Here is a 144,179-nt window from a genome sequence, read left to right as displayed (position 1 = left end):
AACAGCAGGAAGAGTCGAGCCTACAGCTACAGAGGATTCAGTGCTCGATGACATTAATAAGATCCAGATCCAAGAGTTAGACAGCTGTGATCTCCCTTATCCTCTGCCTTGCAGCGTGAGTATGTTAAAGCTTTTCATCCCTTTTATAGTATTCCCCCCCCCCAGTCCAGAACCCAGGGTAAGGGGAAAAGAACAGAAGAAGCAGGCAGAAATTACTGTTCTAATTTTGCATTAGCAAGAATTTGTAAACCATCACTGGAAAGATAAAGCTAAGTGGGACTGTTGCAAAGATACCAAAATAACCAACTCACTGACTGTTTAACAGATATGTTGATTGGAAGGGTAGAAGCAAAAGCTTCTTACAAAAAAATAGGAAAGAAATGTATATGTAAGGAATCTGACAGTGGTTTCTTAGATAAAGTAAGGATTCTGAAAGCACAAAGTATAGCAACAAATGCTAGAGCTGCATCAACATATTTCATGACATATTTCTGTGACATATTTCATGAAAATTATTTTAAGCTCTAAGCATTATAATATGTTGAAATGTGTTTCTTATACATGTTACAGTTTTAATGTTACAGTAAGAAAGTGATAATGAACTGAGACATATTGCTGTGATTTTTAATTGATAGTTTTTAGATATAACATTATAGAGTTGTCTAGAAAAGAAAAGTAGTATTCCTTGGTTATTTTTTTCTTTAAAAGTTTAGTCTTTTCAAAATTTCTTCCAGTCTCAATGTGAATGAAACGGTTTGCTTATTGTAAAGTATCATTTACATATGTGCATGTATCTGAAGGGATTACATGCCACTGCGTTATTCAAGTTAAACTATTCAAATTAAGCATTTGAAAAACTGAGGACTTGACCCTTCAAAGACTTACTCAGGTGAGTAGTCTCAAGAGCGCTACTCCTCTGAGTGGTTGTATAGGATTGGGCCCTAATCTGTGCACCTGACATTACACGTTAAAGGAAAATTCATACAGACAACAGATGTTTATTCTAAATGTTAAGAGTTAGACATGCTAACCACATCAGACATGTCGGGAGAGCCCTTTTGAAGTGTATTTATTATTGTCAGAAAACGTATGCTTTCATCTCATTTAAGTTTATATTTTTGCTTTCTAAAGTTTGGTTAAACGGGTGAAACAATTCAATTCAAGTTGTGTCCCCAAAATATGGCAGCCCCCCAAAAATAGTGACTTCTGTCACTAATGTTCAAGTTCCATTGCTATAGTTTTTTGTTTTTGTTTTAAAGCCTAAATATCAGTAATAGGAGCAGGTGCTAAAGTGAATAAAGAAGTAAAAGGGTTTAATCAATAAGCTCTTACTCCTACCTTCTTGTTTTCAAATCAACATTTTCCAGCAATGCACTTCTCCAATTTATTACTCAACTCAAAACTATAATTACAGCATTTTTCATTCATACATTTATATTTCCTTCATTTTCTTACAAACCTCATTAACTGCCTAGTTTCAAAGTAACCTCTGTTATTACAAATGAACAGCAGTTAATCTTTATAGATACATAGATTTCAAGGGGACCAAAAGAGACTACTATATCATTTTTGTAATATTTATTTTTCCTTTCCATGATGTCTGCCTTTCTATACTTCACAGTAACTACATGGAAATAACAGCTGTATAATTCAAAGTTGTTACCCATGTTTTGGGACAGACCATAATTGCAGGATTGGGCCCTTTAATAGTTGCTATTCTGTTGAGCCTAACTTTGGTAAAAATTAATGCTTTCAAAACAAACAGTAGATTAGGCTATAATGGTTTGAAATGTGCAGTAGGCATGAAATTCAAAGAGTTACAGATGTTTTTTATCAAATGGATGATACTTGGACATAGCTTTATTGGAAAGCTAAATATTTACAAAAATAATTGGTTTTGGTATTTTAAGGTCATTTAATGAAAGGAAAAAACCTTGCCATTAAATTAGGAGCAAATGTTTCTAAAATTGTGATTGTTGTAACTTATAATTAGTCAACAGAAAGCTGAATCATGCTTCTCAAATTTGACTTTTAAAGCATTAAAAAGTGTCATCAAAATAACGTTGGGCCATATCATGCTACTGATGTTAGGTGAAACTTTTTTTTTATTAGTGTTATAATCACTTTAAAAATTAGTTTTGTACCATGACTAAATTTGTCCAATTTTAATAAAATGATATAAACAAAGTTATATTCTAAACTCGCTGTTTCTTTTATGTATTAATGCAATCCCCCATTGTATATACCTCTGGCTGTTTAATCATTGGAAAGATTTTATATTTTTCATCCTAATGGTGAATAGTATCACTATATTTCCCATTAATTTTCACCACAATGTAATTTGGACACAACTGAATAAATTCTACTCAGATTTACACACTGTGGAATCCCCAACCTAGTCAATGAGACTGCATAACATGGCCCAACATATATCTGTCAAAAGGTGACGTTGCAATGTGCCTGTTTGCCATCAGGATACTGCTGTGTTAAAAAAATAATACTACAGTTATCCCCAAACACCTTTTCAAAGCAAATACTTTTACTTTGAACCTTTTACGCAGGGTTACTTCAGAGAAAACTTATTCTGAATGTATAGAGCGTTAATTTGATCCCTGTAATTTAGCACCTTTGTAGTACAGCATTGTAAAGAACAGATAACTCAGTGCTTTCAGATGTGAGATTATAATGAGACAGGATGGGCTCCTTTAGGATGGCCCCAGTTTTATCTAATTTAACAGCTTTGTAGTCCATACTGTTTTTATTTTGTTGGTTTTGACAAGGGTTGTTTCATCTTTATTTAATGCCCTCTTGATTTTGCTACAAAGAAGGATACACCTACACTGAAATGCTTGTACATCAGCCAGTGTTAGGCCCTGCTTGATTCATTCTATGTGAAATTGATTTAATTAATTAATATATATGTACCAATGACCATGCGTTCTGCATCAAGCTGAGTCAAGTTCTTAGTGATTTACCATGCTAGATGGGTGCTTTAGAGAGTCCAAATAATGAGACCAAAACAAGACTAAAACGCACCAGTTTCAATTACTGTAGATTACCTCTGCATCAGAACATCTACTGAGATATACTACTTTAGTGATATTTTTCAGCTTTCCTTTGTAGTGTAATATTGGCATCTAATGCATACAACAGAATTTAGTTTAATTTTAAAGTTGGCTTTATTTGTGAGGTGTTAGTCCTTGTTGTTTTGCGTACCACTAATGGCAATTATGTATATCTTTGACTCTGCTTTGTCCACACTGGACCCAATCCTTCGTCCAATGAAGCCAATAGTGAAGTAATACTGTACAGTATATGTGTAGCTCTACTCATTGCTATCTGGAATACTCTTATCTGTGTACTCAGGGACCAATCCTATTTCAGTGATGTTATCCTTTTGTCACTGCATATATAACAATATCCACTGAGAATACCCAAATGCAAATATTTCCAGCAACTGAGGCACAATTGTTTAGAGACCTTCATACCTCTTTATTCTCTAAATATTATTAATCTATAATAGCGTGAGGGCTCTCTGGTCTCCACTTATCCCCAAACCTGCCTGACATACCTTTTCTCTGATGCACAAAGACCTCAGTTGTGTACACCATGGATGTTTAATCAGAAATTGCTCATTTATTTTAATCATTGATAAGGTTTTATAATTACTCAGTAGGACGAAAATTACAGGGTGAAGTGGGAGTTTTGCATTGACTTTAATAGGGCCAGGATTGCACCCACAGTTCCTAATTCTACTGGCAAGATAGAGAAAGATGCATCAGTCCCTCAGTGCTGTGAATCCCTATGGCTGTTACACTGGTGTAAATTTGAACTCCACTGGGGTGAATAGATTTAGTCCAGATTTACACTGGTATGACACAGCAAATTTTGTTCCACACATTTTGTCCCTTCTGGGTATTTTACAAAGACTGCAACTCTCAGGGATCCCTGCCCTTCCCTTACTGAAGAACATTGTAAAGCTCCTCTTGGGAGCAGGAGCAGATCCTTTAACAGTGGTTAGAGCCTGCAATGTGTCTTTTTGCAGCATAATCATCAGCATCCAAAGAGACCATTTTTTGTAATGGGAATTATATGAAAAAGGAGGCCTCTGAGTATTCATAACACTGTACAGTATCCTGAGTAGACAGCTAATATTGTTTTCTTAACCCCTAGCACTTGGCAGTCTTGTTCAGTCCCACCAGGCGAGCTGTGTTTTCTTACTTATGCTTATGGAAAGTCCAACATCCACAACGTTTAGTTTAAAAATGCTCACAGAATGTGTGTAAGTGAAACAGAGTCTCTTGCTTGTTCCGTTAGCCATCCCGACATGCACGTTTACTCAGCTGTCACTCTGGATAACATCGATTAATAACACAGTGACCCCAGGCAGGTAGCACAGCATTCATTTCATATCCTCATCAGACTGCTGTGCAAGCTGTCCCTTCACCCCAGTAAAAATGGTTGAACTCTTCACCTAGGCACTTCTTACAAAACGCTAACTTTTGGGATAAAATCTTTTCTCACACTTTCATAATTAGTTTGAGCTCTGGCTTTGGGGTGGAGTGGGGGAAGAAAAAGGTTGTGTGTTAAATATTGTATGACTTACGCAGTTTTATATGTAACATCAGAAAGAGAGAACTCCTGCATAAAGTTGTTCGCATGGTTTTCATTATCACATAGAGTTAATCAAAAACACTTCAACCCCTGGCAAGGATCGCACTGCAGTGAGAGTATTTAGAGGGTATCAAAGCATCTTACTCACTCAGACACTAATTGACCTGGTTAAAAATGAAACAGTTAAAAAAAAAGTACTGTATGTGTCAGGCAGGGCTGGGTGTTACCTCGGATTTACTGTGTGCACACACACAAATGAAAGCCAACCCTACTCCTATCAAAGGTAATTGCAAGATTCCCGTTGACTTCAGTGGAGTCAGGATCAGGCCCATGGCCTTCGTTTTAAGTATAAAGAGAAATAGAATTACCATGTATACAGTTGTGCTTTATATTAAACAAGTAGATATTGTATGTTGATTGTGAATTCAAAAAACTTATACAAACTCTGCCCTCAGTTATGCAGGCAAAACCCCAATGAAGTACAGGGGCACAGTGTATTCACTTCAGACTCAGTTGAGATTTATTGTATGTAGGTGCTGCTTAGGGTGACCAGATAGCAAGTGTGAAAAATGGGGACAGGTTTTTTTTTCAGAGTGCGGAGGGTATAGTTGCATAGATAAGACAAAACCCCTAGTATTGGGATGTCTCGTCACCCTAAGTGCTGCTAAGCTGCACCCCAGAATCTCCCAGAGAGAATAACCTAATACCATGCCTTTTCTGGGGTGCAGCATACTCCCTTTTGGATGCTAGTCCCTCTCCATGGGCCATAACAAAGGTGCAGAGAGACCTTGCCCCTGCCTCTCCCCACCCCTTTTGGGGCAACCTGTATCTGCAGGAGAAGCAGCAGTCCCTCTGCCCTCCTGATTGCAGAGATTTAAACTCATTGCAACTGTGGCCTTTATGTTATCTGGACAAGAGGAGAGGGGAACATTCCTTGTGCCTTCTATCTCCACTGTACACCCATGTAAGCATCAGTCTTAACCTGGCCCTTTGTCATTTCAGTCAACCTCAAGAAAAGGGGCCAAAGGTTGCAGTAGGCAGGCTTCATCGTGAGTTTTGCCTGAATAAGGAGGAGGGTGACATAATTTGACCCAAGGAGAACAGCTTACGGTATGTTCACTGGTTCCTAATTTAGGCCTCAATCTTGTACTGAGAGCAATGTGGCTAGACACCTATGCCCACATGGAGCCCCATGGAAGTCTGAGAAGCTATACACAGGTGCAGTGAGCTGCCCATGTGATCCTCAGAGAAGAATGGTGGCCTTAACTTGAAACCCTCCAGCTCTGACATAGAGTTAGAAAACAGTAATGACTGAGTATAGCTCAGTGTGCTTTTATTAGAGTGCCACACTGAACCTTGATTATTTTTAGACACAAGTTCTTGTTGATTTCAGTAGGGACGTCTCCTTAAAAACTTCAGATGTCATAGGCCTTTAGTTTAACATTCTGTGTTACTGGTGCCCATGATATAGTGGAACAGTTCATGAGTTATTCTGTTGCACTGATTAAAAATAAATAGAGTACAGTAGAGTGCTCAGCTTTCTCTCACATGAAACTAATCCACACATACATTATTTATAAATAATGCACATCTCTCTAGTTTCCAGCATCTACATTATGCAGAATAAGGAACAGCTGACAAATTAATTCACAGATGTATGTTTATCCTAGTGGAGATTACTACATTTGTTGTCAGGGTACTTGATGACCCATAATTTAGATTAAAGCATAAATTGGTAGATGCTGATATCACAGCAAAGCTAATGCAATTTTGTTAATTAAAAACTAATATTAAACATCTGTCTTGGCAGAAATCTAACTTTAATAAAATAAACACAAGCCTTAGTATTAAAAACAAATCCTTTGCTTAGATAAAAGGGACATTTTAATTAACTTAAATATATATGAAAAGTGTAGTTTGAAAGCATAAATGCAATTTAACTTAGTTTGTAGTCAGCCTTGTTAGAAAGTTGAAAACTTTACATGCATTTCAGAATAGATATTAACTTGTAGAGCTATCACAATATTGCATTATATTGTACTTGATTGTTCTGTCCACAATAAACAATATTGTGCTACCATGCACACATTCCCCCTTTGTTTGTTCAAAACTGTTTATTTTAGTGCAGGAATTCCTTAGATATTGTCAAGGGACACATGTGTCAGTAGTAATGAAATGTTTAGTTCAATATTCACCTGAGAGAATCACTTAGCATGGATAATATTTGGTTACATTTGCAGTGGATTTCCGATAGGAAGCAGGAGTTTTCCAATGCAGACAAACAGGCCAAATTCATCCCAATAATTTAATGGAGTTACATCTGGAATGAATATGGCCCATTCTTCATTGAATTGTAAGGAATTAGGTGTATCCCCAAACTTAATTTAGATGGAAATAATTACCTGCATAAATGCACACAAAAGAATGCCCATTGTTAATGCTAGGTTTCAGAGTAGCAGCCCTGTTAGTCTGTATTCGCAAAAAGAAAAGGAGTACTTGTGGCACCTTAGAGACTAACAAATTTATTAGAGCATAAGCTTTCTGATGAAGTGAGCTGTAGCTCACGAAAGCTTATGCTCTAATAAATTTGTTAGTCTCTAAGGTGCCACAAGTACTCCTTTTCTCATTGTTAATGCTATAACATTAACAAGACAGATTTTTTTGTTGTTTTGCATAGAGTTCATTATACCTTATGCATTCTATCACTCATAGTTAGACAACATAGGTAAGACATTCTTGTGGTCAGCTGTTGGTTTTTTGATCACTGTACGAGACTCAAAGCCCTAAAAGCAAGCCATTCTTTGGACACTGAAACCCAAATCCCATTTTATTATGATGCCAATGAACTGCTGAGATTCTCCTTTGCTTGTTAACATGATAGCAGACAGATGAGAAGAAATAAAAAGTACTGGCCTGTGAAAGCCAAATCAAAAGGGGAGATTGAAGGGATTTCTCGAGTTACTCAGGTGAGTCTTTAAGCCCCCACCAGTGACCCAGCCAATGGTCAGAATGATGCAGGTTCCGTTTGGTTGCTCCAAACGCCTAGACATGGTATCCAACTGTCTGCACAAAAGGCTGAGAATTTGCAGTTTCTTTGTAAGCTTACTGCACAATAAACAAAAGAAGGGAATCCGATACTAACTAAACAAAGAATGAACAGTCAATAACATTGTATAAAGTTTTTGAAGTCGCAAATCTTTATGTGGCAGGAGGGGCTTTGCATATTCCTAGAGTCCTTTACTGCAGGGTTTTTGTTGTTGTTTTTTGGTTTGGTGTGGTTTTTCTTCCCATCTTTTGGGTGTAAGGTTTATTTTTCTAAACCCTAATTCCACACCTAATAATAAAGAATAGGATTATGTCATAAATTACATAGAAGAAATGTATTCTGTGGATTAAATTAAATAAAAAAGGATGAGGAGATGAATTTTGTATAAAAGGTCCCTATGATTAATAAGGGAGAAGAAAATATTTTGCAGGATTCCTTTATTTATGTTCTTCAATAATATAGTTCATGTTTTCAAAACTGAAGATTCCCATGAGAAACTGGTACTATTTTTGTACCATTGAGTCTCAGCTTCCTAAACTGAAACAAAAATGCAGAATTTAAAAATACTGTGATCAGAATGCTCTATCATAGGTCTTGTCATATGAAATTCATGTGGAATAATGTTTTACAACTGAAGAACAGTTCACTAGCATTTATAGGCCTGAATTTGAGTCCTCTTATAGTGGAAACATTATTATGAACTCAACTCAGAATATATTTTTCTCAGAATGCATTGGCTGTCAAGTTTAAATAATACCTTACATGCCCTTTTGTAACTTGTAGAATTAGCTTTATGAAATCCAGCTGTTTAAAATAAAGTCTTGACTAGCAGTGCCATCTAGCATCTCAAAAAAAATTGAAACAAACAAAAAAACCCACCACCACCACCAGGCAGCTAGAAAATTGGTAGGTTAGTATTTATGAAAACTATTAATCTAGGTAACAAATCGATGTAGCAAGTTGTAGTCAAGTGAACAATAGCACATGTTTTGATAATCAGTGCATTACCAAATATACCATCTGTATACGTCACAAACCATCTGGACAATAAAAGTGTCACAGGCAGGACTTTGATGTATCCTTTAAGAGAGCTGAGATTAGGAAAAGGGTTGCATTTAGTAGTTTCATGTTGTGTCATAATAGATTAGTAACAGAATGAAGCTGTGTTAAAAATGGGGAGGAAGGGACAGCAAGAGTTTATCTCCTTAAGGAATTTCTTTACTTTGAATATAAAGGGTGTGAATAAAAATATAATGCACCAGACTAACAGAAAAAATTTGAAGTTTTGCATGTACAGTAATGATAAACGTCCGCTTTTTATGCTTGATGACTCAAATTCCCATGCTTTACTGCCCCATTCAGAAATGTAAGGGGTTTATATTCATTTTACACATATTTTGGCAAAGATCCAAATCCTTTGCACACATATATACTCTTGTAAAGTGACACCAGATTTATAGGAATATATGAACAAGTAGAATTTCACCCATAATATTATTGTTTGTTAGGCACCAGCAAATTGCTTTGTGTTACATAAGACAAAGCGTGAACATGAAGACAATCCCTGCTTTGAAGATCTTAGAGTTGAGAAGACAGGCACAGAAAAGGCAGGATGCACTGAGAAGCCACATGAGATATGTTTACTAATCATCATCATTGTTGGCTCTGTTCTTGTGGCTGTCATGGAAGAAGTAAGTCCTTAGGGGAGACCTGAATGCAGAAAAGGGTGGTCTGGCAAACCTGGATGGGGTAGGTATTCCAAGTATAAGGAGTCACATGGAAAAGAGGCAGAGAAATAGAAGTGAGAGAAGATGACATAGCAATTCCCAAAAACATCCCTTTGAGAGTCTCTTGCACATAACTACATAGTCATGCAGCCAAAACCTGTTTTGAGGTGTGGAGATGGGTTGGAAGAAAGTGGTAATGAGATCCTGCATCTTTCACTTCTAGGTCACTGTTGGAGATGGACTAACAGTAAAAAAAAAAAAGTATTGATTAGGGTGGTGACATCTAAACAGATTTTTGTTTCAACAATGTTTGCCCCACTTTTCATTCACTTTTGTATGCACTCTCATGAAGCAAAATTTGTTAACATGACTGTCTGTGAAAGATACATTTTGCATAAACAAATGAATCTTTCATTTTCTCAGTAAAAGATATTATCTTGGGGCAGAAGCGGAAATAGTGTATGTTTAGGTCAGAAAATCGAGGAATAAAATTAATCCCAGGTAATTTGGGAGAGCAGTGACCTAGTTCCAATATGGAATACTCCCAGCAAACAGTCTGTAAACAACTGCAGACTGTGGAGAATGCAAAGTGCTCATCCTGGTTTGAATTTGGCCCAGGTCAGTTACCTAAAGTTTTCAGATAGCTGGGTAGCGGCCAATATGAAATGAGTTATTGGTATTGGCCTAATTCCCAGTGAACAGATGTTGATATGACAAAATTGTCAGCATGCTGGCAGCATGAGAGAGAAACAAACAATTATATGGAAACTATCCTGAAAGAAGTTAATCTTTCACCAGTATGAACTTCACTTTATTATTTTATTTTTTGTTATTGTACTATAGTAGTGCCTAGGAGTTCCAGCGCTGGACCAGGACCCCATTGTGCTAAGAACGTACAAGCACTTTGTTAAAAATTCTGATTGCCCAGTGTGAATGCTTGGGCCATTTGTTGATATAACAACAGGCAAATGCACTTCTGTTTCTCTCAAACCATCTTTCGCACACTGCTAATGCTACTCCCCTAGTATCTGTCCCAGTTATTTCAAAAATACTGTAAATATGCAGTATTTTCATTTCGAGCTGTGTGTTACAAAAAAGTCACTGTTGAAAAGAGAACTTTTATAGTATTGTATTCTGAGGATTTATTTCTACCTTTAGAGAATTAGGGCTTGTCTACACTTACTGAAGACTCGCTAAATCGACCACCGATCACTGTCCCATCAACTCCTGTATTCCACCTGATCAAGAAGAGTAAGGGGGGGTCAACGGGAGAGCATCTCCCTTCAATGTCGCATAGTGTGGCCCCTATGGTAAGTAGATCTAAGCTACATCGATTTGAGTTAACCTATTCATGTAACTCAAATTGTGTATCTTAAATCGACTTTTCCCTTTAGAGTAGACAAAGCCTAATACACACAAATGACAAATTTTGGTGGCTCTCTGCACATTTCAAATGTGATGGAGTCCCTGTTTTTGTGCTAGAAATGAAGAGATCTTATTGACATGCTTTTTCGGGAAAATCTTAAAGAAGATGGTGGGAGTGGGTATTTTCTAGACAGTTTCTTTTTTTCTTATAATTGCTTATGTCACAGTCCGTGAAAGGGAAACTCCCATGAGATGCGTGGACATGAGTCTTTTCATTTCCAGTACTGAAGGGTGCTTAAGTTTTGTATACCTTATATCCCAAGTTAAATGTGTAGCTTACTTTTTTTCTTTTCTTTATGTTCCAGTTGCTCTTCTTTTTTCCTCTTTCATTTTCCTTCTATTGTGACAAGTCAGTGGGGATGGAGGACAATCCCCAGTGGAAGACACCCAGCCTATAGATGAACATGGGTGCCTGTGCAGCACTAACACAGCTATTATATTTACGTGAGTCCCATCAATCCAATTAAGGAGTTTCATAATACAGTTAAGGCCTTGCCTGCAGTAGTTCTTGTGCCTGATTAGGGAGTTCTCTCATTTGTTGAATATGTCTTCTCTTGTTTTGCTTAAAGAACAGGGATGCTCCAACAGACAATGAAGGCAGAGGGTAAAATTTCCTACCAAAAGGAGGGGTAAAAAATAAAAAAATCAAACTGCACTCCCTTGCACAACAAACCCCCTGGCATTAACCTGATTAGCTTCCTAAGGCCAGTGAAAGTACAAGAACAGGATGTTTTCCTTAAGGGAGGAGGGGACAGGCTGACCTTTTAATTTATAAAGGGAAACCACACACCTAGGTGTGGCAGCTCCGCTGACTACGAGCAATTAGGACAGAATCTGGGTTGTTTATTCTGCTGGGCTCAGAAGTCCTTGTTGAAAGATCAACAAGGGCTTTCAACCATTCAGAAAGTTTTAGTATATTTCATGCATATGCTGTTTTTTAAGTGTTTTGTGTGTTGATACTATGGATTTGTTCGTTCTTTGAAAAAACTGTCTCTTTAAAAAAGCAAAACTTCTTGGGATAGCCTGCTACCATATAGAGGTCTGGCTGCCTCTTCACTGTAGCGGTAGATTCTCAAGGGACAGGCACTTAAATGAATCCTCATCTATATAACAAGTTGCACTGATTCAACTAGAGAGGTCTTTCTAGAACTGATTTAGTTCAAACTGGTGCAAACTGCTGTGTGGACTCTTAAAATCAATTTAAACCTGTTTTAGGTTAATTTAGTTTGCCAATTCCTTACTGATTTAAGATAAATTGATATAAGCCATGTTTAAATTGATTTAAGGGGTTTGCACTAATTTAACTAAACCAATTTAAAAAAAAACAGTTTTAATTAAACTAGTGCATCTTATATTATAGACAAAAAATAAAAAGCTGATGGTGTTGTGACAAGATATAATAATGCTTTATACCTAAATATGGTCAGATTTGGATATTCTTATTCATGTTGAAAAGCACCCTATTCCATGAATAGCCCTTTTAATTTTAATTACTCATGAAGTAAGGTGCTACTACGCATGACTATGAAAATCAGAAGCTTGCTAATGATGGCTTGCATCTTAAAGTGTCCTACTTTTTATTTAGATTTAAACTACAGTACTTTTAAAAACCTATACCTCTAAGTGCTCAGATAGTAATTACATTTGCAATCCCTCGGGCAGAATGAAACATGAAAAGTTAACACACAAACTAGGAAGTATAGCAGCAAGATATACCCTTCCACAGAAGCCCTCTCAAATAGATGGTTGTCATGGCAGGTCTGATGGCCTATAACATTCAGTGTTGTTGGAGCCCTGCTAGTTCCAGGATATGAGAGAGACAAGGGCAGTGACGTAATAGAACCAACTTCTCTTGGTGAGAGAGACATGCTTTAGAGCTTGAAGTTGATCCAGTAAAAGATATTACCTCATCCACTGTATCTTTCAAATTCAAGCTATTTCAGGCCAGAAGAAATATGAGTTCCACAGGCAAGGGGCTTTCATGGAGAACGCTAGCCACTTCCTTCTCTTATAGTGAGACCAGGCTATCTCTTCTGATCCCAACTGTGGGGGTATGGCACAGAGAGAGGGGTGGTATTTCAGGTACACAGGTGTATTTTAGTATCACTGGAAGATGTTTGTCTCTGAGGCAGAGGATAGCATCCAGTCAGGACACAGAACATCATAGAGGAGATGGAATTTTTGCCAAGATACCATAGCTAGGGTTTTCTTATACACTGGTGATTTTGCACCTCTGCATTGACCCATAAGAGCCATTGTAACAAGACAGACACTAAGGCAGATTTGTGCCCGATGGTGGTGCAGGGATGAATCTGGCCTTAACATTTTAGTTTCAAATACATTCCAAAAGCCATGGGGGTAATTGGAGGAGGATTAGTGTTAGCCTCACCCACCTGTATTGTCATGCTTTTCAGGGTAGAAACTGACATTTAAATATGTTTGTATGATGTCTAGCACACCAGGGCTTAAAGCTGGATGTAGGCACTTCCCCAATATTAGTGTAGAGTAATAAAATATTTATAAACATTCCCATTAAAATGTTTGTCTCTATTGTCTAAAGTGTAGGTATTCATGGTAATTGCAGTCAGTTATTTACAAAACTAAGAGTTATTTTCTTACAAATTAAAATTAGGACTAGATTCTTTCCTCTACTTCTGCAAACAGAGGATACTAATCTTGCACATTTCCCAGCAATCTCTTCTCTGTGGATGCTGTTCTATAGTAGTAGAGGGGAGCCCCAGCCAACAGTAGTCCTGGGGCAGCTTTACTGTTGCATGGGCCTCTGTGGACATCTTGAGATCTGTGCAGAAAGATGTCAGTAAATTAGGTTGGCTCATGGAATTATATCATTCCAAGAATACCACATACAGGGATAATGAAGTCTAAGGCACCAGTCCTGCAAAGACTTGTGTGTGCTTAAGTTTACATCCTGTGAGCCTGATCCAAAGACCCCACCAGAGTTAATGAGAGTCTTTCCATTGACTTCAATGGGCTTTGGATCAAGCCCAGGGAGTAGCCCCATTGACTTCAATGGGACTATTTGCAGTCTATAAACCTAATCTTGTGTACATGTTGTTGCAGGATTGGAACCTAAGATGGTAACAGCAACTCAAGATATGTTGGGATCAGACAGTCAACATACCAAAAGGATGTTGAACTACTAACTTTTTTATGTAGCAAGGCTGTCTGTTTCTAAGACTAGTATTTGTTTATTTTATGACATTAAATTCGACTGTACTTAGAATCATAGAATATCAGGGTTGGAAGGGACCTCAGGAGATCATCTAGTCCAACCCCCTGCTCAAAGCAGGACCAATCCCCAATTTTTGCCCCAAATGGCCCCCTCAGGGATTGAACTCACAACCCTGGGTTTAGCAAGCTAATGCTCAAACCACTGAGCTATCAAACTAAGGTAATCTGGATGTTGGATTTTGTCTTGGCCCTTTGGAGTGGCATAGGCATTTTTTAATCTTTCTTTGAAGCAGAAAAAAATAGGGCTTTCCAAAAGTGTTCAGACATCTCAAACTTTTGAACAAGGTTCTAAAAAATTGGTGAAACCTACATATTTTTTTAGGCATCTCTATGAAAAAAAAAATCAAACATTAGAAGTTCAATTTTTTTTTCTAAAGGAAATAGCTGATGAATAAATTTGGCATCACAACATCAGATTTACTTTACAGTTTCCTTCTTCCATTCCAAATGGAGAGAGGAATATGCTGACTAATCCAGACTCCTCTAGAAATTTCAGTCTTTGGTTATACAACTTTGTTTAATAAATTATGGGGTTTTTTTTTCAAATATTAATCAGTTCTGCCAGTTTAGCCAAAGGGAGAAAAATTTTTTAGCATGAAATAAAATACATGGAAACTCGTTTCCTTTTCTTCATAGCTAAGAGTTAATTTGCTGTGAGACAAATTGAACAGGAAAGGAAAGATAACTCCTCATTTTGAATGCATCTGTTTTAAGAACATGTACTAAGCCAATGTATAGGTTTTTTTCCTTTAGTTGGAAGAGTTTTAAGTCTCCCCCACCCAAAAAAATCTAATGAGATTAGCAAATAAAATATATTTTTGGATAAAAAAATGAAAATAGCTAACTATATTAACTGTAATCCAACAGCTTCACTTTTAACTTAGTGTAACTTAAACATCTTTACATTATTTCAGTTTTGAATTATTACAGCAAGGATGTTGTATGGGTTTGGGACATTTTGAGGTTCGTAAATCAATGAATGTCTTCCTCTGATCTTGTTAGCATCCCTGGCATCTCTGCTTGAAGTCTGTTTTGGAGGAATTCTGAAAGCTTTTTCAACCACAAATTATTGGGCTAGATGTAGCAATCACTAGGTGAAATTCTATGGCCTGTGTTACTCAGGAAGTTCAGCCTAGATCAGCAGTTCTCAACTGTGGGTTGTGACCTCAAAGTGAGTCGTGACCCCATTTTAATGGGATCACCAGGGCTGGCATTAGACTTGCTGGGGCCTGGGGCCAAAGCCCAAGCTCAATTCCCCTCTCCCCCCCCCCCCCGCCCACCCAGGGCTGAAGCCATGGGGCTTTGGCTTTGGCCCCCTGCCTGGGGCGCCAGGGTTCAGCCAGGCTCAGGCTTCAGTCCTCCCTCCTGGGATCGTGTAGTAATTTTTGTTGTCAGAAGAGGGTGCAGTGCAATGAAGTTTGAGAACCCTTGCCTAGATGACCATAATGATTCCTCTGGTGTTAAATTCTATGAAAGGATTAAGAGGAAACAAGCTATTTTCGTGCACAACTGATATAATTTTGCTTCTGCACTCAAGAAGCTTTGAATATGCATTGAACAGGAAAACCACACTCACTTTCCTCACACTAGTCATCTGACATTTCAAAAGACAAGTACTTCTCAACACAAGATAACTGAGAAATATATTAAAATTTCGAATTGTTTTTGATCTTTAGTCGCACAATATAGCAAAACAGGTAATATTTTAAAAATTGTTTTATAGTGTGATGTACGTGAACATTACCATGGGAGGTGCCAGCAATATTCTACAAATGAATATCAGCAAGGAATGGAGAGCTGAACCAGTTTTGTCTTGTGAATAGAGCACTGGACTGGGACTCAGGCCTAGTTTATGTTCCCAGTTCCGCCACTGGCTGGCAGGGTTAGCATGGGTAAGTCACTTCACCTCTGTAAAATCGGGAAGATGATACATCTCTGTTGTGAAGTACATTATGATCTACTGATGAAGAGAGCTACAGACCCAGCTGTGACAGAGACAGTTTTCTCCAATATCTTGAATTAACTTTACTGAATTGACTTAAACCTTATTGCCTTCCTTTTGGCTGATTCTTAATCCTACTTTGGCAGTCTCATGATTGATATTGATAATGGTCTAGACATCACCTTCAGCCCCCAACTACAACCTCTCCAACCTATCCTGAAGGACAACGCATCACTCTCACAGATCTTGGGAGACAGGCCAGTCTTTGCTTACAGACAGCCCCCCAACCTGAAGCAAATACTCACCAGCAACCACACACCACACAATAGAACCACTAACCCAGGAACCTATTCTTGCAACAAAGCCCGTTGCCAACTCTGTCCACATATCTATTCAGAGGACACCATCATAGGGCCTAATCACATCAGCCACACTATCAGAGGCTCGTTCACCTGCACATCTACCAATGGGATATATGCCATCATGTGCCAGCAATGCCCCTCTGCCATGTACATTGGCCAAACCAGACAGTCCCTACATAAAAGAATAAATGGACACAAATCAGATGTCAAGAATTATAACATTCAAAAACCAGTCGGAGAACACTTCAATCTCTCTGGTCACTCAATTACAAACCTAAAAGTGGCAATTCTTCAACAAAAAAACTTCAGAAACAGACTCCAATGAGAGCCTGGTGAATTGGAATTAATTTGCAAACTGGACACCATTAACGTAGGCTTGAATAAAGACTGGGAGTGGGTGTGTCATTACACAAAATAAAACTATTTCCCCATGTTTATCCCCTTCTCTCCCCCCACTGTTCCTCATACGTTCTTGTCAACTGCTGGAAATGGCGCACCTTGATTATCACTACAAAAGGGTTTTTCTCTCTCTCTCTCCTGCTGGTAATAGCTCACCTTACCTGATCACCTCAGTACAGTGTGTATGGTAACACCCATTGTTTCATGTTCTCTGTGTATATAAAATCTCCCCACTGTATTTTCTACTGCATGCATCCAATGAAGTGAGCTGTAGCTCACGAAAGCTTATGCTCAAATAAATGTTAGTCTCTAAGGTGCCACAAGTACTCCTTTTCTTTTTGCGGATACAGACTAACACAACTGCTACTCTGAAACCGGTCTTTTTAATGGCGCTGTCATCTGTGTCCAACAGAACAAAGTCAAGATCTTGAAGTTTTCCTTTATTGCACAACTCCAGAATTTTACTTTGATTTTGCTCTTTGAATAACAAAATCTGTCATAATGCAGAAAAGATAGAGTGGTAAGATACAACCCTGCTGCACTCCAGTGATGATATCAAACCAGTCTCTCCACTCTGTCCTTACAAAGCATTTTGAGCCTACTGACAGCAATTTCACCAGTGACACTATCTTTCTAGGAAGCCCAAATTGATGCAAGATCTTCCATAGTAACTATTAATGCAGTTGAATGTGTTGGTGAAATCTATGAAGTTCAAGACTAATCTTTCTGGTAGGTGAGCCCTTTCTCAATCATCTGTCACAGAATAAAAAGATTTGGCATACACATGATCCTTTTGGAGCCTGCTTGCTCATTACACAGTTTTTCCATCTATGACCAGTTTGATTCTGTTCAACAGTATACTGCAGGGCACTTTTCCAGGTACTGAAAGTAATTTAATTCCTTGCCAGTAATCACACACCAGCTGGTTGCCTCTTTGCTAATTTATAGATCACACCTTTCTTTCAATTCTCTGGGCAGAGTTCTTTTTCCCCAAAACTATATTATGAAGTTTATAGTTATTACAAAGTTAGTTATTGAAACAACCCAGATACAAAAGTCTGTCTCAATTAGCCAACCTAAAGGAAGTCACTGAGTTGACAATAACTGAATTTGAATAAAAGAAAAGAAGTACCCGTGGCACCTTAGAGACTAACAAATTTATTAGAGCATAAGCTTTCGTGAGCTACAGCTCACTGTGCTCTAATAAATTTGTTAGTCTCTAAGGTGCCACGGGTACTCCTTTTCTTTTTGCGAATACAGACTAACACGGCTGCTACTCTGAAACCTGAATTTGAATGGAAAGATTAGGGTGGTAGACCAAACCCATGAGGGATCTTATCATCTGAAACAAAATATTCTAACAGCTTGTCATGGAACATGGCTCTTCTCCTGCCTTCTCCCTGCAGAAACTGCACAGATTCGAATGGTTGTGCCTTTACCATATCCTTTTATTTTAAGGTCCCTCCACCATTTCCACAACAATTCCCATGCAGCTGTCTATTTACAGCACCAACAACACTTTTTGGCCCTCTCCCCAGGACCCGAGGCTTAAAGCTTCTGCATAACTGGATTCACCCAACCCTAGTCCCCTCACTCCCCTTTGGCACTTCCTTCCTGCCTCTTCCTACATGAGCACTTATAAAATATCATGTATTCAGTAGTGAACTTCCCCACTCTCTGTTTATGGCAATGGTAACAGGAGCACCGGAACCTTAATGGAAGTTGGTGGTGGGGGAGAAGAAGCCTTGCTTCGTGACCAGGCTGGAAGCCAAAACCAGACAGTGATAAGAGCCACCCAGGGATCCTGGGCTGTTGTGGGGAGCCCCAGACCCTCCACCTGTCCTGTGCAGGGAGCCAAGGGACCCCAAGAACAGCCCCTCGCCTGTGTCCCCACCCCCTGGGATGCAGGGCAGGTAGAGAGTCTGGGGCTCCGCACAGCAGCCCAGGCACCTTGAGTGGCTCTTACCACAGCCTGGCTCCAGCTTCTGGCCTGGCCAGGGTGCAGGGCTTTGCAGGGGAGAGGTGTGACCCCCTCTTGAACTCAAAGCTAGATTTTAAAATCCCTCCTAATTCCTGGGTTAGGCATTGTTTTTACATCAAATACCATCTCTTTTCTTGTTGTCTGTCTTCTTAGCTTTATTCTGGATGTTCCAATGACAAGACAGTGAAGTAAAAATTTGCTGCTGGCCTATTTGCCAGTAGCAAGTTAGGCAACCTCCACACTAGCTCAGCTTCAGAAGAAAAGTGAGAGCACATTTCAGTTCCCTGTGTCGGAAGTCAGTCACAAAAGTCCCTCAGAGTTTTTTCCACTGTGTGGCTGACCTTCCCGCTCTGTCTTGGGAAGCCATGCAGGAGACATACTGTCACTGGTTTCTCTAGTTGCCAGATACTCTGGAATCTATTCAGTAGCAGTTCCACAATATGAAGCCATTTATGTTACTGCCTTTCAGGCTTGCAAGGTTTTGCACTGAGTTGCAGGAGAGAATCCACAGCATCCAGTGCACCATCTCATCTCTCCCATTTTCATCCCATGTCCTGAGAGCCTGTAGTACCAGAACCCATAGCTTCCATGGGCGATGGGCCACAAAGATAGTGCTCTCCCTTCTATGCCTCCCCAGTTAGGATCTGTGGGTTCAGACTTTTGTCTGATCATGGAAGGAGATGGGAACAGTTAGCTCTGTATTTAGAACTTTCATTCTAAAATAAGCCCTGTGGTCCTTATACTCATCTCTCAGGGTCTTCTTCTTAGAGGCTTCCCCCACCTTTTCTGGTGGCTAGTAGGGAAAACCTGGACCTTCTCACTACAGCAGGTTCCAGCCAAGGGACACTATAACCAGTGGACCTGTCTGGTCCACACAGCTATTTGCTGCTCCCTCCCTGAGCATCTTACTATCGAGCCTCTCACAGGCCTTCTTTCCAATTACCTCTCTAGATTAAACTTCCTTTCAGTGCTGGGACTCTCAGAGCCCACCCCTGGAATCCCCTAACAAAACCCCCAACATAAAAAGTATGTTTTTTTAAAAAACATAAACAAAAACTCACTTCCATCTTTCTTTGGTTTTACCTTACACCTCTCTCAGTTAAATGCCTCTCAGGGCTCTCTCCTTGGAAGTCCAGATTCTGCCCTTTTGTCAGGGCTTGTCACCAGAACCTGGTCCATGCCACTCCTGCTAGCTTCTTCTACTTAGGTGAGACTCCCAGGACTTACACTCTACCCCGGCCTTCTTTCTTGACCCTCTCTCTAGTTCTAGTTCTCTCTAGTCTCTTATTGCAGAGAACAACTGCAGAGTTTCACCATACAATCCTTTTCTAAGCTGTGCTTCCTCTCTTTAAACTAACCACCCAGCTCCTGCCCAGCTGGGCTTCATCCTCTATTAAGCCTGTTTGTCACTCCAGGTGCAGCAAGGTAGCCTAATTGGCCTCTCAGGGGGGCCATATTAACCCTTTCAGAGTCAATACAGGGAACACACCCTGTCACAGTCCTATTGTCTTTGAATATTCCGATGATAAAACATAAAGGGCCCAGTCTTACAAACCCTTATCAGGGTGAATTGTTGTGTGAGTAGAACAACTCAGGAGAGTTAGGGTTGGTAGGATAAACTCTTTATCATGAAAATAATAGAGGTAAAATGTAACCATGCTGGGCAGCCTCATAAGAGCAGGCATGGAAAAGGAAACTGAGATTTCTCTTTTTCTTTTCTCCTGCCTGTTTGGGTGCAATCTGCTCCTCCAGTTTTCTGGAAAATGGTCAGAATTAGCCTGCATTGTATGCATAGGCCTCAAGTGCTTATTATGGTCAGAAATACTTCTTGTACTGGCAGACTCTGCTGACTTTAAGGGCTATGCACCCCTGAGTTGCATACTGGAGGTTGGAAAAATGCCTCCAGTGGTTTTCTAATATTTAGTGAATACCCAGGGATGACATTTGTGTCCATTTTTAACATGCAAGACGCAACGTAAGTTATTTTTAGTAGGCAAATTCCTTCTTTGGGAATTGGATGAAGGCTACATCAAATATCAAATTTAGGGAATTTTGCATTTAGAGCTAATTATCATCAGTGACTTGCAATGTGGATAAAAACTTCAGTAATGTGGATCTGTGTGGCCAGTTGTTAGCCATATACTATAAAGAAAAATTATGTCTCTAAGGCTAACCGGATGGATGACTTCACTTCAGAGAGTTTCCTAAATCTTTAACATGTTGTATACATTTTAAATAATCTTAGAAAGAGGATACCATCTCATTATCCTTTGCTTATGTATTTTGATCTTAATAGAAACCTAAACAATTTGCTAATAAACATAAATCATGACTAAATTGAATTTCTGAGATTTTATTTTAACTTACATTTAACAAGACATAACTAGCTCATACACCTTCTGTAAGAACAAAAACGTCTTAAAGAAAGGTCATAGTTAAACTATAGGCTCTCTTTGAAGCAGGGACCATGAGTAGTTCTGTGTCCATACAGCACATCGCACAACAGGGGACTGATCAGAGCCTCTGCACAATATCAAAATATAAGTATTGAATAATGATAAGAAGATTGTATATATTTGAGTGGTTGTATTTCAGTCATGACTATGGCCCTACTTGAATCGCAGGGTAATTGTCAAATAATTGCGGCTGAGTTGCAGACAAGACATGGAAAATCGCCGAAAAGTAATAATGGACCTTTATTAATTGTGGTAATTTGGAAAAGCCATAGAACATCTATTTGTTTAAGAAAAATTTGCTGAAAACAATTTAAACACTGAAGTATTATGTTATGCCTGCTCTTTTTTTTTTTTGATAACCAAACATTAGTTCAATCCCTACATTAGAATTTATAAACAGTGTATATAAAGAGATTGTTAAATCCATTTGTTTACCAAATCCTGACCTTCTCATAAATATCTTTGATGAAGAGGAATTGGACGTTGAAGGTTCAAAGGCAGGGACAAACGAAGGCCACATAACTCCCATTGTTGAAGAGCCCACTACTGAAGAGACAATGGGAACAACTGTAAATAGAGCACAAGAAAAAACTTTAATACAGCTGCCTAATGATGACCCAGCGTGCCCTGTTTGTGGTGATCATATCGGCAAGCCAAGTGCTCTGAGTGTACACCTTAAGCGAAATCACGGTGGAAGAGATGTGGAGTTCAAGTGTTACCTATGTAATAAAATTGACCCAAAAGTACATAGTATTCTTTGTCATATTCCTAAATGCAAAGGGAAAATAACTGAGGAATCAGTGGGTGACTGGGCTTGCGAAATATGTAACCAGCAATTTAACACCAAAAGTGGGCTCTTGCAATAAAAGAGAAAAGCCCATCCAGAGGTACGGAATCAAGAGCATATAGAAGCCAGTCAGCCCAAAGTAAAATCGCAACAGGGCAAACATAAAAGTTGTTGGACCGTTGAAGAAGAACAGCTCCTCGCTGACTTTAATAGTACATTTGGGGGCAAAAGGAACATAAATGTTCTGATTGCAGAACAAATCAAAACAAAAACTGCTAAACAAATAAGCGGTGACTATTAGGCCTTAATAAGAACGCCAAATTGATAACAGCTGACCCAGAACTTGTAGCAAAGGCATACCATCTGGAAGTAAAGATTGATAGTCCTGATACCATTATTGGGCTGAAGGACATATACCTACATAAAGTAAATGAAAATCTAGTCAACCAGAGTCAGATATAATTTGACGTGGAAGTCATAAATACATGGATGGCTGGAAATTCTAATATAAGCTCTCTTGTTGAGTCCATCTCTATTGATATCCTCTCCACCTTCCTGATGGAAACGCCTGAACTGAAGAAGAGATTGAGTAAAATGGCCATAAATAAAAGCTCAAAGAGTGGAAAAAAAAAAGTGTATGGAGAAAAGAGTGGCTCACAAAGGTATTTATAAGAGATACCAGCATCTATTTAAGATCGACAGATGCAAGCTTGTTTCCATTATCATCGATGACACCTATTGTTTGCAGTGCCAAGTCCCTCTTGCAGAAATCCTTGAAACATATAAGAACAAATGGGAGACCCAAACTCCCTTCGAAGGATTGGGCCAATTTAAATCTCATGCAACTGCCGATAACGCAGCCTTTGAAAGCTTACTCTCGGCTAAAGAGATAATGAAAAACTTAAAGGAGATGAATAAGAATTTGGCTCCAGGACCTGACAAGGTCAGTCTGAGGGACCTACTCCTAGGTGACCCAGAAGGTAATGCTCTTGAGAAATTATTCAATACATGGCTGATCACAGGCATAATTTCCAATGGTATAAAAGAATGCCGTTCCCTTTTAATCCCAAAAATATCGGACCCTGAGGCCCTGAAAGATCTAGGGTATTGGAGGCCTCTAATCATTGATTCCACTGTGCTACGGCTCTTTTCGAGAATAATAGCGAACCGACTCACTAAAGCATGCCCAATAAATGCTCAACAAAGAGGATTTACTGCTACATCTAGCTGTTAAAATCTCCATATAATATTAAATCAAGCCAAAAAGAGCAAAAAGTCGTTAGGAGTTGTATTCGTTGATATTGCCAAGGCATTCGATTCAGTATCCCATCATCACATTATGTGGGTACTAATGGAAAGGGGCTTGGATCAGCATATTGTGGAAATAATTAGTGACTCCTACAAGAATGTCCACACCCGTATACAAGTTGGAAAGGAGTTCACTTCACCCATTGAAATAAAACTTGGAGTCAAAGAAGGAGATCCCATGTCTCCACTGCTATTTAATTTGGCACTTGATTCTCTAATACTAGAGAAGGCTGGTACAGGATTCTCCTATGGGATAAATAAGATAACATCAGTTGCCTCTGCAGATGATTTAGTCATGCTCAATGATAGCTGGGAGGATGTAAATATAAACATTGAAATATTGGAAACCTTTTGCAGGCTAACTGGCCTGAAAGTGCAATCCAAAAAGTGCTATGGATTCTTTCTCAGCCCTACTCACAATTCATATACCATAAATAATTGTGATGCCTGAAAGATAAACAAGGATGATTTGAATATGATCCTACCTGGGAAATCCGAAAAATATCTGGGACTCAAAGTCGACCCATGGATTGGGTTCTCTAAACCTTTGTTCTTTGAAAAACTTGACACATGGTTTGAAAGACTCAAAAAAGCTCCACTAAAACCTTCACAGAAGCTATTGATGTTAAATGTATATACAATACCTAGAATCATCTACCTGGCTGATCACACAGAGACCAGAAAGACCTTGTTATCTTCATTAGATGATAACATCAGAAACAACGTGAAACAGTGGCTTCATCTTCCACCTGATACATGTAATAGTTTAATCTATGCTAGAACCAGGGATGGGGGGCTCAGAGTGACGAAACTCACTAGCATCCCTTCAGTTCAAGCATGGCGGTTGCATAGAATTGCAAACTGGGAAGATGAAACTATTAGGAACATTGAAGAAGAATTCCAAAACCTATGGGTCACTGCTGATGGGGAGGATGAAATTCCTAGAATAACAGATCTAGTGTCTATTGATTATAGACTACCCCGGCAGATCTTGGAACTTCTCAGTGAATGGGAGAAACCGGCTCCCAAGAAGATATATCTGATCCCATGTAATTGGAGAGAAATAGAACTAGCCCATTGGAAAAATCTGCCTTGCCAAGGCAGTGGAGTGGAACGTTTTGACAGTGATCCAATAAGTAGTGATTGGATGAACTTCCATAGTGGGTTTTCAGAACGTCAGTTTCTTTTGGCTCTTAAACTTAGAGAAAACGTATACCCCACCAGAGAGTATTTAGGACGTGGCCGGACAAATAAGATTGTGAATTGCAGACATTGTCCTGCTTCTTATGAATCTTTATCCCACATTGTACGGCAATGTCCAGCAGTTCAGGAAGCCAGCATAAGAAGATATAACAAACTATGCGATATGTTGAAGCGGGAAGCCTGAAAATTGGAATGGGTGATCTACAAAAAATCACATTTGCATACCGCCGAAGAGGAACTATGAAAACCTGACCTTATCTTCGTTAAAGAAGAGAAAGCCCTGGTGGTGGATATCACAGTCCGGTTCGAATACAAGGAGAAGGTCTTTGAAGACGCTGCAGAAAAGAAGGTGAGACATTATGAAGATCTAAAAAGCCAGATTAAAAAAAACTAACTGGAGCCAAAGAAATAGAATATTATGGTTTCCCCCATAGGTACTAGGGAGAAATGGCCAACGATTAGTGAGAAAGTCCTATCAGCCCTTGGTATGCCGGACAACCAGCAAAAAAGAACTGCAAAACTTTTTAGTAGAAGGACTTTATTGTACTCCCTAGACATTCTCAACATCTTTCAGAGTATTGGAAAAAACAGTAGAACTGCCATTCCATGAGGTTCTGTCCCTCATGTATAAAACTTTCTTTCTCCAAATCTATTTCTTATCTAAGCTATATACCTCCCTATTTTTCTTGCGAATCTCGTAATGATTATAACAACTCATGATTGCTCACTGGACATGGTAAAATGGTTAGACAGGCCACCTGGGTTGTATATACACTCCAAATAACTCAAAAACAAACCTGCGAGGGTTTTAAAAATATATTACAATTTTATTACAATTATTGATGTGCAGGGCTGAAGCGGGAGCCCTGTCATGCACAGGGCTGATAGTGGGACCCCGCCCATCAGCCACACAAGGCTGACAGCATATGGCAGGACTCCTGCTGTCAGCCAGCCAGCTGACAAAATTGCAGTGGAAGCCTAATATTGTGGGATTTACAATTTCCGCAATATCACAAATTAAGTAGGGCCTTAGTCATTACTTTTTTAGTTAAATAGCTTCAAGTGTGTGATATTGTCTTCACATATTCAGATTACACAAAACCAGAAAACATGTCTGAGTAGACTCCACAAAAACTTGGTGCTGTGCAGGGATGCCAGTATCCTTTAAATTATAGTAGGTGAGATATACATGTATTCTACACCTGTGAAAAGATTTGATCAGAAGTTTGTGGTGTGGGGGTTCAGCTCAACACTTACATGCACACCCCATTAGAATCTAGTATTAGTATTAGTATCAAGAGCATACTATGTTCTATGTCCTTTAAAGAGCATAGAACCTCTTTAGGGGCCTGATCTTGCACCCACTGATGTTTAATCAGAATATAGATACACAATAAACTTGGGGCTGTCCATTGCTTACCTATTATTTTACACATTTCCCAATTAACACAGGACTTGGTTCTGCAACCCTTACTCACACTGAGTAGTGCTTATTCTCAGGAGTTGTCCCATTGGCTACTACTCATTGCCTTTTCTGTGGCAATGTGTGAACTGCCCCTGCAGTTGTGAAATAACAAAGAGGGAGCCCGTCTGCTACCCCAGTTGTCTGTGGTGAGGGGAGTGTGTTCAGCTGCTGTTCCCACCTCTCAACTTCATTTCAGACAGCTCCACAAGCACTGGCTAGAAAGGACTCCTTCCCTGAATTCTGATAGCACTCAGCAGGCACAGAGTCTTGCCAAGATGTTGATCTTTGGCCAAGCTCTGTGCCCTCTGTGTAAGAGGATCTGGACTTGGTTCAAAGGAAATTGTAGATGGTCAGCACCCTTCAGGAACCAGGACTTTATTTGTATAAAAGCTTGTGAAACTACAGGTATTTTTCTTATTCATGTAACCATCTACTTTTTTTTTTAATCTTGCTTCAGTTATATCCTGGGAGTTAACCCAGCTTACTATATGTTGGATTCAAAGTAATTAATATGTTCTGATATACTGAAGGACCAGATTATTCCTATGCAAGGAAAAACTTGCACAGGGACAGGACACTCCAGGGTTTTCATGACACTGAATTTCCATCACAATGTTCCATTTGATGGGTCTGGCTTCTGGGAATGGTTGGGATTAAGACCCACCAACCCAGGGGGTATCCCAAGATCTGTGAGAAAATTCCATAGATCTTGAGATATCCATGGAGAGAGTGGGAATTCACACAAAACGCTCAGTGTCTGAAACGATTTGCTTTAACTCTCATCAGGAGGTGTGTATGTGTGATGCCACAAGGTGCAGCCATCAACCACCCCTAACACGTATGCCCAGACCCTCAGATCCCAAGCTCTGCAGACTTGGAGTGGATGGACTTAGATGAGATTGGGTGATAGAAGGGAGCATCTTTCAGAGCCACTACTATCCTCTTCTGCCCATCCTGTCCAGGGTCTGTCAATTTTGCTTCCAGTTGTTCATTTTAGTGGAAGACTTCAGCTGCCTATATTTGAGGGAGTTTTGTATGCAGAGAGAAAAGAAAATATACTCTCTGGGGGTGGTAGAACTCCCTGCAGATTCTGCCCTTTAAAGTAGATTTTGCAGATTGGGTATATAGATCTGGCTGAGGCATGCATTTCTAGAGTCAGAAAAATATTACCAAACTTGGTCAGCGTTCAACCCATGTACATGGCTATTTATGGGACTCTAGTTAAGTGTCTTGGGGTCTGTCCTGCAGTCTGTTCCACTGGACCCCACTAGAATGAATTTCCAACTAATTTCTTTTTTTAAAATAGCATTATTTATCAAACAAAAATTACATGGATATTGTCTCTATGTGGCATACATATATTATTTTACAAAGTTTACCATACTTTCTTGACCAGACATAATATAACCATAAACATAGACTGGGGAAATAACTATAATTAGCGTCTTATGAAGAATAAACAATCTTTTAAATCATCTGCTTAACGTGCAGAGTCCAAGCATCTTAGCGAATATGTCTGTGACAAAGAAACACACCAGGCACAATACAGAGGTCCAGTAATTATTATATATTATTACATAATGGAGCTTGTAGCATGAGTAAAGCAAGGGGCTAAAAAATGGTGTGAAAGCCCATGCATCATGTTCACTGGCAGACATGTCATGAAATGCTGCCATGTGCATGTTGCTTAAGCAATTCTGTTGTCACAGACAGGATGTGGCAGTCATGCCTAGTGGGTGGAACCAGTTAGGCCTAGTGGGTAGGGCTAGAGAAGGAATTGGAAGCCAGGAACCAAAGCCAAGGTGCAGGCATGAGAGCAGAGTCTGTCATAGCAGCCATGTGAGGATCCACCTCATTGCACAGATAAGTCTGGAGGGGACACCAAGAAGTTAAGTAGTGCACCTCGACCAGTCAGAGACTCTGGAAGCACTACCAATCAGTCCCTCCATCGACTGTCACAAATCCTGTGGCATTTGGCTCCACAAGGATCACAGCCTGGCAATTGCTGGTCTGCTGTGGCTGGCAACACAGAGGCTGTTACTCAGGGACCAGCAGATGCAGGTTCCTCCCTTTGGATCCTCATATCTATTCTATTGCATTCTCTAACTCTTGGAGCCTGGAAGGAATAAAGAATATAGAGTTTGTATGCCACATTTGAAAACTATTTTTATGGATCACAACAATCCATTCATTGATTTTTGCACCAGAAGTTCACAAGGAAATTTCATAAATCTACAGGATGTGCCAAATCCAGGTGGCTTTAGCTGCATATATACCACTGGCTTCAAGAGTAAGAGAAGTGGCATTTTGCCCAATATCCTTAATAACAATCATCCCTAGCTCTCAGCTTTTCATCAGTCGATCTCAAGCCACTTTCAAAGAAGGTCAGTATCATTATCCCCATTTTACAGATGGGGCAATTGAGGAACAGAGAGGTGAAGTTACTTGCCCAAGGTCATCCAGCACACTAGTAGCAGCCAGGAATAGAACTCAGGTATCCTGAGTCCCAGTCCAGTGCTCTATCCCCTAGTCACACCAGTTTAAGTGGTGCATTTTACATTTGTCTATTTAAAAACACATATAAAACACTAACATGAGCCAGATAATTATGATATAGGGGGTCCAGGACTTATTCTGCACTCTCCTCCCCAGCTCCCCTCTGGAACAAAAATTCAATTTTTTTTCACACTTTTTGAGATCTATTACCTTCTTAGTATGTGCAGTCAGCTGCCATCAATGGCAGTTTTGCATGCATATTGAAAGAATAGATCATTTAAAATTGGTTCAATCTCAGACAGCAGCAAAGAAATCTGTTAAGCTTTCTGTCCAAACCATGTCCCTTTTGGATATCTGTCATTGCAAATTCAGAAGACCTGTGGATCTGGTAACCTGCACTTTTTGGAAGATGGTACAATATTGGTGAATGATGATGTAATGTCAGAGACTGCTAGCAGTTCCTGAAATACTTAAGAATACTATCAGGGACTTTAACTGAAAATGTAAGTGAACTGGAGGAGTGGAGAGAGCATTTACAAAATATAAATGTCCTAGAACTTTTTTAAGGAAACTATTTTTCATTTCAGTAAAACAGTTTTTATTTTAATTTAAACATCCCCTTTCAGTGTTTGCAACTTCCACATTGCAGCACTGTGCTAGTGCATGAGAACTGAAAAGCAAAATTGCCAACTGGCCAAATCCTACTCCCACAGAAACTAATGGGAGTTTTACTATTGACTCCAGTAGGATCATTACTGGACCAGAGGACTGAATAGAAAAAGTGAGTCATCTCTTTTCATTGTCCTTGCTGAGTGAATTGCAAACAGAATCTTGGATTTTTAAAATTCTTTCAGTTTTATCCATCGAAGATGCTCCTAGTAATACAGTTACGCAATATATATGATTTTAAAGCTAACGATCTCCCTTTAACGCTCTATGTTTCCATTACAATACCGCAGTATGGATCTAGGGCAGAGTCAGGCCTTGATTAACTCAATTTTGTTTATTTCAGACTTGCTGTTTGCGTGTGTTTTCATGGTTATGACTGAATTAGAAATTCAAGTTCTTTTTGGAAGATAAATGCAAACACAAGTTGAACTCTGTTAAAACTCTTAATATAGCCCTTGCTCATACACATGGAATTGTGTCAGTTACTCAGCTGAAGATTTTAAGCATGTGCAACAACTCAAGGGTTGCTCAAGTGTTACAAAAGGTAATATTACCCAGGCAATCATCTATATTGCAATAGGCAATGTATACAGCAATGAGCAACTACAGTCTACTGGATTGAGAATGGGTCTAGAAATGAACATATGTAGGTTCTTTTCCCATCTCTACCACTTACTCACTGTGGATTAAATCCACTCATGTGCAGAGGGCCTGTGTCCAAGGTCTTTGTATCACTTAAAACCCAATTAAGTGGGTCTTAAAGGGTGCATTGTCGGTCTTATGCATAGGAATGAGTTTCACCCTGTGTGAACTTGAGCAAGTCACTTAATTTCTTTATACAGTTGAACCTCAGAGTTATGAACACCAGAGTTATGGACTGACCAGTCAACCACACACCTCATTTGGAACTGGAAGTAGGCAATCAGGCAGTAACAAACATACACACGCAAGCAAATACAGTACAGTACTGTTTTAAATGTAAACTACTAAAAAATAAAGGGAAAGTTTAAAAACAAAGATTTGACAAAGTAAGGAAACTATTTCTGTGTTTATTTCATTTAAATTAAGATGGTTAAAAGCAGCATTTTTCTTCTGCGTAGTAAAGTTTCAAAGCTGTATTAAGTCAATGTTCAGTTATAAACTTTTGAAAGAACAACCATAATGTTTTGTTCAGAGTTATGAACATTTCTGAGTTACAAACAACCTCCATTCCCGAGGTGTTTGTAACTCTGAGCTTCTACTATAACTCACACTCTATGGAAAATGGGAATAATAATGTTTGCTTGCCTTTGTAAAGCACTTTGAGATATGTGGGAAAGCACTATAGAAGGACAGAGATAATTTTTGTTATATTGCAGATTGCTCACAGGAAGACCATAATGGTGACCTGTCATAAACCTTAATTTGCATAAAATGCCACCGATTGCATCTGCCCTCGTTTATGGGAGTGCATCATTTGGTGTAAAGGTTTCAACAAGCATTGCTCTGTCTGACTGGCCTGCCTCACATTGAGACAGAGTATTGTATGTTGGGACTTGTGGATTCTACCTGTCATGCCACTTTTGTACAAGTGGGATTGGTCATATACTACGTTGCAGAACTCTGCAGCCTGCATTTGGCCTATAGACTGCATTGTTTGCATCATCACTGTCATGTAGCATTCTTTACATCATTTCTGGCAGCACTCTCTTTACAAATGACATCACTGAAAGAGACAAGCTTTCAAGCTCCACAGAGCTCTTCCTCAGACAAGTTTCTTACCTAAAACAACCTTTCAGGGTTACCTGAAGAAAAGAGCTCTGTGGAGCTTGAAAGTTTGTCTCTTTCACCAACAGAAGTTGATCCAATAATAGATATTACCTCACCCACCTTGTCTCATATCCTGGGACCAAGATGGTGAAAACACTGCAAATTTAAAGACATAGAAGTTACTTACAGCACCAAGTAAAGATGACAGTTTGAGGGAAATCAAAAGTAGATTTGAGTAGAAATCAAGAAATCAAGATGACAGTTTGAGGGAATTCAAAAGTAGAGCCTAGTATGTCCATCCTTTAGATACTCCTGCAATTCAAGAATGAAATTTTATTTAACTACAGGAATATTTGCAATTCATACTGTAAAAAAAGATCTCTACTGATCAAAAAAAAATGCAATACAACCGTGGGAAGCTAGTAGATTGTTATGAATATTTCCAGTTAAAATTCTTGTATGTACTTCATTTCCCCCAACATTCTTAGGAAAGTTGATCTGCTGAAACAGCACCCTGAAAAATGTTTTCTACTCATTGCATAAGTTTTTGAAAAGGGGGGTTGCTTTGTTTCAGTGTGGATGAGTCAATGTTACTGAATGTTTGAGAATGCTGCTTAGTAAGCTATGTGAAAATCGTAAAGAGCTTGGAGGCAAGAAAGAAACAGTTTTAGAGGTAGTAGGTACCACTTCTAGTGTAGGACCTGTACTGAAGTTAGTTCCTTTTCAAACTTAGCAGTGGAACAATTAATAAAGGAACCCATTAAGGTCTGATTGTTGCTGCTAAAAAGGAAGGTTGAATTTCAGTCCTTTGAAGTAACTGAGAATGATTCAGGCCTCATTACAGAGATATAATCTACATTCATACATTTATGTTAGTGATTCAAATCTATTGGGACAGATTGAATTCCGTTAAATAGTGCATCTTTCCTGTGGAACTTTTCTCAGGCTTTCTCAGGCTAACCTAAGAGGTGACCTAACAATACAAAGTAATGGGGTATTTAGGGATTCAACTGTGCTATAAAAGAAAGGCTATACAGAAAGTAGAAAAAGGAATGAGATATAATCTAAAAAGCTATGTCAGCTTTTCATTTGGGCTCTGTTTTGTAAATGCCCTCCCTGTCATCACACAGTATAGAAAAGGACTCTATCTGTTGTAGTGGTTTTAAGTACTGCACTAAGTATTGCACCTGCCAGAACCAGATTTAATATGAAACTTCTAAAGTTGCAATTTTTATTTTTCATTCATGCAACCAAGCAGAAGTTACAAATAAGTCTAAGTAGAATTTCTCACGTGAGCAGAAAATTCAGATGTGAGGCTTTAAATAATATTTTAAGTAAAGCCTTTTTAGCTTCCTGTGATATTTTCTCTTCCCAGTGCAGAGAAACGCTAAAAAAAATTGTTGCACTTTGTGACATTTGTTAGCACAAAGGGCTATAATTTGATGGTTTCATCACATGTACAATTTAAAAGACATGTATTTTTAATTACTTGGCATTTTAAATTTTTTGAATCAGCTGAACTTTTGGCTGAAACACAAATCCCTCAGAAACCCTATACCGTATCTTTCAGACATTGTGGGTAACGCAGGTATAAAACTATGAGCTAGAAAATTGAAATTAACATTGTGGCCACATTAAAGTTGTTAGCCATTCATTATAGAATAAACTTTTTCTTTTTCTTTTCTCTTTAAGATTAGTAACTGCAAAAATAAATCCTAAATCAAATTAAGCCTGAAAATTTTCTGAAGTCTTTACCACAGTGAAAATATGAAGAATACATTTTCTGAAGTAACATAAACATCATCATAAAACATATTGATTCCAGCATTAAATGGTTCCATTTTTAAGGTTGTTTAAATGTCTTCCGCAGAAGCTAAGCACATAAATTTAAGAGCTGACTCTTTTGCAACTGAGTAAACATCAAAAAATTGGAGAAAATCATTTCTAATTTTCTACTGTGAAGTTAACAATATACTAAAGAGCCCAGCCTAATGAATCAATCTAATTTTATAACTATTTGTCTTTTATGTATTTTCTGCTGTTCAAAGTAAGATTGATTCCAAATGCACAATATAATGGCAGAGGCTGTTTTTCCCATTGCATTCTATTGATCCGCATTATTTCCCTTTGACTATGCCTGTTTCAGACAAGTTCCATGCTTATGCACAGGATAACCCATTCTGTTTCCACATAATGTCAGTTTCCCTCTGTAATCTAGTCTCTTACTTAATAATGGTTCGTTACCTTGCATTTTATACGGATTATTTTACATCAGTGAATGCTGAGGCACAGTTTAATGTCTTGTGTACCGACTGTCCTTAAGCACGAGCAGGGGCACTCCCTGGCCCCTTATTAAGCTATAACAACTTAGTACATCACACAGGGTTGCCTGTTAAGTGTCGGTTTAAAAAAAACCCACAGAAAACCATTCAGACCGATTTTATGAGGAAAATTTTGCAATCCACATAAAAGCCCCTTTTGCTTTGAAGTCCGACGCGTGATTCAGTCAATGACTCATGTTAATAATTAGAAATCATAGGTCATTTAGATCCCCGATTTCATTTGAGACCAGGAGGGTGAGGGGAGATAAATCTTGAGAGGCTTAAAAGGAAGAGCAAGCTAAAGTGTGAACTTTGTATTTCAGCGACGGAAGCGAGAAATCAATGATACATTAAAGGGGGGGCGAGACCTCCATGGAAGCTGGCAGAGGGGAAGGAAAGGGAGCTAATTATGTGTCTTCCCTTTTACTCTCCTTGACCAACATATAATCTTACTTTTCAGGGCTTGTCTTCACTATGTTCTTCTAACCGGTCTGGCCCCCGATCCCTTCTCTAGCCCAGGAAGGGGGGGTGGGGGAAGTCAGCACAGCGACAAGCTCCAGGTGGTTCTCTCAAGCACTTCACTGCCAAAAAAAAAATCAAATCAAATCAAATCCTGCGCTAGAAAACAAGCATTAAAGAAGAAGAAAGAAGAAGAAGAAGAAGGAAAGAAGGGGGGTTCCCTAGAGGGGATTGGTTCAGCCTGGAAGACAGGGAAATTAGTAAAGCACGAGTCTCCAAGCCATGCTGGTGGCCAGCACTCGGAGGAGAAGAACGCTTTCGGAGCAATTAGGAGCGAGCTGAAGGCTGCTTGCCGCGGCTTCTGCCGCAGACGGGGAGGAAGTTCCGTCCGGAGGCTCCCTCCACAGCAGGCATTTGCTCACTCCAGCTGCAAAAGGGTTTCAGATGTCCCACCGCTGCCTGACCCCCTGCAAATAAGGGTTGACCACCAGAGGCACATCCCACCTCTTGCTTGTAATCACTGACATACACCGAGGCTACAGCTTCCAACCTGTTTACAACCAGACGGGGGAGAGAAGTTGGGATTTCTCTCTCTCTTTCTCTCTCTGGAATTTTTTTTTTTTTTTTTTTTTGGTACTTTCTGGAGGATTCAAAGCAAAACAAAGAAACTGCCTCCTCTGGGCTGTCAGTGAGAAGGGACGAGTTGTACAACAGGCTTGCGCTTTGCCAAGGAAAGGGGGTGGGGAAATCAGAAGAAGGTGCAAAAGCCATCAAGTGTGTGGGGGGGGGGAGGGGGGAGGGTGTGTGGGCTTGGGGCAAGAAACCCCCCTCCAGTACCCCCCCCCCTTGGGTTCTAGTCGTTATTTATTGTTGCTATCGTTGTTCACTCTGCTGTCATCTATTTTTCAGACCTTTCTGCATCTAAGATGGTAAAGAAAGGAGGGAGGAAGAGAACGAAATAACCACGGGGAAGCCTCAGACCAGGTTGGGGCGGGGGGGGTGAGAGTACAAGGAGAGAGGATTAAGCACCATCACCACCACCACCAACACACACAAACCCCACCAACTTTCTTCCGTGAGGGAGGACTCGAAGGATTAAAAAGGCAGCAACTTCTGAGGCGATTTGTCCCGAGTTATGGATGTTGGTGCACTCACTTCAGGCCAGATCAGAGCTCAGGGGGCTCTAACCAGAAGCAGCAGCCACCAGCTCTCCACTTGCCTTTTACCAGCTTTTACCCTTCCAGTATGTTTCTTCTGATGAGACATTTTCCAGCGCCCAGCGTTTCAGTACAATGTGCAAATGGATACTGACAAATGGTGCCTCAGCCTTTTCCCACCTGCCTCGCTGCGGCGGCTGCTGCCTCTTCCTGCTGCTCTTCTTGGTGTCTTCTGGGTCTGTCATCTGCCAGGACATGCGGTCCCCAGAGGCCACCAACGCGTCTTCTTCATCCTCCTCCTCCTCCTCCTCCTCCTCCTCCTCTTCATCCTTCTCCTCTCCTGCCAGTGCGGGGAGGCACGTGCGGAGCTACAATCACCTCCAGGGAGATGTGCGCTGGAGGAAGCTCTACTCCTACAACAAGTATTTTCTCAAGATTGAGAAGAACGGCAAGGTCAGCGGGACCAAGAAGGAGAACTGCCCGGACAGTAAGTACTGCCCCCCGCACCCCCTAAAACCTGAGCGCCCAGAGGGAGCCCAATCAATATCACGCCCCCTCGCTCCCCAGAAAAGCCCTCCACAACCAAGACAGTCACCCCGCGACCATTGCATCTCGCTTGCTCACATGCCGCCCCCCGCCATCCAAGCTTTTAGTTCTCAAGAGCACTTGCTTGGGAAGGTGACAGAGAGAGAGAGAGAGAGAGAGAGAGGTAGGGTGGTGTCTCTTTGGACTCTGCTCGCTGCATCCTTCTCCTATCTGCACATCTCATCTCTCTCCAGAAATTTGTTTTGCAAATGGTTTGAGTGAACACAATTGGTTTCCTGGGCTGGTAGAAAAGCAAATTAGAAAGATTTGTCAAAGGGGCGGGGGGGGGGGAGAGAGAGAGAGAGAGAGAGAGAGTATTTTCTACTGAGTCTGAAAACAATTATCCCCTGTCATTAGAATGGTTTGATGTGAATTCTGGTTTAAAACAATACATTGATTCCCCACCTCCCTTTAAGCCCCACAAGATTTATCTACTTCTCTCTCGCCCCCCGCCCCCGCCCCCCAATCCTTCCACTCCCCATCCCGTGAAAAGTGTTTTTCTGGTTTTGATTTCTGTCCCTGCATGTTGCTGCGTTTTGAGTGATTGCAGCCCATGAAGCTAACTTTTAAGGCACCAGCGCTGCTATTTGTCTTTGCCCTGCCTTCTCTCTGGTAACATGATGCTCCTGTCTGCGTTGTCAATAGCATATGTGCTGCTTTGTGGTGTCCTGTTGTCCTCTTTTCTTCGGAAAGCTCTCAGATTGCAGCACTGCTATACTACCACTGCATCGTAAACATCTGGGGCTGTACTCATACGGACCTCACACACATTTCATTGTCATCCTTTTTTAAAGAAGAAATATTTTCAAAGTAAAAGTCACCAGGCTGTTTCAATGGCTGTAGTTTACCCCGTAGAGTGAACGTTTCTCTAATATTAATTAGGCTTCTAGTAATATGGTGACTCTGGTAATATATTTTTGGTAGTCAGTCTTGAGAAATGTAATTTTTGGGCAGGCAAGAAAATGAATAATCTCAAGTGTGTGTGGGGGGAGGGAACTGTAGGAAATCACAATATATTGTAGTGTACTTTTAAATGCAGACATCTCTGTGTTGAAAAGGTAGCCCCTGCTATACCAATGTTTGAGACAGCTACTTTATTTGATCTTACGGGTGAAGAGCAGCTGGTTGGTCTTAGGTTGTTTTTGTAAATCCAGATATACCTAGGGATATATGCCCTGCTAAATTAAAAAATAAATGAGAGCTGCTTGAAACAGTAAGTAAAGAACAGAGTGTGGTTTGGCAGGATGCCATGTTATATATTAAAAAAGAGATTACAATTAATTCTCCAGTACTTGCATTCTTTCTTTACACCTCCATAATATGCAGTTTTTTTCATTTGAGTTCTTGTGTCATTGCTTCCACTTGCTACAACTAGCAACTTATTTTCATATTTTATATTATCACAAGTGTTAATTCTGCAGTGTTAAACCTATGTTTGTAATGCTTTAGGTGTCAAAGCAGATTGGCTTTACCATGTTGTCTTTTAATTTTCATAGAAAATAGTTTTATGACATACAATCATATGCTGAAGACTTCATTTTGATGGGTTAGCCTGTACTTAGCTGTTACCATTATTGTACCATGTTTCTTAATAGAGCAGAGTACTGTGTTTCTCAGAAATGTGTTTCTAAATGTGTATTCCTCTACTTGTTAAGTAAATAGGTTTTGTGTGAGCATATTGCTTCAGGAAGCAAATGGGAAGTACTCAGGGCCTGATTCTGCAGACATTTATGCAGGCAAGTAACTTTACTCTGATGAGTAGTCCTATTTTAATCAGTACAACTATTCATTTGGATAAAGAGTAGCAGCCGTGTTATTATGTATTCGCAAAAAGAAAAGGAGTACTTGTGGCACCTTAGAGACTAACAAATTTATTAGAGCATAAGATTTCGTGAGCTACAGCTCACTTCATCGGATGCATCCGATGAAGTGAGCTGTAGCTCACGAAAGCTTATGCTCTAATAAATTTGTTAGTCTCTAAGGTGCCACAAGTACTCCTTTTCCATTTGGATAAAGTTACCTACATGTGTAAGTGCCTACAGGATGGGTCTCTAACTGAGGAAAGAGAATAAAGGGAAACACAAACATACACATGATCAGAGCTTCAATCCTACAGTCCTTAGGTAGGAGCAACTCCCCTTAATCCATCTGGCATTATGCCTAGGTCTTTTTGTTTTTCACCCAACACATAATAAAATTAGAAAGTAGTTAATATTCTTGCTGACATTTCATAGATATTTTCAGATTTGCAGAATGTTTGTCCGCAGAGCCAAAAATTAAATAAAACATGGATTTGTTTACCTGTTTTCCCCCTATGCACATAAGAACTTCAGAACGGCCATACTGGGTCAGACCAATGGTCCATCTAGCTCAGTATCCTGTCTTCCAACAGTGGCCAATGCCAGGTGCTTTAGAGGGAATGAACAAAACAGGTAATCATCAAGTGTTGTAAGTTAAGCATTAATTCAGAATTACAAAATAAATTATAGCTTGTTGTCAGCAAAGTTTACATAAAGTAAATGAAGGGCACAGTTTCTTCAAAATGAAAAACTTGAGTGCTTAAATGAAGTCAGTTATTTAAAGCAGAGTATTGGAATACCTTTAAAAAGCAAACCCATCTGGATATATACTATTTTAGTAAGTATTTAAGTTTTTGCTATCAGATCAAAAAGTGTGAAACATCTATACTATTCTTTAACTACATATCAATGCAAATTAAAATGTCTTCATGAAAGCGCACAACTGTGTTAAATTATCTCAACCTATGTTGCCTTGTATTTCAAGAACATCCATATCAAAATGTTGTAAGTGAAAAGCATAGATTCTGCGAATCATAATTTAACATGTGGCTATGTAATCAGAACACCATAATCTCCAGATGGACTGAATCAGTGGAAGTATTTCTTATCATCATTAAGATATTGTCTAAATGTGTAATTACATGTGAATAAACTCCTGCCATACCTAAGGGGTAAGTCATCTAACGAGCCCATCAAATTGTAGCCTGTTAAATATTAGGGTGTTTAACCTCTGAAATAAGTTCCTCATCCAAAATCATATTTACCTAAACAAATAATGATTGTTATTGACACACAGGGCTTTATTTTTTAAATATGTTAATCTGGGGAGTAATTTCTTTCACTCAGATGATAATGTTTAAAATCCAGTTATACTACAAAAATGCTATCTACGGGGCTGCAAGCTTCTGATATGCTGTGTAATTAGACAACAGTTTTACTGGAAGCTTGCCAGTGAAATGCTATGAAGTAAAAGAAACAGTGAGAGAAAGTCAAGATAAACCTTCAGAAAGTACAATACAATTTCCAGTTCCTAAAATGGCTCAAGAAGCGTTCATCGCTTTGCTCTATAAATACTATATAGTATGCACTAAATAAAGGTTTACTTTGGCAGATGTTTTCCAACTTGATTACACCAGAACTGTTACCTCAGCCTTTACATACCTCCAGGATAACAGGAACGGGTGAATTATGACTATTCTGTAAGAAGTCTGGGGGAGCTTTCATAATTTATCATAGCTGGAGTATATCTGTCACTAGATATACATAGGATAGTTTAGGTTTTGTTTTATTATTCTTTACATCTAGAGCTTTGCCCTTGAAACTCTACCACTCAGCACTAATTCTTACCTCAGTGTTGCAGCTGCAAGGTCCTCTTGCTACAGCTCCTGATAAGTCCATTTCTAGAAGTGAATAAAACAGCTGTAGTGTTCTCCAGTGACTGTGAGCATGTGTGAAACAAAAGCCTTGAGTAATTACAAAAGTATTGCCTATAACTTGACATCTGAGATGGCTAAGAAGAATTTTGAGCTTTTAGCATATGTAAAGATAGAGGCATTGCTGTGTGTAGACATGTGGCCCAGTTGCACCTTCCTGGAATTAGTGGGATTGGGCAGGTCTAATGGAGAGTGAATTTTGGCTCATATAATTTATGATGAGTTGGCTAAGGTAAATATACATTAAATCTTTTTAGTATTACACTGTCAAAAACAATAAAAAATGGACTACAGAGGGAACTGCCTGAAGGCCTTGAAGTATGCAAGATATGAATGTTAATAGGGATAGCAGTAACAAGGGCAGAGGGTAAAATATGAACTGTGTAGTTATTAAGTTCTGCAACCAGAATAAGGATTGCAGAATTGGACCGATTATTTATGTATGTATTTATGTATTGAATGAAATCTATGGGCCTGATCCAAAGCTCATTGAAATCAATGGAAGATTTCCCATTCACTCCCATGGATTTTTACTTGCAGTAAGGCTCTATGTGCACAGTGCTGTACAAAACATACTGTAGGAGGTGGCACAGCCACTACCACAGAGAGTTTACACTCAAATTAGGCTGACGCCATAAGGGTAGATTCTGAGCTAGTGTGAACTGATGCAGCTATATTTAAATCAATGGAATCACACTGATTTATAGCAGATGAGATTTTATCTTCTAGTATACCTACTTATTGACTTCAGTGGGCCCTTGTAGTCTTTTCATTGACTTCAGTGAACTTTGGATCAGATATATAATGCACAAAAAGAAAAGGAGTACTTGTGGCACCTTAGAGACTAACAAATTTATTAGAGCATAAGCCTTCGTGAGCTACAGCTCAAAGTGAGCTGTAGCTCATGAAAGCTTATGCTCTAATAAATTTGTTAGTCTCTAAGGTGCCACAAGTACTCCTTTTCTTTTTGCGAATACAGACTAACACGGCTGCTACTCTGAAACCTGTCATAATGCACAAAGAAAATTTACATCAAAGTCACCTATGTTAACAGTGGCACATTAGATTAAGGATACATGACTATTTAAGAAAAATCTACTAATTTCATTGTCTCTTGCAATTGTTTACGCTGACAGCCAATGTTTAACTGTTCCCAGGTGTAATAAAACTATTTAATTTGATTGTAAATAACAGTGAGATAGCTGCAATAAGATCAGATGTACAACTTTAAATAGAAGACTAGAACATTGAGCAAACAGTGCTGTCTTAATACTGGATATTATTAAAACAGACTGTATGAGATCACTTTAACTTTTTCAGAGTTGGTTTAGTATATTAAACAGTATTTTTTTAAAATGAAAGACTGCTTTCCAGGCTCATGTATTTCCCTTGTGTCACTTTTTACAAAAAGAGTTACTACATGTTGTTGACAGTTTAAAATTTTTTAAAAAATATTGACCTCAGGAAATCATATACTGCCTCCTAATAAATATTTTTGTTTCCCGGGAAAGAAATCTATACATTTTTATTACTTAACTGGTAACTCATTTAAGTCTAGTTTGTTCCTGGAGTTCAGTTACATAATTTATAACCATCAGCATACAAGCACAGACGCTTGGGATTTATTTATATGGAAGGAATTGTATTATTTAATGTCTACATGACACTCTCCTGTTACCTTGACTGCATTCCCACCATGTGGACCCTCCACACTGATAGTGTAGTATCATCATAAATTTCTTAAAATTTACAGTTGTAAGAAGTCTTTTTTTTGTCTTAATAAATCTGATTTATAGCCACTTGCAAAAGAAGACTAAAACAGCATTAGGTGGGATCACCCTGACAACCTACGAAGAATATGAGCCCAAGGACAAGTAAGCTTACATATCCCACACTGCTATTTCAAGAAGATGATTCTGTAGTCTTGAGTTGGTAAGGACCGTAGAATGTGGCTCAAGGCAGTATGAAACTTCTCAAGCACATTCCACTATAGTGTAAGAATCTCTATCTTGAAAGAAGGCATTTTAAAATGTTTTCAGATGCCCTTCTTAAGTCTCCAATTTTATGTGCCCAATCCAACTCCCATTAAAGTCAGTGGGAGTTTTGTCAGTGATTTCACTGGGAGTTGGATCAGGTCCTGTAGGAATAAAGTTTTCACTCATCTACAGAGCCTTACATTTTGAAAGAAAGCTTATATTTGCAAGCAATGTCTTTCCACCCTTTGTGTTTTCTCAAGATAAGCTATTGGTGGTTTCCAATTATTTTTATCACATTGAAGATTCGTGAATGTTAAACACAAACAGGGTAGAACCTCCTTCATGTGAGTGCTAATGGAAAAAAAAATCTTTTCTGAACCACAATATTGTGTTTTTCCTCAAAAGTTTTCTGGCTGAGGAGCTGGAAATGGTGTCAACAAAGTCAGTAGAGAGATTAAGCAGCCACTATGGGAGTTGTTCTAGGGTCTATCCATTTTTTTCTTAAGCTTGTCTCAGAGTCTTTAATTACTCAAAAAGATGTATTGAAGTAAAATTACAGCTTACACACAAATCTAATGTCATCAATATTCTGCGCAGTTGCAGCAAGAAGTGGAGTGTTAAAGTGCGTTATTCCAGGGTATTTTTTAAAATTTCTAAATTTTAAAATTATTTCTAAAGACTTTTATGATCTCGTTTGCCTTTAAAATAGTACAAATGTTCCTTATAGTTATACAATTCCAAAATTTGTCCACATTAATAGCCGATAGTATCTTGTTGAAATTAAATGAAAAATTGGCATCACTCACTCCAGGATATGAAAAACAACTTCTTTGATGTGTAATTTACAAATGGACTCTGTACCAATATACTTTAATTTCTATGTTGGCATATGCACTATTATTACAAGTCAGACTATGCATGGCTAACAAAGAGATTATCCTTCTCTTACCCCAAAGATATATTTAGTGCAAAAGGCTCTTCAATATTTTAATGTCTAAGGCTCCTTATTCAGATGCTTGAATAAATGGTATTTATTACTTGGTTTTGTGGACTGGGAAAATCATTTTCTCACAGTACTAGTTGTCTTTGTTGCTAGTGCCAACTCACTGTAATGAGCAAAGATGCTTTACAATATAGAATAAAGAAGAAATCAGACAGAAAACATGCTATTCAAAACTTTAAGAAGAAATCAACCTTTTTCCTCGAAAGCCATCTCTGTCTATAAACACCAGAATCTTAAAGGAAAAAAGTGTGTACACTTTCATCATTGAATGGATTATTAAAACTGAATTAATTCTTTGAGGGGGTACAGTTTCACACAAATGTGAGTTTCAATTAATTTAAATGTGGGCCAGGTCACATGCAAAACAATAGCTTTAAAGGCACTCATTTTGTTTTTAAATCAGGTCACTTTTGTTCTTTCTTTGAACATTCTGTTCTAATTGGAACCGTAAATCAAAGAAAACACTTAAAGTATATTCCCATGTAAGGTGGAGAACTGGACAATGCCTTTTTACTGCTACTAACACGTGCATCCAATTATTGCTTGATAGATTCATAGTGTAAGTAGTAAAGCATTACCTTATTTTATAGTTAGGCTAATAATTCTTTAGCCTATCTCCTTCCATGTTTAGCTCTAAATAATCTGTCAATATTGTATATCTTCTGTGATTAAAGAGGAATTTTCACACACAGGGGCAAGCTTCAAAAATTAAAACATGCTGAAACAAAAAGCTGTTTAATTTCTTCATCACTTTCCACATGGTGTTTCTCTTGATGCTTGTACAGTAGATGCTTGTTTGCAGCAACAATTTGGAAGAGCAACTGCTGCTTACCAGCAACATTTCCTCTGGGAACATTTTCCCTAACGTGAAGTGTCCACTCAGCAACATAGCCACCACACAAGAGCAACATTTGTGAGATTGCATCATTTTTGTGTGTGGCAAAAACAGACAAAATGCCAAGAAGTCTCTCACTGAAAGAAAAAGTACAGATTATCCAAGACTGTCCAACTCCAGGGGATACTCAAAAACAAGTTGCAATCAAGTGGGAATTGCACAGGTTGGTTGCATGCAGAATATTGAAGCAGAATAACTTTTAGCTAAATATGAAGACGGACAGTCGGATAGCTGCCATAAGAGTGGGCATGAAGGAAAAGCCCCTAATGTCGACCAGGTTCTCTTTATATGGTTCAAGGAGAAGAGGGCACAGGGAGCACTGCTTGCTGGACCCACAATCAAGGAAAAAGCCCTTCAACTTGCTGCTTTACTTGGATTAAACAATTTTAAGGCAAGTGACGGTTGGTTTGCCAGATGGAAGAAACGCTTCAATGTCACTTTCAAAGAAGAACACGGCAAAAAACAGTGGGTGGACAAACCAGCGGCTTAGCAGTGACAGTACGAAAAACTTCCTCACATTCTTGAAAAGTTTTCCCCATTGACATCTACAGTGCTAATGAAGCAGGACTTTATCTGAAAGGTTCTGTGACAGAGGACATGTAGAAAAATAAAAAGCAAGAAGGAGGGAAAGCTTCAAATGACAGGGTAACTGGAAGGGAATGACAAATGCCCACTGTTCATGATGGGGAAGGTAAAATTACCTAGATGCTTTCCGAAGGATTTCAGGAAACTTCCCCTCAGTTATGTCAGTTCAGCGACTGGTTGGGATACAGGTGAAATTTTCATCAGCTGGCTAAAAAAGTGGGATCATCAGCTTCGCTCTCAGAACCCTAGGAAATGCCTCTTCCTGGATAACTGCTTTGCACACCCCAAGGAGTGGTTCTCACAAACATTCAGCTTGAATTCTTACCCCCCCCCAACACTACATCTTTGATGCAACCTATGGATCAAGATGTGATTAAGAACATGAAGGGACTTTACTAATCAAAAATCGCAAACTGGATTATTGTTGCTCTTAATGCGGACCCTAACATAGATGTTCAGACAGTCTTAAAAATTGTAAATTTGCTAGAGTGCATTCATCTTGTTGCTGAGGCATGGCAAGATGTAAAGCTGACAACAATTTCCAATTTTCAGGAAAGGCAAATATGTTGTGCTAGCGGAAGGTGTGCTAGACAAGGATATTGAAGAGTTTGACGACTCCCTGAACCAGGACCGGCTCTAGGCACCAGCAAAGCAAGCACATTCTTGGGGCAGCACAATTCCAGGGGTGGCATTCTGGCCACCCTTTTTTGCTTGGACAGTTGCGCTCTCTGAGCTTGGCGTGGCCAAAAACCTAGAGCCGGCCCTGCCCTGAACGATGTTCCACTTCTGGGTCAACATGGAAAAAGAGGACTAGATGAGGATTTGCTCATGTTTGGAGAGCTAACCAATGAAGAATTACTGAGTGCTGCTGCAAGGCCAGAGAAATAAGCTTGTGTTGAGGAAACATTTTGTAATCGAAGAGATAATCAAGAGAGTGAGATTGTCAGAGGTGGACCTTCATCAAAATCAAATTCCAAGCTGTTGGAGGTTTCGAACACACTTAGGAACTTTTTACAGCTAGAAGGATTTGGTGACAGGGTCTACAGGTCTCTTTGGGACATTGAATCCCATCTTCAAAACAAAAATGTGACTGAGAAGAAGCCGAGCAAATTAACCGAGTTCTGTCACCAGAAATGAGTGAGTTTATCCATTCTTAATTTACAATTTGATACTCCCTGTATCAATAGAATACACTTTTTGATGTGGAATAGTACTTTCATTTAGGTTATTACAGTATTACTACTTATTTGCGTAGCAGACACCCTCATCCAGGGTGACTTATAGTGCATACAAAGTATTACAGTTAAGTGCGAGTACAAAAAATGTTTACAAGGAAGAGCAAGAGGTTGTGTGTGTTGTCATGGTTGATGTTTGATCTTAAAACATAACTTATAAAAGTATCAAGTTTTATTTTTAACTCCATTAATACCACTTTTTGATTCAACATGGTAGTAGGCTACAAATGCAGAATATGTGTAAAATGTACAGTACATATATTAATGTAATACTGTAGCAATAATAATAAACATACATCACATTGTTGTCATTATAGATTGCTAGCATGTACTGTAGCTGTTTTACGTATCAAAAAAAGCAGACTGCCTTTGGTCAGATGACACTCCCCATAACAGCAACAGCCTCTTCAGAGCAATATAGAAAAAGAGCACAGATATGTTGCTACTTACGAGTATCTACTCTAATGAGTGATTTTTCTCTTTTGCCTTCATTTAGCAATGTTGAAAATCTCATTGGGTAAAATCCTACTGAAGGGACTGGAGATGTTCTTAGTTTAAGTGCATAGGTGCTGGAACTAGGGGTGCTGAGTGTGCTGCCGCATTCCCTGGCTTGAAGTGGTTTCCATTATATACAGTTTGGTTCAATGGCTCTCAGCACCCCCATTATACAAACTGTTCCAGCACTCCTGTTGAAATGTATTATTCCCTATTCATCATCACACTGGGGGCTCAGAGGGATATTGCCATGGAATGATCAAACAGTCTCAAGAAGACAGTGTAGAACCTGGGGAAAGGTAATATTTTTGTAGCCCCCCCCACACACACAAACACAAACTTTGCAGCTGCAGACTCTGTATGTGTGGAGGGCAAGGGACACATAGCCAGCGCAGGGCATGGAATGTGCATTCACGAGGAAGGTTTGTTGCAGATAAGGCATGTCACTTTTTTAACTGCACAAATACGCAGCTCAGTCTGAGTCTCCTAAAGCTTCTGGAAACATCTAGTGCATAGTGGACATGCTCAAAGGATTAACACAGATATTGTATAGTCAGTTTCATACTAACTGAATTGAGCTAAATCTTTATAAATCAGGTGTAAACCAATGTAAGTGTGTCCACATTGGGGTTTAGACGGGTTTAATTAAATTGAAGTAAAAAATTATTTTAGTTAAACTAGTGCGATTTTTGGGTGTAGACAAGGCTAAGGTTTTGAGAAGGATTCTGGAAACATTTTGATGTACACTCAGAATGATCTGAGGCTCAATGCAGGAGTTAGTGGAACACCAAGAGACCCCGGTCAACGTTGGCTGGGATCAAACTTGGGACCTCTGGAACTTAGTGCATGAGCCTTTACTGCATGAGCTAGAAGATTAATGTTGCGTAGCCAAGGCTGTAGCAGACTCATCCATCTCTAGCTGGTTTAGGTGCCACTAGAGGGGGACAGAGTGCCACACCAAGCAAGTAATGTATGGATTACATTAGCACAGTCACTCAGATTCTTATAATATAACTGTCTTTATAAATTAAAAGTATGCGAGCTACTGTGCTAATTAGACACCACCCTCATCCTGAATGTGTGAAGTCACAAACCCACAAAGGACGTGTACAATTTCTTAGAGTAATGTGTCTGAAATTGTTTCACTGCAGCTTCTGTACATGCCACCCAGTGGTAACCAGTATTTATGTAGTCTCTGGTCCTTCCACACACAACGGGGAATTAGATTGTTCCCCTCCCCCAGAATCTTTGACAACATGCACTATTGCCATATCCTCCTATCTGTAGCTGATGTCACAACTTCAGTATTCTGAGTCCTGGTGAGATGAAATACACTGAAATACACAGTTTAAACACACTGCCCTAGAAGTTATCAGTTACGTAGAGCATTCACAATAAAAAATCTTTGTTAGAAGAGTTAAGGTGCAATGTAGCCAGCACTCCAAAGATATTAAACTTTCTTTACAACAGTCTACTAATTTTTAGAAAAACGAACAAACTTGGAAATACTGTGTGAAAATGAAGAGTAAAGCCTGTTCCCCACTGCCACAGAACCCATATCACTCACTATCAACCCATACACACAACTTTAACACTGTCCCATTGTTTTTGTCTGTACTGGAAATATTCTGTATGCTGTTGTGATTGTGTATTGTTTAGTAAAGGGTAGTAAAGTTTTCAAAAGAAGCACAATCCTTCAGTACACTAAGTTATGTCAGAGTTCTGCAAAGTTTCTGACAGGTTAATATGATGGTGGAGTAGAAGAATCTTTTTTTATAAATGATCTGTCTAGTATTATGAAATATCTTTATTCTGTAAGCCTTACTCGTTTGTATATTCAGCTATTTAAACGACATGTGTATCAACTATGATATATATTTGTAGTGAGTAGTGAAGTAGTATGTTAGTCTTCTAATGTATGGAAAATGGATCAGTTTAATAGGAAATGGAAGTTTAAGGCCCTGTGGAGGGAAGACTTTACCTGCAATTCTGGGCTGCTGGAAGTGCCAGGAATGGATTCCAGCACTGAGTGCAAGGAGCTTTTCCTTTCCTATGCTTTCAGTGACACCCCCTTTCCCCCGCTGGGTCCAAGCAGCATGGTGCAGGTAGCTGTCTGATTCAAATGCAGAGAGCAGAAGAGCCATACCTGGGGAGGAGGGCCAGCATAGATTTGGACAAGGAGCTTGGGGGTGGGAGAGACTGACTGAAGGCCTGTGAAGGAGAGATTGAAACGGAACTAGGAGACAGAGACTAGGACTGATAGAGCAAGGAGACTGGGTCTGGGAGCGGGTGGGGGAGACTTGGACAGGCTGAGCAAAGAGACTGGGAGGGACTGAGAGTGAGTGAGCATGGGAGAAACAGATTGGATAGGAACCTGGGCAAGGAAATTGGGACTGGGAACTAGTTGGCTGGGAGACCATCCTTTCTCTTCCTGCAATCCCCTGCCTCATTCACTACAGCCTTCCAGGTTCTGCAACAAATGAAGCAGTGGGCTTACAAATACCAGTCTCCTTCACTATATAACCAAGCTTCATCCCCAGGGCGGATCCATCCTCTACACTGATTGAGGCACGATCCTGTGGAAAAAAACATTTATATGATGATACAATTAGAGACTGTGTCATAATGCATGTGTACAAAGGGGTAGAATTAAGGTTGCTTAGGCAATCTTAATTTAGGCATTTTTTAACTTTTGAGTGCTTGACTTTGCAACCTTAGTGGTGTTCTTTTAACTTAGTTTTTTGTATGTAGTTTAGAGAGAGACCGAGGGGAAGACTTCAATATACTGTTTTATTACATAATGTGCATTTATTATTTCAGTCCTTCGAACAGTTAATCAAGATTCCCATCTAAGTACACAAACTGCCAGGAGGTTTATTTCTTTTCAGATCATTCTAAAGATGAGATGAAGTTAGAGGTCACAGGAGGTGAATAATAGCTTTCAATGCAAATACATTTAACTCCAGACTTCAATATCATTGACTTCTGAGGAAGTAAACAACAAGGGATTTACTGCCTCATCAAATGACCATTTTTAGGCAATCATGAGCCAAGATTTTCTTTTTGTATATAACCATACGGTTTGATTTTTTTTTCATGGTATGATTTATGTTTTCATACAAGTATTTTGGATATAATAAAATGATGTTGGGGAAAGGGAAACGAAGATCTTTGAAAGTGAGGGAAATTGCCCTAAAGTATCAAATAAAACTTGGTAACCTCTCTAACTGCTTCTGCTTCTACTCTCAAACCCGGGAGGATTGCAAGCAATTCTTCCTAGAAAATACTGAACTGCTCAATAATAATTTCCAACACTCTTAAATGCTTTTCATTTAAAACAGCACAAACACACAACCCTACAAAGTTTCACAGCTTCACTCATTCATTCAATGCACTGTGCAGATCATTCAGTTACATTGCATAGCACAAACTAACAATACATGCACTCTCTTTAGTCAAAATCAGTGCAATACATTGATTTATTGATTTATAGGATCAGCTTCTTGTAGTAGCTGGACACAAATACAAACATTAAAAATATAATAGCCAGTGATCAAAATGGGTCCTATCTTTATAACAAACAGACCCAAATCTGTTTACACAGAACAACAGTGTTACATTCATGACAGACAAGGTGCTAAGCATCAGAAATGATTGTATCTTAAAGACCTAAATTTGGGATGTTTCAAGACTAGATCTTGTGAGGATATACAATAATAGATCTTAATTCTGTGGGTTGGGCCTCTCTGTAATTATTATAAAACATTTCTATAAAAACATTCATTATAGACGCTTTAGAAAATAAGCCATGAGCACAGCTTCTTTCTGTTCCCTTTCCCTATACTCCTATATGTTTTAGTCACAGGAATTTGATCATGACATCAATTTTTGGCAATGTTAGGCTATTTGAAAGCGCTCTACACCTCCTTGAAGTACTAAATATATCTTAGAGTTGGGGTATCCCTTTTTTTCATGATTGTCATCATGCCTTTGTCATCCTAGGGCTTTATTCTTTTGCCTGAATTTGTCACAATTGAATTTACTTTTACACACACGCCCTGTATTTGCCTTCTCTTGTGGCACTTACGGTATAATTCTTCTTTGAAATGACAGTCCTCTAGTTTATAACTATCCAACTGCAGTGAAAACACTTACAATAAGGTTATTCAGTCTGACACTTGGCTAATATGACATTAATCTGGTGTACATCACTCTTGGTCATTTCTTCTACTTCTCTTACTTCAGTCTTCATTAAAATAGACATATCTGCAGCTGGAAAATATGGAAGATCAACTTCTGTTTCTCTATGTCTTCATGTCTCAGACCACAAACCAAACAATCCATCCAGATTTGCTCAAAATATACCATGCTTGCTTAATGTCTATAGTTCTACCAGACAGGCACTTATGGACTCAGCATGTTGCTGATTCTGCTTATGCAACAGGAAATGTTTTGCTATGATAAGAGGATTTGGAGACAAAGACCTTTGTAAAATACCTATAATAAGCTCTTTGAAACTTTTCTCTTTTGACTTCATTGGTTTTGTGAGTGTATACAATAATAGATCATACAGGTAAACAGGGGTGTTAGCTTTTGTATCTGCTATGCTATTAGCATAATAAAACTTGCTCTAGTCTTTCAACATATAATTCATCATAGCGATCCAACCTACATAGGCTCAGAAAGATCTTGAGTGCTGCTTGAAATAAAATATTACAAAATTGCTGCTTCACTGACTAAGGAAGTGTCCACAGCAATCGCTTATCCCAGAATCCCATCCATATTGCCAGTTTATGTCATCTGTAGGCTTTCTTGAGGAGAAGCTGCCAGTGTGAGGTCCATACACACACAAGGAAAGTCTTGAATGATATTGACAAGCAAGAAGATCAATACACAGGAACATCCTGTAACTTGCTATTACATTATAGGCAATGTAGTAAGTGACACTTATGGTTAAGGTGGCCCAGTGTTTCCCAATAGATGCACAAGGGGCCTGAACTGAGGTGCAAAGAACCTTAAGTCTGGTATTTCCTAACTTCAGAGTGCTTGACTTTGCAATCTAAATGTTCTTTTAATGTTTTTTTTATTTAATAGATGGAAACACCCTTAGAAACTGCTCTATTACTTGTTACAATACATTACAGCACCAACAGGACTTTGATCCACATGTTTTCTGCCTTTCCATAGTAAACAGTCAGCCATAGTCAATATACTAAGTACCATGTTACCTCTGCTAACTGATGAAAATTGCTTTTCTAATGAAATTAGGATAAAGCCTCACAACACAACTACAGCATAAGCAAAAGGCATTATCAGCTCCTATCCATACTGTATTCTAATATGTCATTTGTGGACCTGTTCACAAAAAAAAATTTGAAAATGTATATGCCATTCCGTATCTGCTTTTTCATTGAAATTTCATTTTTTTGCAAAATCTTCCTGTCAGCTGTAGTCACAAGTGTACGTGAATAGGGATGATTTCTGTTCAAATTATAGTCTATACTGTTAACCAAAACTTAACAACAGGTAACACAAGCTACTGTACTTCAGCCTGGTACTTTACACTTTATGGGCCTAACCCTGCTTGCCTTACACACACAAAATGACCACTGATCTCAGAGGAGGTTTTATTTGACTAAGAAAGGCAACATTTGGTCTTCAGAGTGCTTTCCCTGTAATCAGGATGCCTCAGCCATGCAACAAGCATTAATCAAAATGTGTTCAGTTGAACTTGGCAGTATGCAACAATTGACACTAACCACAATCTGCAGCATATTAGCAATGTGGCAGGCTTGTTGAACTGATCATTCTAAAGCAATATGCCTGGGGTTAAAAAAATCAAAATGTCAACATACGGTTTGAGATAACAATTTGTTATATCCTGCTGAGCTACATCTCAGGCTGTATTTGGCTTAGTTCCTTTACCTGCTGCCATTTTATGCTCTTTCGTGGTATCAAATGCTCATAAGAGACTGGAATTTTCCACCACAGAATTTATTTTCATGTAAAAGCCCATTTAATGCCATACTAACTGCCAAAGTCATTTTTTTCCTTTCATTGAATTTGATGTAAGAACATCAGAAATTACCAGAATAGAACAGACCAATGATTCATCTAATCTGATATAGTGTCACTGATAGTGACCAATGCCACATAAGTATAGAATGATTAATGGATCAAACTGTGCAAAGCTATAACACCAGGGACAATGACCCCAACTAACAATAATTTTTATGCCTGAGACATGAAAACTGACAAACTTTAAAATTATGTTTCTAGCTTTCAAGTGCACCTTGATCATACAGTAAAGCCCCAGTTTTATTAACACTGATCTGATCCACAATCGGTTATATGAACCATTTTCCTGCTGCCGATGTCTTCTTTCTGTCATGGCTTCAGTCCTTCAATGTTCACATAGCTGAACAGGTTTGAAAAGAGAGATTTGGCAGGAAAGAAGAGATGGAGTTAGATTTGTTACCGTTCGTTATAGAAACTATCCTGGAATGATTAACTTATACACTGTATCTATTGTAATTCTGAGATGTTCGATTTTATGAACTTTTTGATTTTATGAAGTATTCAATCCCCAATTAGTTCATAAAATAGGGGTTATACTGTATACTCAATATTATTTGTAAGGGAATTGGACTCCCTTGAATGGGAAGTCATGTTCTGAGTGAACTTAGTTTTTCTTCTGAAACATACTTTTCATAAAAAACATTTGAAATGTAATAATATTGTAGTAAAGAAGAATTATCTACCTATTAAGTATTACAAACATATAAATTAATTTGTCTAGACTATGAAGTAAAATATATTGGTTTCATTTTTTTAAATGATAGGTTATTTATTAAATGCCAATAAGGTTTTCTAGCACTGCTATAAAGTAGAATAGTTTTCACAGGAAGCTAATTTTCACCTCACTTTTTTTGATGATTCAGTACATCTGCCCTACTTGTATGGAACCAGCAAAAGCCAGAGAGATGGTCTAAGCAGTAGCTTTTACATTTCTAGAATTCCCTAGAACTGTAAGTTTTGTATCCTGTGAAGGTTAATTCAACCCTTTACACGTTCATAGATTATAAGGTCAAAAGGGACCACTGTGATATCAAGCCTGACCTCCTGTGTAACACAGGCCATAGGACTTCCCTGAATTAATTCCCATTTGAACTAGAGCATATCTCTTTAAAAATAATTCTTCATCTTCATATGTAGATACATTGAGTTCCTTGCAGATTTCAGAGAAGAACAAGGTCCAATCACTTGTATATAAATTTTCAAGATCCCATGACACTTTTCATTAAAGTATTGGTATTTGCCCCAGTGTTCTTGGCCAAAATTATGTCCTTGTCTTCCTCCCACTGGTTGGCTGCAACTCTCCACCCAAAGGTGACTAAATCTCAGTGGCATTGTATAAATTCCAAGATTGATGCTGTAAGTCTTCTGTACATGGAACTCCTATCACATACTGGCAAATATGCAATGATAACACATGGCTAATAGAAGGCATGCAGGGATGAGTTTTTCCAAAGGAATCCTTAAGGGCATAGCTATTTAAATATATTCTTGCATATTTCACAAATGGTCCTTGTGCTACTGTTATATGATCGACTTCAAGGCCTTGCAGAATCAGGCTCAGTCTGTAAATCCCAGAATAAAAAGTGCTATATGTTATCATTCCATTATTTGAGCCCATGACTGAATTCCTTTAAAGGACGATTTATTGTACATATTCTCTTGCCATAAGGTACTTCTGCTTTCATATGGAGCTGTTTGCTGTCAGATAAAGGCTGACAAATGTTTCAGTGATTACAGGATGTCTAATAATATTCCCAGCATTTAGTCAGATAAAGGATTTTCCTCCTTTTTGCATCCCAGTAATGAATTCTAGCTAACATAACCTGGTATCGGTTTTTTGGCATTCCTTATACGAAGGGTAGATTTGTTTTCTGGTTTTGAAGGAGAGCTGATATTCACAAGTCATATGTCACAAGCCACTAAAAGTGTCAGAACTCCATAGCAGGCCCTTGGTGGCTTGTTAATCTCTCCTTTTTAAAGGAAACAGACTAATTCACTTAAATATAATGAGAGCCATGCCTAGTATACCCTACTTTCTAAACAGTGTCAGCTATACAAGACCTGCCTTATTTCTTCACCTTTTTTGGCTCCAACAATTAAACATTAAGCTAAGAAGCATGGTCTTTTCTTTATGTTTGAGCTATTTCAGATGTCACATATGTGAAAAATGGAGGCTGCAGTTTTTGTAATGGAAAAATATACAAATGTTTTGGGAGGTTTTTCCCACCCTAAATTATTGTCAGCATGGTGTAAAAGATAAACCTGGATGTTAAATGGAGAGGCCAGATGTATGTCTAACCTTTTGCCCTCGTTATTCTAATTGGTTTCCATTAGGAGAAAAAGAAGTTAAAATAGCTCTAAACAAAAATAGCTGATGGTAAAATAAACTTTTCAACTGGATTAGAGTCCTTTATAAAAAAAGGAAGTATTACAATATCCTATACTAATGGTCCAAAATTCTACATTTTATAATAGTGATACTGCTGTACTTTGAGCAACTTAAACCATGGTTAGTTTTAATATGATGGAGGGGGCAGCAGGATCTCAAGCAACAGTAAAAAAAAATTAACACAGATCAAAATGGTCAAATCCTCAAATTCCAATCTGGGTGCCTACAGTAAATAAACAGATGCCAAATTATGGATGTAGGCACCCAGATTGGAAAATGTTATAATTCCTTCACTTTCAAAGTGCTCTGGAAACAATAAGTATTTAATCCTCACAACTGCCTTGTATTATTTCTCTTATTTTACAGAGAGGGAAACTGAGGCAGCGTGTTTAAAGGGGTAAAGCCTGCCACCCACTTTCCTATGATATAATACCTTATTTCACAAGAACTCCCAGTGATTAGGTCTTGGAAGTCTCTGGATAAAATGTGCTCCTCCTTTCCCTTTTTCCATTAACAAAATGAACATTGATGACTGGTTACTCGATTATAACTTCCCAATGCTTCATGAAGTACATTTGGTTTGTCTTCCATATTGACATTGTCCTATAACACCTTACAGAGTTAAATGCTACATGTACAAAGTTGAAATATAGAAACATGTAAATAGAGGGAAAGAGAAATGAGGAGAGACGGAAATGTGTCCAGAAGATTTTGAAAACAGATGAAGAGTCAATTAGAAAGAGAAGTAGTGGAATGATGATCCAGATAGAAAGAGCTGAAGAGAGGGTCTTGAACTAATGGTGGCAAGACTGTATGAAAACTTCTAGTGAGAGTAGACTAGTGCTAGCTAGGGGGAGAAGGAAGGAGGGCAGCAAATATCAGTCCATCAGATGTCCTGGGGAAGTCCATGGTAGATCTGAGTTTGTTTTAGCATGAAAGCACAGAATAAGATAAAATATATTCCAATTTATTATTTTTAAGTGCTGACAGTGTGCTTAGCACTGGTCAGTAGAGAGATTTCAAGACAACCTGTGCCCCAGCTAACGCACGCTCCAGAGACAGGCATAAACTACAAGATGAATTGGGAAATCCAGAAGAAGCAGTTTCATTAACTACATTATTTTTTTCAGAGTAGCAGCCGTGTTAGTCTGTATTCTCAAAAAGAAAAGGAGTACTTGTGGCACCTTAGAGACTAACAAATTTATTAGAGCATAAGCTTTCGTGAGCTACAGCTCACTTCATCGGAATGCATCCGATGAAGTGAGCTGTAGCTCACGAAAGCTTATGCTCTAATAAATTTGTTAGTCTCTAAGGTGCCACAAGTACTACATTATTTTTATCCCTCTTTGCAGTTGTAAGTTGAATTCTTTGCAAGAAGAGTGAGTTCTTAGGAGTGATTTAAACAAGGGAGAAGGTGAGATCACACTGGGGTAAAAAAGATTGTTGCCTGCATTGAGAGAGGCAGCATGAAAGATGGTTTGAAAATGAAAGAAATAAAGAGGGTATTGAGGCCAGGAGAGTAAAGGGCTAGAGGGAAACCTCATATACGATGATATCCAAGATTTAGATTGAAGAGCATTTGTATAGTGCCTTGAAGATGACTTTCTTCTGACAGCTTCAGGTAGGACAAGTGTAACATTGCTAACATAAGCATTCCCTTGCTAGAAAATGTTTGCCCGTAATCCCTAATAGTGCTCTGGTCTGATATCACTTAGAAAAGTGGAAGGAGTTGGCTTTGTCTGTGAAATGTTTCTGTGACCCAGGGCTGGAAAAGAGAACAATGGGTGAGAATCTGCTGCTGAGATGTTAGAGACAACAGGTTTTATTTTAAACATATGTTAATCGTGATTCAAAATGAGGACCAGGGAGAAAAATCTTAAGCTGGCATAGAAGGGCCAAGGAAGAAAAATATTTACATTGTAAACATACCATATGAATTAGTCATGGCTCAGAATGGATGGGGAGTGGGTGAATACAAACTTTACATTTGTAAAATTTATGGCTAAAAAGGTTGAGATGAGTTTTTCTTTTGAAGTGGAATGGTGAAGGGAAGATTTGTGTGTGTGTGTTAATGAAAGAAAGATTGAGGTTGTTTAGAATAGAGAGGAGATGAATCAGAGGGTTCATGATGAAAGTACACAAAATAATGAATGATATAGAGTAGGGAGATCACATTTGATGCAGACTGAGAAAGAGCACTGAACTGTGGGCTTCTAAGGTAATGACAGCACTTCTGGGTTTTGACCTGTAGGTGGGGGTACTTTGATTGATCAGAAAAATGGAAGGCCTTTTCTGGGATCTGAAACTTTATTTTCATAGTCACCTTTGGCAGACCTTTAGACATAATCTGCGGACCTGTGAGGATCCGCAGACTACAGGTTGAAAACTGCTGAACCACACCTAGCAAGAGACATAAAAGGCAGTAAGGAGGTGTTCTTTAAATATATTAGGAATAAGAGAAAGACAAAGGGAAGCGTAGGTTCTCTACTTAGCAGAGAAGGAGAGCTAATAACTGATGATATGTAAGAAGGCTGAGGTGTTTAATGTTTGTTTTGCTTCAGTCTTCACTAGAAAGGGTAATGGTGACCAACTACTCACCACAATTACTATTAACAATAAGGGAGAAGGAACACAATGCAAAATAGGAAAAGAATAAGTTAAAGAATATGTAATTAAATTAGATGTATTCAAGTTGGGAGAACCTGATCAAATTCATCCTAGGGTGCTTAATGAACAATCTGAAGCAACTAACAGTTATCTTCAAGAACCGGAGAAGGGAAAACCTAGTACCTGTCTTTAAAAGGGGAAGCAAAGAGGACCTGGGGAATTATAGAAAAATCAGCCTAACTTCGATACCTGGAAAGCTATTGGAACAAATTATGAAGCAATCAATATGTAATCACCTAAAGAATAATAGGGTTATATGGACTAGCCAGCATGGATTCATCAAGAGCTAATCAAGCCAAACTAACCTAATTTCCTTCTTTGACAGGGTTATTGGCCTAATGGATAGGGGAAGCAGTAGACATGATATATCCTGATTTTCGTAAGGGTTTTGACACAGTCCCACACGACCCTCTTATAAACAAACTGTATAGATATGGTTTAGATGACATTACTGTATGATGGGTGCACAACTTGTTGAAAGACTGTACTCAAAGAGCAGTTATCAATGGTTCTCTGTCAAAATGGGAGGACATATCTAGTGAGGTGCTGCAAGGGTCAGTCCTGGTTCCAGGACTCTTCAATATTTTTATTAATGACTTGGATAATGGAGTGGAGCATATGCTTATATAATTTGAGACTGACACCAAGCTGGGAGGGGTTGCAAATACTTTGGAGAACAGAATTAGAATACAAAGCAACCTTGACAAATTGGAGAATTTGTCTGAAATGAACAGGATGAAATCAGTAAAGACAACTGCAAAGTACTACACAAGGAAGGAAAAATCAAACGCACAACTACAAAATGGGGAATAATAGGTGAGGTTGTAGTACTGCGGGAAAGGATTTGGGGGTTACAGTGGAGCACAAGTTGAATATGAATCAACAATGTGATGCAATTGTGAAAAAGGCTAATATTATTCTGGGGGTTTGTTAAGACACAGGAAGTAGTTGTCCCATGTACTCACCACCGGTGAGTCCTCAGCCGGAGTACTGTTTTCATTCCTGGGTACCACACTTTAGCAAAGATGTGGACAAACTGAAGAGCGTTGAGAGGAGAGAAATAAAAATGATAAAGGGTTTACAAAACCTGACCTATGAAAAAAGGTTAAAAAAAATGTGCATGCTTAGTCTTGAGAAAAGAAGACTGAGGGGATAACCTCAGGTGTTGGATGGGAAGGGATTCGAGTTACTACAGAGAATTCTTTCCTGGGTGTCTGGCTGGTGAATCTTGCCCACATGCTCAGGGTTCAGCTCATCGCCATATTTGGGATCGGGAAGGAATTTTCCTCCAGGGCAGATTGGAAGAGGCCCTAGGGGATTTTCGCCTTCCTCTGTAGCATGGGGCATGGGTCACTTGCTGGAGGATTCTCTGTGCCTTGACGTCTTTAAACCACGATTTGAAGACTTCAGACATAGGTGAGAGGTTTACTGCAGAAGTAGGTGGGTGAGATTCTGTGGCCTACATTGTGCAGGAGGTCGGACTAGATGATCATAATGGTCCCTTCTGACCTTAATATCTATGAATCTATGAAACCTGATAACAGTTCTCAAGTAAATTAAGATCTGTTATAAAGAGAATTGTGATCAATTGTTCTCCATATCTAGTGAAGGTAGGACAAGAAGTAATAGGCTTAATCTGAAGCAAGGGTGATGTAGGTTAAATACTAGGAAAACTTTATAACTATAAAGATGAGTAAGCTCTGAAATAAGCTTCCAAGGGAGGTTGTGGAATCCCCATCATTCAAGGTTTTTAAGAATAGGTTAGACAAACACCTGTCAGGGATGGTCTAGATTTATTTTGTCTGTCCTCAGCACAGGGGGCTAGACTTGATGGCTTCTTGAGGTCCCTTACGACCCTACATTTCTATGATTTTATAATTCTATAACTGTCTGCTTCTTGCACTTTCCTCTGAAACAGCTGGTATTGACCACTGTCCGAGGCAGGATGCCAGGCTATACAGATGACTGGTTTGATTTGGTATGGCAATTTTTATGTTTCCTAACCATGGCTCAGAACAGGGACCAAGACTACTTCCTTGTGAGGGGAAAATAAGAACTGTATTAAAAGGGACACTAGCAGGTTGAAAATCATAAATTTACTGAGACTTTGAATAGAGGGGCAGTGGCTCTCTATATAAATATTACATCCCATAATCTCAGTTCTTTATCCCTTGTATTTCTTTTTTTCTTGAATTTGGGAAACCAAAGTAGCCAAATTGCTGATGCTGTGATTTCAGTTTCTGCCAGATATATCTTTTCACTACTTTATAAAAATACTCTTTGGGCCCAACCAGAGAGAAAATACTCATTGATTTGTGGGCTGTGCAAACCCTGAAAAGATGCCAGCTTTGCAGCAGACTGAAGTGGCCAGGGGAAAAGATCAGCTTGGGATGGGGAGAAAAAGGACATAAAAAACTAAATCAAATAAATAAATAAAAACTTTGTGCTGGGAGCTGCAGAGCAGCTTGGTGGTAGGGGAAGCACTTTAGGAACTCATGTAAATAAGTTCCCCATCTCTTGTGCTCTGTCCAGCTAGCTATGTTAGTGCCATCACCATCTCCTCCTTCTTTGCACGAGCCTTAATATTGGAATAATACAGCCCACAAGAATTCCTAAAGCACTAATGTTGGAATTATCCCTATTCCATAGCCTCAGGGATGAGGGGGCTGTCAAAATAAATGATCACTATGTTGTTGTGAAAGCATCTCTACAGTACCTGCTTCCAGAGTGACCTCTGATCACTAAGATGGGGGCTCACTGAACCTTTCACACCCACCCATCCCCGTCTCGCATTCTCTCTCTCCTATACACACTCATACTCACACTCTGTAGGATTTCCATAAGTTGCAGTCAGGCAGGGAATGGTTTGTGACTCTTGTTTTAGGATACAGGAGTCCTCAAGGCCTCATATTATGCAATCATTAAAAGAGGCATTTTCTATAAACCTATGAAGGAGGCTAAATGCTATGGACCAAAACTCCAGCTGTTCCTTCTCAAGCTTCCTTTTTTATACACTTGGCAAACCAAGTTTGAAGAGGCCAGGTAGCCCCTGCTGCCATTTCAGGAACAATGAGCAACCATTGCTGCTTTGGAGCCTGGGAGGCCCACAAAGCATTACTGTGCACATAGTCCAACCATGGACACCGATTTCTGCTGCTTAGAACCTCTATTTAATGACTCACCAATACTTAAAAATGAACACTGGATCAGATCATCTCCTGCCATGTTTAAATCCATGTGAAGCGGCTTTCCGGGAGGCAATCATCCCATTGTGGGGAGGGGTTTGGCCCCACACAGAAAAGGCTTAGGGCTAGCTCCCAAACCTGGCAGTTTCCCAGGTTCTGCATAGCTGCCAGGGTCTTTGTCCCCTTCTCCACGGGTAGTTCTCAGGAAGCACAAAATGTCCCCCATATATGTGGAGGTGATAGCCATATGATAAATTTCAAATCATTTGGTAAATTGCATTCCATACACCTTTTTTACTGCCTCACCTGCACTCTGTCCACTAATCCATCTCCCCCAGGACTGCATCTAACAGTTCCAACTTCACAGAATTTAGAAAAGAAAAGAAAAAATTTGCTAGGGAAACATTTTCCTTTCCCATTAATACAGAATTTCCATACAATGACCTATGAATCTGAATAGGCAGTGCTGAAATCTGGACCAGTGACGGGTTTAAGGTTTACTGCCTTATTACCCCTCTGAGATAGAAACAAGAGCTTCAGAGCACTGAAAATGGGAATGGGAATTTGATAATTTATGCTTTGGGTACATACTACTTGCTGCTAGCCCAGGAAGATTCCATCCCATCAGACCTTACTGTTACAACATTACGAAGCATGGAAATCTAATTTTAGTAATTTTTCCAATTTTTTTATTTATTTTTATTTTTTATAGTTGTTATATCCTTTCAAAGCTTCAACAATTGGATGCATTGTGACTATTATGGGATTGTCGCAGACACCTATTGGGTGAGGTTCTGTTTTGATAATTGGGCTTACAAATTTACGCCTGTTTTGAGCTCAACGGTATGAAGTGTGCATAAATTCCCAAGATGTCACAATAACCTATAACAACAAATGTTGATGGGAAAAGGTACAAAAGGGAGACAGACTGAATGAATCTAAACAAAAAGGCCTACTAATATAACTCAAGGATGATGTTAAATTCGTGCTTGGTAAAAACAGAAGATGTGGAATTGGAAATTAAACTAAAATTGTTGTGTCAGATAGCAGGCCTAATTGGTGGACAAAATAATGAGGGAATGGGCGATTCCACCCATAACTCCTGTTATGGGTCCTTCAAGAAAGATTCTTTGGTGGGAAAATAAGAATAGATGGAGGCTACTGAAGCAAGCTTCATCATCATTACTGCCACCCCTCCTATCTCCTGAGACCCCGGGCCTTAGTCATCCTAATCCTAAAACATGTCCTGATGAGACAGGCCAACAGAGAGATTCAGTTAATATTACTACCTCTATTGGCTCCAGCTGAATCCCAAACAACACCTGGGATGAAATGGTTGAGACATTAACAACAGCAGTAACAGTTCATCTCAACTAATTTCTTCTTTTTATACCCAAAATAGCAGCTAATGCCATCTTTGATACCATCTAAGAGACTGTCAAACAAGGGGTTTTTTTCCTAAAGGGAAAAGGGAGCAAGAAATGTTGTTAAAATAAAAGCCTTACTAAATACTTTACATTTCAAATGCTTTAGCTCTTTTTCCATCTTTTCTGTATCTTTAAGAAAAGGTTAAAAAGATTTTTAATGGTGTGTTTGCCGTGGTTCTAAGCAGGCTGAGGTCTCTGTATACCAAACCCCGGACCTTGTTTAATACTGTTTTATGCTGGACAGTGGCTGGGGTATGTTAACATCTTTTGTCTATATATTCCATCTAAATTAATTAACTGTTCTGTGGCCTGTGTTGTGCAGGAGGTCAGACTTAGATGATCATAAAGGTCTCTTCTCGCCTTACAGCTATGGCTATGTCTACACTGCAATCGAAGGCATAGCTGTGCTAACTTTAATTGAGCTAGTGCAGCTAAAAAGTTTCCTACTAACTTCCAACAGGTAAAGGTTGGTTTATGCCCCTAAATTTGAGTCAAAATCAGACCTTAACCATACCACTGGTCAAGAACTGAGTATTACCCAACTCAGATTAATGTAATATTGAGGTAGAAGATGCAATATATGGCATTTTGAAAGAAACATTTTTCCAGCAGCTCATGTACAATACTAAATTAATTGCTGAGGGTGTTGCAATGGTAGATGTAGTCCAGGCAGAGATGATTAGGGGGCAGGTGAGTCAGTCAAAGGTGTGTGAAAAACTGATTTATCATGGCTCTGCAATATATCACATGGATATCGTTCACATCAGAAATGTGACACATATAATATTTTTGTACATGCTGTCCCCTAATCTTGAAATAACAGCAGTGGAAGGTTTTTGTTTGTTTGTTTTTGGTTTGGTTTTGATTTTATGACTAGAGTTGGGTGGAAAATGATTTCCCTACCCCACAGAAATTTGAGATACTGAAATTTTTCCCATCCCAAATGGGGATGAAAAGCCAAAATCTCAAAAAAGAATTGTAAACCCCAATTTTGGAGAAAAATATTGTTTTGGGTTGGTTGAAATGTTTTATTTTTAGTAATTTTGAAACTTTTTTTACTATAAGTTTAAATTTTGAATGAAAAGGTGTTTTGAACTAGAAAGGCATAATTTTTTTGTTTAGAAAATGTTGAAACAAAACATTAGACTATCTTAAAAGTGTTTTCCAAACAATTGTTTTTTTCCAAACTAAAAAAAAAAAATTGGTTGAAATGGATCGTTTCCCTCAAATAGTTTTTGTTAGAAAATTCCTAGCCAGCTTTATTTAAATTCAAAGTATGAAGGAAATTGGAGAGTGAGCAGATGCAACTCTGATCAGTAGTATATGGTATTTGTTCCAAGTATAATCAGGCTCCTCATGGATTACTGTACCCAAGGCAGAAGTGAACACCAGAATTGGAACTAACCGGCAGCTTGGTGCTCTTGTTGGCAGCCTTATTGAAGAATTCAAGGAATGCATTGGCACGGTGATTGAAGTACACTCACTCCTCAAGAGCTGGGATGAGGCACATTGGAAGGGCATTGTTGGGAAGCTTGTATTACCCCTTCTCAGACTGTATATAGCCTGTGGCCTCAAGACTTCAGTTTCTAGTACTGTCCAATCATCATGTTTCATAAGCACTCATATTCCATTTGTGCTATGAATTTGGTTGCATATTTAGGCTCAAAAATGTTAAGGTGTGTCCACGCAGCAATATCTGCACAAACTTAAATCCTTGGCTTGGGTTTGTACATTTGGCTTCTTTGCACCTACAGCTCAGGCATGTGCAAAAGTAACGATGCTTATTAAAATGTGGGCCTTTATATCTATTTTGTATATGATTGATATGTTTTCTTTCCTTCATTTATAAAATAATTTAAAAGGGAGAATCCTTACCATAAAATGCCTACCTTTTGCAAAGTAACCAATTTCTTTCTAACCAGTTTAAGGTCAGGTTGTGGCCTGCCCTGTGTGCAACACAAGGGAGTAAAGGGGCATAAGGCAACTGCTCATTCCTCTACTTCCAATGCATGGGGCAAACAAGCTCCACAGAGCTGCTACATCCCTACCTCACATGTGTGGGTGGAAGGGGAGTGGCTTGCTCCATACCCCCAACATGCCCAATGGTGAAGTTACACTGGTGCACTGAGAAGCGTATCTACCACCAGGTATAGACTTGTTACAGTTTATTCCCTCCCAAGAGGAGCAGAGCAACTCCAGGTTTGCTTCAGGGACAGCATAACAACACACTGCCCCTTACTTTGGGCAGATTGCAAACTGATGACTTAGCCTTTAATTTTATAAAACTGCATATTTTTCATGGAGAATAAAGAACATAACACATTTTTACCAAGAACAACAATGTTAATTAAGCTTTGCACAAATGTGCTCTGCATGTTGTACCTGTTTGCATTTGATCTGATCTACACAGGTAGATATAATATAAATAATTATTCTATATAATTATTATAAAAGTAAATATAATTTCTGTTGGGGGGTGGAAGGAGAGAGAGGAAGACAACACCTGGTTAACAAATGCTTTTTTTCCTGTTGTGACAGATCTTTTCCATATAGAATTTCCTGAGGCCAGAAGGCACAATTTGATTTGTTCATGACTTTTTGAGATAGATATATCAACAGGAGATATTCTCAGTGCTGGCTGACTTTTAAAGATGTCACGGGTAGAGTGAGGACCATTACAACTGATGTGTGGAGATAATGGACAACATATGTTTTCAGGGGGAGGGTTTCTACTGTCTATATGTCTGGCTTTAATCATTAACTTCTTCATGAAATGCTGCAATTGTTGTTTGAGAGAGCTGTTACACTCTTCCACCGTATGGGACTGTGGATTATAGGTGAAACTGCACTAAGAGGCTACAGAGGTTAATTATGCCTGAAAGTTTCCAATACTGTCCACATCAGTTGACACTCCTAGTATACTACATAAACAATCTGGGGGAAGCTATCATAAGCAAAGCAGGAAAGCAGCCAGTTGTCTGTACCCTGCACTATCTCTTTGGTTTTTGAAGCTTCTTTCTCACGTGGCCCCCTACTACAGATGAGTTAGTGTGTATTCAAATAAGTATTTCTGTCAGCTATGTACTCTCTGTGGCATTGTAACAGCATCTCTTTTGTATGCACATGTAATAAGAATCTCAAACATCCATCAAAACATTTAATACCTTTAAAGTTCCACTCTATCAGCCCCCGATTTGAATTAAAGGGACATTGCCAATTTGTAATCTAGTCAATTTTTAAGAAAAATAGTTCAAAGTAATTGTGTGTATTACACCTGCACTAGAGTCCTCTTGACAATTCTTGAGGTTAAATAATCACATTTTTCTATTTTACAAAACGTATTTTCTCTCCTTTGCTGCTGTGTGAAAGATCCACACAAACAGGGAAACTGACTATATCGGTGGAAATAGTCCAAGTGACTACACAAAAAGTGTTGTTAGTGTGAACAGTAAACAAACTGATAAATCACAAAATGTTTTCACTGATCTTTCAGTTATAATTATGCTAGAAGTTAGTTGTAACAACAGAAGGTACAACATTTTCAGACAGAAGAGCAGTTTTTAAAATGATGGTGTCCCTTTAAGGCTATTTAATTTGAGTTCCAAACTGCATTGAAATCCGTTATTATCTCTGTTTAACACAGAGAGAAATGTGTATTTATCCCCCTTTCACAGACATTACCCCATCTCTTTTATCACTCATTTTCTTGCAAACTAACACAGTTTTCTTTTTTTTTTAATGGAGTGGGGGCAGTTTTACACTTCTGAGAGCAGAAGAACAAGTTGGGGAAGGACTTGCAAGGTCAGCCAGGGAGTTTAAAGTGTGGCAATTCACTTCTGTCTCACCTCATTCCTGCTCCTTCAGAGCAGCAGCACAATAATCTTTTAAATCTGTTTGATTTGGCTCATATGCTTGAACCAACTTGGACATTGTTTGCATGGAAGCCACCTTGAATTAGCTTGCATAAGAGCACAGTGAAAAGAATCACAGAACACTCAACAATTCTCCAGCTTTTGGATAACTGACTAATAGAATTTCCAAAGAATTCCTTTACACTAAAAATAATGGATCCATTGAGTTAAAAAATGAATTAGAAATAACAATATAATGTAAAATGCTCATTATGCTGAGCTATGATGTGGGACATTTTTAGCTGTCAAAATGCGCTTAGAAATGTATAACAAATGCCAGCGTGATACTGTGAATTATGAAAAGGAAAAGGCACAAGTTCTGCTGTGCACCGCTGCCAGTAAATGTCTACTTCTGTTTATACATTATTACTACAAAAACTAAGATAAGATAGTCATTAGCCAAATGTTGTACTGTGCTGTCCAACTTTGGTTCCTGAATTAAAAACCATGAATGCCAAAAAATGATGTTTACAATATCGAATATGTTGTGTAATAAAGGAGTGTTAGGTAGTGCAGCTAATGAAATTATTAATCTTAATGACTTGGCAGCATGGTGTTAAATTGAGTTTAATACTGCTCTCATGGAAAACGTCCCATTTCATATGAATTGAAACAGACTCCAAACATTGTTGATATTATAATGCCCAGGATTAATAATCAGTAGTGCTTCTTTTTAATTGCTGAATTTGCTAAGAAGACAACTTGCAAAACATTTGCTTAATAACAGAGGTATCCAAAAGTGCAGCTGCGTGAAATATTACTCTTGATCACCCTCATTTTCGTATAGTGAGGAGGACTCTGGCAAATACAGGTCCAAGCATACAAAGGCAGCTCAAATCCAGATGGGTGCATACTGAGATCAGGGATTTATAGACCACACTACATATTTAAGTTTGAGGGCCAGATGTTCAGTGGCATATGTTGGCATAGCTCTGTTGAAGTCAGCAGAGTGATTCACATTGACCATGGCTTTGGCCCTGAGAGTGGTTGCTATCTGTTCCATTTTGTGCATACCTGGGGCCCTGTTCTGCAAACCCTTAAGTAAGTAATCCCTACTTCCACTAATAATAATGCCATTGCAGTCAATGGGATAGTCCTTGTGAGTACTGACTACACAGAACTTGCATAAGAGTTTGCAGGATCAGATCTGGGCTCTTTGCAAGCTGTGAAGTGACCCCTCATTTGAACACTCTGGACAGCCCAACTTTCATGATACGTGTGTTGTCGATTTTCCCATTATCAAGATGGCCAGGCAAGTGTTTCATAAGTACTTTTTGATTAAGAGTGTGGCAAACAAATTCCATTCCTTCTCTCATTGGTATGACACCTTGTTGGATGCTAGCACTTAATCACTCATTGTTTGAACTCAGGAAATTAAGTGGCTTGTTATATTTATTTGTTTATTTCATTATCACAGATGGGAATCTCTCTGAACTTTGGACATGAAACCATACTTTGCAGGTCAGAATGATGTCTAGAAAAAAACTAGGTCAGTGTCTTAAAGGTATGATCTGAACTCCCAAAAGTCAAGAAAAGAGATGCTATTTTTCAAATAGAGCGCTGTAAAATTTGCCAGTTGTAGTCATCAGTGGTTCATGTGAGCATTTTCTGTGCTATCACTCTGTCAGGATGTATGCCTCTCCTTCCTCCAAATTGTGGGTTTTACCTTGGGTTTAGATTGTATCCAACCCCTCAAAGCCAAACTCAGTCAAGATTTTGTACCAAAACCAATAATTTGGCATGATTTCCATCCAAAACAAAAATATCAGCCTGGGTTCACCTGAAGGTTTTGTGAACTTTTGACAAACTTGGTCTGAAGTTTGAGTTTGTAACAAAACCCAAAGTCAGGCAAATTTCATACAGTTTCTTGTTTTACTCCGAATATTTCCAACAGCTCTAACTCCAAACAGTGGATTAATTTCTTTTTCTATTATTTACTGTTGCAAGCATTCTGCTGAATCCACAGACAAGAAGGCAGGTGAAGAACAGCATTCGAGCCTTAAATACATTCCCTGGCTTTGATGAGTTCAGACCAGATTCTTACTATAGTACTTGTATGAAATCTTATTTCTATTATTTTTTAATAGAAAGGACTTTTAAAATCCTTCATGGAGAAGACCAACCTTTTCAATGTCCCGTATTATTTTTACAGTGTTCAAACACGGGTAGGCATCTCCACATTAAAACAAAAACAAAAAAAATGACATGATCCCTGCCCTGAAGAAATCATAATCTAATTTCAGACACAACAAAATAGTAGGGAGCAGATGTGATAGGAAGGACCGGGACAATAGCAGTAAAATAAGGCATATGCACAAACCAATGAAACTAGTTATTGTCTAATAACAATAAACTAAATTTAATGTCATGGTTGACTTGTTGCTCGTGAGCACCTCCATAGAAGCAGAATGTGAGTTAGGAGAGAGTAGAAGCCTGGCAGACTAGTTCTGGAAGGTCGTTACTGTTAGGTACACAGAGAATGGCACAGATAAGGTGCCAGCCATGGTGTTGGGAGATCAGTGGGTGTGCTCATTAGAAAAATAATATGTAAACTGATAGGCATTGCTGCTGAATATCTTCTTTTACTTAGCCTACCATCCATTTGACTTGTGTTATCTAGCTGAATGGTTTGCTCCAGTATTAACAGTTATTTGCTTGTGTCTACCCACACGTGCTGCTGTGGTTTTGGAACAAAGACTCATACTAATTTATAGAACTTGGCCACATGAAATAAGAGCACAGGCATTCCTGTTAGAAACCTGACTTCAGCTAGTGTCTGCCTAACCACTGTTGGGTCTAATGAATACCAATGGAGACTGTATTCCAAAGTGCAGTGAATCATCAAAGGTAATAACATTGAGATTAGACCAAAGCAGCATCTGGGAGTGAAGTTTTAAGTAGCAGACAGGAATGTGTACTAATTATTGGACTGTTAATATGTTACATGTGTCGGCTGAGAGGAGATTGGTGTGACCAAGGGCAGGCAGTAGCAGAGCCAGTAGCCCTGGATTTTATCCATCACAGATTCTGTATTAAATCTCCAGCTGCTTTATAACTTTTGTAATACAACATAGTCCCATGCAAAACCTGTCTGTGGGACAAAGCACAACACTTCTTTCAGATGTCACCAAATTTATGTAAGTGCCTAGAACCATTTGGCTTCCCGCAGAGGAGGATGGAGAGTTTAAATGAGGCAGCTGAACACAGTTTTTCTGCTAATAAAATATTTGCACTGTGTACATTTTACACTGTGGGGAACTCAAGTTCATCATGTGTTTTTGATGGCCTTGGTCCTATGAACCCAGGAGGGATATTTTGTTGAAGTGATGTTGCTGCATTGCCTTCTTTTGGCCCTGAATAAAACGGTCAGTCCATGCTCAGGCCCGCTGACAGCAGTTCCAGGCCCCAGAGCAGAACAGTCAATGGGCCCACGGGGACGCTGTCTGCCTGACATTTGGGCAGTGCTGCACCTGTGCTGGCTGGTGCCCAGGGAGCTGCCAGCTGTGCTTCTGGGCACGCTCTTCCGTCACGGCCAGGTCTTCCACATGCCCGCCCGGTAGGGTTGCCAACAGTCTAAGTGTGCAAACCCAGAGAACCTGGCCCCGCCCCTTCCCTGAGACCACGCCCCTGTCCCACCCCTTCTCCGAGCCCCACCGCTGCTCACTCAATCCCCCCCTCCCTCGTCACTCGGTCTCCCCCGCACTCACTCACTTTCACCAGGTTGGGGCAGGGGGTTGGGGTGCAGGAGGAGGTGCGGGGTGCAGGCTCTGGGAGGGAGTTTGGGAGGGGTGCAGGGTGTTGGCTCTAGGATGGAGCAGGGGTTTGGGGTGCAGGAGAGGGTCAGGGGCTCAGCACTTACCTTGGGAGGCTCACAAAAGCGACTGGCACACCCCTCTGGCAATGGCTCCTAGGTGGGGGGCCCAGGAGGTCTCCACGTGTCGCTGCCCGCAGGCACTGCCCCTGCAGCTCCCATTGGCCACAGCTCCCAGCCAATGGAAGCTGCAGAGTCGACGCTTGGGGCGGGGGCAGCGCATGGAGACCCCCTCCCCAGGGACCACAGGGACGTGCCAGTCGCTTCCGAAAGTGGTGCAGAGTGAGGGTGGGCAGGAAGCCTGCCTTAGCTCCGCTGCGCTGCTGGTGGCAACCAGTGGCCCCCGGGCCCTTTTAAATTGCCTGGGACACTGGGCAATTGCCCCCTGCCACCCACCCCTCCCCACCCCTGATCGGCAGGCCTGCATACTGTCAGGAGCAAGTACATTTGCCTGGAGAAAAAGCACTCTTCACTCTGGACTGTTCTCTCCTCCTTACAAATATATCCTTATTCTAAGCACCCATCTGTAAGACTACATGTCATACTACGCTAGCGTGTTGAACAGAATAATATTTAGCACTTGCACTTTATATTTTCAGGTTTCAGAGTAGCAGCCGTGTTAGTCTGTATTCGCAAAAAGAAAAGGAGTACTTGTGGCACCTTAGAGACTAACAAATTTATTAGAGCATTATTATGCTCTAATAAATTTGTTAGTCTCTAAGGTGCCACAAGTACTCCTTTTCTTTATATTTTCAGAAATTGCAGAAACAAACTAAATAATGTTCCAGAAGCACAGAAAGCAATAAAATTTTAGTTGGGCTTATCATGTTTTTGAGCAATATAAGTTTAATCAGTTTATATGTATGGGTGAAAAATAAGCTCAAAGATTAGTTGCACTAATGGTATACTAAGTGAATTGGTCACTTTTGTTATGGAAAATTCCTTGACTCAAGTTTCTTCAGTCGCTTGACTGCCTTGAAAGCACAGAAGAAAATTCACCTAAATAGGGTTATTATAGTTTGCACCATTCTTAGTTCATATTTTGTTCTCTCCCCAGGATTGCTTAGGATAAAATTATTTCATTTACTCCATGGAAGTCCTTGGGATTACACCTGATAATTGGAAGGAGAATGTGCCCTTAATGCATTCGTAATCAGTTTAAGGAAAAATTCCTGTGAAACTATAGCATGTACTCTCAGTTAATTTTGGTCACAGACTTCTAGACTCTCTAATTAAAGCAAAGGAAACACATCACTCAGAATTGGGCTATGGAAGGTTGACTCCCACTCCCACCCTGTGCCACAGTTGGCCAAGCATGGGTGGTGTAGATCCAGCTATGCTAGCCAGGCATTCCTTATGAAAGGTGAGCCTTTGTCTTTCTAAGCCAGCCTTTCTTGCCCCTTTCTGCCACTCTGACAGGCTAGAGTCTGGCCCTAATGCCAGCACTGAAGGCTATGACATCTGTGTCTGCAAATGTCAGAGCTGAATTTAGCCTGTATGCTGTAATGTGATATGTGTACTTTGGTCTCATGGAGTCTGCACAGAATTCTGGAGGAAAGCCCTGGTCTCTCAAACTGGCAGAGGATTCAGTCCCCTACATTCTGGGATGCCTGAGATGTCTCAGAGACCAAGGTGTTCTGCACAAAACCTGCTGTCACAAAGCTATGTCTGAAGACAACCATTCCTATATAAATCACTCACCTACACACACAGCTAGGCCCAGCACTCTGAGGGTTGTGCTCAAGAACACAGGCCTGCTGCAAGCTGAAAGAGAGTTTCTGTAGCTTCTGCTAGTAGTAGGTCCCATGTCCTCTCTGTGGGTCAGACAGTAGATGCACATCATTCACTCACACATATACGCAAAAACAGTATTTAACAGCGTGCTTCCATGCTGCCTTCCAAACCAACTTCTACCCATTCCAGCTCCTGAGTGCACCCAGTCTTGGGAGAGCCACTTTTGTGACTGTCAGTGTCCTTTTGCTCCACCCGTCTTGAGGGCAAGGGGTGTTCACTGCATCATGGGCAATAGTGCATGAGTTAATGTTGATCAGATTAGCAGTCACATACCCATGGAATCCCCATATAACTGAGTGGGTGATAATGCTTAGAGGATAGCCATCCTTTTAGCCCATAACCACAACAGCAGTTTTCATCAGTGCTGATTTATTTCTTTTTCACTCTGCAAAATTTTCATTCTTAATCACTACTAAAATTAGGCCTGAAATGTACAGGCCAATATTCACTTTTTGAACAAAAATTACCTAGACTAAACCTCATAGCTCATCGGATGCCGTCTGCCACCATATTTTCCACTGAATGCATCCGATGAAGTGAGCTGTAGCTCACAAGAGTTTATGCTCAAATAAATTTGTTAGTCCTCAAGATGCCACAAGTACTCCTTTTCTTTTTGCGAATACAGACTAACACGGCTGCTACTCTGAAATCAGTCAGTTTTATCATCCTGACTAGAGCCAGATTGAATGAAACTTAAATTACAAAACCCAAGCTTGAGGCAAATTGAGTGCATCTCTGAGGTTTGCAAACCTCGGTCTAGTGGGAGGAGGGGAAGAGCCAGCAAAAGCAGGATTGCCTGGATGACTTTGTAGATCAGAATGTTGTAGTGGTGCATACCAGTAAACATTTGCCACCTTCACTTGCTAAATCCGTCTCTGCTCTCCTGACAAATTCATGGCCCAAAAGAGTGACAGCATCTGAGACATAATGGTGCTGATAAATGTAGATTGAAAAGGTTTTCTAAGGTGATATTTGACATGTTTGGAAAACACTAAGGGCTGGATTATACACTATCCCAGCATGGAGCTCAGAGTGAGGTGTGTAAGAAACTACATCCCCTTCCATGAAGGGACAATGCACAATTGCAATTTCTATGACCAGGAGCAATGTTTCCCCTTTGGTGCATGCAATAGAAAATGAGGTGGGACAGGAGCAAGGAGAAACAAGGACAGTGAGGGGAGCCAGCTGCACCATCCAAAAAGATGGTGCTATGTGCATGCTCCCCTTCCAATCCAAAGACCTTGATGAGGGTTGTGTCTTCTGAGACACAATCCCTTCCAGTGCTCAGACAGGCTTGGGATCATTGCAGCTCCTTACACAGGGCTGTGTGTTAATTACACCTTCAACTTAAAAAACAGATGTGTATGTGTCTATTCAACAGCCTCAGAATAGCATTGCATTCTGTCCATATGTTCTGGCTCAGCCTGATGCATTTTATAAATGATCTTAAATGGCTTTTTCTTTTCAATATTTAAAAACATTGCTGCAAATATTGGCATCACCTTTAGGAGGACCTAACTCTGGGGAGGTGCAGAATTGGCATCCAACCATGTACTATGATGTAAGTACAGTAGTTCCAGTGCTTTTGCCATGCATCACTGTAGTGAAAACCAACAGGAGGAAATATTAAGTGAATCCAAAGTGTACTGTAGAAATATGCCACACTACATTGAATTATTCATCTCTCTCTAACAGCAGCACCACTGGACACAAAAAAAAGCTAAAAATAGGGCCAATCACAAAGGAGCAGCAAAATAACTAAATTCACACTTCCTGTTATTTCAGTGCAAGTCTATAAGACTGACACACAAATCATTGCAGTGGAATAACAAAAGGTGTGAATTAAGCCCAAATTTAGCTATTTTGATGCAAGTTTGTATGTAGACAAGCCCATCCTGAGTGAAATTCTCCCTCCGCTAGGAAAGCTTCCATTAAAGTCACTTGAGGTAGCACTGATGAAATTGTAGGGCAGATTTGTCTCTGTGCATTTTCTTTTGTTTTAGTGAGTTAAGGGCTCCCCAGGTATGTCTTCTTTTATAGTTAACCTCATAAAAACAGCTGATGGGGTTAATATCTACTGTTTATTTACAGGTTTCAGAGTAGTAGCTGTGTTAGTTTGTATTCACAAAAAGAAAAGAAGTACTTGTGGCACCTTAGAGACTAACAAATTTATTTGAACATAAGCTTTCGTGAGCTACAGCTCACTTCATCAGATGCATTCAGTGGAAAATACCGTGGGGAGATGATTTAATACACAGTACATTTTCTCTGTACTGATGATTTGCATTGCGGTAATGCCCAAAAGGCCATTATGCTAGGTGCTGTGCAAACACATTGGAAGGCACTGTCCCAGATCCAAAGAGTTCATGTTCTAATTCAGAGACAAAACAAGAAAGACTGTAATAAGCAATGGGAGGAAAGAGAAGGGTGGAGGCAACTAACAATAAGATTTGGATTTGCAGAACTCAATGTGAATAGTACACACGCCCTAAAATCACAAAGGGTGAAATTCACTCTACAACAAAAGGCCTACAAAAAGTTCTGTGCACCACATATGCCCTTAGTTTGAATGGGGATTAAGTAGTACATACGCACTGTGAATTGAATTTCATCCTGAGTGTATTTGCTGAATAGGAGGATGCAGATCACCTTAGTCTAAACTCCCGGAATTGCACTGAGCTGCATTTATGTTGGCTCTAGAAAGAACTATCCATCTTCCCTTCCAGTTACAAGTATAGCTTAATGATAGTGTCTGCTAAAAATAAGGTCATTTAGGAGATAAAACAAGATAAAACCTATTTTAAAAGGTAAAATCTGTACATCTATTTACCTAATCTTTTAAGAGGAAAATTATGAGATCTGTACCTTAGTAATTAGAGAGACGTTAGAAAAGTTAATCTTAAAGAAGAGAAGGCTTCCTTGACTTTACTTTAGGCAGCCTACATTCTTCTAATGTTTCCTTTTTCATTGGAAAGCAGTAAACTACCCCTGCCTAAAACCAAGGTAAATGGGCTCTTAATGCAGTAAGTCAACATTAACTGCCTGACCTTCATCAAGCACATGGCATCTTGTCACAATCACTTATCAGTGACAGGTGTATGCTAACAAAATGTTACTTTTCATTTTCTTTCCAGTAACTGGGTAGCAGCTAAAGCTAATCTTCCTGAGATAAAATCAGCATCATGTCCTCAAGGGATTTTGTGCATCTGTTTAGCGTGTTACACCATAGTAAGAAAATAGGAGCCGGAATTATAGGACCTGATGTTGCCTTGAAGTCAGTGGTAGTTTTGCCATTGACTTCACTGGGAGTAGGGCCAGGAGTATGGGTTGTGTTTCACTGGAATATAATCCTCTGCTTCCTAAAATAAAGGGCATTTCTAAAGAAGCCACTGAAGTATTTTCACAATCCTTAAGAGATATAAATGACACAGAGATTTCATTCAAATTGTTTCTCTATTTAAAAAAAAAAGCTGTTGAAAATGTGCTTTACTAGAGTTCACTTATACTGGGATTCTCAAAGATCACATGGACCACATGTTAATAGAATGAGTGCCCCATGGTCCATCTCCCCTCACATTCACAACCATGCAAACCTCCAACTCTTATGGATGCTGCGGCAACCACAGTAGCTACATGGGAAAGTATTACTAAGGGTATGTCTACATTTGGAACTGTGGGTATGGTTCCCAAATCAAGGAGACATACTTGTGCTAGCTCTCATCCATCTAGAGTACTAAAAATAGACTGTAGCTGCAGCAGTGTAAGCAAGAGGATTGGCTAGTTGCCCCAAGTGTGTGCCTCGAGTCTGTGCATGTATTTGGGTGGCTGGCCCATCCCACTGCTTTACATTCTATTTTTAACAGATGAGAGTTAATGCGAGTATGTCTCCTCAAGCTGGGAATCACACCCACAGCTCCAAGTGTAGACATACCACTAGAAAGTATTGAGGCCAGACCTCAGCTGGTATAAATTTGAATAGCTCCAGTGGATCTAGCCTTTATGTATTTTAATAGCCTTTTAATGCAGTTTCACAGCTGGAAATAAAGAGAAGAAGCCAGCAGCATATGACTGGCCAGTTCTCTGCAGACTACTAGCCACCAATGATCTGTGAATCCCAGTTTGATAACCACTGAACTAATAGAATTTCTGAAACAAACTTCATTTCAAACACCAGGTAGGGTTGCTAAGTGACAACAGTGAGCTTACCTATCATATCAGTTACAAAACCCACACATTTAATAACGAGGAAAGGAATGAAAAAATTGTATCCTGTCCCAATAATAAACGTAAATATGTTGGGCTGGATCGTATTGATTGCGAAAGAGCTACTCTGATGTATACAGCTGAGGATCTGGACCAATATTCTTATCAAGTGCAAAGAAATCCATAATTCATCACAACACACTTAACTCTGACACCTGGCTTTTGCTTGTCTGTGTTTTGTTTCATATGTTTTTCTTGGCTCAGTTGTGGTGTCTAAATATTTCCTTTTAAGGGTAACTGCCAATTGAGTAATATCATCTAAATATATTTATCAATTGAGATTCTTTTGGTAAAGTACTTATAATTACTTTTAAAGAATAATGTTCTCTATTGTATATTAATAGGAAAAGTGTATAAAATTGTCAATCCATGGTAAAACATATAGTTGCTGATCAGTAAGAGTCACTAATGTATAATTTTGGTGTGTTTTACTTCCCAGAAGGTATTGTGTTTTGTGTGTATAATTTGAGAGTATGATGAAACATTATTATTTATTCTGGGTCAGAGTTGTGGTTTTGCAGTGATGAAATTGAGTTTACTGGAATAAATGCAATTAAAGGTCTAGTCCAAAGTTCATATAATTTAATATTAGTGTTTCCATTGACTTCAATGAGCTTTGAATCAGGCCCCAAAGGAATGGCGAATAAGACCCCCTACTCTCTTGACTTTACAGATGTAGAGTAGCCTGCACCTTTGAATTATGGCTGTAGGGTAACTCCAATGAATTTCAGCTCAAGAGTTTCAATTTCCATATACAGGTTACTCCTTTATAGGGGATAAATTGGGCCCTAAATTATAATAATGTAGCATTTAAAACAGTGATATGATTTTCATTATTGGTATATTGTTAATCCAAAAGATTGTTATAGTGAAATATAACTCTACTGCTAAATATTTTACAGATACTAATGACCATCTCTACCACCACACTGATTGTGAAGTGGTAGAGCTCCAGTCAAGGAAATTTACACATTTATATTTTTTTAAAAAATCACCTGAGAACTAAATGGCACAATGGGTTAATTCACTGGCTTCCCCCCCAAAGACCTGTAATAAAGTATGGTCTGAAGTAAACCTTGATGGTTTCAGTCTTGGGGCCATTTCTCCTTTTTCCACAGTAGAAAGCCCTGCTACATTAATTGGATCCAGGAAAGGTAAATAACAGTGGAGTGCATTGGTCAGTGGGTTAGCTGTCTGAGACAGTGCATCTGATACTGCTCCTATTCAAGTCAATGGCCAACTCCTCATGAATTGAACATGGGGAGGAGAGGGCCTTCTCTGGGCCTGGCTATAGACTGTAGTATAAGAAAAGCCTTCAAAGACACAGTTGAAATAGGTATTTAAAGAAAGCATTTCATAGCCATAACTTCTATCTCACTTACCTTTCAGTGGTGTTTGTGAGCAATATTTAAACACAATACCAGCTAAATCAGTTTCTAACATAGTAGTTCAGACCAGTTAGGACTGTTTGTTAAAAGAGTGAGCTATTGTTAAAAAAAAATTATTTTAGCTTAGATAAAGCAGGCTGGATAATAAAAAGTTATATTTCTGTTTCCCAAAGCATAATTAGGGGATTCCCATCTTAACTTTCCAATTACCCTCCTGAAAAATAATCCTGCATGTGATTTCAGCAGGACTTTGAACTTGACCTTGACAACACTGTGCGCTGAACACAACTCTGTCCCTAAAGCCCATATTGGCGACATGGATGGCATTTAAGATTCAGATCTTACTGACATTTGGAGATGATTTCATCATGATGCCTCTTTTCCTCTCATCTCTCAACAATCCCCACTCACAAAACAACTTCCTACTCATCTCGCACAGACACCAATAAATTATGGCCAGAATTCATCCATAGGTAACATTTGTTGTCTACTCAGAGAAACACTAGGTGGTGCCTGAACACAGTGCTTCTTAGCACAATGCTATTGCTTATATAACACAAGTCCAACAGCCTGAATTCTGCAAGCACTAGGTCCATAGAGTCCTGCCTGTGCTCTGCCAGCAACTTCAACCTTTATCACCCAGGAGTCCAATATTCTTGCAAATGCCTTTGCATCTTCTCTTATTCTGCCTCTTCTACATGGAAGGAGTTCTGTGTAAAAAATCTGCAAAGCCACTATGTTGTCCTCTTTGAAATCACTACTTAAAACTCACCTGTCATGGTGCCTACAAAATACTGCTGTCTGAGATCGCCACTAATCACGCTAATTGTAATAGCCACACTGTTTACCTTGTGCTTGCTCACCCTGTCTATTTCTTGTTTCCACCTGCTGCATCTCATCATACACTTTGATTGTAAACCCTTGGAAGCAAGGTGTGTGTAAAGAACTTAGCATAATGGGACCATAATCTCTGAGTGAGATTAGATGCTACCACAATACAAAAATATTATTAATCATCATAATAAATCTATTTTTAAAATAAATGTTTTCAATGGCTTTGGTTTTAATTTATATTTTTTATTTTTAAAAATTGTTGGTGCTTTCAGCTCCCTAACATGCACGCAATTAGCTCTCCACACTGGGGTGTAGTAGACCATAACTGTAAAACAGAAAAGAACATGCCAGAATTTATGCAAATATATGAAAATGTGTGACCATTTACAGAGCTTGTTGGCAAGTATACAAGAGTATGCAGCCCATTTTGCAGTTACGTAAAAATTATTTCCAAACTAATGTCTAATTTGCTCTCCACTATCACCTATCAGAACCTTTCAACAGTACTTCAGATTGCTCCTTCCACCTAGGGTGACCAGATGTCCCAATTTTATAGGGACGGTCCCGATTTTTAGGTCTTTTTCTTATATGGGCTCCTATTACCCCTTCCCCCACCCCGTCCCAATTTTCACATTTGCTGTCTGGTCACCCTACTTCCACCATGTGAAATTCACTCCTGTGTATAAAACCCTCATTAGACCTATGCACCGGCTAAAGCAAAATTAAGCTCTATTTTAAGCCTACTTCCCAGCTTAGAATAAAGTATTTTGTTGTGTTTTTCTATAGATGCATTAATCTCCTATTTATCCATTCCTGCAGTACTTTGGGATGTCTAGTAGTGCTTGAAGAGAATAAGGACTGTGGTTTTAGTTAGCTCTTGTGCCCATGAACCTTGTATATTCCTCCGGCTCTTGTGTGCATGTCTCAATGGATCACAAAGGATTGGTGAGACAGGAACATCTCTCTGTGCTACTGATTCATGATGTGGCATTGGCTAAATCCTTTGCGTCCCATTTCTCTCATCTATAAAATGTAGAGGGGTAGTGGTGTGTTATTTCTTTAGTTTTTAAAAATCAAACTGGAAAAATAGAAATGCCATCATTTGGCTTCATTAGTGATAGCCACACTAGGTCATAATCAGAGTTAGCACCTTTGGATCCACAGCACAGAACTCTGCCCCTTGAACTAACAGAGTAATTGATAGCAGTAATGGTTTGTCATCCTCAGAATGGATCAGCATTAGATGGGGATGGGACACTTTGCCAATGTGTTTCACAGATATTTGCTGACAGTGCAGGAATGGTGAGACTCAGGAACAGTGTGTTCCATTCCTGGCTCTGGAGACGAATGTGCTGTACAGGGCACAGACTCTTCTGCCCATTCCCCTCAAGCTTGATCCCTTCTGCCCTGTCCGCTCCTACCTGTCCCTGCCATTCGCCCTCTCTCCCAACTCTCTGTTCCCAGCCCCAGTCTCCTTGCCTAGTCAGTCAATTTTCCTCCATCCCAGCTCCTCTTCCGATCTGTCTCTCTTCCCCCTCTTCCCACCTACCTTCCCCATTACCACTGACTTCTAGTGGCAGTCTCCCTCCCCGAGATCCTTCTCCAGTCTCCTATCTCCCTGATTTTGTCCCAGTCTCTTTGTCCAGCCAGTTTCTGTTCCCCCTCCCATTTCTTCCTCCCACCCCACCCCTCCCCACACTTTCCCTCCTATTTCCCTTACAAGCTCCAAGTCCCAATCTCCTCTGAGGTCAGACTAGATGTTCTAATGGTCCTGTCTGGCCTTACAAATCTATACATTTATTAATCCTCTGTCCCTCTCTGCTCCCAATCCCAGTATCCCCCCCCCCCATCTCCCAGTCCCAATTTTCTTCTCCCTACCACCTGGCAGCCTCCAGTACCAGTCTTCTGTGCCCCCTTCAGGCTTCTTGTCCCAGTCTATTCTGCCTGGTCTGGCATTTGTCCCCTCTGCATTTGAATGGACCAGCAATGAGGCCACTGATAGTACAGGAAAGAGAGCTTCCCTGACATCAGTTCTGCCCAGTCCCAGCATCACCCATACCAGCCCAGAGCTGCAATGGCAAGGAAAGTCTTGCTCAACCCCAAGCAGAAGCATGCTCAGTATGGACTCTTTGGGAAATTAGCGCCAAAATTCTAGCAAATCTCTACCGCGTACCTTTGAACTGTGATTTTTTTTAAAGTCTTATAACTTGGCCAGATTTGCATGGATTTTCATGGGCATGGCAAAAGGCACCTTTCTGCCACAAAGGCTGCCACCACCACCACCACCACCACCACTATTGGCCAAAGGTAAAAGCCCTGCTTCAAAGCATAGGGGTGCTCAAGCTTCTCAAATAAAAGGTCACAGGAATTTTTTAACAGGGGCAAAACAATATATTTTTCATTAGCTTTGTTCTCAGAAATGGCTAAACCATGTTGGCTGAAAATTCCCCGGAAATCCAATCTGAGGCAGACACTTTGCATGGAAAATTTCAGCCCAAATTGGCAAAGTTATAAGCAACTGAAAATAGGGTCGTGGTAATGGGCTGTGTTGGGCAACCTAATATGCAGTGCTACCAGACCTGCCTAGAATAAAGTGAGCCATAGCATCATCTGCTGATTTATCTTATTTTTATTTATCTATGGTAGCCACAGAATTATTTCACTTTCATTTACACAGCTTACATGGTTCAAAAGCCAATATGGCCTCCGGTATTTGTATACACTCTCCACTGAAGTCAGTGGGAGATTTGTTCATGTATCCAACCACTCTGCCAGGGCCAAATCCTCAGTGGGTGTAAATTGGCATCACTGATGTAAACCCTGTGTGTGTAAATTGGTGTAATCCGTGGGATTTTTAAAAGAACTCAGCGTTGCTTTAACTTTTCTCCCAGTGAAGTGAATGGTAAAGCTGTTCAGAGTTAGGCCATTACTGATTGCTTTTGAAAATGTATGTGGTTTTTGCATGCTTTGCTGACAAAAAAGGTATTAATACAGTTCATACTACAAAACCAATACCATTATGGAAGAGTGTGCTGGAATTGTATACCATCAACATCCGCTGAGCTCTGATCTTTATTACTGAGGATGGTTAAAGAGAACTGAGCTTGTTTTTCAGATCGTAAGTTGTTTGCAGTGCCATCAATTAAGAAAAAAAAATCAACTTGTAAACTGAATCCATATGATGTGGAGGTCTAGAAGGGGGCCAAACTGAGGCTGAGCACCAGCTGGCACATTTCCATGGAAGTCAATTAAGTCATCCCTCCTTTGGCCAGCACTGAATTTGGCTCTGAGAGAATATAGCTATGAAAGCCCTTTATTTCATCTTCACAGAGTCACTTTTCAGGCACTTAATTTCAGAACTACATTTGAGTAGAGTTGGCCAAACTATTTATAGTGAACAAATTATCTGACAAATTTAGCCCTCTTTCCTGTTTGTAAAGTATCCATGAGCAGACTGCTTTTTGATAATGTATCTATGATGTATCTGCAGTCACTCTATGAACATATTTCAGCCCAAAGGTTATTTGCAATTTGCTTGCTTCAACTATAGTCAACTAGTCTTTTTTTGTTGTAGTTATTATTCATGGACTATCTAAATCACATGGTAGTGTTTCTGCTCACTGAATGGATGATTGAAAATTTATAAATGGGGGTGTTGTTGCAAAGTCTTCTGGCATCAGTAGTGGACTGAACACCTGTATTAATATGTGGATACACTTATCAACAGGTGAGTATGTGTATGCACATAAAGCAGCCATTAGCCAACATTCTTGCAAACAAAACCTGCCTGCATGGATGTTTGCTAAAAAGTGGAGAAAAAGGGGTGTGAACATGGCTGAATAGAAAAGGCATTCATGATTAGTGAAAACATACGCATACTTTTTCTCACTAGTCACTTACCTCTACTGACAGCGTTTATTTGCTTCTCTTGGCCTGTTCCTGCCTCTAATTTGAAAAAAGCTTACGCCAGATCTGTCTATTAGACAACACTGACAGCTGTCTTCTGGGCAGAAATAGGAGAGGGGAAGATGAGTAGTGCTCTGTGTCCTTGCTGAATTACATGCAATTTTAGGGAAAGCATATTCACCCTACCTCCCTGAAGCACGTGAAGTATTTAAAAGAGCCTGCCCTAATTCTGCATATGTAGCATGATTGTATTTACATTTAAATTTACATTCTATTTATAATCTAAATAGGCAAGACAGCCTAAGAGTAGTGGGATGGAACATACAAGCAGAATGTGCAGCAAATGTCACGTTAGTTCCTCAATTTTTCCTTTCTTGAAACGGGAGTTTTAATTAAGAGGGGACTGGGTAAATGAAAAGACCACTGTCTACACTTAAAATGTGACAGCTACCCCGAGAGGTGGTAGCTAGGTCAGAAGAATTCATCCTACCACTGTCTACATGGGGACTTAGGTCGGCTTAACTATGTTGCTTGGAGGTGGGGATTTTTCACACCCTTGAGTGATGAAAGTGGGTCGACCTAATTTTCTAGTGTAGACCTGCTCCAAGAAAGGAAGAGGGTGAAACTGAAGAGAGGAGGGCGGGGCAGGGGAGGAGGGAGGGAAGAAAGGAAGGGAGGGGAAAGGCATGAACTGAGGGTCGCTGACAGTGAGAGGAAGAGACTGTGAGGGATGAGTTTCTGAAGGTATTTTGATCTGATTTTCATAGTAGCAGCTAAAACTGAGTGAATAAATTCACAGCTGATGATTTACTCAATGAATTGAGCCTCTTTTTCTGCTTATAAGTTGTCCACAAACAGACTGTGATTTACTCAAATGTATTTGCTATTCTAATATAGTTAAGAGCTAGCTTTTCAGGTTTTTTACTCCATTTGCATTGATCATGAATGTTCAAAATCTGAGCTATGTTGCTTTAGTTGCAATTGGTCAGATAAATCACATAAGAAAAGTTTCTCTTCAAATGTACACTAATGAATGTCACTGGCTTCAATGGGGTTGTTCTTAATTTACAAGTTGGTGTTTTTGCTCCTTTTGTTGGATGAGTTTGTAAGCACTTCTAGCACTAAGACATGCATGTGCAAATTTTGATTGTGTTTCGAAACATCACTAACACATGCAGTTTGAAATACACTTCCTTATTTGTGCCAGTAAAACATGATCTCTTGTATGTTTGTAGAAAATCAACACTAAAGTGGCATGACATGCAAAAGTGAATTCTCTGAGGTGAATATTCATGATAGCTTTTTGGCATTATTCACCCAGCACTAATTGTAGTCCAGTTATTTTGCCAGTTGAATGTATAGTGCCATTTCACTCTATAGTCTCAGACCATACCTCCTAGTTGAATTCAGTGCGGTGTTTTGACTGAGCACAGATGACAAAATTGGCCCACTCTCAAAAGAGTTGAACATATTTGCCTACATAATTAACTTTTTAAAATTAAAGTGAACAAAACAACTAGCTATTGTGTTGTTAAATTCGGCAAATTAGTCATACAAGCATTCCATAAAGTAGTCAGAAAAAGTTGTTGAGGGACTCTGTGAAAATGTCCTAGTTTCTTGAATTTTGCAAGTCATGTTGCATATATGACCATCTCTTTCGTTATATTTCTCAGATATTTTGAAAGTGTCTCTCTATTTTAGTTTTTCTCCTCTCCAAGGGATTGATCTGATGACCTTACTCACATTGAGTAGTACCTTCATTCTTGAGTTGGAGTCAATATGACTACTCTAGAAGTGATGGTATCAGAATCTTGTCCTAAGTAGGCAGAATTGTTTTTCTCGTATTACAAAAATTCTTGAAACTGCATCAACAAAAAGGGGGATTTTGATGATTTTTCTCCTCCCCCCACAGCTAAATTGGCTAGTTTCACTTCATTTACAAAGATCCAGCTGAATTTTCCACAATACTTTATTTATTTATTTTTAAGCAGCTGAGTAGGTAGTCTCGGTATAGATACCTCCCTTGTGCACACCAAACTTCCAAGTTATAGTTTCCACCCTCTTTAAAATAAATAAATAAATAAATAAATAAAACCTCTTTTCTTTTGTCTCTGATAAATGAAATGGAATACACTAATCACTGAACCACTAACAAATTAATAGGGTACTTTACTTTGACTCAGGTGTTTGGGCATTTTTGATAAATAAAGTTGTAGTGAAGCTATATGTTGCAGTTCAAAGCTGTTAGGAAACTTTTGTTACAATTTAGCCTTTTCATAATATATGCTTCTTTGAACTCACACCATGGTGGGGGAAAATGAGGAAAGGACTCTAGTGATATTTTGAACACATCAAAGGCTTAAGAAACTAAACATGCAGGACAGATGCTTTTCTGTCTGAAACTGTACTGAACTGTATCTGGTTTCCCAACTTTTAACAATACTTCTTGCACTGTCCTTTCTAAAAGTTTGTGTATTGTGGGGAACTCTATCAAGTTTCCCTAGATTCTTATGAAATTCTTTTGTTTCCAAGTCCTTCCATCTTTGATCAATAAAAAGATTTTAAAAGATAAATAAATTTCACAGAATCTCTATAGTCATCTTCTCTGAAAGAAAAATTCACGCAAAGATACATATCCCAACTAGATAGTGATTGACTCTTACCATTTCTGACAGTAAATTCCCATCTTGCTCCCTCACTTTTAGGTGTCTCTTTCATCGTTTTCACAACTAAAAGGATGTCTCATCTTTTCTTTCCAAAGTACAATTCGTATTTGAAGCAGACTAGCAATATCATATATCCTGCCTGTTTCTATTAGGTTTTCTTGTGGAACTCCCCTCCCATCATGTAGTCAGAAATCCCAATTGACTAATATGTCCCACCTGGTACCTGAAAGAATGTGGGTTAATTAGAGAGGGAGAATAGTCTTGCAATAAAGGCACAGAACTGAGTAGGCAGTCAGCAGGGCTCCATGACTCTGTCACAAACTCACTGTGTGACCTTGAGTGAGTCACTTGCCCTTTCTGTTCTCTATTTTCCTATCTGTCATATGGTGATGAGGATACTTGCATAAGAACAGCCATACTGTTCCATATAGCCTAGTATCCTGTCTTCCGACAGTGGCCAATGCCAGGTGCCCCAGAGGGACTGAAGAGAACAGGCAATCACCAAGTGATCCATCCACTGCTGCCCACTCCCAACATCTGGCAGACAGAGGCTAGGGACACCAACCCTGCCCATCCTGGCTAATAGCCATTGCTGGACCTATCCTCCATGAATTTATCTAGTTCTTTTTTGAACCCTGTTATAGTCTTGGCCTTCACAACATCTTCTGGCAAAGAGTTCCATAGGTTGACTGTGCTTTGTGTGAAGAAATACTTCCTTTTGTTTGTTTTAAACCTGCTGCCCATTAATTTCACGTGGTGACCACTAGTTTTTGTGTTATGAGAAGGAGTAAATAACACTTCCTTATTTACTTTCTCCACACCAGTCGTGATTTTATAGACCTCAATCACATCCCCCTTAGTTGCCTCTTTTCCAAGCTCTTACCCTCTTTTGTATAATGGTTTGAGATCCTCTGATGAAAATTATTTCTAAAGAGCTGTGGCTACATCTGCACAATATGGTGCTTCCCCTAATATTCTTATTTCCAATTTTCTTGTCATCACACAGTAAGTCACTGCTGAAGAAGATGAAGAAATGTGCAGAGGTTGCAGAACTAATCTTTCTCCCTTTTATTGAACCTGTTCGATTGTTATCAATTGGTTGTATAATGCAAAGTTTCCTAACTGGGATACATGAACATTTTTCAATAAATGATCTTCCCAAGAAGCTGACATTGACAGCCAATGACATACTACCTGTGACTTGGTAGCAACACACATAAAGCCATGCATATGGATGTATGACACTGTCACACATCGAGTCAACAGTCACCAGACTGCTCTGAGGTGATCCAAAAGCAGAATCCCACATGCCCTTAGGTTGCTGTTTCTCCAAAAGCCTTCTCCCTTGTTCCTACTGGGAGTCCTTTTTAAACCCCTGCATTGTCACATCTATCCCTGTGTCCTGTTCAAGAAATTTCCCTCTCCAGTTCATCAGCCCTCCATAGAGAAACTTGGTCAAACTGGCTTCCCCGCTCAGGCAACCCATTGTTCAGTCCGGAGTACAATTGCTAAGGTTAAAGTTAATGACTTTCCAGGTGTAGTGACATTAAATGTGACTAAGTAATGTAATAGGTAAAGCTAGCAACTTTAGCAGAAGGTAGCCTGTGTTTGTAGATCCTTCTATTGGGGTTGCAGAAAGGGGAAGTGGTACCTCTCTGCCATGCACCTCTTTTCCTCTTGACCTCACAAGTGGCTTAGATTTTGAAGGTTGGCAAGGGGTGGGTTAGGAGGTCAGTAGGTTTCCTTTAGAGTCCACCACACTCTCACAGGGCAAAGTCTTGCATTTTACTACTTTCCCTTTTATGGTGTGGAAAACCTTCCCAAGTGTTTTTTGGTGGCAATCAGCCATTGAGGAAGCCCCTGGCAATATAGTTCATGCAGAAGGTCCTGTGTCCAGAAGGTCCTGTGTCTCACTGGGGTGAGGAGGGTGAAACACTTGATCTCTTTCATGGCAGAGAAACCTTTCCTGACCACATGGGTTACTCTGCAAAGGAAGGAAGGGAGTCCTACATCAGAAAGGCCATGCATCCTTTCTGTATATGTAAAGGGATTCAGCCACAAAACCTCACTTAGCAGCTTTATATAGTTTAACTTGCTGCTATGTCTTAGTTGAATTATAGCATTCAATAAATTCAATACACTATAGCTATGGTTATGAGACAATTTCAGTCATAACCCTTGAACTCAATCACTCACAGCTTTACCAGAAATGTTCCTTTTCTGCAGAAATGTTCTGTGTTTGATGTCTGCTGAAGTGGTATATGTGTGTGAGAGAGAGGGAAGACAGCTTACCTGCTCTGGAATTACGAGTCTAAAAAAAAATCCAGTTTTCTCATTGTACACAATTATTGCCAGACTTTTTCAGACAGTTCAAACAGTAAAAACTTCATTTTGAAATTTTTCTACAAACCAGGCCCAGATAGATAACTGACCTACAGTATTTTCCATGAAGTGAAACAATAATGATGGTGCTGATGATCTCATGAATTGGCTAATATGTATGTTTACTACTACCCTCTATTGGACCGACTCCAGTGTACATAGAGTCTCTAACCTGTTTACACCTAAAGAAGATTCTCCTTTAGTTTGAATAATAAGGGGCTATGCTAGTGGAACAGGAGGATCTAGGATCTATCCCCATTTTTGCAGAGTAACCACAAAATTGTTACAGTACTTTACACATACTGCTTTCAATTTATAGATCTCATTGAAAATATTCTTCTCTAAGTACTCCCACCTTCCCCCCCCCCCCTTTAGAATTTGATATACTGGGATTTTCTTATCTTGTTTTTGCTAAAAATGTGCATGGACTAAGACTGTCAATTTTGCTTTATTCCATTATAATAAAAGTAGCAGCCTTTAATCATTACCAGCATTATTAGTGGCACACCAGTTTTTACATCTCAAATATGCTTCTAATTTTCCCAGCCAAAGGCAAATTGTTGGTGATATCTTAATTTTCTTTTCTTTCAGGTAGTTAATGCCAAAATGCAAGGTTATGATCTTGAACTGAATATTTCCCAGATGTGTGGCAAGGTGAAAGGTGGAACAGCTAACAGAACCTGACTTCCTATCCATGTTAGTCTAACTTAGGTGAATTTTAAGTCAGACTTAATTAACCAGTCAGACCTCCACAAGCCTTCACCTTCACAGCTGCCCGAGATGAAAGCTTAGAGCTTGTGTAGATGTAACATATTCCATATGTTGGAAGAGAAATCAGAATCAGCTGCCACTGTCTCCTTACACATAGTTTATGGTGCCCTGTTAACTACCTTCTTGTCAAAAGTCAGTGATCTTATAAGAGTTAAATGCTTCTAATGCATTTACAGATTCAGGGCCTGTTCCTACTTCCACTGATGTCAATTGCAAAATTCCCCTGAGCTTAATTTAGAACATGATTGACCCAATATTTGGAAGGTATTGAGCATCCTTAACTTTCATTACCCTCAACACTCACAGAAGTCACTTGGCACCTTGCAGGAGCAGCTTAATGAAAGACAAATGAATACTGGAAAGAATCAAGATCTGGAAGTATGGGTTTTAAGAACCCCCCAGCAACACTAGAATTGTTAAGATGGAAATCAAAGATTAATCTTAGCTGGTTTAAAGTATAAATGAGTAAAGACCATTAGTAGACAGCAGTGTAATCTAGTGGTTAGACTGCTGGCTTGTATTTCCAGCTTTGCCACTATCCTACTGCATGATCTTAGGAATGTCTCTTCACTGCTCTATGGCTCCATTTCCCCCATCTGTAAAATGGAGAAAATAATACTGACTTCATTTGTAAAGTATTTTGAGATCTACTGACAAAAAGCACTATGTAAGAGCTAGGTAGCAGTAGTAAGCCACTGTAGAATTCTCAGTTTCTAAAGTATTGTGATTTACTGGTAGGCAATTTTGGTCACAAAGGCTCAGAGAACTACACTTCCCAGAACGAAATGAGCAGGAGTGTTGTTATATGCACTATACTCAGTTATTTTTCTTTTAATAGTCTTAGAACAACCTTTTGAGGTGTTAAGTGACCAGGTTTGAGTGATTTAGGATGACATTACAAGCTGGTGCTATGACTTACCCTAACCATCATATCCCTGTGGAGATGCTTTGTGGATAGAGATTTTACTCTCTGTTTCAGATGCTGTGAACCATGTGCAGTAGTGACCTTCTCCATTCAGTTAATAAGGTTAGGTGCTATAGCATAGCAATAATCCCATAAAACAGCTTATAACTGTAATAGACTTTGGAACCTAAAGGATTACCAGCTTTGCAAATTACCACTCAGTAACTGGTGAGGAGAATTGAGTTTTAATGAGTTAGGATCTATAGCTGATGGAAGTAGTAACCTCTTCTCTTTCAGAGGTAAGTATGGCAGGTGTTTTCAAGGAGGCATTGGTGAGGGACTCCACCAAAGATGATGATGATGATCTTGTCAAGTATTACATCTCCCATTTTGTGGAATACATGAAGAGGGCAGTAGCCAAACAGTGATATCAATATCCAAAGTCTTCAGATTTCTTGATTCTGATCAGTTTCATTTTAAATCTAGGTTTGGGACTGAAATTGCGCTAAGGATATTGATTAATGCTCCACTAACTCTTGTTGAGGTCAACATGGCCATGCTAAGTTTTTTGGATCTGTCAGCTGACTTTTGTACAGTGCCCTCAAAGGTGTTGTTGATATGTCTGAGGTCCCTGGAAGGAGTGGATGGAACTACTTGGAAGTGTCTTCTCTCCTTTTTATACTGAGGAACCCAGAGGGTGATTTGGAGTGAATGTAGTCTACCTCTAGGGCAATCTTAGGATGGATTTTGCAAGGTGTCTTGTTCAGGGTATGTAAGAGGCCTTGAGGAGGGCTACACAAAGGAATTTGCTAATGGTTATTGAGGAGAAGTTCTATGGCCTGTATTATACAGAGAGAGCTGCCAGTAGTGTATTCTTCACAAGGGTCCCTTGTCTTCCCTCCTTCCTGGTCTAGTCCTTGTTACCTGTTTACACGCAATGTAATGCTCTCATTCTTTCATGTCACTTGACAAGGAAACCAGCTGAGTGTGAGGCAGAGTGGTGAAGGAGTTTGTTAATTGCAGTATAATGGAGTAAAAGTGAAGTACAATTGTATATATGCATTTCAGTGGATTTTCACAATGCGTTGTAATTGTTCATTATTGTGTTGTTTTAAACATTGGAAGGGACTCCCAGTACAGGCACATGTATGTCTTAAAACCTCACAATAAATAAAGTAAATAAATAGCCTTTTACTGCTTAAAGGCAACCACTGTAATTTTAGTCACATGTTTTAACTTACTCTCTTTCTGTCCCAGCTATTTTGTAGTGGTTACTACAAGAAGAAAGGAGATTGCATTGTTGGCTTGAGGGAAAGAGGGAGTGACTTGTCAGCCATTTAGATGACTAGGTGGCAAGAACATAATGAATCACAACTATGGGGATTGCAGGGAAATGTGGGCATTGGGGCTCATATTTTCAAAAATGGTACTGATTTTGGGTGCTTTCCTTTATTGAAATTCATCTTGTGACACCCAAGAGCATGATTTTCAGAGGAACTGGGCACCCCATAACTCCAGTAGGAATTACAAGGTCTCTGTCCAGCTGAAAAGTAGGCCCTATAGAGTATTGCTTAGTTGGGGGGGGGGATTAAATATAAGTCATTTCAAATATATAAAACCAGCCCGAGCCCTACTGTGATTAATCACATAAAGTGCAATTTATGAGCATAGACTCCCAGCCCAAGTAAAAGAGTTCTTGGGCGGGAATTTCACAGTGGTTGGGCGGAGAATAGAATTAAATTCACAACCTAGAGGCTAAAAGTAGGATAGCTCCATAGGTTATATACCATCTCTAGGCACACCATGCAGGGTTTGTGGTCTCTGAAGTCACATGACTGCAGGCCCAGTGGACATGCCCCTGCCTTAACCTCAGCTAGTCTCCACCATGGTTGCCAATGTGTAGAAATCACTGATCCTGGCTTTAATATACAGAGAGAGGCGTTGGGTCCGTCTTCATGGCCACTCTACGTCTGCCCATTCCCATACAGTGATTCTGTGTTGGACGATCCTCCTCAGCCCCAACATCACTGCATGAATTTAGCCCACTGTAACTGTTACTTGGTTGCCTTTTTTGCTATCAGATTCCAATGAGCAGAGGCCTCACACTGAATATGGCTGTCAACATTTTTGGTAGGTTAAATGAAAGAGATGGAAAGAATTTATGAAACGACAGTTCAAGTGCTGTCATTAAACTGGGTTGCAGGCACAGGTCTGTGAATGTGTGTGTAGGAGGGTAGATATTCGAAGCCAAGAAAAGTGTCTTCAGCAGCTTAGCTATGGAAACAGAATTTGTTCAAACGGAGAAGACAGGAGGCACGAGCTTGTGCAATTAGATCATGCAGTCCAGTGCACAGAACAGAATACCGGGCTGCTGAGGATGTCAGCGGGCAAGATGGGGAAACAATAAAAAAGTAGACTAGAAGGTAATGAGAACAGAAGGGTGTGAAGTGATCATGCTCTTCAGATCAGCCTTTTAAGTTTCAGTGAAAAATTGATGATTTTGTCATCCCGTTTTTTGATGAGGTGTTGAATGAATGTTTAAGAAGACAGCATTTATCACTGTTCATCAGAGTTTAAAAAAATGTGTTTGTACTAGGGGACTGAAGATACCAGATTCAGCCAGGTTAGGAGGCAGTCAAGTATTAAAGATGAAAACACTGCGAAAGACATATGTCAGGTGCTTGTATTATACCAGGCAATTGTTTACATCTGTGTGCAAGTGTGCAGACCTTGTTATTTGCTTTAACATTGCTGCACACCTTTGATGATGAAGAGAGCATATTGAACATGTGAAGTAAGATACAAATCTCTGTAATTTTTTGATTTTCTAATAAATAGCAATATAATTAAAGCATTCCATACAATTCTAGGATGCCATATTTTTATTAGTTGTAGTTTAGGCTGAATTAAGTGTGATGTGTCATTCCATATTCTTTATGAAAATATGCTTATGATATGAATATGACATAACTGATATACTTTATGCAAGATGGCTCATGTGAGATATCATTGGAAAGGTTATGGTTTACTGAATGTGATTATCCAATTTGTATGCCTGTATCATTTCTGTATCTGAAGTTAGCAATATTAACTATGTATCTGTATTTCAACTATTCTACTTTGGGTGACGCCCACTGCTAACACTTCAGATACAACAATGGAAAAGCCCGACAGGGTTCATGGCCCATCAGCAAGGACAATGGACTGTGAAAAGGCTTGGCCTTCCTGCAGATGCTCCATACTGCAACTAACTCATGGATGCTGTGATACTACAGAGTCAGGTGGTCTTGTTATCTGATACTAAAATATTACCTGGGATCTCTTTTAACTTTCCACTGTAAGGGAAGGCGGGTCAAGTTTGGGAAACAAAGGATTCCTGCCTTATGTAAATCCTATTTAAGGGTGGGGAGGAAGGCAAACAAGGACTCCTCTTTTCTATGGCCTGTCTGCCCAAGAAGAAAGACTGCAAATGGAAAGGCAAGGGTGGAGTCCAGACTGTGATGGGGTCCAGTCTGAAAAGGAATATAATTGGAACTCTGAACCACAGAAACTTTGCAAACTACCTGCAACAATATCTAGAGTGAGAAATACCATTTGTAACCAATTTCTTTAGTGAAACTAGCTTAGTTTGAGTGTTCGATTCCATTTCCTTAGTAATCTGCTTTGTTCAGTTTGTTACCCCTTTTACCACTTAAAATCTGCCTTTTATAGTTAATTTTTTTTAATTATTAAACCCATTTTCTGTAATTTCTAACTGTGGGAGGCGGGGAGGGCAAGGAGCGTGCACACCTCTCTCCACATTGAGAGAGGTGGCAAATTTCACAATATATCTTTTGGGTCTACACTCCAAGGGAGGTGGACATCTGAGTTCTGGAGCAAGTCCTTTAAGCTGAGTCTTCCCAGAGCTGAACTGCAGCTGGGTGTGGCCCTGCCGGTGCATGTGTTAGAGGAGGTTTTAAGAGCCTGGCTCAGCAAGACAGGTTAAAGGAGGCCCATGCTGGCAGAACAGGTAGACTCAGTGGTATCTCAGCACATCAGGTGGCTTCCTAAGGGGTCCAACCCGTTACAATAAGTACACAGAATAATTTGTATGAGAGAGAGTTAGGAATGGAGAGAGGCAGATTTGAACTTATAACTGGAGATGTCCCAGCCAGACAACATAAAGAGCTGGTTGAACAATTTGCAATTAAAGAGTGTATTTAGCTAATTTTTCCTCATTCTCTATTTTCAGTTTATCTAATAACAAGTCACAATATTCATTTGCTATGCATGATTGCTGGACAACTTGCGTGAACAGATTTATCCCATAGATTGTTTGAGAAGTGCCCACTATGAGTATTAGCTGTTCTCACTGCATGATTAGTCTCCTGAGTCTTAGTCCCCACGTTGTTTTTTGTTGTTGTTCCCTTGTTGGATAACCCAGCCTTCATAAACAGGAGTGTCTTAATAAAAAAATGTGGCTTTGAATCTGTCAGGGACTGGATGGGTTGAGAAAGGGAGCATTTTAAGGAAAGAGAGCAGCCAGGAGATAAGCAGGAAGAGGGAATTTTAGGGTATATTTAAACAGCCATTTTTGTCGTTTTCCTTGTAGTATCTCTTGACCAAACAGAACAGTCCATTGATTGTCTTATTGCAGCGCTACACTACATCTGGCTCTGGGTTGCAAAATTAATTCTGCCCCTTGTATGCATTATAAAGTTTCCATTGGAACATATAGCCCCTAAGTGATCAGCATTTTCCTGGTACTGCCTGAAGAAGGTGTAGCATTATCAGAAAAAAATGCTGAGTGTGCTATTGGGAACTGCCACCTGAGATAATTACGTGAACAAGAATAATTATTGTGGTTGTGCAGAAAGTGTTGTGAACATGTGCCCCCCCCCTCGATTTTAAAATCCCATGGGTTCCTTCTTCCATTGTGAGGAGGAGATAGACAGACTATTGGAAGCAACAACTAATTAATGTAGTGGGTTAGTGCACTTGGCTGGGCCCAGATCCACATGCTAAGCAGTGTCATGCCTCTTGGAGATAAACACAGCAGTAGCAAGGCAACGGTGGGAGTTGAGTGGCCATGATCCTTTGGGGATAGCCTGTAGTGCAGTGGAATTGTCTGTGCTGCCCTGAGCCGCTGAACCACTAAGTGGAAGCTAAGGCCACATATATGACTGATGGCTATCTGGTGAGATAGCACTGTTGCGAATACCAGTACAGACTTTATTTGTAGCTCAAGAGGTATCGGTAGCTGGGCCTGTTTCATGTAGCTGCACAATATGTAAGCTGTACCCCTTCTAGTCTTTACTGAGTGGCTGTTTAGTATGACAGGTGCTCTATTCACTAAATAACCCACATGCCTGTCTGCAGATAATATGGAGAGGTTAGACCTCATTAACATGAATAGGCACCCATATGATTGCAGCTGACTAGTAGCACCAGACATTCAGCTAGAAGAGGGAAGTAACATGAAGGAACTCTCTGGCTAATAACAATATCAACTTCTTAATGTGCTCATTGGTGAAAGCCTGCCAGTGATTGCCTTATTTTCAGAGAGAACACATGCTGCCTTTTTCTTGGACACCATTTGACTTCAGTAAGTTAATAAGTTGTGATCCGGAGGGAGACAACTATTGGAGCCGGTCTACATTTTAATTGTTTTTCTCTATGAAATCTGGCAATTTTTCAAACGTGGAAAAATTTGCAAACAGTTTTTCTATGAAAACTTTTCTGCTTTTTGTTTTTCATAGTCAGTTTTTATTTCTTGCATTTCAGTTGCCTTTTCAGTTTCTGGTTTTGAGTTTTCAGAAGGTTTTCTTATGCCAATTGTCATAGTTTTTCTAATATGAAATTTTATGAACATTTTCAGAAGTTCCAGTTTGACAAATGGATAAAAAGATAAAATATCATGCTGAAAGCTTCAAAATATGAAAAATTGGTCAATTTTGAAATGCAGCAGAATCAAGTTATCTTTGAAATTTTTGCAATGAAGCTCTGCTCTCCATACTCCCCAGTAGAGAGACAACACAAAAAATAAATCAGCCATCATTTCAGAACTCTACTTTTCACATCTAATTTTAATTGGTTTTTCTTTCATTTCAGTACATAACAATTGTATTTATCTGAGTCTTTGTATGTATTTGAGAGCTGCAAATGTAAGTGACCCTATTTTCCAATTTTAAAAAAAAGTTGCTTCAAATTAATTTCTACATCCTTAGGTGCATATTTTTGAAAGTCTTGGCACAAAACTAAACAAAATTGTTCTCTCATTTTAATGTGGGGCAGAGCAGCCCCAGGCAAGTATCAGCATCAGGTGCTGTCATAGAAGCCAGGAAAAGATTGCAGGCCCAACTCGGTAAAGGCTGTTAAAAGCTGATGGAAAGAGCCACACAAAGGAAACCATTTGCAGTGCATGCCAAGTTTTATTAGTGCTACAAAACTCAAGCAACATATTTTTGAATATAATCTACTGGTCAATTAGGTATTACTAGGTGAAATTCAATTGGCTGTAGTATTCAGAAAATAAGCATAGATACTCTCAGAGTTCCCTTCTGGCCTTGAAATCTTTGAAAAACAGAGAATCTAAGCCAAATGTTACAAGATTCCTAATAACTTCAGAAGGTCTTCATCACAACTCTAGAAAAAGCTATTCATCTGGGGCCTGATCCAACTCCCACTGAAGTCAATTAAATGACTCTCACTAATTTCAGTGGGAGTTGGATTGGGCCCTGTCTTGTATCCAGTAGAAGTAGTCTTGTCTCAAACTAAATAATCTTTTCTTCTTCCACTATTATGTCTTCAGTGGAGAAATGTTTGCTCATAATAATAACCTCCTTTAACCTCCAAACTTCAGCTTGTTCGAGTTCCTAATATAGCCTGGATACATCAAGGGGGCTGTATAAATTATAAGGTGAAGGAAGAATTTTTTAGATACTTATCTTGCACATCAGCAGAAAGGTGAAATTCATGCTGAATGGATTTTGGGGGTTCACTTCAATTCGGAGTGTATAAGAGGGCAGGCTCCCCTCCTGTCTTGAGATCCCACCAAAACAGCCTTGACACTTTCTGTTTGCTAGAATCTTTGAGTTTTAGTTTTATTCCTGCCACCAAACCACCATCACATTTCCATGCAGCAACTGTTGCTCCAGTTTTCTCTAGTCCTCAGCCCTTCTTCCAGGAAGAGAAAGAGATCTCACCACCCTGAGTTCTTACTTCCTCTCAAAGCTAATGAGCTAATTAGCTCTTAGCATATCACTCCCCCACCCAGTCTGATTAAGTAATTGGGTACTCCACTCCTCCATCAGGCCTTTTTGGAGAGTGGGGGGGGGGTCGCGAATTAATGCTTAAGTGATCAGAGTGCTGGGTCAGCTACTGGCTCTCAGCACTCAGTCACAGGCTGATGAAGTGTGGTTCACCAGTGAGATTTTTACTTTGTGACCAAATTGTCTTCTGATGTTTTATTTGACTTAATTTTAGACAATTCTTTTAGAATTTTGATTTGCTAGCACATATTGGTACAAACATTTTTAATGTTAATTTGTAAAGAGTTTCCAAAACAGTTAATTGAATCTAAACTAACAGCTCTGTGGATTTGGAGATATTGCATGTGGTCATATACAGTAGAAAAGTCCCTCCTTTTTTGCTCCTATGTAATTTTTTTGAGATGGTATCCTAAGAGGGTGTCTCTATCATGATCCTTTGGGATGCAAATACACAAAATCCCTAGCTAGTCTTTGCCTGTGGTTGATGTTCCTGGTGATTTTTTCCACTGCCATTTGCCCATATATACTCTGGTCCACTACTGAACATCCAAGAATAAGAATCCTTATGATTATGACTTGTGTAACACCAGAAGACTGACTACGTTTCTTTCTCTTAGCTAGTTTGCAAATAGTTGTGTTGTTTCCATTGGTGCACATTTCTGACTCCTGTTGCCTAGAATGGGACTTGTGCATGTACATTCAAAATCAGGATTTGATTCACAAATCAAAAAACTGCAAAGTGATGGGAAACTTATAAAATTATCACCAGATCAGTGAAATCTATCGGCCTTAACCAAATCCCTTTGAAATCATTGGGACATTGGATCAGCCCCTATGTGAATTTTCATTGAAAAGGTTTAAAAGTTTTTTTTTAACCTTGAAAACATTTTACATTGAAATATGAATCTGCCCTACAGGCTACAGCTAGATTGTAATGCTTCAGTTTAAAGTAATGCACATCTGAGCCTAAGAAAACATGTAGTAACATTTAAAAATGAAATGCATCCGATGAAGTGAGCTGTAGCTCACGAAAGCTTATGCTCTAATAAATTTGTTAGTCTCTAAGGTGCCACGAGTACTCCTTTTCTTTTTGCGAATACAGACTAACACGGCTGCTACTCTGAAACCTGTCATTTAAAAATGTGCAGTCATTTATTTAGAAACAAGCACACAGCATATTACATCATCTTTTTAGGGACTGTGTAGAACCAGCACCTTGTTCTCTGGGTCAGATTCTGTCACCATTACTCAATACTCTGCGAGTTGTTCCATTGTCTTTAATTATTTATATAAGAAAATGGAGCTACTCATGGAGAAAACTGCTAGTACTCAACATGAGTTGGGGTGGGGGGGTGGAATCTGGCCCTAAATTGGATACAGCAACTTTTAAAAAATCCTTGTAAGTATTGTTGCGTGTGGTATTCATCCACTCTCATGTGTGTCCTATTTTGGCTAAATGTTTAAATATTGAATATTTTCTAACTAATGTTTCTGAATCGAATGTACCTGAATTCTAACCCAAATCATTGCAGTAGGGCTTTCAGACAGAGGGCAATGTGGGCTGTAGCATCTAGACAAATTGAAATTTGCTTGTCTGTGACTAATTTTAACTACTGTTTTTGTGTTTCAGTACCGTTGTTTCTTTCAGTAGCATGCTAACTTGCATTGCTGTTATGCTTTGGCTAGCTACAAACTGCCCTGAGTAAGGGGTGGTGTGTAGCTTCACCATCCCAGGAGCAGGACTGAGGATAAATTGTGATTGACAGTCACCATTCCTGCCATTAGGTTTCTCCATTATCACTATCCTTTTGTGGGTGAGCTTACTCTCCCCTGTGTCTGGACTCTGGCCAACTACTCTAGTTGGTAAGTTGGGGGGGGGGGGGCAGAGCCAAAGCTCCTTTCACTCCCACTTCCCAAACCACTCCTTGAGAATTAAAGGAGGGAGAAGGGACTTACTTCTCCTTATCCCTCTGCATGTCTGAGTAAAGGCTGTGATAATCTAGCCCTTCATGAGTTTTCTATGCTCTTACTCTGTTGAACTTTATGTTGACATTGTAATAACGTAAAAGGTTCAGAGGTTCCGTTCCCATAACCTTCCAAAAGTTTGGATGCTAGTCTAAAATTATCCAAATGCTTGAAACTGGGAATTGGATTAGAAATCTCACATGATCAGGATTCTGACAAGATTTCCAGCATGTTCTGGCTTGAGTTGGGCTAGGCATGACACGTCAATAGCTTTCTTTGTGGTATTTCAGTATTTCCTTTGTGATTTAAAGCAGGAAGTGGGAAGTTCTATGAGAATATTAAAAATAATTTTAAAAGCTTCTGAATTTTTTCCAACCTCAAAGGTTCGTTCTTGGGTCAAGATTTGGGATATGGTTCAGGATGAGACTTTTACCCCTAATTATAACATGGTGTTCTCTGCTGGATTTGTAGGAAAATAATTTTGCTATGATCCTTGTATCATCATTTGCCATCTGACAACTACATTGAAATCATTATGTTTGCAGTGGGTGAAACAGGTTAGTTTTAATGAAAACACTTCTGAAAGGCATGTCTTCCTCAACTCACTCTGTTTCCTACACTTATTGCACCTGCTTCTCCATCACTGTACACCTTGTACAGTCATCTGTACTTATGCAAAAGTGAGTGTAAATTACACACATTCTGATATGGTGTCATTTTATACTCACTTTGCACAGGTGTGAACAATTGCACAAGTTGTAAGGAAGTAGAGAAGCAGGATCAGTGTCCTCATCTTCCTCTCTTCCTCCCCCTTTTCTTTCCATCAATCCAGGCTTCCTCCACCAAACAGGGCACGTGGATAATTAACTATCCACCAACAAAACATTTATAACCAATCGCCCCATCTCTCTTGAAACCACCCTTTCCCTGAGGGACCATCAATAACAATACCTCCATCCCTCAAACGTGAATTGGTCCCGCTCTTGAATTGACAAATGCCTCATGTCATTGCTTAGCCTGCTCCTGAACACCACCCCTATAGACCCAGACCCAGGCAACCTGCGCCTATAGGGGGAACCCTTCAGGGCAACAGACACCAGCAGCCAATAATAAACATAGAGCAAAAGTTCCAACAACGTAGTCTGGTAGAATCCTACTGAAAGGCCCCCATCATCCAGCCAACAGCAGCAGCAGCTGCCACCACCATCAAAGCTGTTGTCATCAGGCAGCTGACCATCTGGAAAACTGCCTGTTTCAACATCCATCTGACATCAGCACATTCCATCCAGTTGGGCTCATTCTTCTGCAGGAGAGAATAGGGAACTGTAGAGATATGTTTGTAAAAGATTATAGTTTAGAGAGGCTCCCTCCTAAAGGGCAGTATTATGAATACAGGAATTTTGAGATGTGCTGTGGGAGCAGTGGGTGTGGAGAATTCAGTGTAGCTGTGTACAGAAGTTTACCACAGATGTGCTCTATGGCTTTTTGGAATAAAAGTTTTATTCCTTTCTCATTCACTGGTTTGCTGTTTAGCGAACCCCAAGATATTTAGATGGTGTCAGAAATGCTGAATGAGAAAGAGACTTCATTCATTCTGAGGTTAACTCCTGTGTTTGAAACTGAAGGCACAGGAAAGGGGAGCATGTTGTGCAGCAAACAGAGAAGTACAAAGGCTTATGTATGTATTTTATGAGCACAATTGTAGCTTGGCTACCTTCAGAAGGGAAGAAAGCCAAAATGGATGTGCTGAAACCTCCATCCAGTTTGCAATTGCCAGACAATGTTGAAGATAACTGGAAAAAAATTCGGAGATTTGAATTATATTTAGCAGCAATGTGGGCAGAGGACAAAAATTATGAAGTAAAATCATTAGTCTTTTTTTCATGTTGTTGGGGAGGAAGCATTGGATATTTTAACAACTTTAAGTTGAAGAAGATGAAAGCATGATAAGTAAAATACTAATTAAATTTGAGGAACATTGCATGCCAAAAAGGAATGAAGCCTTTGGAAGAGACAAATTTTTACATATATGCAAAAAAATTCTCAGTGACCGTTCTGTAGGCTGGCGCTGGTTCCTGAGATCTCCCTGACACAGTTTAGGAGGGCGGCAAGCTGCTCTCTGGTATCAAAAAGGTTGAGAAACACTGTGTTAGTGCAATATGTCACAGAATTAAGGAGACTCAGTAAAACCTATGACTTTTGAGCTGACAGAGCCTCTGGTCAGAGATAGAATTAGTTGTGGCAGTAAAGACAACATGTTAAGAGAGAGAAACTGCTCTGTGAAGGAGATTTAACTTTAGAAAAGGCATTCCAGATGTGCAGAGCAGCAGAAACTGTGTAAGCACAAGTCAAAGAGCTGAATTCACCAGAAGGGGTTATCCTCATACAAGTACAAAAGCATATAGCCACTAGAGGTCAACTCAAAAAGTGGAACCACCCTCTGTGAAAACTACTGTTAGCAAAGAGACTGGGTACAGATGGTCATGTGGAAGGTGTGGATCACAGCACAGCCCAAAATAGTGTTTTGCCTTTGGGAAACTCTGTCACAAGGGGGGGGAGGGGAAATCATTTTGCAAAATGATGCAGATCCCAAATGCAGAAAAGTCAAATGGATGCAGTTGAAGACTACCTGGTTGAGGAGATTTACGTAGACATGCTGGGGGCTTGTCCACACTACAGTGGCTGGTCGATTTAAGCTACACAATTTGAGATACATTAATAGGGTAACTCAAGTCGATGTAGCTTAGATCTACTTATCACAGGGTCCACACTATGGTGTGTCGACAGGAGATGCTCTCCCACTGACATTGTTTCTGCCTCTCATTGAGGTGGAGTACAGAAATCAATGGGAGAGCGTTCTCCCATTGATTGAGCGTGACTTCACTAGACCCACTAGTGCAGCAGTGCTGATTTAGCTCCGTAGTGAAGACCAGCCCTGGGATGAAGCACAACTCATTAGGGACTAGATAAGGCCGAAGAAAGTGAATGAAACAATTATTCCACTCAAACTGGACATGGAGCTCAAGTTAATATTCTATCTAAACAAGATTATGAGAGACTGAAAATAAGACTAAAACAGTGATCAACAAAATAAAAGTAACTAGTTATTCTGGAAAAAATATACCAGTGAAGGGGAGGTATAGTACTAGCATCAAATGTAAAACCATCACATATAGGCTCTCATTCATTGTAGTACCAAAAGAGGTGACACCAATTTTAGGCCTGGTGTCAATCTCAATCTGTGAAAAGCTCAGTCTGGTAAAATGGGTGCTCTCACTACAAGATCATACCAAACTTGGCTATGAGGCACCGATTCATAGATACTAAGGTCAGAAGGGACCATTCTGATCATCTAGTCCGACCTCCTGCACAACGCAGGCCACAGAATCTTACCCACCCATTCCTACGAAAAACCTCACCTATGTCTGAGCTATTGAAGTCCTCAAATCATGGTTTAAAGACTTCAAGGAGCAGAGAATCCTCCCTCAAGTGACCTGTGCCCCATATTCAAGAACATCATGATCTGTTTTAAGGGCTGGGTTGTTTGCAGGGTGCACATACAATTCAGATAAACAATCAGGTCCCTCCACTTAGCCATCCATGGAGAAAGATGCCATTTGTACTCCATGATAAATTCAAGGCTGAACTCTCAAGGATGGAAACAATGCAAGTAACACAAAAATACTGAAGAGTCAATGGAATGTGGCTACACATATACTTACATCCTAGAGACTGCGACAAGGCTATAAATATAGAACACTTCCAACTGCCAAAGAGAAGAGATTATGGCTCACTTTGTGAATGCACAATCTTTCAGTAAATTGGATGCCTCCTCAGGGTTTTTGCAGCTAAAATTAACTGAAGAAAGCTCAAAACAATGCACCTTTAATACCCCAATTGGAAGATACAGATTCTTATGCCTATCCTTTGGGATAACATTAGCAACAGAAGTGTACCACAAAACCATACATAAGAACTACATTTATATTAATGGTGTCGACACCTCAATGGATGACAGTGTCATCTGGGGCTCAACTACAGAGGAACATGACTGTAGCCTTTGAAAAATGTTGGCTTCCAATAGAGCTGCAAACTTGAAAGTAAACAGGGAAACATTTTGTTTTAGGGATTACAGAACTGACTTTTGTTGGAGATACTATTTCCAGTGAAGGTGTAAAACCTGATAAGCAGTTTCAGCCATGTCCCCAGTCAAAGATGTCCAGCAGTTCCTGAGAATGGTTAATTACCTTGGAAAATTCATACCTAATCTATCTACAAAAGCAGCAGCTTTGAGGAAACTCCTCAAAAGTAAAAATGAATAGTACTAGGAGTCAGAAGAGGAGGAATCATGGGAAATTTTGAGACAACTACTGATACAAGAGCCCATATTGAAGTTCTACACACCAAGCAGGCCTATTGGAATTTTAGCAGATGCTTCACAGTCTGGGTTAGGTGTAGTGATTTTACAGAAACACAATGATTGTTGGCTACCAGTGGCGTATGCATCAAAATCACTGACTGATGAGGAAACATGATATGCACACATTGAGAAGGAGCTTTTTGGAATATTGTTTGCCTGTGAGAGATTCAATCAATGTATTTATGTCTGGGCTGTAGATGTTGAAATGGACCACAAGGCCCTGTTAGAATTATTTGGCAAACTGCTGAATGACTATATCTTAAGGATTCAAAGAATGATGATAAAACTGCAAAAGTATGATTTGGTTATAATCTACACACCTGGTAAATTCATGTTTCCTGCAGATGCACTTTCCAGAGCAATGACTCCACTACAAAACTAGAGAAGACTGTAGAGATAGAGATGCAAGTCTACATACATCTGATTGTAAGGGAAGTCCTGTAGCTAATGAAAAACTGCAACAAATAAGAGGGGACCCAGAGAAACATGAATGACTGGGGATCCTTAAAGAAGAGATAATTCAAGGGTGACCTGAAGAAATAAGCAATTGCTATCCAAGAATAAGAGACTATTGAAACTGCAGACATGAACTTACTATGATAGATGGGATGATTTTCAGGTTCAACAAGGTTGTAGTACAAATAAGCCTCTGGAAATAAATGCTATGGAAGATCCACAAGTGTCATTTAGGAATTGAGAAATGCAAACAATGGGCATGAGAAGTGATGTATTGGCTGCGGATCAATCATAACATTGCTAATGCAATAGGAAACTGCTTTTCATGCCTGAAATACAAGCCATGTAAACAGGCAGAGCCTCTGAGACCTCACCCAGTTCCACAAAAGCCTATGAGAAGATAGGCACTGATTTATTTATTTGACAATCAAAGGATTATTTAATAGTCCCAGATTATTAGTCTCTGTATCCAGTAATTTGTTCACTGCACAGTACTAGTACTAAGTCAGTAATAGGCTGCATGAAGGGAATATTTTTCAGACATGGAATTCCAGATGCAAACTTTAACAATAATGGGCCACAATTTTCCAGCACAGATTTTAGGCACTTTGCCATTGGTTGGTTATTTTCATCACAAAACATCAAGTCCAAATTGACCTCCAATCAAATGGATTTGTGGAAAGGAGTTTACTGGTGGGGAAGGACCTTATGAAAAAGACATTCGACAGCAGAAGTAATTTCTATAAAGCTACATTGGTTCTTCTCCAAGTCAGCTGTACATGGAAAGAAGGATCAGATCTAATTGATCAATCCCTATAATTTACTGAAATCTAATGACAAAAAAACCATATGGAAGATGAAAGAAAATCAGAAATGGACACAGAAATATTATTTTGACAAAAGAACCTGTGATCTCCCATCTCTTAACCCAGGTGATAGAGTGTCCCTGAGGAATCACACCTCTAAAACTTTGGCCCAAAGGGGTACCATTAAAGAACAGCTGAATCCAAGGTTTTACGGAGTTCAGGTGGACCAAGGGGATACATTTTGCTTTAATTGAAGGAATCCAAGCATAATCCCAGAAAGTTCTAAAACATTGACAGTAGATGTGGACTCTGTCATTTACCAACCAACTGGTCGTTTATCAACGGACAAAGGAGAAACTGTCAAGGAATAAGACAGCAACTCAAACTCTAATGAAAGGCTGATACTGAGAAGATCAGAGAGGGAGATCAAGTGTCCTGAAAAACTCAGAGACTTTCTAACCTGCCCGGAAAATGGAGTACTTGAAGAAATGGCATGGATTCACTCCAGTGAGATGTGCTGGTAAACCTCTCCTCTCTAGACAGTTGACACATTAGGTATATGAATTGTAGTTTACGGAAATGTACTAGTCAGGTTGAGAATTTAATGTATGTGTTATTAGATAGTTGTTTATAGTGAGCTAATTGGCTTTTTAGGATGGAAGATGAAAAGATATGTTTGTGCAAGACTGTAATTTATAGAGGCTCCCTCATAACGGTCAGTATTATAAATACAGGAATTTTGAGACGTATCCTGGAAGTGGGGGAATAAAAGTTTTATTCCTTTCTCATTCACTGGTCTGTTGTGTAATGAACCCCAAGATCAATACAGGAACAGGGAGGCAATACCTGTGGGGAGAGAGCAGGTAGAAAGCATAAGAGATCACCTTCAAAAGGGTAGGCGGAGGACTCAGAATTGGGGGGCAAGCAATGGAAGGTGGAATTATTCTGCCAGTCTAGGTTTACAGACACATAAACTGAAGTTTTAGAGATTTTATAGGTGCTTATTATACAAATGACAAGGCAACAGAAGAATGATTGGCCATTCTTCGCCACAAAGAAAGCGGTCCTTAAATCCTTTTTGACTGATACATACAGAACTCTCATAGCTGCATTCAATTATTAGTGCAATAGTGTCTTGATAAAGTATCAGATAGTTTATTAATCACAAAACATACTGAACTATTTCCTAAGGAACCATGTGATTAAATTCCACACTAGATTTTCTGTAAATATTTTCAGTTCAGATGCCCAGCATTTTTATAAGAACCCAAGAAGTTTTCAAATAGCAATACAAAACTATAAAAGTGCTATTTTTTACAATTCCTCTGTATAGTGTGAGATGGCCAGCCATTCTTCTCTAGCCTTGTCATTTGTATAATGACCACTTATATAAACTATAAAAATACAGTTTATTTAAGGTAAATATATTTGGTTCCTATGGTGAATATGTTTCTAGCCTTTGGGAACTGTGAAGCGAGCACATGCATGGGTAGGGCACATCTCAAGTTGATATTGGGAATGTTTCTAATTACAATGAGTTGGAAATGATTTGGGTATTGAAAACCATGCTGTTACAGTGGATGTGGTGAAATGGGATTAGCTGTAATTGTTGCAGTTTATAGAGTTACGACTGTAAAATAATAGTGTGATATCTGTTTTAAAACCATAATAGAGGCCACAAAGATTTTTTTTTCTTTTTCTTTCCAAATTCCCACAAGACATGAAACTGAATTGAGCAGCTACTACTGAGATTCCCCAAAATTGCTTCATTAGTTTTTCATAGTGGTTATTATGAAGGCAAATTATACACAAAATAATTTTCACTTTACATATTTTATAGAAATTAAAAGACTAAGCCATGAAAATGCCAGACTCTGTTTATCTGTCATGCTGAAGCTTATTGTATTTGTGGAATATGAAACTTCTGCACCACATAGGGCCTAATCCTGCAAGCCCTGGATGTACTATCATTATTTAATATTTGTATCGTAGTAGTCATAAGCCCCTACAAGCCCCAGACATAAACCAGGACTTCATTGAGCTGAACATTGTATAAATGCATGGAATAACGGTTGACCCATAATGTATTTTGCCACAAATATTTCCCTTAATCATTAGATGGTGAAAAGAACTTTAATTACAATTTGGGGATGTTCTACTGTAAGAATCTGTTTCTTTCTTATCCGGGCCAGCTTATGACGCAATGACTTGAGTGACTAGTACTTGTATGCAGGTATTTTCATCTTTTTTTATCAGAGGCCATTGGTTTGAATCCATTCCAGCTCATTCTTTCTGAAAGTGAATATGTGGTGTTTTGTGACCTATGTCAAATGAACTGGTGGTCTCATCTAAATTTTATTATGCATATGGCTGTATCACAGAATAAACGGGAAGATCCATTGCCTTAAATGGACTTTCAATTGGGGCCCTGAAACATAACTTCTCTAAAGAAGAGACTATACGTTAGGCCAAATTGCATAGGAAGAGAAGCAGTGTGATCTAGTAGAGCCAAATTCTGTACAGATCTAGTGTGCAGCTCTATTGAAGTTTCCAGGGTTGCATGGGGAAGGGGGGTGGAAGTGAGCACAGAATTTGGTTGATTTTACCCACCTGGGAGTAAATTAAGAACATAGGATTAATTTCAAACATGAACCTCCACTGAAATCTCCAGAAAGACTCTGGAGGTGAGAATTTATGAAGTTATAATTTGGGACATAAATCATGTTTTTTATCCATGCTTCCAAGTTTTTAAAACATTCTCAGTGAGAATAAATCCTGTACCAATGGTGATGAGAAGAAACTGATAATAGTTCAGAAGAACCCAGCCACATTTTAGGCAAGTGTTACTCGGTGCAGTCAAACTAATTCCAGTGCAATAACATTCATCCTGGTGAGTTAGTTTCCGCTTTATCAATGAGGATAAAATGGAGTGTGAGATTGTGACCACAGTTTACCAGAAAAATCTATTGTATTTGATCTTATACTGAGTATGGTTCATTGCGCTGTATGCATTACAGTACTGTATCAACGTACAACATATTTGTGCATCATTCAAGTACAAAACAGGACTGGCTAATTCAATTCCAGTTTTGTACTTGAGTAATATACTATCCAGTTTCAAACTGCACTTGAAAATTTCACAAATATATTATATTGAAAAGTGATACTATATTGGTCAATAGAATGACATTTTATTATAACATGTTGCAATTCTTACAAGTATAATATGACAAAATATAATTCAATCAAAATTGACATATCTTTATTAATAAAGTCCCTTGAAATGCTAATGTAGATTTTTTATTGTTAGAAATGGATCCAACCTGGTTTTATTTGAACCACACTAGGAATTACAGTAGTTTAAAATTTCCTTATAAATAATGGTCTGTGTTCTCCCCATCACTGTCTGGCATGGAAAGAGCAAAAACATATTAATCACACAGGAAAAGGGAGCAGCTGGCAGAGGAGGGAGTACTTGCACCATATATTCACCCTACCAAAGGGTTGTCCTCTACACTTCATTTAGTGATGCTTGTTTCTGAGCTGGAGTACTTTGAGGGAGATGGATGGCCAACAGCTGGGTGAAACTAGAGAGCTGCTGTTCGTCATAGAATGCTCTTGTAGGAAAGCCAAAGAGAAACTCTGAAGCTATATGGGTGTGACAGGTGAATGTGGCAATAAATTTCAAAAGAGCTGTGTAAACGTTAAAGACCAGATCCTCAGCTGGTGTAAATTGCCTTAACTCCACTTAAGTCAGTGGAGCTCCACTGGTTTAGGTCATCTGAGGATCTGGCCCTAATTAATTAATTCTCAAACTCTCCTCTGTGGTTAATAAAGAAGTATTATTGCCCCATTTTACAGGTGGGGAATCCAGCGTATGGAAGGGTGAAATGATGCAATGTAGCCTCCACTGTAACTTAGAAGCAGAATTCGAATTAGAACTTGGGAGCTCCTCACTCCTGTCCCGGCCTTATTTCCCTTTGGCTATGCTGCCAAAGGGTACATCTTCACTATAGAGTTAAGCCATGTTTACACTATGGGCACTAGAGTGGCATAGGGCAATCCTGTTGTTAAGACACAGAATAGAGCAATGGAAGGGGTTTCTTCCATTACTGTAGGAACTCCATCTCCCCGAGCAATAGTAGCTAGGTTGATGGAAGCATTCTTTCATTGACTTAGCTGCATATATATGTGAGGTAAGGTTTGCATAGCTATAGCACTTAGGGGCGTGGATTTTTCACACCCATGAGTGCTGCAGCCATGTCAATCTAAGTTTTAAGTATAGAACAGGCCTTGGGTTAACACCTCTCATTAGCCTGGCTCAAGGGAGAGTGGCCACACCAAAAACAACACCCATAGTGATTGGGTTGCCAGCACAGAGTAACCACATCCCCATTCCATCACTAGCTCAAACATCAGTAGCATCCCCGATAGGCCAGCTAGTTTGAGTTTAAAGTACCATCTAATTCAAGCTAGAGATTTGTTTATGTGGATGGGAATCAGTTGGGGGCAACACTCAAGTTATACCTCAAGCTGACTTTACAGTCAACCCCTAAAGCATATGTATGTTAATGTTGACTGAGATATCGTACACTTTCACTGATCTGACTGCCCAAGTCTTTTCCTGACTGGAGCTAGTCAGGAAGCTCCAGATTCCCAATGGATCTCTACTGTTACTGTTTTTCCTGTCTTGGGAGGTGAGAGAGTTGAGATCTGGATATTATTGTAAACCTCTTTCCCTGCTCCTCACTGGCAGTGGACCTGCACCACTATTCATTGCATCTTCACTCAGTGTTTACTCACACTATAGGTGTTTACGTTCTCAGGGGCGATTAATGTAGACTTGTTCTGGGCCAAGGTGCTCGAAGCACCACAGATCCGGCAGGAGTACTCTGAGAAAAATGAGGCTTACACACAGCTGTGAGTTATTGGCTTTATTGAAGGTTAGTGACCCACCCGCAATGGGGACTCCAAGCGTTGCAGTCACGGAGGCGGGGAACCCAGCACACCGGAGCTCTGCCTGGGATGGAGTACAATGGAGGGGCAGACAGTCAATGTTAATAAGCATACACAAAAACAGCTGATGAATATAGAATTAGGTACTTCTCAAAGGGGGGGCTTTTCACTACCTGGTGAAGAGCCATGCAAAGCAGCTGTGTCCTTCAAGAACCATCTATATCCTGCAGTAACAAAGCAGCTGTGTGCTTCAAAAACTATCTCTATCCCACAATAACGAAGCAGCTATCTATGTCCCACAGTAACCTCTCAGCTCGAGAAAGCGAAAGTTCCCTAGCTAGGCCGTAACAAAGTCTTCTGCAGTCCCTTACAAGACTTCAGTAGATAATCAGGCTCATCTCACCATAATGGAGTTTGTTTAGATTACAGAATTCTGTGCATTACATTATCCCACGCTATGATGATTTATCTTATTTCAGATGAAAATATGAACTCACAAGACTTATGGCAGAAGGAAAGAGGGCTGTTTCAAAGTTTCCAGTAATATGGACTGCCTCAATTGTTCATGCCTGTCAGGATTTATATTTTATTATAGGTATAGATTTGAGTCACACATATCTGTTATCATCCTCAATTTGTAATAAGAAATTTGATAAACAGAGTAAATTAAATAAACAAAAAACAGAGCCCAAAGGATAGTTTGTAATTCTCAACGTGGACAAGACAGAGAAACTGGAAAACTTTTAATTCTGCTTTCTGCTTAAAAATAGCCTTTCATTTTCAAAAAGGAAATTTGGAATGGCCTGATTTCACCATTGTTTCCTGCTTGTGGCTATTATTAAAGTCAATTAAACTTTTGTGCATGTAGGAACAGCAGGATCAGGCTAGTTGTGGCAGGCTGTTAGTACAAAACCCGACTCCTAACAGGTCAGTGGAAAGCCTTCACTCACTTCTGTGGCTGTGGGATGCACCAGTGAAGCCACATATTCTTCAGTGAGAAAAAACAATTCATAATATTGACTGGATCCATTTGATGTTTTTCTTTATTTTTGGTAAATGTTAACTACCACACCAGCTTGTTCACCATTAAAAATTACCTGATAGTTCTCTCACACATAGATTCACAATGCTTTTAATATGCAGGGCCCAAACAACAGATTTCCTCTTACAAGCCCTCCATGCTAGAGGCAGCATTCCTTTACTACAGACCAAACAGCATTATGGCAAGCTTCTTAGCATCACCCCACCAATGTGCCCTACTCACAATGGGCTTTTCCCTGTATATAGCACGATTATGAAAGAAAGGCCCAGGAAAGGAAGACCTTACATAAGGTCTTCACCCCAAGCCCCACTTCAAACTCTTCAAACTGAGGTTTTATAGAACCTAGTTTTAGATTCTGTAGTCTGAATGTACTCAATATGGTTTTTAAGGACAAAAAATAAACATTTCCAGCTAATGCACTGAATGCCTAGTTATGTTGTTTTCTTCCCTAGTTGTGATTGTAATATGGAATTTTTAGGTCACTGGGAAAACAAATGGATTCCCCAGCACCCCACCCCTTATTTCTGAGAGCACTTGCACCCCTTGAACACAAAGTTTATCACAAGCTTGGAGGGAAATTGTTTTGGGTTGCCGTTGCTTCAAATGTTGGCAGCTCATCACTGTAGAAAACTTGCTGAAACTGGTTCCAACTAAATTTGTTCCTAAGGTTGCTTGGCCAGTGTAGAAGGCCTACGATTTGTTATTCCTAAAATTTCCCACCATTGCGATCATTCATGCAGTTTTTCTAGTTGTATCAACTTGATGAGCACTAGTATAAGCAGGCCACTATTTTAGCACTTCGTATAGACATGTTTATACATCAGGGAGAAAGGTTTGTACTCACCTCACTGGCTGCATAAGCCATGTTAGAAACCAGTTTAACATGAGCTATATTTAACCTGAATTTAAATATGGCTCCTAAACAAGATATGAAGCCCAGTGTGGACATGTTTAGCTCCATCTTCATACCCACTGGCCTGCTACTGACACTGCGGGATGACATTTTTGTGGTGGTTTTGTTGATATTGAGACTTGTCTAATATTAACAGGAACCACTAACATCACACATGGGGCAGTGACTTGTCACACTCACAACCCAATATGGATTAAAATAACCTAAAGATAAAAGACTCTGTATCCCATTACTGGTCCTTTGAGCCATTCAGTATCCCAGAAAGCTTTCTTCTTGAACAAAAAAATGCTAATCACATTTATTACCAACAGAGCAGAGAGTTTCTCTGCCATCCCAAGATAATGTGAACATTAAGGTTAGTCTTACTATATCCCAGAATGTCAACACACTTGCCAAAAATGAATTTATCAGCTCAATGCAGCTGAGAGATTTAGTTTATCTAAATGTCCTACAAGGAATAAATAGTTTACCACTGTTTTTGAAGATTGGGGAAAATCTGACATTCTATTGACTTATGCTGTAGATTTAATTTAATGCTGTAGTTCAGATGTCTCTTTTGGTAACTTTTAGTGAAATCTATGCTAAGGGTGAAGCTGTTTAAGTATTTTATGGGGGTTTTAAATGCGGGGTTAGCAAAGGAAACATGATAATTGAAACAATGTTTGTGTATTCTCTTGTAGTGATTTGAAGAGGAATGTTACTAAAGCTTGTTGGTTGGTTCTGAATATTAACCGGATTTTAGCATGATTTGAAGGGATTCATTTTAAATTTGATCTCTTTTTTTCTATAACAGGCAGATCTCTTTCTTTAATGAAATGATTAAAAGTCTTTGAGCTGAGCCTCTCCTTTATTGATTTATTTTATTTCATTTTTGTATTTTAGGCATATTGGAGATAACATCCGTGGAAATTGGAGTTGTGGCTGTTAAATCGATTAACAGCAACTATTACTTAGCCATGAACAAGAAAGGAAAAGTCTATGGCTCTGTAAGTATGTTGCTTTTGTTTTCAAAATGGACTGCAGAAGTCATAACCATAGTTTTCCCCTTGCAGGAGTCATAACCATAGACTTGCTCAGTTATCTGTAATTTTCTAGTAATTAGAGCTGCAAGGAGTTGTTCATCAAAATTTCAGGATCTCATAAACCAACTCACCGTGGTTTGTTCATTAGGCTAAAGTTTGGCAGTAGCTGCTGGCATTCATCATGGAAATGGCCTGTTCTGGTGTCTGGTCCGGTCAGGTCTCCCACTAAGTAGCAGCCAACACAGCATGAAAACTGCAGACAATTTGGGGATAATCTAAACAAAAAAAAATTTGTAAAGGTATTTTATTCTTTCATGTCTACAGTACAATCCTGTTTGTCAATAATTTGGTGGGGGAGCATCTGAAACCTCATAAACAGGGGTTTCAGATGATGGAGCAGCAGCTTGGAAGGCATTTAAAGGCTGTACACCAGGTTCCCAACCCTAGAGTGCACTGGACAGCATACTGGTCAGCTTTACAGATTCACCAGCTTTAAAGGGGCAATGCTGATTATCGCACAAGAATACTGTAGAGAGGGGGATAATCACATCCTCAGGAACATAATCAAACTTTGGTTAATCAGAGTACTTACCTATAAAAGATAGAATATGTGTTTATGTAATATATGAATTATCACCAATCATTTTCACAGATGCACGTAATATAACCCCATGAATGGGTGAACTAAACTCTGGTTTACACACTACTACATATATCTATAGTGTATATGTCAGGACCCTGGTCTCAAATTCCAGTCTTGAACTCAGGCCCACTGGGTCCTCAGGAAGCAGCACTGGCCATCGCACTGCACCAACTCTTTGACTTACTTTAGAATTCAGATTTGGGTAGCTAGCTTCTAGGATTCCTCAGCCAGCTCCCTGAGTGGCCACATGATCTTGACCCTGATTGGCTGGTGACCATATATAAACTTGCAGGTAGAGCATGACATGTAGGGAGAGCATGACACTGGCATTTGTTTAGAATAGCCTGCATAATTCACTAATGGGTTTGATGCCCAAATTTATGCCAGTAAAACTTTTTTACCACCTGATTCCATCATCTAATCTCTTTATATCATCTGTGAACTAGGCTGAAAGTTTGGATCAGAATAGAATTCTGCATCTGGGAAAAAGGCGTCAAATGTGTTATTTTTATATTTAGCAAAAATATTTGCCAGCCTTTTTGACTGGTATTTTACAGTAGTATGAGCAGGCAAAGGGGCAGGAGCTCATTAATTTGATTTATTTATCGGATTTAGGACTGACCAGACAGAGGGAGAATTAGTGTGGCTTAGAGCTGTTGCTGAAGTTAATGGCCACTTGCCTTTTTTTCTCCATTGAAGAAAATGATGGAATATTAAAGCAAGTCCAAGCAGTCTTTAGGTTTCTAATCGGGTGAATATAAAGAGCTGTTTGGAAAAGGGAGAGCATATCCCCTGGAGATGTTTTTCCAAGCTTACATAACTCTGCTAATGGACTAATACTGTGACTCAGAGCATTTTGAAAGTCAAATTGAGTGTGACTGACTCAGTCAACTGAGTGAAGAAAACAAAAGTATGTTTTCTGTAGTTTATAACTGAGGCCTGGACTGCACTAAAAAGTTAGGTTGACCCAGCTACATCACTCACGGCTGTGAAGAATCCATATCCTTGAGCAGTATAGTAAAGCCTACCTAACCCCTGGTGTAGACAGTGCTAGGTCTACAGAAGAATTCTTCCATCTACCTAGGTACCACCTCTCAGAAAGATGGATGACCTACATTGATGGAAGAACCCTTCCTGTTGGCGTAGGTAGTGTGTACATTAAAGTACTGCAGCAATGCTGCTGTAGCCCTTCAAGGGTAGAAAAGCCCTGAGGATAGGTGAAAGATTAAGCCAGGGTTTGAAAGTTCTTAGTTGTATCTAAGTATAATGAACTCTTGATCACTTTTTAAAATGGAAATCTACAGGAATAAGTAGTGAAGATTTATATGAACTGTATATAAAGTATTTGTCGTATATTGCCTCTATGTATCTTCAAATGTCTGCAAAACCATGTAATTATTTTAAAGACTCATTTAAACTATCTGCTATATAAATGTTCCTACTATATATCTGTGGATGGTTTTTACATTTTAAATGCTCAAAGTATCTAACAACATTCATCAAAAATAAAATGTCTAAAGCACCTCAAAATAATCTTATTTGTACCATAAATAACACTTTATTATTTCAGCATATTCTTTCTTGTTAATTTTTGTCTTGGCATTTGACTAGGTGCCTTAGAATTACCATATGTAGGTAGGTAGGCAGGTCAGGTCAATGTTTACATGTTCTATTGTAGGGTTCTTTTGGGCTTCCCTGTAAATAAGAACTTGCTTTCTGAAATGTAGGAATTACAGAAATATATACTGCTTTGTGTCTTACTGCACATTTCAATGTGCAGGGTTTCAAATGACCTATTTGCAAAAGAGTTCCAATTTGAATTTAAGTGGCTTTATTGAAATGGCTTCCTTTTTTCAATATGGAAGCTATTTGTTTATTAAAGACATTCTTGTCATCACTCCCGAAAAGCAGATCTGTGTATGGTAAATATTACAGAAACAATTAGCCTCTCATGACAACATACTTGCCTTTTATGTTTTACATCCTCTCCTAGCAAACTGATACCAGTTTTCTTGAAAAATGGAAACCATTCATCCTTGGAAGTGTGTATGCAGAATTTTGTTAGGTTCACTGTGAACATTCTTAGAATATGGATATTGGGCCAGGCATTGAAATCTTTCAGGTCCTGATTCTTATTTATGGTAAGGCCCTTTATACCATTTTGGCACGTTAAAGGGGCATCACACCCACTTTAAGGTCCATTTACACTGCCAGAGTGATTTGCACCCACTTAAAGTGACCTTTACAATGCCACAGCGGTATGAATGGACTTTAGTTTAAATGAGCCTTTACAGTTTAAAATTTACAGTTTATAGATTCATTTAACATGTGCTACCAATAACCTGGATCAAGACACATCAAAGATTGCATTTGTTTAGAAGTGCAACATAGTGAACGAGTCCATGACTGCTACATAGAGAAACCTTATAACTAAGAAACTGATGTAGTATTACTGCCTTGTTCCATCCCAGAGGTGGCTTCATTACACTAGTGTGTGAATTATATACTTTTATTACTATATGTAATTATTTACTGCCCAATCAGTTACATTTTTATTTTGTAGCATAACCGATGTGTTATAATGTGCATGCAATTAAATATTTCAATAAGCAAATTGTATAATTTTATAATAATCATCTAGATTATGTAGAAAACTTGTAAAGCACTTTGGAATCCTTCCGGTTATTATTGTATAAGATATTATTTTATCCTCAATATGGTTAAAAAGTCTTTACAGTCTGAAACTGGCCTGTTCATTTTTCTCTTCTTACAGAAAGAGTTTAACAGTGATTGTAAATTGAAGGAAAGAATAGAAGAAAATGGATACAACACATACGCATCCTTAAATTGGAAGCACAATGGAAGACAAATGTTTGTGGCCTTGAATGGAAGAGGAGCTACAAAGAGAGGACAGAAAACAAGGAGGAAAAACACCTCAGCTCACTTTCTTCCAATGGTAGTAATGTCATAGATGAAGGAACTGTTTTATTGATGCAGTTGAACCAAAGGCTCTTTTGTCAAGTATACTTGGTAATCCTCTTGAAGAGTAAAGGCAAAGAAACAGTGCAGACGTCTGCTTGTTTGAAAAAGGGGGGAAGCCTTTGAAGGTTTTGTGCTCATTGCTGGCACATGAAGGACTTTTAATTAGTTCTGTGTCATATCTTATAATCAAGATACAAGCTGGATCAAATGGGATGGGAACTATTCCCAGTGTGAATAATGTTTTTTTATCTCTGCAATAGAACTTGCAGGACGTGAGACAATCTGTTGAATGATCTTCGGGGAAAGTTATTTATGGAATACTAACTCATATCAAAGACCTTCATTGCTCATTCAAGCCTAATGATCCAATGAACAGTTAAACATGCAAGCATTTACTGGAAGCACTTGGGTCATATGCACAAATAAAGAAGTTTCTGGAGTAGCCTCATGGAAGAATGGATAGGATTAGGAAATATAAGCATATTAGAATTAAACTGTTCTAACAAAATGAATAGTATGGTATGCCTGTGTATTCTAACTTCATTCCTTTTTATTTCTCTCTAAGTTATTTATTTAATAGGATGTTAAATATCTTTTTTTGGTTTTAAATGATTCCCTCAGTTGCTTCCTTATTTCTTCCCCTTTTTTCAGCTTTTCTCACAGGGGTTGATAGAATAAACTTTCAAAACCTCACTGACTGCCTGAGAATAGGAAACTGACAAGTCTTTAAGGTGAAGTCAGAATTGCAGTGAATATGTCCAATCTGTTTTCTTCTAAATTGTTTCGCACTTAAGCAAAAGGACCTGAAACAGTGCTCAGATTTATCACACACATTGGATGTGTTTATGTTTGTAAATCCTACCTGCCATCACTCAAGAACAAACTTCAAGAAATACATTGTCAGGAGGGTCTTGTTGCTTGTATGAAGTGGATGGAGAGGCCAAATCTATACTCAGGTGCGTTCGTGTTTGGGATGTGTATCTGTTTGTAATTCAGATCCCATTGATTTGTATTTGGGACTAATATATAGTCTTTCTTAGGGGTCTGATCCAAAATTCATTGCAGTTAATGGGAATCTTTTCATTGCCTTTAGTGGTCTTTGGAACAATCTCTAAATGTGGCTCATGCCCATTGATTTTAATGAGATTGCAATATTGCATACATTTAAATGCAAGCAGAATTATCCTGTGGAGTTGGAAGCACCTGAGAGCAGAATTTGGCTCCAGAAAAGTGAGTCCAAAAAGAGCACACTTCTGCAGTCTCTATTCAGTTAACTTTCATATTCAACTAAAGTAAAACTATTTCCCCCATGTTATTTCTCCCCCCACCCCACCCCCCACTGTTCCTTAGATGTTCTTGTTAACTGCTGGAAATGGCCCACCTTGATTGTCACCGTGAAAGGTTTTCCTCCTCCACGCCCGCCCCCCCGCTGGTGATGGCTCATCTTAAGTGATCGCTCTCCTTACAGTGTATATGATAAAACCCATTGTTTCATGTTCTCTGTGTGTGTATATAAATCTCCCCACTGTATTTTCCACCGAATGCATCCGATGAAGTGAGCTATAGCTCACGAAAGCTTATGCTCAAATAAATTTGTTAGTCTCTAAGGTGCCACAAGTACTCCTTTTCTTAAATTGTCCTCATTAACAGCTTGAAGAGCCGCAGACATATATTGGGAGCGTTTCCTGAAAAAAGACCATAGAATATTCATGATCATGCAATTATCAGAGACTACTTTCATATGCATATAACATTATGAGAGCCAGCTAAAAAACAGCATCTGTTAGAATGTCTTTCATATCCATCACAATAAATGAATGCTCAAAAAACACGTCAGGCACTTTTTATGAAATGTTACTATTCCCACAGCTTAATTTGAGCAAATGAGTTAAAGCCTATTATGAAATCTGGTCAACCTAAAGGAATATAAGGTTTGTTTTTTGCTTCACTTATTTCTGTAAATTTAGAGAGCTCTGGATAACTCATCAGTATAACCGTATTGAGATTCATTTTGTTAGAGCAGATTAATAGAAAACAGTACATCAGCCAACATGTACCACTGTCTTCACATTGTATTCCACTAAATAAATGCATAAACTTCTCTGCAGTGTCCGTAGTGAGAAAAAAAAGTAGTATAATAATAATTTTTCTAAATACTTTAAGTGATAACTATGAGATTATATTGATGTGCAGTTCTATCTTCAGTATTGTTGGGGAAAAGTTGGTTTTATTTTTATTGTTTGGAAACTGTATTTTGATACAAAGGAGAGTCTTGCTAAATTGTGTCTTTTTTTTTTTAACTAAAGTTTTACCTGAAGAAAGGCTGGTGTTATTGTGATCTTCTATAACTTATTTGAATCAATGCTTAACCAGCACTTCCAATGTTAATCGTTATTTAAGTATTAGCTGTGTATTAAAAAAAAAAGCAGCAGCAGCAGCTTTCCCATAACATGTAAAACATAAATAATGGTCAGATTGTATTTCCTGTTCCTCAAAAAAAGTTGGCTGTTTTATAACAAAAAAGTGCATTTGAGGCACAGAATTTTGGCTTGTAGCTAACATTGCATTTCATGGTATTTGGTTTCCAACCTATTTGTTGATGAATGAGATTTTTAAAAAATCTACCTACAGTAGAATTTCAGATGTTAAAATTAAATTTGTAATTGAGACTGAATAGCAAAACTTGTCATATTGAGAGGGAGGTTTTCTTGTTTAAATTTTTAAAGTAATAATTGCATATGACAATGTATAATGGACCACCCACAATAAAAATTAAATGTTTGGTTGAGCAAATATAGTATTGGATAACCATTTTAACAACATCTATGGTACAAACTAGGTTCTCATTTCACAGAATCATTTAGATGACTTAGGGGAGTGTATATGTAAACATTCATAATTACAGGATTTCAAAACACTAAAACAGCTTCTAGCAAAACATATCGCTGCTCACAGAGGCCAAGAATAGAAAATATCACTTTTCTAAAGTGAATAGAGATGGGGACAGGAGCTATTCTGTGGAACAAATGGTTAGTTCCTGATGGTTAACAAAAATAAAAAATTCCTGAAGGAAAATGATGGCCTGCACTATAGGCATGCTCTGGTATTTACTGTGGTAGAATTGTGCTGCAGACAGTCTTCCCAGAGTATTATAGTTCCTTTTACCATAAGAGGGGACTCCTGATCAAGCTAAAGAGGGTGGGGGGTTGTTTTTATTTTTTTAAAGGCTGATCAACAATGTACAGTATGTTATATTTAAATAAAAATAATAAAATGCTGGGAATAGAGAATAAAAATATTGTCCTTGATTGTTTTATTAGCCTTAAATGATATTGGGGGGGGGGGAAAAGGGAAAGATCCATGTATACTACAGGATGTGGTTTGGTGCTCCATAGCCCTAAAACAAAACAAAAATCATTTGAACATTTGTAAGTTTTCTTTAATGTTTTGCATGTGTGAGTCAGCTATTGTCACTCTAATAACAACCAAACGCTTTAGATTCTTCCTGTATGTATCTAGGTCCACCTAGTTTATACAGTGGAAAAAAGCAATGAATTTAAAAGAAGCATATTTGATGAAAGAATGAAGGGCTTTAGGAGGAAGACCATGAACTCACATTTATAAGCAAAATGTAGGGTAATTTTCTCTATCTAACATTTAAAGTCTTTGTCTAAAACTCTAAAGCTTTTAAAGCTCAAGTAAGGTTAGTAAGATGCAGTAGTGCAAAAACATTTGTACATGGAAGTAGACTCCAACTTCATGTCAGTTATGTAGACAAAGGTCTATATTACATGAATCTCAGCGAATTTAGGGCCTGTTTCTGAAGTCAATCAGAGGTGAGGGTATCTCATGTTTTAAAGTATCAGGTGTCATTATTTAGCTTTCTTAAATTAACTGTCTGGGATTATTCCCCCACTGCTAATTTCTTATTAAATTTTAGAAGGAAAAGAGCAACACAGAGCACACACACACACACACACATATGCCCAAACATTTTTCTGCTGGAATTATGTTGAGTGTGAACACTTGTAATGTGGTCAAGGAGACTGCTTCATGGAAACAGTTTCAAAGCAATTGACAATGACAACATTAAATATATACAAGAAACTACCTGTTTCATATCACATTATGCCAAGAGGTTCAACATGAAAAATGAATTGTTTTTTTACTCCAGGAAATTATGGTTTTATATTTGCATATATCCACTCAAGAGATGTTTTGAACCTGGTATTTAGTTTTATGGAAGCTCTTTGGAACTGTCTTTTGGGGCTCACGGATTGTCATTTGCTACTTGTTAGTACAGCACTTAGTATATTGGTGCCCGGATCCTGAATGGGGCTTCTACAGGCTACTATAATATAATTAATAAAAAGGAAATGGACTGCAGAAGTTTCTCGTTGGTATTTTTATGGAAATTGCACATTGCTTTTACATAAATATATTGCATGTGATGAATAAACTGATACGCTAGCAAAATAAAAATGCACAGGTTTGGCCATTTGGTTCAGTGTGAAACTACTAGGATATCAATATCCCATTACCTGAAGGAAAGTACATCAAATACCTAAATGTATAGTTACATGGCATGTATTATCATAGACAACATGTTGCAAGGAAACAGAAGAGTTATGTTCATATTAGATCTTAGAATCTAGTATTCTCTTGGGATAAACTAGTACATGAAGAATCAAAACATTTTTTGTTCTTCATTACTATTGTAAACTGAACATATGAATTTGTGCAGCATAGCCCGTGATCTCAGCTGCAGACATACTATTTTATGGTCTGAATCATTCTACTTGGTTTTAATTATCTTAGATAATTTTTAAATGACTAATTCACCATTTTACTAATTTCTAAATCATTTAGCCATCACTTCAGTAGTCCTTTTGCCTGTTGGCAATCTGCACAGAGGGTCTTTCTCTGAAGACAAAATTAATGCCAGCATTACACATTACATGAAGTAGATCCAACATGCTATTCATTTGTATGGAAGAGAAACCTTTTATAAACTATTCAACTTTTATACAAAATGAATTTTTCAGGAAAGAGGAACATTTCCAGTGCAAGTTGAGCAATCAGTCTGTTAATTTCCACCCAGACTCAATTTATGGCCAGTATAGATATTCTCCATCAAATATTTTAAACTTTTAAGTTTAGGAGAAGCCAAACCTAAACACACAGCTAGTGGCTGGAGAGTATTGACAAGTATCACAAAAATGCTCAAGGATTACCAGGTTACTAACCATGCTCCTCAAACATGGGGGTTGAAACTCAGATTCATTTTTTGCCCCTCCCAAAGATTCACAGATTCATAGATACTAAGGTCAGAAGAGACCATTATGATCATCTAGTCCGACCTCCTGCACAACGCAGGTCAGAGAATCTCACCCACCCACTCCTGCGAAAAACCTCTCACCTATGTCTGAGCTATTGAAGTCCTCAAATCATGGTTTAAAGACTTCAAGGAGCAGAGAATCCTCCAGCAAGTGACCTGTGCCCCATGCTACAGAGGAAAGTGAAAAACCTCCAGGGCCTCTTCCAATCTGCCCTGGAGGAAAATTCCTTCCCAACCCCAAATATGGCAATCAGCTAAACCCTGAGCATATGGGCAAGATTCACCAGCCAGATTTAATAATTTTATTAAGATAATGTTGAAGTAAAAAGAAAATGGTACAGAGTTTAGGCATAGAAGTTTCTGGTTATCAGGGAATAAGGTACAGGTTATCAAGGGGTGCGAAATTCAGTTTAGGAGCGGGTGGTGTAAGGAATACATAATCTGCAATCTCCCCGATTGGGGGTAAAAGTTTACCAGGTCAAAGTACAGACATTGAGATATGGGGGTATGTTGTCCATATAATGGCTATGTTCAGGTGTGGAGGAGCGGATACTATGATGAGGATGGATCTACCCTCATTTGGCGGTACAGAAAATTCTTTCCTGGGTAATTCAGATCCCACCCCATCTAACATCCCATCACAGGTCATTAGGCCTATTTACCATAAATATTTAAAGATCAATTAATTACCAAAATCTTGTTATCCCATCATATCATCTCCTAAATAAACTTATTGAGTTTAATCTTAAAGCCAGGTAGATCTTTTGCCCCCACTGCTTCCCGTGGAAGACTATTCCAAAACTTCACTCCTCTGATGGTTAGAAACCTTTGTCTAATTTCAAGTCTAAACTTCCCAATGACCAGTTTATATCCATTTGTTCTTGTGTCCACATTGGTACTGAGCTTAAATAATTCCTCTCCCTCTCCGGTATTTAGCCCTCTGATATATTTACAGAGAGCAATCATATCTCCCCTCAACCTTCTTTTAGTTAGGCTAAACAAGCCAAGCTCCATGAGGCTCCTTTCAGAAGACAAGTTTTCCATTCCTCAGATCATCCTAGTAGCCCTTCTCTGTACCTGCTCCAGTTTGAATTCATCCTCCTTAAACTTGGGAGACCAGAACTGCACACAGTATTCCAGGTGAGGTCTCACCAGTGCCTTGAATAACGATACTAAAACCTCCTTATCTCTACTGGAAGTACCTCTCTTGATGCATCCCAAGACCGCATTAGCTTTTTTCACAACCATATCACATTGGCAGCTCATAGTCATCTCATGATCAACCAATACTCCAAGGTCCTTCTCCTCCTCCGTTACTTCTAATTGATGTGTCCCCAGCTTATAACTAAAATTCTTGTTATTAATTCCTAAATGCATAACCTTACACTTCTCACTATTAAATTTCATCCTATTACTATTACTCCAGTTTACAAGGTCATCCAGATCCTCCTGTATGATATCCTGGTCCTTCTCTAAATTGGCAATACCTCCCAGCTTTGTATCATCCACAAACTTTATTAGCACACTCCCACTTTTTGTGCTGAGGTCAGTAATAAAAAGATTAAATAAGATTGGTCCCAAAACTGATCCCTGAGGAACTCCACTGGTAACCTCCCTCCAGCGTGACAGTTCACCTTTCAGAAGGACCTGTTGTAGTCTCCCCTTTAACCAATTCCTTATCCACCTTTCATTTTTCATATTGATCCCCATCTTTTCCAATTTAACTAATAATTCCCCATGTGGCATGGTATCAAACGACTTACTGAAATCTAGATAAATTAGATCCACTGCATTTCCTTTGTCTAAAAAATCTGTTACTTTCTCAAAGAAGGAGATCAGGTTGGTTTGGCATGATCTACCTTTTGTAAAACCATTTTGTTACCTAGGCTCCTCGCATTGGTGTACAAACATCTTAATTTTTGCTGTTTGGCCTCGCTCACACTATGTACCCTATTAGGCAAGGTCATTCTAAAACCAGTATAACCTATTAGACTGGTATCCACACTGCCCTTCCTCCTTATATACATTCTCCTACCCACAGCTGTATCCTTTCTTACTTCGTCTTCTTCCCTCTCAATGCTAAAATCTGGTGTGGAGATTACCTGGTCATCTCCCAACCATCTCCCCCAAATTCCTAGTTTAAGCTCTCTTTATCAGTTCTGCCAGCCTCCATCCTAGAAGTCTATTTCCTTCCCTACTCAGATGAAGTCCATCCCGAGAGAACTGTCCTCTGTCCATGAATGCCTCAAAGTGGCCATACATCCCAAAGCCCTCCTTATAGCACCACTGCGTAAACCATCTGTTGATAGTCATAATCTTGTCACACCTTTGTTGCCCTTCTCTAGGAACAGGCAGAATCCCACTAAAGATTACGTGAGGCTCTATTTCCTTAAGCATCTTCCCCAGCCTAGCATAGTCTCCCTTAATACTTTCCAGTGAGAATCTAGCCGTATCATTTGTTCCCACATGAAGGATAATTAGGGGATTTTTTCCCGCTCCCTTTAGGATCCTTTTCAACCTCAGGTCTACATCCCGTATCTTAGCACCTGGAAGACAGCATACCCTTCTATTCTCTGGATCAGCTCTGGTTACAGACCTGTCTATTCTTCTCAGTAAAGAGTCCCCGATCACATAGACCTGCTTTTTCCTGGTGACGGTGCTATTCTCCAGTCTATCCCCTGTTCCCTCTGGTTGCAAGTTCTTTCCATTGCTATTCTCCCTTGTAATCCTCTTCAACCCACCCTGTATCCTCCTGGGGCTCATATTTGATGTAGTCTTCATTGACTCTTCCCCTTTTCCTATAGGACTAGCCGCTCTTCTCTTCTTCCTTGCCCTTCCACCTTCAGTGACTACCTGCTGAGCCCCTTCTTCATTTTCCAACTCTGCAAACCTGTTCTTGAGCTCTATTTCTCCTTCACTAGCCCGTCTTTTCCTCTGACTGGTTCTTTTAGTCACATGCTTCCAGTGACCACTTTCCTCACCCAGTCTCCCCTCAGAATTCCTCAGTCCTGCTTCCATCTGCAAGTCTGAGTTTTTCCCTTCAGATACCTTATGTCTTTGCTCCATAATCTGCTCAAACCCCTTCCTAAACTCAGCCAGACTTTCCACCTGCATCTCCAAACCTCAGATCTTTTCCTCCATCAGCTCTATCAGACGGCATTTCATGAAGACAAAGCTCTTACCAGGTATCCCCTCCAGGATCATGTACATACAGCAGCTTCCACATCCAGTCATCTTCATTGTGTCTTCCATGACATGAGTCACTCCCACTGCTGCCTCTATATCTGTCATAGCCTTCCCACCTAAATCCTGTTAATCTGGGAAACACAAACCACACCAAAACACCACCACCCACAGCAAAAACAAACCCCAAACAAGCAACACAATACAAACTTCCCTTACAAACTCCCACTTAAACTCCCCTGTTTACAGCTCTGGTCTGAAGTAAGGCCAAATGAACAACTGTATTATCAGCATTCACATAACTAGTATTACATGAAAGGAGGAAGAGGAATAAACTCTGAATGGACTATATATTCATCCATGAGATCCATGAAGTGGATGTAAGATAAACTGCTGATAAGACAATTTATCTCAACTGCAGAAATGCAGATTTTCAAGATATTTCCATACCACAAATAGGGATTTCCCCAGCCTGCACAACGTGCCTAAAGTAGCTTTGACCTATCTTCAAATGGGGGTATGGTTTGGCCAAAAAGATATATTTTTATCTCACCACACTACTAACACAGATTCTACTGTCTCATAATGGTGAAAGGCAACGTGAGAAGACCTTCAGGTGGATTAACTGGACTTCAACAGCTTCCAGTGATGTTGAGATACTATGAAGTTAAGTGATCATGCTGTGACGGGTTGAACCCACTTCTGGAATGCCACCTGATGTATTGGGATTTCATTGAGCCTCCCCTGCTCAATCAGCCTGGGTTTCCTTTCCCTGTTTTCCTGAATTAGGCTCTGGCCTCTTGCAGCACACACACACAAAGGTAGGTCAGCTCTGTGTGAAAGGACTCCCCCAGCCCTCATGTGCACACCGCTTTTGGGGAGATAAACCCAAAATAATACTGTCTTGTGCTGTATAGAAAAATCTGCACAGCACAAGCTCATAAAAATCCGCCCTCTTCCTCAATGTTAAGAGAGATGTGCACACTTCTTGCCCACCCCACCCCATTAGGAATTGCGTAAACTGGGTTATATTATAAACAAGAAATAAGTTTATCAACTACAAAAGGTGAATTTTAAGTGAATATAAGAGATAGACAGAATAAAGCAGATTACTGAGCAAATAAAACAAAGTACGCAAGCTAAGCTCAATATACTTAAGAAACATGTAACAAAATGTGAGAGTATATAAAAGTTTGCAAAAGGAGCATTCCTGCACCTTTACGTCACATACTAAATGAGAAGGAAAAGTAATAGGAGTTGCTCACATGAGACCTAAGATGTGTTATACAACTCACCTCTCAGCATGAAGGCACTTAAAAACAAAGATGAAAAGACCTATCAAAAATCACTGAAATATTCACACCTGCTTTGTAAACTACTAGACCACATTAAAAAGCATTAACCCTAAATTATGGACTAGACCTGCACCCACTTACTGCTGGTGTGACTAATTCTGTGACTAGATATGGGACTGAACCAAAGTCCCAGACCAAAAACTCTTTGAACTTTTAGGGAGTGGGAGGAAGGGGGAATTAGAACTTGATATGAATTTTACAGCTGACACTTTTCTTTATAATAGGACAAATCAAATCCCCAGCACTGAACATCCCCAAATTTGGTGCAAAGGCAAAATTCAGATCCAAATCTGGATCCGAATTCTACAGTATTAAGAGGCATGTATATCAGTGAGTGGAAAGAAATATGACAAATCCCAGAACATGTTCTCATCGATCCATCTAGCCACTACCTTAACAATATCCAGCTAATTTGCACACTGATCTATTACAAACATGTATTTGATGTGTCATATTCTTTCCACTTTGCTGATGTATGCTACAAACTACAAAATGCTGCAATCTTGCAGCTTTTTTAAAAACCTTATTTCTTAAATAAGCTTTGACAGAGCTCCGAAAGAAGTTACATAATTGTTGACCTTTGCATAAAATTTAACTTTTGTTTCAAATTGCAACTGGAATAATACATTCCAGACAATAAAATTAAATGCCGTGACCTTAGTCTGCCAGCACATACCTAAATTTGGTATAAATATTATCAGCCTCTTGAGAATACTAGTCTGCATATGCTCAGTTAGCAGAAAGGATGGAGTAAGACCAGTGGAATCTTGAAACAAGAGCACACACATAAATCTAGCCATTATGCCTTGTTGAAAGTGTTTGAAAATTCAACTTTGCTATAAAAAGTTGTCAAAATTTTGATTAAAAAACCCTGGGAAAATTGACAAGTTTTTATGTGTGGTTTTTAGAGCAGCCAATGTGGAAATTTCAGTGGCACGGTTCATGAACATTGTGAGAGGAAAAAATGTGAAAATATTTTCTAATTTTTTGACCATTCTACCAACTGCATTATTCTTCAGCATTACTTCAAAAATGTAGTTTTCAATTTACCTTTACACTAATCTTTATATTCATATATTTATTTTGTGTTGGTTGCCTGATACTTTTATTTTTTTTCTTTTGTACATGTAAATATACAAAATATAATAACTGCAGCCCTAAAGGCAGATTAATCCAGTGGACAAGGCACCAGAATGAGAGTTGAGCGTCCTGTATACTTTTCTCAGCTCTGCCAATGGCACAAGTCATGTGACCTTGGGCATCACTTAGGCTACTTTTGAAAATTTGGCCCTGTATTTTTGATGTTCAAGTATAGACAACTGTGGCCTGATTTTTAAAGTTACTGATCACCCACAGCTCCATCGATTCCAGCATGTCTGAAAATCAGTCATCCATAGGCCTCATGCAATGCTCACTGAAGTCTGTGGAAACCCTCTTACTGACTTCAATAAGTCTTACTAAAATCATGATATATGAGAGGCAGAGGTAACCAAAATTAGTGGCCAGTTTTGAAAATTTGGAACTTAACATCCTGGAGCTTCAATTTCTCCTATTTGTAAAACAGAGGTAGAGTTGCCCACCCTGGTTTAACCAGGAGATCTTCAATGATATGAAACTCAAAAAAGAATCCTACAAACGAGGTCAAATTACAAAGGATGAATATAAACAAATAACACAAATATGTAGGGACAAAATTTGAAAGGTCAAGGCACAAAACCAGATTAAACTAGCTAGAGAATAAAAGGTAACAAGCAAACATTGTACCAGTACATTACAAGCAAGAAGAAGACTAAGGACAGGGTAGGCCCGTTTATCAACGCGGGGGAAAAACAATAACAGAAAATGTGGAAATGGCAGAATTGCTAAATGACTTTTTTGTTTCAGTTGTCATCAAAAAGTTTAGTAGCACTTGGACATCTAACATACTGAATGTCAGTGAAAATAAGGTAGGATTAGAGGCAAAAATAGGGAAAGAATAGGTTAAAAATTATCTAGACAAGTTAGATATCTTTAAAAGTCACAAGGGCCAGATGAAATATATCCTAGAATTCTCAAGGATCTGTCTGAGGAGATATCTGAGCCACTAGCGATTATCTGAAAAGTCATGGAAGACAGATGAGATTCCAGAAGTCTGGAAAAGTGCAAATATAGTGCCCATCTATAAAAAGGGAAATAAGGACAACCTGGGGAATTACAGACCAGTCAGCTTAACTTCAGTACCCAGAAAGATAACGAAGCAAATAATTAAGTAATCAATTTGCAGACACCTAGAAGATAATAAGGTGATAAGTAATAGGTAGCATGGATTAGTCAAAAACAAATCATGTCAAACCAACCTGATAGCTTTCTTTGACAGGGTATTAAGCCTTGTGGATGGGGGGAAGTGGTAGATGTGGAATATCTTGACTTTAGTAAGACTTTTGATATTGTCTCACATGACCTTCTCATAAACAAACTAGTGAAATCCAACCTAGATAGAGCTATTATAAGGTGGGTGCATAACTGGTTGGTAATCAGTGGTTCACAGTCATGCTGGAAGGACATATCAAGAGGGGTCCTGCAGGGATCAGTTTTGGATCCGGTTCTGTTCAATATCTTCATCAATGATTTAGATAATGGCATAGGGAGTACACTTATGAAGTTTGTGGATGATAACAAGTTAGAAGGGGTTACAAGTGCTTTGGAGGATAGGATTAAAACTCAAAATGATCTGGACAAACTGGAGAAATGGTCTGAAGTAAATAGGATGAAATTCAATATGGACAAATACAAAGTACTCCACTGTGGAAAGGTATCTAGAGGTCATAGTAGATCACAAACTAAATATGAGTCAATAATGTAACACTGTTGCAAAAAAAGCAAACATCATTCTGGGATGAATTAGCAGAAGTTTTGTAAGCAAGACACAAGAAGTAATTCTTCCAGTTAGGCCTCAACTGCAGTATTGTTTCCAGTTCTGGGTGATACATTTCAGGAAAGATGTGGACAAATTTGAGAAAGTCCAGAGAAGAGCAACAACAGTGAGTAAAGGTCTAGAAAACATGACCTATGAGGGAAATTTGAAAAAATTGGATTTGTTTAGTCTGGAGAAGAGAATTCTGAGAGGGGACATGATAACAGTTTTCAAGTATTTAAAAGGTTGTTACAAGGAGGAGGGAGAAAAATTGTTCTCTTTAACCTCTGAGGATAGGACAAGAAGCAATGGGCTTAAATTGCAGCACGGGTGGTTTAGGTTGGTCCTTAGGAAAAACTTCCTAACTGTCAGGGTGGTTAAGCACTGGAATAAATTGCCTAGGGAGGTTGTGGAATTGTCATCATTGGAAATTTTTAATAGCAGGTTAGACAAACACCTGTCAGGGATGGTCTAGACAATACTTAGTCCTATCTGAGTGCAGGGAACTGGACTAGAAGTCTTCTAGAGATACCTTCTAGTCCTATGATTCTGTGCTTACCTACCTTTAGTAGCACTGTGATTTCTATACTTGAAAAATACTATGTATTACTATTATTGTATGACACTAGTTACTGGTTGAATACTGCTACCTTAACTTGTACTGAGGCAATGCAGACCTGAACAAAGCCCACCCACGGTTAGATGCATAATGGTCTCTCCTACCCGCCAGGCAGAAGAGGATTTGGAATCAACTCTGTAGTTTTGCTTAGTCAAAGGGTTTGCTAATATTTGAGGGAATCACATGTTAATTTTCATGATAGAACAATTTAGACCAGAATGAGGAAATAAAAGGGTATACTGAGATTAATGACAACTCTGAATTTATTTACGACATGCCTCTCCTAGCTTGTGCTTTTTGTTCGGCTGATGACTGCATCTAGTGTCAGCATGGTGCCATCAACATACAAATATCAGCATTATAGTTCCATATCGGATGTTATTGACAAGCAAAACATGGTTTATATGAACCAATGTCTTTAGAATCCATGGGGTTTCAATGAGATTACTCACATGCTTAAAGTTAAATATGTGCAGAAGTGTTTGCAGGACCAAAGCCTAAATTTGGCGTGTAATGACAATTATGCTGTTGTTACAACCACAAGATTTGCTAGGGGTTATTTAGTATCAGACACCCATATTACACCTCAGCTTCTCCTTTTAGTGGTTCATGTAAGGCAGATGGAGGGAAGGACATGAGGTTATTACTGTTGGGCAAGATTCTGACTGCTTTTCTCAACTGGTAGTCAGTACTGGCATTATGCTGTTCTAAGGACGTTTTCTTTTGCTAGCGAATGTTTTAGTGTCATTAGAGAGACCCGCCATCACTGCCGCAGAGGTGGCAGCCTCTCCCTCAGGATCAGTTGATGTAGCTTATTAAAATGTACTGAATAGTGTGTTCAGTAAGTATGGACTGAGCCTTCATAAAAGAATCCAGGTGTAGATGCGAAGAGATAGAGAGACGCCTCCGTTTACCCTGGGTACAATATTCTCTATCTGGCAAGAATGTGTGAAACTTAATGAATTCATCGAGTTAACTAATTGTTCATGAAATGCTTTGACATTCTCAGATGAAAGGTGAAGTGTAAAGTACAACATATAATTATTACTATTTATGATTTATTGCATGAAAGATAGGGTTCAGAGCATGAAGGGGAATGAAGTAAACTGTTTGGAAACAAACAGCAATTGGTTTTTGAAAGTAATTATTGACACTTGTCTGTGTGTTTCTTTCCATCACTCTTGCTATATTTTTCCCTGAACTTCTTGTGTGGAAGCTCAAACAGCATTATCTAGCACAGTCTTTTATTATTACATTTGAAATGGAATATATGTTTAGATTACTAACTCCAGTTCCCACTTTTAGTAATGGGGATTAAATTTCACATGTAAAAATAGCATGCAATGTGATTGGATGCTACAAAGCCTGAAACCATATGTTGCTGAAAAATCTCATGCTATGGAAGGTGGGCCATGAAAGGATTTGTTCTCTTTTTTGTTGCCACTGAAACAAAATTTTTCCATGCCTATGCAGTGTGACTCATATTTGCCAGTTTTCTTCAAAACCTGACTCGCAGACATCTGCGACTCAGAGTCATCCATTGGTTCTGAACCATTCCAGTTCTCAGCAGTTCTGCTATCTAAGGTGAAAAGAAAAGGAGTACTTGTGGCACCTTAGAGACTAACAAATTTATTAGAGCATAAGCTTTCGTGAGCTACAGCTCAGCTCACGAAAGCTTATGCTCTAATAAATTTGTTAGTCTCTAAGGTGCCACAAGTACTCCTTTTCTTTTTGCGAATACAGACTAACACGGCTGCTACTCTGCTATCTAAGGTAAATCTCTCCTGCTCTCCCTGCTGTCCTGATATTTTTCATGCTCTTGAGGCCCATTCATCTTCCTCCATCTTGAGTTCACTTTGTTTGACAAACTAGTACCCTCTTATAGCCATAACAATTGTACAGTCTGCATGGAATTCTTCAAGTACTTCCATGATCATTGCCTTGTTAACCACATTGTTCCTTCATTCTCCAGCACTGCAGTAATGTGTCTGTTTCTTTCATTACATTCTGTCTTCCTGCTTTTAAATACTTCCTCATTAGCCCTCACAATCAGTTCAGTATTGGGCAGCTTGCTCTTCTTTCCTATCTCAGGCTGGAATTTTCAAAGAGACTTGGGGAATTTCTTTGGTAGCTGAGCCCCTACCTCTCATAGGCTTTCATGAAAATTCCAGCTTTGGCTCTCACTAGTTGCCACAAATATAAAAACATTTGTTTCTGGCATAGCATCTCACTTTTTAAAAGAGCAGTTTTCTAGAGAACTGAAGGGACAATATGTACATTTCCCTTAAGAAAGGAAAAGCATTATTACCCTGGACTGACAACCACAGGGCGTATCTACTGGCCCTATATGCCATATACAACAATTTTATTAGACCATATTCTGTAGGTGAAAGAGAAAAGCTTTCAAAATTGTTATTACCACACCCACTTTGTTGTCTAATATCCCGAGACCAACATGGCTACAAAAACATATTACACAACATGTATGCCCCTTTAATAAACAAAAACAAAATGTCAAGCAAAGTTCAATAAAAGTGACATTTTTTTTCTATGAGCTGTCCAACTCCCAGGAAATAGAACCTGGGTCCATCAATATCAAAAGCTTAGACCTCTCATTTGAGTTAAAGGAGTAAATGTATTAGCTCAGACTAATAGCCTCTTTTTCTTATTTGCACCAGACTCTACAGTGGGATATGACACACTAATCCAACATGTTATACATCTTTTTGCAAACAATAACATTCTTTTTGAAAGAAAACATGTATATGAATTCACCAAGTTGAACTTCAAAAAATTAGGTCCATTTTTGTAAATCATTAAATTTATTCTTGAAACATGAACCTGGAATGACAATCCTGGAAACTGAAATCTACTCATTAGCCACAGAACGTGTAAATTGGAGGTAGCAGCTTTTCTGTACTCTTCCTTGCTCATGTACCTCAGCTGACCTAGAGGTACAAATATTAGGCGTGAGAGGCTAGTTTAGTTTCCAGTCCCTTTCAGTCTGCTGAGACCGCCAGTCAAGGCTGATGGTGGTGATCTGGATACCTGTCCACTGGGAACTAGATTGAGACCACCAACTTATTCTTTATAGAATACTATACAGTCACTTGTAGTAATAAGTTTTAATCAGTACCAACTGTGGTCAAATTCAAACCAGGAACCTATAGAGGCAGTGCATCATATCCTATTACAAATCCCCTAAGCCCTCCAGTCCCCAAGAATTAGCTATACAAATTTGTGCAGGACAGAAAGGAAACATAAGTGGTTAAAAATTCAGTACCCAAAAGAAGTTGAAGCAGCTTAAAACAGAAGACACTGCCTAAGTGCAGATTTTTCAGCACAATGTATTCTCTGCTGGGAAACGTCAGTGAACTACATAAGAGAGATGAAATCTGTGTCTGATTCAAGCTGCTGTTGCACACTGATTGCAGGAAACAAGAATGACCCAGTCAGTTATGACATGGAAAGGTCAATATCCACCTCCTTGTGACATTTAGTAGCTTGCACGAAAAACAACAGATAATTTCAATGGATAGTTGTTATCTTCTTCAGGAGACCTCAAATGGATAATGTCACAACAAATAAACTTCTCAAGTAACCTACTCCCCCTCAAAAATGTGTTATCCCCTAGTGTCTGATGACTAATGGATACGGTCCAAGAATCTTTACTCATTTCAACTACTATTACTAACAACATTATGTATTATCCAGTAAATCAGTTTACTCCAATTAAAGCTAGTCTTTGATCTGATGGCAGCTTAATAAGCTCTTCTGCTCATGTCTTATTTTGTTTTGTTCATTTTAAAAGTGAGTGCAATGCTTGATACGGGTGATAAAGTGATCTTGGAAAATAAAGTCTTCTATTGATCCATAAAACAGAGACAACACAAGTTTCCCCTATGCCACACTGCCAACATGTATCAACCCTGACCTGAAAGACCCACTAAGAGAGGAGAAAGGGCAGTTTATTTTTATGTCCATTCAATGACTGCTGAGATTCTCAACAAGCCAACGGTTCAGGACAGTTTAAATGGAGACACAATAGCAGGAACCCATGAATACCACATTTTATTCTGCTGATTAATTATTGTCTATCCATACAATGCATTGGTATATTGGCTACAAATGTAACTTTGTATATTTTAACAACCCACTTTCTTAAATGAAGTCAACTTTAATATTTTATATATATATATATATATATATATATATAATAATTTATATGTATATATAAATTCACACACACAACTCCTACTTGATGTTTCCTATCAAACTTGTTATGTTATTTCCAGGGTTAGTCTCAGATAATGGTACTACCAAGGATAAGGGCTCCATTGTGCTAGGCACCATACAGACCAGTAACAAGTGAGACAAGTCCTTGCCTCAGTGAGATTACAATATATATGTCAGACAGGATGCAACAGGTGAACAGGTGGACAAGACAGACAACAGAATGAGGAGTGAGGGATAAAGTTATAAATGAAATGAACAGAGTTTAGCATAAAAGTAAATGTCTCTGCTTGCCCAATCACTGTCAGATAGTGGTGATCTGTGGCATCATAGCAGAAGAAGGTTTTATGGGAGGATTTAAAAGAGGATAAAGTGGCAACTTAAACATTTTTGATTGGGAATTTTTTCCCCATGCAGACTGGGCTATGTGGGAAAAAAGCATGGAGGTGCTTATGTGAGCAGCTGATAAACAGAGCTGGCATCATTGGAGTAAGCTAGTATCTTAGATATATAGGACAGATAGACAGGGTAGAGCAACATGGTAAAAATCTTTAACAACATAGAGGAGTGGTTGAGGAGGGAGAGCCAAGGGAGGGAAGCAAAGATGGGGTAATGGGATCTGAGCCACGAGCGTAATCCTAACCTCAGTGTTCTGGATAGTGTTAAGGAGGGGCTCAATGTGGCTGGTCTCAAGGCAAGAGAGGAAAAGGTTACAGTAGGTCAAAGCACAAGATTATGAAGGCATTGGCAGTCTGGACAGACAGGAAAGGCTGAGTCTTTGAAATGTTATGTAGGAAAAGCTTTTACACAGTCTGGATGAGTAGGTCTAAATCGAGAGCTGAGTCCATTGTTTTATTCTTTTTCACTTTACAAATAATATGCTTGCTAACAGAGTTCACCATCTTAGAAAATATTCATGTCCAGACATGACACAGGCAAGCATTCTTAAAGCAGCCAATATATAATAACCAAGACCCTTTATCATCGAGAGGAAGAAGAGAAATCTTTTAATTTCTGATGACTCCTTAACCACTTGAAACCTATCATTCTCCAAGAAACATCATTTAGTTCAATTCAAAGATGACATTCCATAGCTTGTTAGGAAATAACACCAAATTTCACAGATAACATAGCATTGGTATTATTGCTGAAATATTGTTTAGTCCAGACTCCTTAAAGAATAACTCTAGAAGCCTAAGGGATTTCAGCAATACTTCGCAATTGTTGTAGTGTTTCTGAAATATGTTTACCATGATTTTAATATTTTCTTCCAAAGTGAACTCACCTGATTTTTGAATAGTTGAAAGATTTATGCATTTTTTCTGATTTATTAACAAAGTATTATGCAAATCCTAGGTGTCTGTACAAATGTTTTAAAATATAACAAAGCATAACATAAATAATCAATATAATGAATATGCCACTTAACAATAAAGAACAAACTCATCACAATACCCAGTAATTGGTCAGACCAAATTCTCAAGCTACCCCTCCCTCCAAGAAAAGCGTAAGATGAACCTTGCAATATGCCAATGAACAATAAATCTGAAAGGAGACTTAAAGAGCTTGGCTTGTTTAGCCTAACTAAAAGAAGGTTGAGGGGAGATATGATTGCTCTCTATAAATATATCAGAGGGATAAATATAGGAGAGGGAGAGGAATTATTTAAGCTCAGCACCAATGTGGACACAAGAACAAATGGGTATAAACTGGCCACCAGGAAGTTTAGACTTGAAATCAGACGAAGGTTTTTAACCATCAGAGGAGTGAAGTTTTGGAATAACCTTCCAAGGGAAGCAGTGGGGGCAAAAGATCTATCTGGTTTTAAGATTCTACTCGATAAGTTTATGGAGGAGATGGTATGATGGGATAATGGGATTTTGGTAAGTAATTGATCTTTAAATATTCAGGGTAAATAGGCCAAATCCCCTGAGATGGGATATTAGATGGATGGGATCTGATTTACTATAGAAAATTCTTTCCTGGGTATCTGGCTGGTGAATCTTGCCCATGTGCTCAGGGTTTGGCTGATTGCCATGTTTGGGGTCGGGAGGGAGTTTTCCTCCAGGGCAGATTGGAAAGGCCCTGGAGGTTTTTTTGCCTTCCTCTGTAGCATGGGGCATGGTTGACTGGAGGGAGGCTTCTCTGCTCCTTGAAGTTTTGAACCATGATTTGAGGACTTCAATAGCTCAGACATGGGTGAGGTTTTTCATAGGAGTGGTGGGTGACATTCTGTGGCCTGCGCTGTGCAGGAGGTCGGACTAGATGATCAGAGTGGTCCCTTCTGACCTTAGTATCTATGAATCTATGCTCTTTCAGACCAAAATAGAGGGGGGAGAAAGTGAGTTCCAGAGTCAAGGACCTTTCCTGGAAAATGCACTACCACCAGTTCTCTCCCTTTTAAACAAGAAGATGCTATTGACCATGGACTCATAGAAAGGTAGGGCTAGAATGGACTTTAAGTGGTCATCTAGTCCAGGCCCTCATACTAAGGCAGAACCAAGTATACTTAGACCATGCCTGACAAGTGTTTGTTTAACCTGTTCTTAAAAATCTCCTGTGACAGGGATTCCACAACCTCTCTTGGTAACCAATTCCAGTACTTAACTAACCTTACAGATAAAAAGTTTTCCCTAATATTTAACCTAAATATTCCTTGCTGCGGATTAAGTCCATTACTTCAGTGCACATGAAGAACAATTGATCTCGATCCTGTTTATAACAGCCATTAACATATTTGAAGCCTGTTATCACGTCCACCCTTGGGTTTTTTCCTCAGGACTAAACATGCCCAGTTTTTTATATTTTTCCTCACAGATTGGGTTTTCTAAACTTTTTATCATTTCTGTTGCTCTCCTCTGGATTCTTTCCCATTTCTCCACATTTTTCCTAATGTGTGGTGCCCAGAATGGGATACAATACTCCCATCATGGACGTACCAGAGTGGGACAATGTCTTATATTCAACGCTTCTGTGTCTTACACAGGACAACCTATTAATAAAACACAGAATGATATTTGTCTTTTTTGCAACTGCATCATACTATTGATCCACTATAACCCCCAGATAGTTTTCAGGAGTACTACTGCCTAGCCAATTATTCCCAATTTGTACAAGTGCATTTGATTTTTCCTCCCTACGTGTAATTCTTTGCACTTTATTGAATTTCATCTTGTTGATTTCAGACAAATTCTCCAATTTATCAAGGTCATTTTAAATTTTAATTCTGTCTTCCAAAGTGCTTGCGACCCCTCCTAATTTGGTGTCATCTGAAACTTCTATAAGCATACTCTCCACTCCATTATCCAAGTCATTAAGGAAAATACTGAATAGTACCAGATCCAGAACAGACCTCAGTAACACCCCACTAGGTACAGGCTCCAAATTTAACAGCAAACCATTGATTGCTGCTCTTTGAGTACAGTTTTTTCAACTAGTTGTGCACCTACGTTATAGTAATTTAATCCTGACCAGTGGTTTTCAACCTTTTTTCATTTGTGGAGCCCTAAAAATTTTAAATGGAGGTTTAGACCCCTTTGGAAATTTTAGACATAGTCTGCAGACACCCATGGGTCCATGGACCACAGGTTGAAAACCAAAGATCTAGACCATATTTCCCTAGTTTACTTATGAGAATGCGGTTTCAGACTATGCCAAAAGCCTAACTAAAGTGAAGATATAGCCTATGTTTCCCGCATCCAATAGAGCAGTAACTCTGCCAAAGAAAGAAATAAGGTTAGTTTGACATGATTTGACATGTTCTTGACAAAACTATGTTGACTATTCCTTATTATCCTATTATCCTTTAGGTGCTTACAAATCGATAGTTTAATGATTTGTTCCAGTATCTATCCAGGTATCAAAGTTAGACTTAATTCCCCAGGTCCTCTTTGTTCCCCTTTTTAATGATAAGGACAATGTTGCCCTTCTCCTGTCCTCTGGGATCTCACCCATCTCCATGGATTCTTGAAGTTAATCACTAACAGTTGCAAGATTGCTTCAAATGGTTCCTCAAGTACCCTAGGATGATTTCCATCACGCACTACTGACTTTAACACATCTAACTTATCTAAATATTCTTTAGCCAGTTGTTTCCCTATTTTTGTTTGTGTTCCTTCACCCTTGTTGTTAATATTAATTGTGTTGAACATCTTGTCACTATTAACCTTTTTAGTGATGACTGACACAAAATAGACATTAAACACTCAACCTTCTTGGTATCCCCCTTAGCTCTCCTGCCCAGCTAAGTAGTGGACCTATGTTTTCTTTTGTCTTTCTGTTGCTCCTCGTGTATTTGTAGAACTTCTTATTATTACCTTTTATGTCCTTTGCTAGGTGTAGCTCATTTTGTCCCTTAGCCTTTCTGAATTTTTCCTTCTATGCTGGCACTATTCCTTTGTTCTCATCCTTAGTTAGTTGTCCATGTTCTGACTTTTTATTATAGGATTCCTTTTTGATTTTCAGGTCATTAAAGAGCTCCTGATGCAGCCATATTGGTCTCTTACCATTCTTCCTATCTTTCCTTCACATTAAGATAGTTTGCAGTGGGGCTTTTGAGAAACTGCCAGCATTCCTAAGCTCTTTTTTCCCTTACCTTTCCTTTTCACGGGACCTTACCTTACCTACTACTTCTCTGAATTTGTTAAAGTCTGCTTTGATGAAGTCTATTATTCCTTAGTCTGCTGTTCTCATTCTTGATCCTTAGACTAATGAAATATATCATTTCATGATCACTTTCACCCATGTTACCTTCCATCTTCAGATTCACCACCAATTAGAATCAAGTTTAAAATAGCTTCTCCCCGCACCACTCAGTTACCTTTCTCCACTTTCTAAAATAAGAAGTTGTCCCCAACATATTCCAAGAATATATTGGAGATCAGAGACTATGATTGCTACAATATCACTGGGAGAAAGAGGGAGTTTCTAACATAACCAGGACCTAAATTAGGTTAAAAGATCTAAACCAGAACCTAAACTTCACCCAGAAGCTACTGAGGAGCCAGTGCATTGATGTTTCTGAATGAAACTTTGCATAACAATTACATAACTTATATCACAAAAATAGCCTTTCTTGAAGTATAACAGTATTCCTGTCTCAAGCCTGGGCTAGAATGCAGAAGTGCAGAAGCATTTGGAGAAGAAGTTAAATTATCCTAGCCGAACCACCAAAAATACAAAACAAAAAAACACAAGATGATTTATTTCAAATTTTGGGCAAAGTGTTAGGTTAGGAAGGAGTTCTTATTTTACCCAAACCATTTCTCCCATCCCTAGAAGCAAGTGCCTATTTGGTTTCAATTATTTATGTTGTCTTTGTTTCAGTCCCTCCCAGATTCTCTATGTTGTTAACATTTCACTGGTTAACACTGTTGCACTCTATGTAAATAAGGAGAATTTTCTTAACTTGAGCCAGATCACATTAAATACTGCACTGTATAACTAGGGCTGCCCTAATTAAATAGAGCACAGATGGTAGTCCTCTTGCAATGCATAGAAATTTTGTGAGGTTTCCTTTTTTTTATTATTGAGCATGAAATACATAACAGATTTCTTGCCACCTAGGTAGAATTGAATGAGATACAATTCTCACCCTCCTCCTTTCCTTCACATTTGTATAGCTGTGCACAATTTGGAAAATCCACATGGAAAAAACTTTTCCCGTTTCTAAGCTAACATTATGATAGCTATTTTGGAAAAATGATCACATCAAGATAGAATAGAGGTATTTTGCATGGCACATTAGGGTCAGGGATATCTAATGAGTTTTATGTCACATGTTTCAGTAAGGATTCCTTGTAGTATAAATGCTATTTCCTTCGTATTCATTATCATAAAAAGGGAGAGTGAAGGAACAAAGTAATGAAGGAAGGTGAGATAGACTAGGAAAAATGGAAGCGGTAGGAATTGGTGGAAGGACACTGCAGAGTGGCCAGGCAAATCTATCATGATATAATTTTAGAAGTTCCATACTGAAGATCCTGTCTATACCGTCCAAGAAAACTGTATCACTAGACTTGGTTGAATTCTTCATTGCAAACAACTTTTTTCTCAAGTGTTATCATCACACCGATCATGATTGACAGGCCTTTGTTTATTTGTAATTATTTGATTAACAGTGCTTGAAAAAAATAGGCTTAAGGTTTTATTATTCACAGCAAGATCATGCAGTACGAAGTCAAACACCTTACAAAAGTCTGAATGTATTACATCTGTGCAGTTACCTTATCAACCAAAACTGTTATCTCATCAAAGAATAACTCAGATTTATTAGACCATTATCTGTAAAATTATGTCAATTGGCATTCATTATAATTCTGTACTTTTTATTATTTAAATCCTGTATCAGCTTTTACATTATTTTGCCTGGGATTGATATCATAAGAACATAAGAACGGCTATACTGAGTCAGACCAAAGGTCCATCTAGCTCAGTATCCTGTCTTCCGATAGTGGCCAATGCCAGGTGCCCCAGAGGGAATGAATAGAACAGGTAATCATCAAGTGGTCCATCCCCTGTCTCCCATTCCCAGCTTCTGGCAAACTGAGGCTAGGGACACCATCCCTGCCCATCCTGGCTAATAGCCATTGATGGACCTATCCTTCATGAACTTATCTAGTTCTTTTTTGAACCCTGTTATAGTTTTGGCCTTCACAACATCCTCTGGCAAAGAGTTCCACAGGTTGACTGTGTGTTGTGTGAAAAAATACTTCCTTTTGTTTGTTTTAAATCTGCTGCCTACTAATTTCATTGGTAACCCCTAGTTCTTGTGTTATGAGAAGGAGTAAATAACACTTCCTTATTTTCTTTCTCCACACAAGTCATGCTCTATCATATTCCCCTTTAGTTGTCTCTTTTCCAAGCTGAAAAGTCCCAGTCTTATTAATCTGTCCTCATATGGCAGCCATTCCATACCCCTAATCATTTTTGTTGCCCTTTTCTGTTGCCTTTTCAGAAGGCAAAAAAAGAATGTGAAGAACAGCTAGCCAAAGTCTCAAAAAGTAATAGCAAAAACATTTTTAAGTATATCAGAAGCAGGAAACCTGCTAAACAACCAGTGAGGCCACTAAAGGAGCACTCAAGGATGATAAGGCCATTGCAGAAAAAATAAATGAATTCTTTGCATCCGTCTTCACGGCTGAAGATGTGAGGGAGATTCCCAAACCTGAGCCATTCTTTTTAGGAGACAGATCTGAGGACTGTCCTAGATTAAGGTGTCATTAGAGGAGTTTTTGGAATAAACTAATAAACTAAACAGTAATAAGAAAAGGAGTACTTGTGGCACCTTAGAGATTAACAAATTTATTTGAACATAAGCTTTATGCTGTAGCTAACGAAAGTTTATGCTCAAATAAATTTGTTAGTCTCTAAGGTGCCACAAGTACTCCTTTTCTTTTTGCGGATACAGACTAACATGGCTGCTACTTTGTAAACAGTAATAAGTCACCAGGACCAGATGGTATTCACCCAAGAGTTCTGAAGGAACTCAAATGTGAAATTGCAGAACTACTAACTGTAGTTTGTAATCTATCAGTTAAATCAGTTTCTGTACCAAATGACTGGAGGATAGCTAATGCGAAGCCAATTTTTTAAAAAGGCTCCAGAGGTGATCGCAGCAATTACAGGCCAATAAGACTGACTTCAGTACCAGGCAAACTGGTTGAAACTATAGTAAAGAATAAAATTGTCAGCCACATAGATGATCATAATTTGTTGGGGAAAAGTCAACATGATTTTTGTAAAGGGAAATCACGCCTAACTAATCTACTAAAATTCTTTGGGGGCGTGAACAATCATGTGGACAAGGGGATCAATTTTCAGAAAGCCTTTGACAAGGTCCCTCATCAAAGGCTCTTAAGCAAAATAAACAATCCAGGGATAAGAGAGAAGGTCCTCTCATAGATTGGTAACTGGTTAAAAGATAGGAAACAAAGGGTAAGAATAAATGGCCAGTTTTCAGAACGGAGAGAGGTAAATAGTGTGTCTCCCAGGAGTCTATACTGGGACCAGTCCTATTCAACATATTCATAAATGATCTGGAAAAAAGGTAAACAGTGAGATGGCAAAATTTGCAGATGATACAAAACTACTCAAGATAGTTAAGTCCCAAGCAGACTGCGAAGAGCTACAAAAGATTCTCACAAAACTGGGTGACTGGGCAACAAAATGGCAGATGAAATGTTGATAAATGCAAAGTATTACACATTGGAAAACATAATCCCAACTATACATATAAAATGAAGGGGTCTAAATTAACTGTTACCACTCAAGAAAGAGACTTTGGATAGTTCTCTGAAAACATCCACTCAGTGTACGCGGCAGTCAAAAAAGCAAACAGAATACTGGGAATCATTAAGGAAGGGACAGAAAATATCATATTGCCTCTATATAAGTCCGTAGTACACCCACATTTTGAATACTGCATGCAGATGTGGTCAATGCATCTCAAAAAAGATATCAGGTTAACCGACCTACAGTTAAATTACCTCAGTCATTCCACTTGCCTCTCTGATACTTGGAATTTCATATTATATGTGTGTGATTGGTCATCCTAGTCACATAATAATGTATGGTTCCTGGATGAGCTATTAGTTTGCTTGGCCGCTGTATACAGGAACATTAAAAGTTATTAATCACAACAGTTGCACATATCCCAAATTTACTATTAAAAAAAGAACATCCATTCTGTTTTCCCTGTTCATAAATCATTAATAATTTTATATAAAATTTTGCAGGATGTCCAGAAAATCGGCCAAATGATGCATTTTATGAATTTCAGGAAAAGTGTACAAACTAATTAACTTTCTATTTTCTATTTTTTTACTATTTGTTACTTTTCTATAACTTTCTAACTATTTATCTTTCTCTAAGAAACGTAAATGTTTTACCAAGTTCCCTTAATCTTTGTTCAGAGCCAGACCACATTTAAACTAAAAATATTTCTCTTTGCCCTCTTCCCACTTCCACTTTGAGCAATGATTTAACAGGATTGTTCCTCATGAGCCAATAGGTCAGGGTAAACCTAAATTGGCCAGCTTGACTGGTTTTCATACAGACTCTTGAGAGGATATCAGTTCCTACTCTAGCCTCAGAGACATAGTTTCTCCAGTTTTAACTTGTGGTTGCAGAGCCACACCAGACCAAGGCATTCATTTCCAATGCCAGTAGTCTCTTCTGAGTTGGACATGAGTCTAATAGGCAAGATGTTAGGGTAAACTGATATTTTTCATGCATCCCTACCAGCATTAGTTCACGAGAGGCTGAGTCTGTAACAAGCAGCTGACCGCAGCTCTAGTAATTTACACCAATCCTACATATCCCAAATATTGTACTTTAAATAGATGGAAATAACTAGTTTAGATGTCTTCAGTCATAGGCCATTTTCTGATAATTACCTTCAAACATTATACAGTCTAAAAAAGCAGGAACATCTGTTAAAGTTATGAGCAGCTTGTTAACTCAGTTCAGCTCAGAAAGCTTTTTGCTTCTCCTCAATGCCTTAGGACAAGGGTGGACGCAGAATGCAGTCCGCAAGACAATTGCAGTTCTACAGTGATTCCACCATTGCTCTTAACTTTAACACAGAAATGTGGATAACAGAGACTTGAGGCCCCAGAAACTGTCTCCATCTTGATCTCAGCAGAGGCCATTGAGATCCAGATAGAACACTGTGTATTAAAATGGTTATTTCATGTAAGCAATTTCTTCTTATTAAAGATGAGGGTGTTTGTAATCTGTGTGCCACTTACTTTTAAAAATGTAAATGCCTTAGGACTTTGCTAAACATACTTAGTAAACCATGAGCCCACATTCTGAAAGTAAAAGATAACCATAATTTGAGAACCAAGTCAGAAAAATGTATATTGTCTTAATAAGGAGAAATGGTTGTAAATGTGATCCTTAACATGCTAATGTTGCACTTAGTTATGCATTCTCTTCTATGGCTTTATTCCTTGCTGCAAGGCAGAAGTAACTTAGTGGCTCTCAGTAGCTAAATCATTAATGAAGGATCCAATAGCCTTTTAGTCCAGTTAATCACTTTTTAGCTTTATGGTTATAACCACAATCCTGTACATCAGTGCTGAGTAGGATCTATCCCATTGTACAGAGAATCAAAGTTTGGCTATCGTATATACCATTTACAGAAGCAATAAAAGAAATTCTAAAATATGATTACTGACAAGTCTTCAAATTTTTTTTATATTAATGTTCCAAACTGTTTTCATTTTCTATTAAAGAAACAAGGTGGGGGAGGTAATATATTTTCTTGAACCAACTTCTGCTAGTGAGAGAGAAACAGAAGAGCTCTGTGTGGCTTGAAAGCCTGTCTCTATATACTCCCTATATCACTAATGGGCAACCTGTGGCCCATCAGGGTAATCTGATTGCGAGCCGCAAGACATTTTGCTGACATTGACAGTCCACAGGCTCGGCCATCCGCAGCTCCTAGTCGCCGTGGTTCATCATTCCCAGCCCATGAGAGCTGTGGGAAGCAGCAGCAAGCACATTCCTGCGGCCTGCACTGCTTCCTGCAGCTCCCCTGGCCGGGAACAGCAAACCGGGGCCACTGGGAGCTGTGCCTGTGGATTGTCAACATAAACAAAATGTCTCACAGCCTGCCAGCAGATTACCCTGATGGGCCGCATGCAGCAGGCAGGCCACAGATTGCCCACCACTGCTCTATACTGATGTATCTTAGAAAACACTACTGCAAAGCTAATGTCTGTTGAAAGGACACCATAAATGACATAACTTCTTGGACCATTTTCCTGTCATTGTTCCAATAGAGCAGTGGTTTTCTAACTGGGGTACTCGTACCAGTCTTTAATTTGTGCCAGGGCTGACCCCTGGCACCTCTAGGCCTGGCAATTCATAGCCCTGGAACCTCTGAGCTTTCTGCATCAGTTATGAACATTAAAAAATTGCTTGAGCACTGCCACCTAATTGCTTGAGTACCGGCACCTCTTTCATTACAAATTAAACACTGTGCATGCCCCTAGGGGTACACAAGATCTTGTCAGGAGGTACGCGTGAAAAATTCTGTAATTCTGTCTTTTTTTTTTCTTCTGTTTTCATAGGTATATTATGACCCTATCTCAGAGGGGGGTATGCAGTAGACTACACCATTTGTAAAGGAGTACACAGCTAAAAAGTTTGAAAAACTACCTGCAGTAGAGCAAGAACTAGCACACACAAGTTAGATTAGAGATTTCTTTAGATCGCTTTAAAACACTTAAGAAATAGGATAGTGTTTGCATCACAAAGGAGCAACCTGCAGATTAGCTGAACTCTGTGAAGGGAGTTTACACAGGCCAGGAGCCTGCAATTCATTACACGTGGCGCATGGGGCCTCATTGATGTCTGTGGGATTTTGAAGTCAATGAAGCTCTCTGTGGATGCAGAACTCTGCCCATGCACAATAAATCCAGGTCTTATTCTGGTGAAAATTTTCCAAAGCAATTAGTAATTTGGAGTGCCTCCATTTTTTGGTGTCCAAATGAAGAGACCTCAAACGGGACCAACTTTCGAAGGGTGGGTGTTCAGCACTTTCTGAAACCCAGTCTCCTTTACAATATCTTAGCTTGGGCACCAAAAAATCAAGGCACTCAAAATCACTAGTCACTTTGGAATCTTTAGCTAAGTCTTATTCCTTTTTCGACATATGTGATTGATACAAACCCCTCCAAAAAAGTGTGAATTCCTTCCTCTGCTATGATGGTGAGAAGCAGGGAAAGAACCCACCCACAGAGCTATCTCAGGTGTGGAGACTTCTGTTTCAGACCAATGAATGGCAATTGTTGCATGAGAGAGCCTCATGTTCCACCAAAATCATCAGCAAAGCATCTTTGAGAAGACTGAAAATCTGTTTGCAGTACTAACCACAGACTAAACCTTTCAGAAGATGTCTGATGTCTCAAATATAGACGACGATCCCTCACTCTCACAGACCTTGGGAGACAGGCCAGTCCTTGCTTACAGACAGCCCCGCAACCTGAAGCAAATACTCACCAGCAACCACACACCACACAACAGAAACCAACCCAGGAACCAACCCCTGCAACAAACCCCGTTGCCAACTCTGTCCGCATATCTATTCAAGGAACACCATCATAGGACCCAACCACATCAGCGACACCATCAAGGGCTCGTTCACCTGCACATCTACCAAAGTGATATATGCCATCATGTGCCAGCAATGCCCCTCTGCCATGTACATTGGCCAAACCAGACCGTCTCTATGCAAAAGAATAAATGGACATAAATCAGACATCAAGAATTATAACATTCAAAAACCAGTAGGAGAGTACTTCAATCGCTCTGGACACTCAAAAACAGACTTAAAAGTCACCATTCTTCAACAAAAAATGGTCAAAAACAGACTTCAATGAAAAACTGCAGAAC

General features: G+C 39.1%; 1 protein-coding gene and 1 long non-coding RNA gene across 2 annotated transcripts in view; both read left to right on the top strand.

Annotated features, from left to right (window-relative positions):
* Window positions 1-14,036, top strand: part of LOC122460323 — a 14,084-nt gene extending 48 nt beyond the window's left edge. The window contains exons 1-3 of the long non-coding RNA XR_006281570.1: window positions 1-115; window positions 11,118-11,256; window positions 13,894-14,036. The exon at window positions 1-115 is cut by the window's left edge and continues 48 nt beyond it. This is a non-coding gene — a long non-coding RNA (uncharacterized LOC122460323). The remainder of the gene's footprint in view (window positions 116-11,117; window positions 11,257-13,893) is intronic.
* A 19,657-nt stretch (window positions 14,037-33,693) lies between these two features.
* Window positions 33,694-114,247, top strand: FGF10 (fibroblast growth factor 10). The gene is made up of 4 exons (XM_038401192.2): window positions 33,694-34,419; window positions 34,571-35,305; window positions 110,392-110,495; window positions 113,948-114,247. Exons 2-4 carry the CDS (start codon window positions 34,954-34,956, stop codon window positions 114,143-114,145), a joined length of 654 nt encoding a protein of 217 aa, XP_038257120.1. The 5' UTR covers window positions 33,694-34,419; window positions 34,571-34,953; the 3' UTR covers window positions 114,146-114,247.
* The last annotated feature ends 29,932 nt before the right edge of the window (window positions 114,248-144,179 follow it).

Source organism: Dermochelys coriacea, chromosome 5 (assembly GCF_009764565.3).
Source record: "Dermochelys coriacea isolate rDerCor1 chromosome 5, rDerCor1.pri.v4, whole genome shotgun sequence".
Classification (NCBI taxonomy): domain Eukaryota; kingdom Metazoa; phylum Chordata; order Testudines; family Dermochelyidae; genus Dermochelys; species Dermochelys coriacea.
This window is presented reverse-complemented; position numbering and strand designations above follow the sequence as displayed.

Excerpts from the sequence above, each read along its gene's own strand:
- FGF10 (XM_038401192.2), top strand. The coding sequence starts at position 34,954 with ATGTGCAAATGGATACTGACAAATGGTGCCTCAGCCTTTTCCCACCTG. Across the intron at positions 35,306-110,391 it reads GAAGGAGAACTGCCCGGACA|GCATATTGGAGATAACATCC; the intron begins GTAAGTACTGCC and ends TTTGTATTTTAG. Across the intron at positions 110,496-113,947 it reads AAGGAAAAGTCTATGGCTCT|AAAGAGTTTAACAGTGATTG; the intron begins GTAAGTATGTTG and ends CTCTTCTTACAG.